Below are 103,749 nucleotides of genomic sequence, written 5' to 3' on the forward strand. Positions count from 1 at the left end.
GTTTTTTTTAAGTCTGTGGGTGGCTCCTGATGCCTTTCAGGGCCCCACTAGGCTCGTGTGGCATGAGCCGCCGCGTGCCTTGTGCAAAAACCCAGTCTGTGATGCCCGAAAGGGGCGCATGATGTTTGGAGACGCACTGGCTGTAGGATGCTCTGCAATCTCTTTCCACATCCAAATTTAGCATAACGACGAGGGTGGTTTGGTCTCACCCACACAGTAACAAGCCCCCCTGGGGACATTCGGTGTTCTGTCTTTCATGCAACATCGGCTGTGACTGACGGGGTGGGGGGGAGGGGGGAGAAGCTCCCAGGTGTCACAAAAGTTTGCCAGGTTTTCCTCCCAAAGCAAGAGGCCTTCTCAGACCCTCCCTAAGGACCTGGCTCTCCTTTCGCTTCCAAGGGGCAGCTCCAAGGCCTCTCCCTCTCCCCTTCCCCAGCAGGCAGGCAGCGCGGCAGGCAGCGCACAGCCCAGAGTCCCAGAGAGAGGCCCCAAAGAAGCCAGAGGGCCCCTTCCTGTCCCCCAGGATGCTCGGTGTTCTTCTTTGTCAGCAAAAGGTTCCGGCAGGAGGAGAGCTCAGCTCAGACGCCGCCAGTGGCATTCGTGTCGGCAGAGCCGCTCCCCCGTCCCCCCTGCTGCTTGCCTGGCTGGCTGGCTGGCCGGCTGGAGATGCAGTGCCCTTCCTCACTGCCACTCCACCAGGCTTGTGCCTGGGCCTGTCCTAACTGCCCCGTCCGCCCCAGAGAAATATATTCTGGCAGCTCAGAGGGGCTTCTGGGAGGAAACAGGCAGGGGCAGGGAAGAGGCTCCTCTGGGCCAGCGATTCCCAGGGCCCGCGTTCTGGTCTCGGCTCTTGGGCTCCCAATTTGAAATGCCTGCAGTTCTACCCCCGCGGGGGGGGGGGGGGGGCGTGTGCTGGAAGTTGCTCACAAGTCTCCCCCCCTCTCCCCTTCCTGCTCTTGAAAAGTAAAGGGATCCGGTCGGAGAACTAGCAACTTGTCACACACACACAGAGCAACCTTTATTGGCAACTTGTCCCTGCTGCCCAGCTTGATATTCTGTATTCCTGGGAGGGCAGCAGGCCGAGCGCCCCCGGGGCAGGCCCCCTCGGCGGGGCGGGGCTGGGGGGTGGGAGCTGCTAGGTGGGCGAGAGGACTCAGAAGAGACCCCGGGCAGCGACACTGGGAGAGCTGAAAGCGTTTGGTAACCGGCCGCCACGATCTGAGAGAGAGGGTCCTTTGGCAGTTGACACCCAACAGCTAACCTTATCGGCGTGTTTCATGTCAGGTTCTTCCAAGTGGGTGCCCAGGATCTTGCCAGTCACGGCCCCCTGCAGAGGGGTGCTTACCCTGCCCTTGTGCGGGAGAAACGCCCAGCACGCCTGGTCTGTGGCACTTGGTAAAAATCCCGGCAGCCACCAGATGGCCCTGCAGAGCCCCAGTGCCAGAAAGGACAGGGCAAAAATCACAGGCATTTAAAAAAAGAAATGACAAAGACTGCCTCTGCCCACCCCCACCCCCCTCCCCGACCCAACACTCGAAAGGACCCAGAAGGTGGGATTGTTACTTCCTGGAAGAGAAGGCAGCGCCTCTGTCTTTCCTCTCCAGGCTTCAGACTGCAGCAGGAAGCAGAGCAGCCCCGTGTGCAGTGGAGCCAGGGAGAAGAAACACAGAAAGACATTTCCAAAGCTCCTGTCGGTTTGGCGGGACAGCAGGATGCGTGAGCGGGGAGCACAGCGGCCAGGCAGAGGCCACGTTGCCCACTCTCGGGCAGGCCTCCAGGCAGGCGGGCGGGCGGGCGGGCAGGCGTTGCTAGGTCCCTGTGGACAGAAGTCAGACTTGACAGCAGGGGAGAAAGGGAGGGGCAGCAGGTTATTCACACCAGAAGTGGGTCTCAGAGGGAGCAGTGGAAGAGCTGAGGCTGCGAGGGGGGGGGGACCAGCGGAGACCTGTTTTGCCCTGTGAGTGCTCCCACTCTTGGCCAGGCAGCTGTCCTGGGAGAGGAGGAGAGGAAGCTCCCCGGCTGCAGACGGCTGAAGAAATGACACTGCACGAAGCTTCATCCAGGTTTCTGTTTCCCTACAGACAGTCAGGAGCTGGTCTGGGGCCCCTGGGCCCCTGGACGCTGACATGGCCAAAGAGAACGCGGCTTTCTCCGCCATCCCCGAGACGCCGGTGTCTGAGCCCAAGACGCCTCTCTCTTCTCGCCAGCTCAAATCAGCTGCGGTGCGGCGTCTGGGTGTGGAGCCCGAGAAGGCGGAGAAGAAGAAGGGCCGCCAGCGGTACGTGGAGAAAGATGGGAAGTGCAACGTCCAACACGGCAACGTGCACGAGACCTACCGCTACCTGACAGACATTTTCACCACCCTGGTGGACCTGAAGTGGCGCTTCAGCCTGCTGGTCTTCATCTTGGCGTACGCCGTCACCTGGCTGTTCTTCGGCCTCATCTGGTGGTTCATTGCTTACTGCCGCGGTGACCTGGACCACCTGGGCGAGGTGGAGTGGACCCCTTGTGTCAAGAACCTGAACGGCTTCGTCTCGGCCTTCCTCTTTTCCATCGAAACGGAGACGACCATTGGCTACGGCCACCGGGTCATTACGGACCAGTGTCCCGAGGGCATCGTCTTGCTGCTGCTGCAGGCCATCCTGGGCTCCATGGTCAACGCCTTCATGGTGGGCTGCATGTTCGTCAAGATCTCTCAGCCCAACAAGCGAGCCGAGACGCTGGTGTTCTCCTCGCACGCCGTCATCTCCCTGCGCGACGACCGCCTGTGCCTCATGTTCCGGGTGGGGGACCTGCGCAACTCCCACATCGTGGAAGCCTCCATCCGGGCCAAGCTGATCAAGTCCAAGCAGACCCAGGAAGGGGAGTTCATCCCGCTCAACCAGACGGACATCAACGTGGGCTTTGAGACGGGCGACGACCGCCTCTTCTTGGTCTCGCCCCTCATCATCAGCCACGAGATCAACGAGCACAGCCCCTTCTGGGAGGTCTCCAAGGAGCAGCTGAGGAAGGACGAGTTCGAGATTGTGGTCATCTTGGAAGGGATGGTGGAGGCCACAGGTAGGCGGGGGAGGGGGAAGGGGTGCTTTCGACCACAGGGTCTTCCTTGAGATGGCAAAGGGCATCCCGAAGGTGAAGCTCCCACCTGCTTTTGAGGCGCCCTGCTGAGCCTGTGAGTCAGGGCCCCACACGTCTGCCACAGAGGTCAGCCCAGAGGGCACCTGTGCAGCTTGGGGCACGTGGAAGGGGAGGGGCACAAAGAGGGGCCTGAAGCTCTCCCGAAGTTACAGCTGACCTCCAGGCGACAGAGGCCAGTTCCCCCGGAGGAAACGGCTGCTTTGGAGGGTGGCCCCTATGGCATTATACCCCACTGAGGTTCCTCCCCAAACTCCACCCTCTCCAGGCTCCACTACTAAATCTCCAGGAATTTGCCAAGACAGAGTTGGCAAGTGTAGCCACAGCTGGGTGTCAGAGCACTTGCTTTGTACACAGGAGTCTCATAGTGCAATTCTGCCCCCTCCAGTGAAAAATAAATCCAGAGCAGTTAGCCGTGTTAGCTTGTAGCAGCAAAATAGTAAAGAGACCAGTAGCACCTTTAAGACTAACCAACTTTATTGTAGCATAAGCTTGCAAGAGCCACAGCTCTCTTTGTCAGATGCATCTGATGAAGAGAGCTGTGGCTCCAGTGAAAAAGCAACAGATGTTGGGGAAAGACTTGCCCTGCCTGATAATGAGTGTCCCTCGGAGGAGGCAAAGGCTCGAAGGAGCATCTGGTGGCTTCTTGCATACTGTAGCCCAGGGCACACAGGTGCAACGTAGCGGTACCTGAAGAAGGGAGCTGTGGCTCACAGAAGCTCATCCCCTGCCACAAATTCTGTGAGTCTTGTAGGGGCTCCTGGACTCTTGCTCTTTCCTACTGAAGAAGTGAGCTGTGGCTCAGGAAAGCTCATCCCCTGCCACAAATTTTGTGAGTCTTATAGGGGCTCCTGGACTCTTGCTCTTTCCTACTGAAGAAGTGAGCTGTGGCTGACAAAGCTCATCCCCTGCCACACATTTTGTGAGTCTTATAGGGGCTCCTGGACTCTTGCTCTTTCCTACTGAAGAAGTGAGCTGTGGCTGACAAAGCTCATCCCCTGCCACACATTTTGTGAGTCTTATAGGGGCTCCTGGACTCTTGCTCTTTCCTACTGAAGAAGTGAGCTGTGGCTGACAAAGCTCATCCCCTGCCACACATTTTGTGAGTCTTATAGGGGCTCCTGGACTCTTGCTCTTTCCTACTGAGGAAGTGAGCTGTGGCTGACAAAGCTCATCCCCTGCCACACATTTTGTGAGTCTTATAGGGGCTCCTGGACTCTTGCTCTTTCCTACTGAGGAAGTGAGCTGTGGCTGACAAAGCTCATCCCCTGCCACACATTTTGTGAGTCTTATAGGGGCTCCTGGACTCTTGCTCTTTCCTACTGAAGAAGTGAGCTGTGGCTGACAAAGCTCATCCCCTGCCACACATTTTGTGAGTCTTATAGGGGCTCCTGGACTCTTGCTCTTTCCTACTGAGGAAGTGAGCTGTGGCTGACAAAGCTCATCCCCTGCCACACATTTTGTGAGTCTTATAGGGGCTCCTGGACTCTTGCTCTTTCCTACTGAGGAAGTGAGCTGTGGCTGACAAAGCTCATCCCCTGCCACACATTTTGTGAGTCTTATAGGGGCTCCTGGACTCTTGCTCTTTCCTACTGAAGAAGTGAGCTGTGGCTGACAAAGCTCATCCCCTGCCACACATTTTGTGAGTCTTATAGGGGCTCCTGGACTCTTGCTCTTTCCTACTGAAGAAGTGAGCTGTGGCTGACAAAGCTCATCCCCTGCCACACATTTTGTGAGTCTTATAGGGGCTCCTGGACTCTTGCTCTTTCCTACTGAAGAAGTGATCTGTGGCTGACAAAGCTCATCCCCTGCCACACATTTTGTGAGTCTTATAGGGGCTCCTGGACTCTTGCTCTTTCCTACTGAAGAAGTGAGCTGTGGCTGACAAAGCTCATCCCCTGCCACACATTTTGTGAGTCTTATAGGGGCTCCTGGACTCTTGCTCTTTCCTACTGAGGAAGTGAGCTGTGGCTGACAAAGCTCATCCCCTGCCACACATTTTGTGAGTCTTATAGGGGCTCCTGGACTCTTGCTCTTTCCTACTGAGGAAGTGAGCTGTGGCTGACAAAGCTCATCCCCTGCCACACATTTTGTGAGTCTTATAGGGACTCCTGGACTCTTGCTCTTTCCTACTGAGGAAGTGAGCTGTGGCTGACAAAGCTCATCCCCTGCCACACATTTTGTGAGTCTTATAGGGGCTCCTGGACTCTTGCTCTTTCCTACTGAGGAAGTGAGCTGTGGCTGACAAAGCTCATCCCCTGCCACACATTTTGTGAGTCTTATAGGGGCTCCTGGACTCTTGCTCTTTCCTACTGAGGAAGTGAGCTGTGGCTGACAAAGCTCATCCCCTGCCACACATTTTGTGAGTCTTATAGGGGCTCCTGGACTCTTGCTCTTTCCTACTGAGGAAGTGAGCTGTGGCTGACAAAGCTCATCCCCTGCCACACATTTTGTGAGTCTTATAGGGGCTCCTGGACTCTTGCTCTTTCCTACTGAGGAAGTGAGCTGTGGCTGACAAAGCTCATCCCCTGCCACACATTTTGTGAGTCTTATAGGGGCTCCTGGACTCTTGCTCTTTCCTACTCTAGCCCCCTACTCTAGTCGGCTCTTGCCCAGAGGCTTCGACAGCTTCCATGTATGGACGGCTGGCCTGGGCTACCAAAAGCGGTGAAGCCCGATGGGGGACTTGGCTGCTTTTCACTGGTTCATTTGCGTCATCGGAATTAGGGAAGGGGGCACACAGATGAACAGTTCTCCGCCAAAGGAGGGAACGCCTTGGTCCGAGGCTGGGGGAGGGAAGGGAGTGGGCCGTGCTGCTTGAGAAGGCGCCCGGGCGGAGTCAGCTCTCCCTCAACTCCACTCCCCTTATCTTAGGGGTAACGCCAAAGGTCAAAGAAGACTATGAAGCAGAAGTCCCCAACGCGAGGACCACCTCCTTGCAGACCTCCCTTCTAACACTTGCTCCAGGGAGGTTGGAAGGTTGGCTGGAACCCTCCCCCACCCCCACACTGCTGCAGTTGGTTCTCAAAATCCCCTCCCTCCCACCAATGCCCACCCCAAACTCCTGGCACACACAGAGACGCATTCGAAAGCCACCTCAGCTGGCTTTTCTCTTCATGCCCTCCTCAAACCCCTGCAATTACACGAGCCTCCCCCTCCCCAGCACCGCAGAACCAGCTGGGCCTGGGAGGCTGCAGGGGAGGCTCTTTGCTAGCCAGCTTCCAAGCCCTGGCTGGGGCAGGCAGAGGCAAAGGCAGGCAAGAGCAGGCAGGACTTAAGGGATCTTACTTTTCTTGGAGCCCAGCTGTACAGCCACTGCACATGGACAGACTCAGAGTGAGTGATCTGAACTTGGGCAGGGGGAGCAGAGGACTGCCCCATCCCTCCGTTCCAGTCCTCCACTTGTGGCCTCTCTGTGTGGCCCTAACCGTGGAGGCCAGGCTGGTGGCACTGAGAGACAGGGCTTTCTGGGTGGTGGCTCCTCACTTAGGGACCTCCCTTCCTCGGAAGGCTGCACGGCATCTACTTTGGGGGCATTTCAGTGCCAGATTACCATTTCTGAGGCCATCTCAGCGTTGAGTCAGCTGTTTCAGCATTCTTATGGACTCCACGCCTCCTTTTATTTTGCATTCCCTGCCAGGCCTACCTATGACTGTCTGAACTCTGCCCTTGCTTTCTGTGCCTCGGCCGGGCTCCACTGTCAGCTGCCACATCCCTGTGCGATGACATGATTTGATTAATACTGCCTGGGACAGTTTTATTATTGGCCGCTGTTCCCACTTGATGAGATGCTGCTGTGAGCCGCCTTGAGCGGAGCAGGGGGCAGGCAGGGCCCAGAACAGCTCTGCTGACAAGCCAGGAGACCCCCCCCCCCAGGAAGCACCCAAGCAGGGAGTGACGGAGGCAGCCCCTCCCCCAGCCTCTGACGCGCAGAGGGAAGACTGCCTCGGAACATGGAGGTTCCATCCTGCGCTCACGACTAAAAGCTAGCCGTTTTGTAAACTTACTTTTCTGGCAGCCGGAAGCCCAATCTGGGTCTGGATGCTGTGGTGTGTAGGCCTCCTCCTGCGCTGTTTGACACCGGGGGAAGCTGAAAACCCCTCTCCCTAACGGTCCCGATCCAAACCGAGCCCCGGTGTGCCTGAAAATTAAAAAAACGTTTAGCTGGTCCAAAGATGGATGTCTCCGCGCATGAATGTCTTGGCTCTGAGAGTAAAATCAGGAAGGAGGCGGGGCCTTGGAGGATAACGAAGCCCCACCCCCTGCCCGTGAACTCCGGGCAGACGTCCCCTTTCCCCTTCCCTCCTACTCTGGCAGCAAATCCCACCGTTTAATGACTTCTTGAAGAGGCTTCTGAGGGCCTCGGCCTCTGTCTCTGGTAGCTGGACCTCCAGAGTAACTGTGCGAGACGGGAGGCTGGGCTGGAAGGCCCCCGCTGGGCTCTTCTGGTGTTCTCCTGATGAATGGGTCAGCAATAAGCTAGGCAAGGCCCTCCCGGCTCCCGTTCCAGCCGGGTGATTCTGCCCTGCCTAACCGTATGACATCTCTGCTCCCTCCGCAGGGATGACGTGCCAAGCCCGGAGCTCCTACCTGGTGGACGAGGTTCTCTGGGGCCACCGCTTCATGTCTGTCCTGAGCCTGGAGGATGGCTTCTACGAGGTGGACTACAACAGCTTCCATCAGACCTTCGAGGTGCCCACCCCCAGCTGCAGTGCCCGAGAACTGGCCGAGGCCGCCGCGCGCATGGACGCTCACCTGTACTGGTCTATCCCGAGTCGGCTGGACGAAAAGGTGGAGGAAGCCACCGAGAAGGTGGAAGAAGGCAGCAAGGAGAGGAACGGGAACCTCGCCAGCTTGGAAAGCGAGTCGAAGGTTTAATGGGGCTGCAGAGCGACGGATGGACAAGGGCAGCAGGCCTCGTGCCTCATACCAAGGAAGGAAGGAAGGAAGGGGGGGAGGAAGGAGGGAGGGAGGGAGCCCTCCAAGGGGCAGATGAAGGAGGGGTGGCTGAGGGCCAGGATCCGAGCAAATGGACCAGCTGGCGGCAGCTGGGCAGAGGCAGAGCAGAAGGGATTGATTTCTTGTGGGTAGGCAGGGAACGTTCCTTGCCACACATTTATCAATAACTGTTGAGACCGCCATTTCAAGGGCAACCCCATGGGTTGGCCAGATCCTGTTCGTGCGGAGAAAAGAAGACCCCTCCAAGGGATGGAAAAGAAGCAAAAGAGGGGGCATCAAGTGTGCCCGCTGGGCTCGGGCTGGGAAACCACTGGACCGCTGCTGCCTCCCCCCTCCCCCCTCCCCCAACCTTTGCCAAGTTCCTCCTGCTTTTCTGTCGCTTTGGCAGATGCCGGTGGGAAAGGGATGCCCGTTTCAGAGGAAGACCATTGAGGGTGGCATGACGGTGCCCCTCAGGTCCCAATCCCAGGCAGATGGCAGGCGCGTCTCCCTCAAAACCCCACTGCCTGAGCCAGGCCTCACCCTCGCTGGAGTGCTCCAGTTCTGCTCTCTCTCCCCCCCCCCGCGCCCTCCACCCTTTCCTCAGCCCCACTCCTGCACTGTGAACCCCCTCCCCCTCAGGGCATGGGACGTGGCCTGGCTCTCAGCTAGCTGGCATGGCCTCCGGGCTCCCCCACAGCAGCCACCTGGGGCCTGGAGCTGCCAAGCCTCCCCCCCACCCCTGCTCTGACTGCAGCTTTCCTCCGCATGACTCACGGAAGGCCTGACCCAGCCGGTGCCACGCTTGGAGGGAGTGAGGGGGAGAGGCACACACGAGGAAGCCGGGCAAGGGGCTTGGGCGGCCCTCTGAGCAAGAGCCACGTGCAGACTACACACTTCGTCTGCTTTCTGCAAAGCCCTGTCCTTTGCACCTCCCCTCTTCCCTCCCCTCGTAATAAATTGGTTTTTGCAGGCAGGATGCTGCTCACTGGAGGCTTTCCCTGTTTTTCTACCTGCCAATATTCCAAGGCTGGGACCCCGGGGCAGCAACCTTCTCCTTCCGGCCTCTGCCTCTTTTCATCTCACCTGCCACCAGTCAGGCAACATGGGGCCCTGCAGGGAACCCCCAAACATTTGCAGGAAAAGACTTCAAGGCCCCCACCCATCCAAAGCAGAGGGACCCACACTAGTGCTTCAGGTAGGAAGGAGCACCGGCAGGTGGGACGAGAGAGCTGGAGGCCAGAGAGAGCTGGAGGGCTGGCTCCCCAAGAGAAGCTGCAGCTTTCCCTCTTGGGGAGGAGACGAGGAATGCTGCCTGGAGCTGCCCCGAGAGAGAGAGAGAGAGAGGGAGAGAGAGAGCGAGAGAGAGAACGGCCAGGGCAGCTTACACACAATGGAGGGAGCAGCAGGGTGAAGGAAGTGGGGGGGGTGTCAGCTGCTGCTCTGCATGACTGCAGGAAGCTCGGGGGAAACCAAGCCAAGTCACAGCGACACAGCCAGCCTTGCAGGTCTCCAGCTCTTGTCCCCAGCCCCAATTGGCCCACTGCCGCCCCCCCCCATGGTGTCATCCCCGCACGGCTGCCAGCTTTGCTCACTCACGGCTTATTCCGGCGTTCTCACGTGACACACAGAAAGGTGAAACACGTACCGGGCGGGCACTGGCAAGGGAGGGGGAAACGCACTGGCGACGTGTGTGGATTCTCGTGTGTGTGTTATGAGTGAAGACCACCGGGGATGCGCAACTTGTGCGTGCAGTAGAGGTGAAAGGGGGCCCCAACCCCTACGATGCGGCCCAAATCCTGCGCCCTCTCCAAGACCGATTTGGGAGGCAGCCACGCCAAGGCCAGCCAGCCGGAGCTGCGCCCTCCAGGGACAGGCGAGTCTGCCAGGCCCTTCGGGAGTTGTTGCTGTTGGGGCTAAAGCAGAGGGGCGCAGCCGCAGGGGAGGGGGAGGGGACCCCCGGGGCCAGGAAGATGGCGCATGTCCGTCCGAAACACAAGAAGCCCTGCCCCGCCTGGTCGGGCAGCCCAGCTGAGCCAGCCAGAAGGCCCCTCCCTCGCTGGTCCTCCGGCCAGGGGGCCCCCTCTAGGAGGGCTGGGAGCGGGGGCAGGACGGGCCAAACCCTCTTCCCTGGGCTCAGCCAGCCACGTGACCGTCCACACCTCAAACACTGACATGGGTACCATCCAGAAGATACTGAGGAAGGCGGTCCGAGGGGTGTTCCCTGCTCCTTTCGAAACGTGCTCGTGGGGAGATCTTTCCCTGCTGACCTGGGGTGAAGACCCCGTGCCCCCCTCACGCACATCACTGCTCCGAAAGTCTGAAGGGAAGGCAGACCAGAAAGCAAAGCCCTTCCTCAAAGGCCCAGAATCCCGAAGGACCCCTGCCCCCGGGCTCTGCAGCCCGCCCGCCCGCCCCTGAACTCTCCATCCCTCTCTCGGACTGTGCGCTGAGCAGCCTAGCCGAGCTGGGCCCCCTGCGACAGCTGCTGCTCTGATGGAAGCGGAGGCCAAAGAAGTGCCGCTGAAAGGCCGAGAGAGGGGGCCTGTAAGGAAGAGCCCCCCCAGTCCGTGCCCGGGGGGCGGGTGTGAACAAAGGCAAGATCAAAGGAGGCGGGCTTAGCCAGCCGGGATCGAGTCATTCATGCTGGTGGAATCTCTCTGGCAGCCCGGTGACACCAGCGGGCAGGCAACAGGCAAAGCAAGCACAAGCCAGGAGCTGAGGGGCTGCATGGCCGCCTGGATCGAAGAGCGGGGCTTCCTCGTGTTCATGGGGTTTAAAGAGGCTCGGACCAAACACAAACATCGCCCTGATCTTTGCTTCTCTCGAGCTGTTCAGCCTTTACAAGCCCCCCACCCACAGTGAGCAAGAAGTTCTGTTTGGATCCCAAGGTCTGCCGCGAGTTTTCTTTTGCTGTCTAAACTGAAAATGATTGAAATCGGAGACTTCTCACATCGTGCACTAGCTGCACAGGCAAATTAAACTGAATTTCCAGGAAAATATTTTATTCACACGTTGCTTTGTGTCTGCAGCAAAAGTGAGAACTCTTACGGCGGTCAAGACCAAAAGGCGAACACCACCTTGGACACGGAGACGCCCTGTGGGAATCGGTCCAACCAAGGGATGTGTACATGATCCTGTTATTAGGAGCGGAAATACACAGCAGCACTCACCCCAGGGCGCTGGCGGCAGGGAGCAGGCACTCCCGGCATCGGCTGGGAGACAGGGGGAGCAGGCGGGCGGGTGGCTCTGCAGCGCCTCCACTGCAGCAGGCCAGAGAGGGTACTGCAGCTGCTCACGACCCAGAAACCAGGAGCCCCGAAGAGCCCGGAAGGGCCTGTCTGGCCTCGTGGGGCTTCTCTTTCTTCCCTGACTGCTGGCAATCGCAGGACTGAGCAGCTCGCCGTCTGCCGGGAGTCGTCCCCCCACCCCCACCCCCACCCCGGGTATAGGTGCTGCAAGTCCACAGCAGGCTCATCCCAGGCAGGCAGGCAGGCAGTGAACTTGCCTGAGAGATCTTCAATGGTTGCAAAGTCTATACGCACAAGCCTGAAGAAATCTGCACGCGTCCACTTCCCGCAGACACCCATTTGCCAGCTTTTTAAGGCTCCTGTCCCTGTCCCCCCACCAGCTGTGGGCTCCCTACCTGCAGGTGCCTGGCTTGGCCATACCGATCCCTGCTTCAGCAAACCCTAGGCTAGATTACTGTAACGTGCTCTACGTGGGGCCGCCCTGGGAGGCGACCTGGGAACTGCAGCTGCTACGAAACGCTGCAGCTCGCTTGTTCCCAGGGACGAGGCGGCAGGGCCCCGTGTCACTTCTGTTCCCAGGTCTGTCCACTGCCTGCCAATCAGCGGCAGGCTCCGATTCAAGGCCTTGGTGCTCGCCTGCCAGTCCCTCCGTGGCCTCCTGGGCCCACATACGGGAAGGGCCTCCTCTCCCGGCACCTTCCATGCGGCAACTCCTACCCTCCCAGCTTTGTGCAAAACGGAGCCAGTCCAGAGAGGCCTTTGGGCAGCCTGAGCCTGGGCAATGCCTTGCGGGTTGAGGAGGCAGCTGGGGCGATACGTTCTTTTGATTTTCTTTTCAATGTGTTGTTTTAATGTGCTTTCTAAAATTAAATTGTTCCCCCTCTTGGGTCCTGGGATGCCCCGGGGAGGCAGGCATATACATGCAGTAAGAAGGAAACTGGGCGCCACAGAACCTTCTCCCAAGGGGCCGGCAGGCTCCTTTGTGCCTGCTTCCAGGGGGCACTGCAGGCCACGCAGCAGCAGCTCCACTGCCCTCCAAGGATGCCCATCCAAGAGAATCACACAGTGGGCCATAGAGGAGCCCTGCTTTGGTACCAAGCACAGGCCTGAGCTGGGCGGGGGGGGGCTGTCTTGGCACCAGCCCAGCCCCCAAGAACAAGTGCTAGCTTCTTCCTGCTTTTTCAAAGTACGGCTGTAGCCATTTTGTTTCCGGAGCGATACGGAACATCACCAGCGCTCTTCCTGCCCAGGGGCTGAACAAGCAGCTGCATCCTCCCTCCAGCTTCCCGACCAACGGATGGAGTTGTCAACTTTGGGTTGAGAAATCCCTGGAGATTCTGGGGGTGGACCCTGGGGGGGGGGCGAGGAGTTTGGGGAGGGGAGGGGCCTCAGCAAGGTACAGTGCCGTAGAGGCCCCCCTCCAAAGCAGCCATTTTCTCCAGGGGGACTGAGCTGTGTCGTGCGGAGATCAGCCGTCATTTCAGGGGGGTTTACGTTTGCCAACTCTGGGTTGGGGAATTCCTGGAGACCTGGGGGTGGAGTCCGGAAAGGTGGGGTTTGGGGAGGGACCGCAGTGGGATATAGAGCCACAGCCCCCCCCCCTCCAAAGGAGCCCTCGTCTCCTGGGGAACAGGAGCCCCCTGGTAATTCTGGGAGAACGTCAGCCCCCACCTGGAGGCTGGCTACCCTCCCCTTAAGTGTGAAGGCGGTCAGGCGATTGGCAGGCGCCTCACTGTTGTACTTGTAACAAAATCACATTTTATTTAAATTATTTAATAAATAAAACACATCAGACAAGTGGTGTCCACTCGGCTCATTCTCATACTCACAAACACCTTTCTTTTCCATGCACCGCCCACCCACCCCCCGGGGAGAAGGGCAGCTGGCTTGCCACGTGGCCACAGAGGCCCGGGGCAAGCAGGGGTTGCGGCAGCTCCTTCTCAGCGCGCTGATTCCCCCCACCCAGCCCGAGTTCTCCCAGTCCTCCCGCATCGCTTTGCTGCGTTTCAGAGCAGATCTAAAAATAAACAGCGGCCAGAAAATAACTGGCAGTTTCTGGGTGGATTCTCCCTCCGGGCCAGTTGTGCTCCTGGACTCCTGCCGCTCTCTACGTCCTCCAAGGCAGCTGCTCCACAAAGCACACCCCCTGGGAAGCGCCACCCTCTGCGATGCAGCCGTGGGGCAGAAAGGGGCCATTGCAATGGGCGAAGGCTTCACGGGGGGCGGGGGGGAGGCGGGGGGCAGAGCCACAGAAGCTGTTTTTGGTGATGCTACCTACGTGTGCCTCCTTCACTCGTTCCCAGAGAAAAGGGACAACGGCTGGCTTTGGAAGCACAAATTCAAAACTATGCGAACCCAGAAGAAGTGCTCATTCTGCCCCTCTGCTCCGTCACGCCCCTGGGGAGAGATCGGTTCTGCCACGGCAGGTGACGAGGTCTGGATGCCAAGCCAAAGCTCCAGCCCAGCCTCAAGGCCACCCAAGCCAAGGTGCAAGCGTGGTGGGGGGGTGGGGGGAAAGAAGCTCAAAGCACCCACTGCGCATTTGTGTTGCACACCGGAGATGTTTAAGGACCCCCCCCCCGGGGGCATTCTCTCCTGGAGCACCTGCCCCAGCACCACCCCGTCTTCCTGCCTCGATCCGAGATGCTCGTTCAGCTGAACTGCCCCAAGAGCCATCCCGGTTGGGGGGCTGCTGAAGCCCAAGCAGGGAAGCAGCAGCTGCAGCAGCCAATCTCAGGGTGCCCCCCCGCCCCCCGCCATCACTCAACCAACCCATTCAGCGTTTTCCAGCTAATCCTCAGTGGCTGGGGGGGGGGGTGGTTTGGAGACCCCTAAAGCCTCCCATTCTTGGCAGAAAAGAGAACAGCCACAGCCCTCCCCTGTGCCTTGACCATCCCCAAAGTCAGAGGGTCTCACTCCAATCAGCTCCGCGTGTGGAGAGGGGGGGCTTTGCATGGGACACGTGTGTCAAGCAACACAGCAGACCAAAGAAGAGGGCCTGCTTGGACTCAGCAAGTGAGGTGAGAGAAGCTCTCTGGGGAAGATCCCCCGTAGTCTCTTGTTCACAGACACACACACACGCACACACACACACAGAGGAAGGGCCCTTCGGGAAACAGTCACGCCCGTGGCCTGAACGTGAGCTGCAGCTTCAGGGCTCTTCGGCTCGAGGCGCATTCCAGGGGGCAGAGCCACGTTCAGTCCAGAGGTTGCGCAGAGCTGCTTTCAGGATCAGGCCACCTCGCTCAGGAAACAGGAAGAGGTCTGGCAGAGGGAGGGCCTCACGGAGGCGGAGGGAGGTGCCTGCACAGAAGAAGGGGGGGGAGTGGATTGGGGCCAGCAGGCACAAACCGGCCTCGACTGACCCAGCCCATCACACCTGGCGTCCAACCCAACCCTCATCCGCGGCAACTGAGAGCAGCACGCATCCTGCCAAGGTGGCACGAACCACTCCTGGGCCACTGGCAGAGCACTGGGGGCCCTGCCAAAGATGGGGGCGAGGGGCACCCTAGCCTCGTCCGGCAAGGTAGGCGCTTCTGGCTGCAAAGGACTGGGCTTGCTTGCTCTGGACACGTCAAGTACCCCAGGGAACCGGTGTTACTTTAAAAAAAAAAGATCTGAACACCACCCCACCCCCCTCCCGCCACAAGGAACGAATGGTAAGAGCAGCCAGCAAAGGGGACCCCACCGAAAAATATAAAACATCCTACAAAGCAACGATTTGCAAATGACAGATAAACGCAGGGGATCCAAACATACAAAATGCCCCATGCTGGCGATCAAGACTCCACGCAGGCACCTGGAAGGGTGCTCCTCGTGCTCTGGACCCTGGCCTATCTTGGCTGCTAAAGACCCACAACGGAGCCCTTCTGGTCTGTCCTAAATCAGTCACTAACTCAGGGCATCGCTCAAGGAGGTAGCTACACTCCTGCTACTTAAAAAATGATGTGGCCAGTTATTGCCCGGTCCCTACTCTGCCCTTTCTGGGCAATGTGATGAAAAGAGGAGGAACAGAGCAGCTTCAGGTCTTCTGGCCCCTCTTCAGCCGGGTTTCAGGCCGGGCTATGGGAAGGAGACAGCTGGGGAATGACTGTCATTTGAGTGTAGACAACGGCCACGCTTCCCTGTTGCTCCCACGGGATCAACCGGCAGCTTTCGACTCAGTCGGTCAGGCCGTCCGGCGGAGGCACCTGGAGGCAGGAGCAGGTACCCGGGGATGGGCCTGGGACTGGTTCAAATAATTCCCCATGGAACAGACTCACAGGGTTGCTGATGGGGACCAGCCGCCTGCAGGGTGGGAATTATCTTGTGGGGTCTCTCCCATGTTACCCAACCCTTTAGGAGAAATCCTCTGTAGCTGTGGAAAGGGATGCCGTCAACATGAGGATGACTCCTTATCATCCAAATCCCCTGGTGATGAGGTCTAGGTTTCAAATCACCGCCTGACAGCTGTCGTCAAATGGCTGAAAGTGAACAAACTGAAACCAAAGCAAGAAAGGACCGAAGTGATGCTGGTTGGGTCAGGCAGAGAACTTGACGGATGCTGCGCCCCCCCCCCACTTTCCGTGGGCTTCCGCTGCCCCTTGCAGACTCGGTTAAGAACCCAGGGATTATACTGGATCCAGTGCTGCTGCTAGAGAAGCAAGTTAAGGCAGCTGCAAGAAAGGCCTTCTCCCAGCTGTCTAGCGTGGAAGATGATCCCCTGCCTTGACTTGGCCAATCTGGCCAGCTGGATCCACGACGCAGAAACATTGAGGCTTGACTACTGTCATGCACTCTGCATGTGTCTGCCCTCAAAGTCAACTCCGGTTGGTGCAGAATGTTGCAAGCAGATTATCATCAGGGGCCAGGCGGAGCATGCGGACGCCTCCCACTCTTGGCTGCCCGTCAGCTATCAGGCTCAGTTCATGGTTTCGCTTATCACATACAAAGCCCTTCAGGGCCTCGGCCCCTCATATCTATAAGACCGCCTCTCTTCCTATGCTCCACCACGGCAGCTTCGCTAATCTCAACAGGGCCTTCTGCAGCGGCCAATCTGCAAACAGGCAAAATCGACAACTGCCTGTACATGCACATTTTCTGCTGTGGCAACAACAACATTTGATTTATATTCCGCCCTTCAGGACGACTTAAGGCCCACTCAGAGCGGTTTACAAAGTGTGTTATTATTATCCCCCACAACAATCACCCTGTGAGGTGGGTGGGGCTGAGAGAGCTCTGAGAGAGCTGTGCCAGACCCACGGTCACCCAGCTGGCTTCAAGTGGAGGAGCGGGGAATCAAACCCGGCTCTCCAGATTAGAGTCCTGCTGCTCTTAACCACTACACCAAACTGGCTCTCCAGTCCCTGGAATGGCCTGCCTGAAGAAGTCAGGAAAGCTCCTGCCCTGACTTCCGGTTTGGGATTCATGGAGGTCTAACGCAGCTCCATTTGCGGAGCTGACCGGACTGCCGTTTTAACCGGCCGGAGGGGTGAAAATAACCCGCGGCCGACTGCTCTCAGGCGGGGAGCAGGCAAAGAACGCTCAAGACCCTAGGGTGAGCTAGATCTCGGATGAGGGGGGGCTCTACTCAAGGAGTCTCCCCCTCAATCCTTGAGGTCCCACCTTGCGACGGGTCGGCTATAATCTCTGCGGCAGTTCTGGGGCCAATTCGGCTGGCATAAGACCTACATACCCAAGCTTCGATCGGGGAGGGAAGTCGAGAGGAGAATTTAAGATCGAAACAGCGATTACAACCCGAGAAAGTTGAAGAGAAGGTAAAGATCGCTATCTCTTGAAACGGGACAGATTGATAAAAACAGAGAGGAAAGAAAGTAGATTTTTAAACTGCAACAGACTAGTGAAAAGGAGGTGAAGACTCGGCAGGAGTTGTATTTTAAAAGAGACTAAATTTAAAGAAGTTATTGCAAAAATCGGACTATTGTTTTGAATACCTGTGGTTTTGGAGCTGTGGGAAAAAGACACCATCGCGAGACCTGCTGTGGGAAGACGGGAGACAGGAAGTGCGTAACAACAATAGAGTGGCTGGAGGGAAGCGGCCCTTGCCGACGGACAGGAAGTAGGGAATCGCCATTTTTGAAAAGGGAAGGGTCGCGGCTTCAGCGGAAGAGGAAGTAGGCCATCTTGGATTACAATAACATAGAGAAACCATAGAGAAAAGACGCCCGACATTTTGGATACAAAAAATTAATTTTGGCAAAGATTGGGACATTTGAAAAAAAGGAAAACGTTTAAACATACGCCACGGAGCTAAGGAAGAGAGCAGATTCGTGGGAGCGAGCTAAAGCAAGCCCCACGATGTCGAAAAAAGAGTGGCAATCGGCAATAGAAAATTTGGACAAAAAGCTTATAGACATGATGAAAGAACTTAAGGACACGAAATTGGAGCTTATTAAAGAGGTCAAAGAAGTTACACAGACAGTAAAGTCGGAGCTGTCAGAAGTGAAAAAAGGCGTGGAAACGATTAGTAGTGAATTACAAGGAACGCAGCAGAGAGTTAAAACAGTAGAAGACGCGATGGAGAATTTAATAGAAACGCAACAAACAGAGATGAGACTGGTGAAGGGGAGGATGTCAGTTGCAGAAACTAAACACATGGAGAAGCAGCTTCGTTTTCGTGGTCTGCCAGAAGTGGAAGGGAAGTCAGCGCAAGAACAGATGACTGAGGTGTTGGCTGATTACCTGGGGAAGGAGGAGGAGGAAATTGTGGCTATCCTAGATGTGGCGTACCGTGTGAACTCGAGAATTGCAACCCAGAGGAAACTACCAAGGGATGTGATTGTGCAGTTTACAACTAGAAACATGAAAGAGAGGATTGTGACAAAACAATTTCAAGATCCATTGGAGATTGATGGCAAGACGATTATCATAATGAAGGAACTGCCCAGATCAGTGTTACTGGACAGGAAAAAATATAGAGTGCTAATTCAAACTTTGAAGGACATGAATATCAGATACAGATGGGAGCTACCGGAAGGAGTGTCCTTTGAGTTTGGAGGGGCAAAAAAACGCATCAGATCTGAGCGGGAGATGGAGAGATTTATCAAGGACAATGAAAAAGACTTACCAACAAAACCATGAATATGGAGTGTAATGTATTATCTTGGAATGTAAATGGACTAAACTCACCGAATAAGAGGAAAAATATTTTTCATTGGCTACTAAAACAAAAATGTGATATTGTTTGTTTGCAGGAGACCCATATTAGAAAACAGGATGTAAAATATTTAAAATCTGGAAAATTGGGCAAAGAATTTGTAGCGGCCTCTAACAAGAAAAAAAGAGGAGTGGTGTTGTACATAAAAGAGGAGCTGCAGCCAAAATTTGTTATGAGAGATGTGGAAGCTAGATTTGTAGCGGTGGAATGTAATTGGAATTTAAAGAGAGTGTTGGTAGTCGGACTTTATGCACCTAACGGTGCAAAGGAAAGCTTCTTTGAGGATTTAAGGAAACATTTAGACGATCTTGTATATGACCAGATAATTCTTGCTGGAGATTTTAATGGAGTGACAGATTTGGAATTAGATAAAAAGACTACAACAGCACAAAAGAAAAGAGGACTATTGCCAAAGCTTTTTTTTGAGTTGATTCAACAAGAGACTCTCGAAGATGTATGGAGGAGAGAATATCCTAAAACCAAACAGTTTACTTTTTATTCTGCAAGGCATCTTACATTATCAAGAATTGATATGATCTGGGCCTCAAAGGACTTAGCGTTATGGACTAAGGAGGTAGAAATAATGCCGATGGTAGGCTCAGATCATAATCCAATTATGTGGAAATTTGGAAAAAGGAGAAAAAGGAAAGCCTGGAGAATAAATGAGGACTTGCTACAGGAAAGTGAAAATATGGAAATATTGAGAAGAGAGACAAAGTTTTTTATACAATATAACGTGAATAAAGAAGTACCAACCAGTAAAGTTTGGGACGCGTACAAGGCGGTTGTAAGGGGCATACTAATGGACTTAAATGGCAGAGCAAGGAAAAAGAAAGAGGAGAAAAGACAAGAGATTGAGGAGAAAATAAAGGCCAAAGAAATACAGTTAAAAAAGAGACCAGGGAAAAAGAAAATACATCAGGAAATCAAAATTCTTCAAGAACAGTTAACAGCAATGAGTAATAAAGAATTGGAGTGGAACCTTAAAAGACTGAATCAAAAAGCTTTTGAGGGTGCTAATAAACCTGGGAAATATTTGGCATGGCAATTGAAGAAGAAAAGGGAAAAGAAAATAATAAATAAAATCTGTGAAGAAAATAAAACGTACCTGGAGCAGACTACCATTAGTAGAGCCTTTTATAAATTTTATGCTAAGCTGTATAATAAAAAAGAAGTAACCAAAGAATCAATAGCATCATATTTGGAGAAAACCAAACTTCCAGAGATCTCGGAAGCTTGGAGAAATAAGTTGAATAGTGAAGTAACTGATGAGGAAATAAGTAAGGCAATACAATCTGCAAATCTAGGAAAGGCGCCAGGGCCAGATGGACTTACGGCTAAATTTTATAAGACAATGGCCAACGAACTGGCACCATTCCTAAAAGAGGTGATGAACGGAGTTTTTAGGGATCAAAGAATTCCAGACACTTGGAGCGAAGCGAATATATCATTGATCCCAAAAGAGGGCCAAGATTTGACTAACGTGAAAAATTACAGACCTATATCACTACTTAACAATGATTATAAAATTTTTACGAAGATATTGGCGGAGAGACTGAAGGGGTGGCTCTCGGAAGTCATAGAGGAGGAACAAGCAGGCTTTTTGCCAGACAGACAAATAAGAGACAATTTAAGGACAGTGATCAATGCTATTGAATATTATGATAAGCGTTGTGACAAAGAGGTTGGTTTCTTCTTTGTAGACGCTGAAAAAGCGTTTGACAATTTAAACTGGGATTTTTTGTTTGCCACTATGGAAAAGCTACAATTGGGAGAAAGATTCATCAGAGCAATTAAAGAAATTTATAGAGACCAGACTGCAGCAATTGTAGTGAATGATGAACTGACCAAGAAATTGACGATTAGTAAAGGAACAAGACAAGGTTGCCCGTTATCTCCATTGTTGTTCATTTTAGTATTGGAGATTCTGATGATACAAATACGACAAGACGAGGAAATATGAGGAATAAAAATAAAGGACTATTCATACAAGGTTAGAGCATTTGCAGATGACATAATGTTAATTGTAGAAGATCCATTGGAGAACATGCCAAAAGTGATAGACAAGATCAAGGAGTTTGGTGACTTGGCAGGTTTCTTCATTAACAAAAAGAAGTCAAAGATATTATGTAAAAACATGACTAAGCAGAAACAACAATTGTTAATGGAAACAACGGACTGTGAAGTAACTAGTAAGGTGAAATATTTGGGAGTTGAGCTGACTGCAAAAAATATAGATTTGTTCAAGAATAATTATGAAAAATTATGGACTCAGATAGAGAGAGACTTGATCAAATGGAATAGACTGAATTTGTCATGGTTGGGCAGGATTGCAGCAGTTAAGATGAATGTGTTACCAAGAGTAATGTTTTTGCTACAGACAATACCAATCATCAGAGACTCTAAACAATTTGAAAAATGGCAGAGGAAAATATCAGATTTTGTTTGGGCAGGCAAGAAGCCTCGAGTGAAAGTAAAAGTTCTACAAGATGCAAAGGAAAGAGGCGGAATGCAACTGCCCAACCTGAGACTTTACCATGATGCAATCTGCCTAGTTTGGTTAAAAGAGTGGATGACATTAAAGAATAAGAAACTATTAGCCCTAGAGGGATATAAAAAATTTTTTGGATGGCACGCATACCTATGGCATGACAAAGTAAAGGTCAACTCGATGTTCCTGCATCATTTTGTAAGGAGAAGTTTATATACAATCTGGAAGAAGTACAGAATTTACCTACAAGAAGGAACCCCTTTGTGGGTGGTTCCATACGAGGTGATAGATCCGAGAGCTGTTGATAATGAACAACAATGTTTAACGTACAAAGAAATAACTAAAACTGAAGTGTCTAAACTTAGAATAAAGACGCAAGAGGAACTATCACTGAACTACGATTGGTTCCAGTATAGACAGATCAGAGATTTGTATAACTCGGACTCTGTAAAGGGAGGTATACGAACAGAGAATTCGGAACTAGAGCAGACCCTTTTTAAAGAGGACAAGAAAAGAATATCCAAGGTATACCAAGTACTGTTGAAGTGGTATACCGAGGATGAGACAGTTAAAACACAAATGGTGAAATGGGCTATAAATTTTAATAAAGAAATAACAATGGAGGCATGGGAATACTTGTGGAAAACTACAATGAAGACAACGACATGTATTAATATTAAAGAGAACATTTTCAAAATGATCTATCGTTGGTACATGACACCAAAGAAGATTGCGCTAGGAAACTTGAACACTTCTAATAAATGCTGGAAATGTAGAAAGCATGAGGGCTCCCTCTATCATATGTGGTGGTCGTGTGAGGTAGCTAGGCAGTTCTGGGGGGAAATAATAAGAGAAATGAGTGAAATTTTACAGTTTCAAATAAATAAGAACCCAGAACTCCTGCTGCTAAACTTGGGAATGGAGGGAATCCCAGCCCACCATAGGACGTTGATATTTTATATGACTGCAGCAGCTAGACTTTTGTATGCGCAGAAATGGAAAGTACAAGAAGTGCCAACTATTGAAGATTGGATCTACAAATTGCTGTATATGGCTGAAATGGACAAGATGACAAGAAAACTGAGAGATCTGGACTCAGGGCAGTTTAACACAGACTGGGAGAAGCTGAAACAATATCTGGAGAAGAAGTGGGAGGTGGGAGGAAAACTGGCAGTTTGAGAACTACTGAAGTACAATAAAAGTATAAAAGAGAGGGGTGACTTTACCGGGGGAGGAAGAGAAATGTGAATTTATAAGCAGTTAGATTAATTAATTGATTGAGATATATATAGATATGTAAAGGTTAATTGATAGAATATTGATAGAGAATAATTAACGGTTTAAACATGAGGATTGAGTAATTAACAATATTTTTTTTTTACTTGATAAGACTTATATGCACCAAACTGAATGTATAGAAGAGTTAAAATGACTGACTATGTGATGAGTTATATAGAAATACTATAAAAAGAAGAAATGATTAATATAGAGAGAACAAATCAAATTGTTTGATTTAAATGTGGGAAATTTTTATGGTTTATGACATACAGAAATATTCAAAACTGGAAAATGGGATAAATTGTTTATCTAAAGAAGTATAGTTTGGATGTTTAGTAAGTAAAAGAGTTAAAGATGTACTGCTTAATATAATGGAGAATATATATTTGTTTTAGATAGAGGAAATTAATAGAAGTAAGGGAAAAGGGACAGAGGGTGGGAAAGCTGTTGGAAGTCAACAAAAGGGGGGGAAAGGGAGGGGGTTAGAAACGAAAAATTAGGGGATAATTGAATGCAATGTAATGTAAAAATATTAATGTTCTAACCCAATAAAAATTTTACAAAAAAAAAAAAGGAAAGCTCCTGCCCTCTTGCTTATCCACAACTGCATTCTTCTGGAGGTCTTTTTATGCAGGTAGGAGAGCTGTACTGTATCACTACGGTTCAGAAAGATGCTCCGGTAAAGAGACGGGGACTATAGATTATACTCCTGCTACTGTATCCTGTCTGTTGCTATAAGTATGTCCCCGATGGGTGGTTTCTGCCCGGTTTAGTGCATCTTGTTTAAATTCTGATGCTATCTTTTAGCTCTGTATCAGATTTCTATGTTTTCAAATCTCTGCAAACTGTACATTTGTATACTCTGTGGCATTGTTTATTGAAAGCCCCTGCTACTGAGTGTATTGGCTTACACTGCGTAATCCACCTAGGGACTCATAGAGAAAAAGGGACTATAAATAACATAATTAAATATTATGTTTTCAGTCTGACCTTATTAGACATTCTGTGCATATGAAAATTCTAAATGGCCCAAGCCATGGGTGGGGGGCAGGGAGAGGGCCGGGCAGACCAAAAGCAGAACCCACCCACCCCCGCCCCACACACACATACAAACAGGGAAAGAGACCAGCAGTTGGGCAAAGACTAGAAATTTGCCAACATTTCCAGTTGGCAAGACTCCAGTTACAGTATTTCACATCCAGAGGAGTTAACCGTGTTAGTTTGTAGTTGCAAAATAGTAAAAGGTCCAGTAGCACCTTTAAGAACAACCAATGTTATTGTAGTATAAGCTTTCGAGGACCACAGCTCTCACAGATGTCCGATGCATCTGACGAAGAGAGCTGTGGTTCTCGAAAGCTGACGATGCATCTGACGAAGAGAGCTGTGGTTCTCGAAAGTTTATGCTACAATAAAGTTGGTTAGTCTTGAAGGAGCTACTGGACCCTTTTGTATTTCACATATAAACCATCAGAAGGGACATTTTAATGCTGAATGTGCCATTTTCCTTTGCATCTCAGCTTTTGCCGTCTTTGGCCCATCAGCATCTCATTTTGTCAGAGGCCAAGCCTGACTATCTCCTAAGGTGCCAGCCGTCAAATGAGGTGGGCCCCGGCCAGAAGCCAGCAAGGCAGAGCTCAAAACGGCACGTTTGTCTCGCCTGGGGTGGGAGGCCAACGTGCCCCTGAACCTTTCGTGGAACGGACAATGCAACGAAAGCCCCGTTGGCAGACCCCCTCTGGCCGGCTCCTGCCCCCCCCCCGAGACCCTCCCCACTGACCTCTTGCGGAGTCGCCTCATGAAGCAGCAGGTGACAGTGGCTAGAATGGAGATGCCCATGAAGAGGGCGCTGGAGACCCCTGCCAGGAGGGGGATGAACAAGGTGTCCATGGCTGGAGGGGGAGAGAAAAGGCTTGTCAGAGAGGGAGGGGGAGAAAAGGTCCTGCAGTGCGTTCACTCCCTGAGGAGCGTAACCACTCGGTGCCCACCTGGCTGCCAACCCTGCCACCCCCTGGTCTCCTGGCTTTTCAAGAAGGGCCCGTGATCTGGGCACCCCCCCCCGCCCCGTTGTCTCCTCCACGGCACTGTCACTTCCCCAGGGCACAGACTGGACTTTTACGGTTTGTGCCACCCCAAACACTGCCGTGCGCACCGCAGCGCTGTGCAAGGGTTTTCCTCGGAGGGAGACGGCACGTACAGCAGCGGCCACAAGGAGCGGAGGAGGCAAAGCACCTCTTGGCCCACCCGCCAGCTTGCAACTCACGCAGAGCATAAGGGTAGACAGCGACAGCGTTGGACTTCACAGCTCCGGCCTTGTACCAGCTGAGGTCTGGGTAGCGCACCCAGGCAGTCAGGGCACACTGGTACTTCCCCTCGTCTGACGGCTGGACTTCGTGGATGCGCAACCGGTGGGTCAGTGGGCCAACCTTCTCCACACTCACAGGGCCACTGGATGGCCGGCTTCCTAGGGCAGCCACCCCCTCACGGCTCATTGAGGCCAGCAAGCGGCCGCGCGGCTCCGAATTCTCCTGGGCTAGCTCCACCCACCAGCTGAGAGCCACATGGACAGCCTGCGTTGATTCCACAGAGATGTTGCAGCGCACGTCAACCGTGTCCCCCCGGTAGATGGTGGGGAACGGCAGCCACGCATGGGCCTCAAGCACCACCCCTGCGTGGAAGGAAGGGAGGAACACGTGAGAGCCCAGGAATGCCCCCGGGGGCCAAGACCCCCATACGGGGGACAGAAAGCAAAGGAAGACCATGCTTAAGAGAAGAAGGCTGGACAGACACACAACCCTTGGTGTTTATGCGGGGGGAGGGGGGAGCCTCCTCCTGGCCTCCCCCACTCTGCCCTATACACTCCCACAGCTTAGGCCCATTCCAAAAGGACTGTGACCCCCTTGCTCCCTGCGGCCCAGAAGAAACACCAGGCTGCAAAATAATAATGTAGGAGAGTTGGGGGGGGCAGCAGCCCTCCAGCGCAATCCCAGCTTCTGGGCCTGGCTCAGGGATGCCCCCAAAGCACCCCAAGGCATTCCACCAACTTCCCTCAAATTGTGGCTCCAGCGGGACCCTCCAGGGCAAATCTAGTGGCAGGCTGTTCCCCTGGCCTTTCCGTTCCTCCAGAAACAGCCCGTTGGTCCTTGCAAGACGAGATTGCCTGTGCTTTGAACACAACGATCAGGCCTTGGGCTTGTACTGCCTCTCCTGGGGCGTAAGCACTCATACCAGCCTCGCCTGGCCTTGCCCCCCTCCCCCCGGCACCCGTGCCTCTTCCCTTCTGCACAGCCTTAAGGCAAAGCAGAGCAGCACCAGCAGTCGCCATCCTTTGGATCAACTGGAAAAGTGCCAAGTGATGACGCGGCATTTGAACACAGCACCTCCCGAAGCCATTGGGGGAGGCACCACCTGAGAAGAGGCATCCTCCCCTCACCCAGGAGGGAATGCCTCACACGGGGCAGGCATCAGCCAGGCAGCAAGAACACCACTCTGACCCGGAGGCCAGCTTCATCGTACTGATTCAGCGACCCAAAAGTCCGGCTTACGTGACTCAGGAACCCGACAATTAAACAGGTACCTTCAGGTTTCATGTCCACTGCCAGCCCCTGCGACCTGCTGCTGGCCACCTGGCGCAGCTCCGCTCTCGGGGAAAGGATGTAAGCCCGCACCACGCACCGGTAGGTGCCCACATCCCCTGGCTGGGCAGACTCGATCCGCAGCTGGTAGGAGCCAGGGGGTGAGCCCGTCTTCTGAAGGGACACGTGCCGCTCGCCCACATCACGGTTGCTGTAACTGTCTCCCAGGACGAGCACGCCATCGGTGTCCAGCTGGGCCACGAGGTGCCCCTCCCTGGCATCTCCCTTGCTCACTTCCCAGCCTACCACGTAGGCAACATGGGCCAAAGGGGAAGCCGGGACTCCAGAGACCTTGCAAAGCAGATCGAGGGCCTCTCCAGAGCTGATCCGGATCTGGGGCGGACTGGCAGACACCGTCAGCCGACTAGCTGGGAGCAAAGCGCAGAGAACAGACCCTCAGCGGCATGGGGGCAATGGGGAGGACCAGAATTCCTCCACAGGACCAGCCCCGACCCCTCGTCTCACGGCAAGAGCAACCAAAAGGACACGGGACCCTGTTTCAGGGCCCAGGGACATTTGACCGATAACCCCCTACTGGGCGTTTATTTAACCCAGCCCGGATTAAGCAGATTCCAACGGCCATCGCTGCGAGCAAAGAGCCCTCTTCGGTCTTAGGAACGAGAGGAATTTCCGCCCGAGAGGCCACGGAGGCAGGAAAGTTGGGGGCGTTTGGTGCACGTGCCAGGATCAGGGTCGCGTTGCAGGAGAGCACCGGGGGCAGCTGTGAGAACAGCCAGAGGGGCCCAGTGGTTAAGAGATCTGTGTGGTTCCTTTAGGACACGCCAGGCATCACTGCTGCAGGCTTAAGAAACACCCAACCCCCGCCCGCACCCAACTCCCTGGGCTGAGAGATGTGAACGAAGCACCACCATTCTGACCTACGAACTACCAAAAATGGGTCCAAAGCGGCGGAAAGGCGGCAGGGAAGGGAGCTAAGACAGACTTACCGATGGTTTGGACCGCCACCTGGGCCAGCGCCACCTGCTTCTCGGCAATCTGCTGCCAGCTGCCATCGGGATCCTGGGTCCACTCGCCCACAGTGCAGTGGTAGAGCCCCGCATCCTCCGGCCTCAACCAACCCAAGACCATCTGATACTGCTGGCGGCCCAGCTTGGCGAGGGACACCTCGCGGGCTTCGTGCCTCTCCGCAAAAGGCCCACCAGCCTCCACGGCGAAATCCCTCCGCATCCCGATCACCTCCTGCACTGTCCTGCGGCCGCCAGAGGCCTCCGGCCCAGAAAAGCCAAAGGAGACGGAGAGGTGGGTGTGCTCTTGGGTCTCACTCAGGGCTGTGCACGTCAGCCGGAGCTCCTGGCTCTCGGACAGGGTCATCTGCAGCACTGGGGGGGCGGCAGCAACAGCCCCGCGGCTCCAGAGGGAGGGCTTCGCAGCGGAGGGAGAGGCAGCAGAAACGGAGAGCTTGTCCGGCATCACTGTTGGGGCAGGAGAAAAGCAGCACAGCAGCAGTCAGTCCTCAAAGCCTCGCAACGGGCCCCTTCTCAACTGGGAGCAATTCCCAAACGTGGGGAAGCCAGACGAGAGGACAGGGCACCGGCAGCCCCATTTTACAAATAAGCCTCGATGGAGGCTTATTTGTCAATGGCCACTGGCTCTGAGAGCCAGTTTGGTGTCGTGGTTAAGAGCGGCAGGACTCTAATCTGGAGAGCCAGGTTTGATTCCCCACTCCTCCGCTTGAAGCCAGCTGGGTGACCTTGGGTCAGTCACAGCTCTCTCAGAGCTCTCTCAGCTCCACCCACCTCACAGGGTGTTTTGTTGTGGGGATAATAATAACATACTTTGTAAACCTCTCTGAGGGGGCATTAAGTTGTCCTGAAGGGCAGCATATAAATCGAGTATTATTATTAAATAGGGGGGGAGGTGAACGTGCTTCCTCTAGGTCACACTGTCTCCTGCGCCCTCGAGGGGGGGCGGCCCTCACTGATCCAGCTGGGCTTTACTTTCAAAGAACACCCCTGAGAACCCTACGAGTCCAGAAGGCCTTTAAAGGAGAGCGCCTTAAAATCTGGCCAAGGCAGGCTTGTTTTTTTAAAAAGCAAAGTTGTTCCACTGCTGTGAAATTGTTTTGATGGTCCTTTACGTACAGCAGCGTTCACCGCTTCCTGACATCCAGGGGTTCAGAGAATCACAGAGTTGGAAGGGGCCATACAGACCATCTAGTCCAACCCTCTGCCCAGGTCAAGGCGATTATCCGCCACATTCGGTTCTGGGAGGCGAAGAGAGCGCCTCCAGCCCAGGAATCTGCCTGGGCCTTCAGACAGAAGGGGACTGGTCTGTGTCACCTGCATTGTGGGCCCACCCCACCAGGAACAAGGATGAGGGACATACAGGGCAGAGCCTTTGGGGTGGCTGCCCCCAACCCTCTTCCTTTCGGCCTTCCAGAGTTCTGCTGAAGCCTGTTTACTCCAGAGAATAGGGTGGCCAACTCCGGGTTGGGAAATTCCTGGAGGTTTGGCGGGGGGGGGGGGTTGAGTCTGGAGAGGGTGGGGTTTGGGGAGGAAGCACAGCAGGGCATTAAGCCACCACGGAGCCCACCCTCCCAAGCAGCCATTTTCTCCAGGGGGGTTGATCTCCGTCACCTGGAGATCAGTTGTAATCCCGGGAGATCTCCAGATCCCACTAGGAAGTGGGGCCTTTTTGAACTTGGGGGCGGCGGGGGGGGGGGAGTTCTCTGAGGTTTCTGGCAAGGATTTTTTTGCTTGCACACCAAGGTGCCACGTTATTCAACTGATGAGGAATTTTTAAGCTTATGATCGTTCTCCTTTATGTAAGATCCAGGTCCAATAGCACCTTAAAGAACAAGGTACTATTGGACCTGGACCTTGCTCTTGCAGGACAACATGGCTACCCACTTGAAACTCTTCTTAAAAAAACCCAGCGGTATGCCACGTGGCACCCGGACTGAGACGAAGCCAGGAGCTGCCAGCCTCCACCTCGGTCTTCCACTGCGGGCCCAGGCACCCTCCGGTGGGTCACACCTGCCTCTACAGAGCTGCCATTTTGCGGACACACGTGAAGCACCTTAAACCGAATCAGACCCTCGGCCCATCGAGGTCAGTCTTGTGTACTCAGAATGGCAGCAGCCCTCCGGGGTCTCGGGCCGAGGTGCTTCCCATCACCCACCGCTTGGCCCTTTTAAGCTGGAGATGCCACCTGGGACCATCTGCATGCCAAGCAGAGGCGCTGCCACTCAGCCGCGGCCCATCCCATTTTCTGCTGCCCTTTGGAAGAATCTGATGTGGGGAAAGCAAAAGTGCCCTGCCTCCTGCCCCTCTCTGCATGCATGCTGAGAAAGGCAGGACTGTGCGGCAAGATCACTCTGCCCCAGAGGGAATTCTGCTGTGGCCCTCGCGGCTCCTCCCTACGGGAGACCTCCTAGTGCCTGGTTTGTCTTTGCCCTCTCCAGCTCCCTTTAGTCTGTCACTCATTATCCGAGAGATCATCTCCGGTTCCCCTTCCTGCCTCAGGACTCCAGTGTAACGTGGCTTCCTGTCACGTGCCTGCAACTCATTGGGCCCTGGCTTGAAACAGTTCAGTATCACTGGCTTCAAGCCCCCCGTTGCTACCAAGACGTCCACCTGGAGTACCTTTGACTTCCACCTTGCTGCTGTAGGTGCCAAGGTATTTGGAGTCAGTGGAGGGGGTGTAGCATTCGTAGACCCCCGCGTCTTCTGCACGTATCTCCTTGATGCGCAGTTCGACAGCATCTCCGCGCACCCGCTGGATGGACACCGCTCCTGCCTGCACTCGAGGCCCAAAGATGGCATAAGGGAACTTGGGGTCTTTGGTGCTGACCACCCCAATGGAGATGTCGGGAGCTGACGGGCGGTACAGGAACCATTCAAAATGCTGCACGGTGGGTCCCTCGTACTCGGATACGTTGCAGGGAATAGAGACCGCAGTGCCTGCAATCCGGCGCAAGGGCCCAGGAGGGACGTGGACGTCTCGTGCGCTGCTCAGCGCTGTGCAGAGAGAGGATGTGGGTAAGTCACAACAGAAAATTGTAATGAGAAATGGCAGGGCCCATTTGTTTACCTCGCCCTTTTCTGTCCTACCTCACCCCATTTATAGCCAGCCTTTCTCACTAAGACAGATCACACAAAATAAAACAATGGAATCCAACAGCTGGGGACACCTGATAAACAATGCAATAGGACTAGAATCCCGAAGTTAGAAAAAAACCTGCAGAAAGAAAAAGGTATCAGAGATGATGTATCATGGACAATGCAGAAAATGGACTTGCAAAATTAAAAGTCTATCCAACAAGAGGAGAAAACCCACAACAGAACAGACTACACTCACACACAACAGTTGTGGGAAAGGGGTTGGAGTTTAAAGAATCATAAAGCAGATCCTCTCTGAAGAAGTGAGCTGTGGCTCAGGAAAGCTTATCCCCTACCACAAATTCTGTGAGTCTTACAGGGGCTCCTGGACTCTTGCTCTTTTCTACTGCTATAGACAGACTAATACGGCTACTCATCTTGATCTATGCTATGCCACAGTCTAAACCCATTGAAATCAATGGGCTTAGATTGAAATCAATGAGTTTAGACTGGAGTAACTCTGTTTAGGATTTCACTGTATGTATTGTAGGTAACAAATACACATCCACTTCACAGAAGCTCTATGGAGCCTTCCTGTCAAGACCTGGCTCATGGTTTGCAGAGCGGCTAGATAATTACAAGGTCTCTAAACCAGTCTCTTTATCCAATAAATTTCCCATCCACACACATTACAATTCTCAGTGCATTTTTTGAGGTGCCTTATATCATACCTTACATTACATGACAATGGGAAAGATGTAGCATACTAAGACTGCAATCCTAGAATATTCTGTCTATAGTAGTAGAAAAGAGCAAGAGTCCAGGAGCCCCCATAAGACTCACAAAGTTTGTGGTAGGGGATGAGCCACAGCTTACTTCTTCAGATATCTGTGGCTCAGGAAAGCTCATCCCCTACCACAAATTTGGTGAGTCTTACAGGGGCTCCTGGACTCTTGCTCTTTCCTACAGATCCTCTTGATTTGGGGCAAGGGATGGTAGAAGGGAGTCAAGAGGGTGGTTGACTTTGTACAGCAGGGGGCTGGCCTACCTGAAGGACCGTCCATTCCCATACGAGCCCAGCCCTCCATTCCAGTCCCCTTTGGAGGTCTTGCTTCAGGTGCCCCCCTCTATCTGAGGATAGACGGGTGGCAACCTGAGACAGAGCCTTCTTCGTCGTGGCACCACAACATTGGAGCCCCCTTCCCGGGGGGATTTGTCTGTCCCCCTCCATCATTGTCTTCTGCCAGCAGATGAAGCCTTCCTTGTTTGGCTTGGTGTACCCTCCCTACTTGTGTGTTTGTTTGATTGTTTTAAAGCTTTTTTATATATTTGTATCTTAAGTACTGTTTTTATGTTTGCAATGTTTTAATGTATTGTCGAAGGCTTTCACGGCTGGAGAACGATGGCTGTTGTGGATTTTCCGGGCTGTATTGCCGTGGTCTCGGCATTGTAGTTCCTGATATTTCACCAGCAGCTGTGGCTGGCATCTTCAGAGGTGTAGCACCAAAAGACAGAGATCTCTCAGTGTCACAGTGTGAAGATGTTGGCCTGAGTAGATATAAATTACCTGCCAACATCTTGTCCACACTGTGACACGGAGAGATCCCTGTCTTTTGGTGCCACACCTCTGAAGATGCCAGCCACAGCTGCTGGCGAAACGTCAGGAACTACAATGCCAAGACCACGGCAATACAGCCCGGAAAACCCACAACAACCAATGTTTTAATGGTTTGATGTTTGCTCCCCTGGGGGACCTACTTGGGTGGAAGTTAATAAAGAAGACCATCCTGGTGATGGAGGGGGGGGGAAGCACGGAAGAAGGGCTTCTTCATTGCAAAGCCTCTGCCCTGTCTGTGTTCTGCACCCAAAAATACACTCCATGCACAAACACACACCTCCACGCAGGCCCCGTCAGTCAGGGAAGGACTACTCCCAGTAGAATTAAACCCTGCTAAGCCCCCTGACTTCAACAGAAGGGGTGCAACTCTCCTAAGAAGGTGCCGGGGCAAGTTAGGGCAGAGCGAACTCTCATTGTCACAGTGTCCACAAATGCGCAAATCTTGCCCTCTTCAGATCTGCTTCTGCTGGAGTAACTGGCAATGTTCCATTTATGTGTGCCACAGCCAATGGGATTACTCTGAGGCACCACTGGGGCAGGCAGGAGGATAAATATGCTCCCAACCAATAAGAATCATGTCTGCCAAGGCTTTGAAAAGGCGGATTCCCCCAAACTAGGGGAAAGCAGCTTTGACTCCAAGCAAAACTGTGCAAGTAAGTTTGGGGTCATCCATATTTTTAATTACTTCAGTAGTTAAATATGGAATTGGATAACAGACAATGTATGTCGTTAAAAGTGCTACACAAGGTATATCAATGGAATGGCAAACACATTATCTGCAACGTTCAAGTAAAAGGCATCTGGCATCCCTCCAGGAATTTATCTTTACAAGAAAAAATGTCGGCTAGCACACATCTGTCTTAAATGCACAGCCTTCCAAATGCAAGTGGCTGAGCGTGGCCTCTGCTGATAAGAGGCCCACAGAACAACAGTAAAGGTACCAGTGGCCCCAAGTGATGCACGGAAGCTGGAGAAAGACCCAAGATTTTAAGCAAGGTTTGGACAGGCAGGAACCTTCCACTTTGGATAACAGCCCCAGCAGGGTAAAGAATACAGATGTAAAATTTTTGGAAATTTTGAAGCCACTGGAGGAAAAAATTCTTTAAAAAACAGAAATTTTTCAAAAAGACTGAAATATACACAAAAATAACTTTCAGATCAAACCTAACTTGCTTCTACTGCACTAACAACATAAAATGCCTCCTTTATCACTTTGTTAGCATATAAAATTGTACTGTTTGGCATATTTATGGAATTTAGAAGTACAGAATAGAAAAGAGTCCAGTAGCACCTTTAAGACTAACCAAATTTACTGGAGCATAAGCTTTCGAGAACCACAGCTCTCTTTGTGAGATGCATCTGACGAAGAAAGCTGTGGCTCTCGAAAGCTTATGCTACAATAAAGTTGGTTAGTCTTGAAGGTGCTACTGGGCTCTTTTCTATTTTGCTACTACAGACTAACATGGCTAACTCCTCTGGATCTAGATGTTTTCATAAACAAAAGAAAAGTGTATTATACGGATAGGAGCTCTCATGTAGTCACAGGAGACAGGACTACTATGTTTGGATATCAAGTTAAACTTTATAACATTAAAAAACACTAAACTCAACAATATATTATCATTATAGCATATTAATTGTTGCCAAAATTTAAACTACATTTAAACAAAAAAAAATCTTGAAAATGTATACGTCTACAGCATACATAGGAATTATTATCTAATTATTATATTTTTAAAAACCTTGTCTTCCATTTCACTCATTCTAAAAAGGAAAAAAAAATCAGGAGATATTTCAGGGTTCCCCCAAATTTTCCACAAGAAAAACCAGTCTATACACTTTTTCATACTATGCATCAGAAAAGACCAAGAGTCCAGTGGTACCTATAAGACTAACCAAATTTGTGGTAGGGGGTAAGTTTTCATGAGTCACAGCTCACTTCTTCAGATACTGCTACAAACTCCCACGACTACCCATCTTGATACTATACATCAGCGTGATAAAACATGGTCCTAAAAAGCATTTTACCCATTCCAAAGGAGAAATATTTCATAGAAGGGTTTTTTCCCCCGGCACTACCCAAAAATTCCTCAGGGGAAAAAAAAACACCCCTGAAACCCTCCCTGCCTCAAAATGTTTCCATTTCCCCCCAGGCCTTCACATCTCTTGATTGCAAGAAGCAGCCCTCAGTCCCAGCTGCCTATCATTAAAAATACAATTTTAAAATTGCCTTCTCTGGAGAACCACAGCTGAGCAGATCATCAAATGCCTCCAGCAGGTAAGACAATAAAGCACTTCATTCCATCACAGGCTCCCGAAGCACCAGGGGCTAGCATGGACCCCCTCCCAGAACAGGAGGCAGGACTTGCCTGCCCCTTCCGTGCCCCATGCCCTCCCCTAGCACCTGCAGCGGGGGCGGGGGGGATCCAGCCCCAGCACACAAGCCTTTGTGGCAGTCTCCGGCAAGGCCTGCCCGCTGGTTGCCAAGCTGCCTCGAGGGACCAACAGATTCCACACAGGCGGCTCCAGAGGGACTGAGATGCAGGCATCACCCCTAGCACTGACACAGCGCCTGGCAGCACACCCGACAGAAGGCTGGGCGAGGATGGAGCCCTTGTCAACAAAGAGGCACTCCTCGTGACCACTGCGCTATCTAGGTCAACGCCTCTGGGCTCAGCTGCAGGGGAGGAAAAGCCGGCCGGAGGAACTGGCCAGCGTGCAGCACCGTGTGCCTGGACCTCCCCCCAAGCTCTGGCCAGAGAGGGTGGCACGCCTGGGCATCCTCCCCTGGCAGGAATAGTCAAGCAAACCGGGGGGGGGGGGCTGCTCACTTCCATCGCAGCAACCCTGGGGACGGCCAGCCCACAGGTTCTCCTACCGAAGCAACCCGGTTTGACAGGCCCAGGCTTCTTTGTTAGGCCAGGAACAGATCCTTCACACCAGTCAAGTGTTTTGGGGGGAGCCTCTGGAAAATGACGCATCTGATTCATAACACACGCACGCACACACACCCTTTCTGAGCATCTTACCTAGTAAAATACAATTAAAGGGTGTGGGGGGGGGGGCTTCTTTCTGCTCAGGTGCAGCCTTGCTGTGGACTGCACCCAAAGTAAAAATCTTCTTCTTTTAGGCACTCCCACCTTTTACAGGGAATTAAAGAGGAGAGGAGCCCCAGGGACCCAAGCTCAAAGCCCGCCCCCCCCCCCGCTCAGCCCTGGCCACATCCCCACGTGCCCAGGATCCAGATGCTGGAATGGAGCGGAGAGAGCTCCGAGGGGGGGGGGGGCAGCAGGGGCCTGGCAGCAGATGGAAGCAAGACTGGTGCCAGCAACGTGCTGGTGGTGAAACGCAGCACCCACTGGGCCATTCTTCATTCTCACAGGTAACACAGAAACGCAGACATATGTGGCCCATACAAACATTCTGCCCACCCCCCCCACCCCCCCGCCAATGCACATACAGGCACTTCCAAGTCTTCCCCTGCCATCCTCAGCCACGAACACTCTGGGGGAAATATGGACTTCTGTGCCACCCTCGACCCACACCTCATGGGGTCCACTGGGCTTCTCTGCCCAACTTTGGTTCTGCAAAGTCTGGTCCTGCCTCCTCAAAACACCCGCGGATCATTTGCCGGGTCTTGAAATCAAATCTGGGATGTGTAAATGCCAGAAACGGGCTAAATGTCATTCATTTCAGAAACGACTCCCTGGCACAAAGATCCTGCACGCACTCACTCCATTTTCACCCTGCCATAGCAACAAAGCACCGTCGAAATGCTGAAACCATTTGGAGAGAGAGAGAAACGCCCCAACTCTCCAAGGCCGGCGGCAGCCCCGGGGGGGGGGGCGTTTGGGCTCAGCTTGACCGAAAAGTCCCCAAGGGCTCCTCCACGGGGCCTGCCCCAGGCAGAAGGGGCCACGGCCAGGAAGGCTCTGCTCCCAGGCCCGGGCGATCCGACTGCCAGCGGGTTGCCCGGGGGTACCCGAGGCCTGGGGGTGGGTGGGGTGGGGGCTCTGGCAGAAGCCTCTCCGGGGTGCCTTCTGGGGGAGGCCGTACCACACGTCCGTCACAGGCAGCCCGAGGCTCTGGGCAGGCGCGAAAAGGAGCCTCCCCGCCCGGCTGCAGTCTACCGGCCCCCGAGCCGCCCGGCCAGTGGGGCGAGGCGGAGGGTGCCGGGCCTGACCCCGCAGGGCTCCGGGGGCTGCCCGGGCCCGGCCTCCGCTCCCGCCGGAGCGCGCCAGCCAGCCCCCGGCCCGGCCGGCCTTGCAACACGCGAGCCCGAGCCCGAGCAGCGCCCCGCATCACCGGCCCGGCCCCCGCCAGAGGGAGCGCAGCCCGGGCGGCTCGGCTGGGGGGCGCCGCGGGTGCCGCTCCCAGGCCGGCCTCGGCCCGCCTCCCCCGCACGCACCGGCCAACAGCAGCAGCAGCAGCAGCAGCAGCAGCGCCCGGCGCGGAGCATCCATGGCTGGCGAAGGCGCCTCTCCCGAGCTCCGCCCCGCCGCCCGGCCCACCCGCCCGTCCGCCACACGCACCAGGAGGGGGCGCGCTGCCTGCCTGCCGGCCCGCTCTCGGCGCTCTGTGCATGCCCCGGGGCTGCGCGCCGGGGGCGGCGGCGGCGGCGGCGGCGGCGGGGCGGGGGGAGCAGAGCGGGCTTGGCGGCGCCGGGCTTGGCCCCTCTCCGCTGCCCGCCGCTCGCGCGCGGGAGGGCCGGGCTGTGCCTGCCGGGCTGTGCCTGCCGGGCTGCGCTTTCGAGCGCCTCGCCCGCGCCAGCCAGCCCGGGCTGCCCTCCGCCCTGAGCCCCGCGGGCTTGGCAGGGCTGGGAAGGCGGCGCGGCCCCCGGGAGGCCGCCCAGGAATGCCGCCGCCGGGACCGGAGCGGCCCGGGGGGATGCGGGCTGCAGCCAGGCCGGGGCCAGCCTTGGGGCCCAGCGCGGCGTTCAGCGGGGCGAAGGGGGGGGGAGCCGGCCAGAAAGGGGCGCAGCAGCTCCCAGCCCCGCGGGGGGGGGGGGAGGCGCGCGAGCTCGGCGGCGGGGGAGGACGGGGCCCCGCTCCCGAGCGCTTTCCTCCGGCACGGGTTTGACTGGGGGGGGATGGGGGTCCGCTGTGGGTTCGTGGCCGTAACCGCGGGAGGCGCCTGTTGGCCAAGCGCGCTTTGCTCGGCTCGAACTCGGAAACCAGGCGCGGATGCGTCTGCGCAGATGAGGGGCTCGGCTCTCCCGCTTGAAGGCTCGCAGGCTGCGCCCTCGGAGCGCCCCGTCCGGCCCGCGCGGCCTTTCGGCTCCGGCCAAGCACGTGCTCGGCCCTCCCCGCGGGGCCCGGCCCCTTCCCGGGCTTGTGACGCGCCGCCCGGCCTTGGCCGCAGCCTTGGCCGACTCCCCGCCGGGCTGGCCCGCCGCGGCTGTTCTTGCCCGCGCTCGGCGGGGCCGCGGGAGCGCGAGCCTTTGGGGTGCCCGGGGCGCCCAAGCCCTGCCCGGGGGCTGCCTGCAGGCTGCGGCGGGGCCCCTTGCGAGGCGGGCGGGCGGGGCCCGGGGGCTGCCCCTTTGTTCCCAGCGCGGCTCTGGCCAGGCCGCTCCGGCTCGGTCTGTTGACACAGCTGGGGGGCGGGGAGGGCGCCTTGGAGCCGCCGGCTTCCCGGGCGGGGGGGGGGGCGGGCATCTGCTCCCCTCCTTGTTCTGTTTCCCGGGTCGCAGCGGGGGAGGCACAAGGCTGCCCTTTCTTCCCCGCTCCCCGCCTGGGAAGCCCCACGGCCGACGCCGGAGCAGAGGCGGCCCCCGAGGCGCTGGGCCGCCGCATGCCAGTGATCCGCCGCCCCCCCCCCCGCCCCCCAGTGTCTCCAGCCAGAGGCCCGTCAAAGGGCGTGCCCGTGGGGTGGTCGCAGGGGGCGTTTTCTTGCGTTTCTGGCCTGTGGCCATTTGGAGACGAGGCGGCGCAGGCCTCCTTCCTGCCGGGCCGCCGCCGCCGCCCTTTCCCCCCTCCTGCCCCTGGAGCCCCTCTTTCTTCTCGGCTGCCGCCGGCAGGGCCGGTTGCCCGGGAGACTAAGCCCGCTCAACTCTGCTGGCAGCGAGGAAGCGGAGGCCAAAGGCCCGGGGGGGGGCGCCTGGAGGAGGGCCCTCGAGCGGCGCAAAACGGCAGCGGAGAGGCCCGAGCGGGCAGAGGCCGCCGCCGGGCCCAGCGCGCCCTTTCCCAGGCCTTTCGGGGTCCACCCCGCCCCGCCCCTCCTTCCCCCCTCGGCCTCGGAAAGCCGCTTCCCAGCCTTGCTGTAATTTGCGGTTTTCCATGGCAGCTTACAGAAATGAGACGAGCCCAGCAGACATCCCAGTCCGGGCAACTGTCGCTTGTTCCGCCCCCCCCCCCCCCACACACACTCTGGAGAAAAAGCAGTTGCACAACCAGGCTCCGGGTGGTGGTGGAAGTGTGACATGTGCAGGGGGGGGGGATCCGCCTGCCACGAAGCGACTGGCAGCCCCCCTTTTAATAAACAAGCATTACAGAAAATCTTTACAGAGGATATAAGAGAGAGAGTTCTCAGAAATTCCATCCTTTTCCAAGAACAGAATCCTATTTTTTATTGTATTTACAGAAACGCTGCTACTTTTCTTTCTTATATCCATTCTAATACTTTTTTCTTACAGCGTCTAACTGAAAGCTTTTATTCTAGTAATCCATGAAGGGAGTCCACTCTTGGACAAATGTTGTGCTTATCTAGACACATAACTTGCCATAATTTGCAGAGCCAGTTTGGTGTAGTGGTTAAGAAGAGCGTGGGACTGTAATCTGGAGAGCCGGGTTTGAGTCCCCACTCCTCCACCTGAAGCCAGCTGGGTGACCTTGGGCTAGTCGCAGCTCTCTCAGAGCTCTCTCAGCCCCACCCCCTCACAGGGTGTTTTGTTGTGGGGATAATAATGACATACTTTGTAAACCACTCTGAGTGGGCATTAAGTTGTCTTGAAGGGCGGTATATAAATCGAATGTTGTTGTTGTTAGAGCCACGTCTGCAGTGTTGGTAGCTCACATTGTTTCAGGTGCTGAGCTAATAGCATCCCGACCGTTGCAATTAAAAGCAATAGTTGGTACTGCTGATGTTTGGGCAATCGATCTATTAACCCATTGGCAGCCCCTCAGTCGAGAGCTGGCATCTGTGAAAGGTGCCCTGATACGCCAGCTGCAGAGCGGAAGGACGAGCCACGCGCTGCACCCGGGACTGCCAAGTGGCCAGCTCTGGGCCTTGTGAGGTCTCTGCAAACGTCCAGGGACTCAATGGCCCCCAGAGTGGCAGAGGCTTAGCTTACAGACACGGTGGTTGCCTGCCCCATAAAGAAGGGCCATTGATTCAAAGGAACAGCAGTCTCCGGAGGAACATTTTCTGATGGCTTAAGCAAAGCAGGCCATTCTTGGAAACAAAGAAAAGGTGGGGCTGGAGTTGTGGAGCAGGGGTCCCCAAGCTTTGTGACACAGTGCGGTGGGCCCAGCCACAAAATGACTGCCTCAAAATGGCAGCAGTCAGAACGTTGAATTGATTAGAGTTACAAAGAGAAGAGATAATTTAGTTGCCTTGCTAGTAGAGTTTGCTAGCATTCTAGGAGGAGGAGGAAATTACCCTGAGGGCCAAGCTACAAGTGACGCCTGACACAGGTCGGACACTTGTCAGCTTCCCTGAAGTTTTGATGGGAAATGTAGGCATCCTGGCCTTGCAGCTTGGCTCTCCAACTGCTGTCCAATGGACTTTTCAACTGTCTCCTGTCTAACATTCTGCCAAGCGGCCTACATTTCCCATCATAACTTGAGGGAAGCTGACAAGTGTCCAACCTGTGTCATTCGTCACTTGTAGTTTGGCCCTCAGAGTAGCATTCTGCAGACAGATAAGAGGGAAACCCCTTGCCAGAAAGAAAGTATTCCCGCTACAGTCCTGTCTCACGAGAGTTTCTGGCCCACTGCAGGTTCCTCTTCTCTGTACAAGATGTTGCTGTGCTCCCACGCTGCAGGCCGTGGAGCCAGCCCCAAAATGGCTGCTGCAACTTCCTTCAGTCACACAGTGAAGATCCTTGTGCTGCGCTGGCAGCTGCTGCCAAAACATTTTTTTAAAAAAACCTGCACAGCCAATGAGATCTCCAGTGGCCCATCAGAAGCCTTGCAAAGCAAACCCCCCCACCTGGCCCCGCCCACTTTCTAAGAACACTTGGCGGGCACCAGAAAGGTGTAGGTGGGTGCCACGGGCGTCATGTTAGGGTGCCCTGTGTTGCGGAGAAATGCCCTCCAGCCAAGAATTCATCTCCGAGTTTTAACCATTGGGACTGCACTCTATTTATGAGCTGCTGCAGGCTCCCAGCTGGCAGGCAGTAGGGGGAAGCACCAAGCTCCAGACACAGAGCGCTCTTGGTCAGTCTCGGGGCACCGGCCAAAGCAGGAGACGGCTTGCCACCCCAACCCTTGCAGGACAGAGGGCCCAGTTGCTGGAAAGCATTCTGTTCCTTGCGGGACAGGAAGAGCTGAATATCTCTGGGGGAGACAGACTGCCCCAAGGTAGACTACATACGCTCAGGAGCTGCTTTCTCTTGCAGCTTTCTCTTGACTTGGCAGCACAAGCCACGATGGGCTTTTCCCCTGGGGGCTCCATCTTGTCCACAGGGCTCGGTACAATGGAGAGAAGACCCCACAAGGGGATCTAAGTTAATGCTGAACTTTAAATGACTACAGCTTCTGGTAAAGCTCACCTGTCCTAATTAAACATTAAGATAAGTACTGAGGGCAGGGTAGGAAAAGGGGACTGCAAGTCGTTACTTTTTCTTGGTTCCCTTGCTCAGCCTGAATTGAGTGAATGGAATATGCAGCTGTAGCACCGTGGTTAAGTGGTTCGCCTGTGAATCAGCACTCTGCTGGTTCGACTTCCGCTCCTGCCCTGAGCTCAGTAGGTGGCCTTGGGTAAGCCCCTCCTCTCAGCCCCAGCTCCCCAGCTGCATTGTGGGGATAATAATGACACTAATTTGTTCACTGCTCTGGATGCAGCACTAATCTGTCTAGAAGAGCAGTATATAAGCGCAGTTATTATTATTATTATTAATGTTCCTTATATTCTAAGTACTTTACACTTGGTCTCTGGAAACACACCGCTCCTGTTTGCTATCTGAAACGTGGTATTGGGGAGGGGCAGCAGGTAATCTGGCCACCTCTGGAGCCTGGTAGCTTGAAATGGTGAAGTCGCAAGGGCATGCCCCCACGCTAGCTTGGGCAGGCATGGCAGCTAGGTGGAGCCTCTAAACAGCAGCGCAGGGGCAGTGATAGAGGTGCAGCTCCATGGCGCAGGAGAAGCTCTCAGCATCCTTGGGGGCAGCGTGGGTCACGCCGTTTGTTTTTGGCATCCTGGGGAGCGAGGGGAAGGGGGGGGTGTCCCTGAGCGAAGACTTGGGAAGGCCACAGGGTTTTTCCAACCTCTCAGGGACAGACCCAAAAGAGCAGGAGAGGTTTGTGTGTCCTTTCGCTCAAAGAAGCGGTTATAATTTCCCAGCCCATGGTTTTGTGGTTTGATTTACTCCAGAGGAAGCCGCTTCTCTGGGTGGTGCTTCCATCCAGTGAAGGAGCTTGCCTCATGGCCTCGCTGATAAAGCTTCCATTTTGTTCTGAGTGGAAGGCGGGGCTCTTGGTGATTCTTCCTGCCTCTTTGGGGTGCAGCTCAGAGCCAAGCTACAAGTGAGGAATGACACTTGAACAGCAAGTGAACAGACTCACATGTATTCCTCCCTGTTCACTTGCGCTCCACTTGCACTCTGAGGGAGGAATATATGTGAGTCTGTTCACTTGCTGTTCAAGTGTCATTCCTCACTTGTAGCTTGGCCCTCAGGGACCCTGGCAGCCGCTCTTGGAAATGGTTTCTTCCCGGCGCACTCAGGACGCCGCCGCAGAGGAGGTCTCTTTCCGGTCCCCTCTTTCCCCCAGTCAGTTTCAAACCTCCCATGAATGGCCTGCCATTTCTTCTACCACCTCATCTTGAGGGACGGCTTAGGACTCCATAGAGGGGCCTTTTGGAGGGAGAGGGCGTCTGCATTCTACTTCGTGTTGTTATAAAACACCCCCACCCCACCCCAGGCGGGGGGGAAAAAGCTTTGGAACCAATTTTTTCCTTATGGCAAGTCTCCTCCTCCCTTGGCACCTTCCTTGGTACAGCTAGAATGCTTCCCTTTCTAGGGGGGGAAGCGCTGCACCCCCCGGGGTGCAAGGGTCCAGCGGCATCTTGCGTGGGGCTCCAGGGACAAAGCAGCAGCCTCGTGCCCCACCTCTGGCTAAATACAAAGGGGAAGCCACAGCAGGGTGCATTTAGGACAGGTTTTGGGAGGGACCCACCACAGCAAGGAAGTTTCTCCCGCTGAAGTCCTCGGTGGGCTGATTTTCCTCTGGAGACATCAGGGTCTCCCACAACCATAGAGGTGGGGTAGGGGAGTCTGGAATGGGGGGGGGCAGCAGCATCCCAAGGAAGCCGTGCGCACGCTGAGGATTCCCCCCGGAATTCCTTGCTCCCCCAACATCACATTGCAGAATCAGACACTGGTGCGGCAGAGAAGGGTTCCGTGTTGTGTTATGGATCGAACAGTCTTTTGCACTGGCGTTCATGAAGCGCCTCGCTTTACTGAGACCTGACAAATCTTTGTCTGCAGCCTACAGCCGAATATATATTTGGAGCGGGAAAAGGATTTCCGCTCACATCGGGCCATGCACGTGCGCACACAGCCCTGAGCGCAGTTTTTCACCTACTAAGTATGCCACTTGTCTCACATACTTGTGTGGCACAGTTGAGTTTGTTTACTGGGCCTGGATTGTGCAAGTTAATCTGTGTGTTGGGTGTGGGGAGGGTTTTGTCTCCGGGTCTGAGTGCAATCTCTCCCTCAGCGGGGCCTGGGCCCTGTTGTGCTTTGTCCCCCTGCCTTGGGGTCGCCCGGGGCTTTGATCCCAGCAGGAGCAATCCGAGCACATCTTGCCCCCAGATTCCTGTTCTTGGCCATAATTGGGCCCACACTGGGCTCCTGGCAGCCTCTGCAGAGGGGAATGTGTGCATACAGCCTTATGCAACAGCAGCTGGCTTTTGCAGCGTTTTTCTGCTGACACGGCAGGTCTACAACCCTTGCTTCAAAACAAAGCGGTCCAGCATCTCCTGAAGAAAACCAGGAGCCCTGGAGGGCGGGACTCCAGCTGCTGTCCGGCTCTGGCAGGGCAACCAGCAAGCTCCTCCACAGAATAGATCCTCTCTGTGGTTAAGGAAACGAAAGCAGCAAAGGCAGGCAGCTCAAGGGTGCCAACTGACAAGGAGAATACTCCACGCCCCACAGCCGGTTGCCAGAAGCTCAAGGGCGCAAACCGTTTCTCCACTGTGGCTGGCTTAGGCTGGGCCTCCCGTGTGAAGCCCTGCCTGCCCTGGGACCAGAACAATTGACTGCCTGAGCTGGCCACTGGGGTGGGGGGAGAAATCCGCTCTGACATCGGCGCTAATGGAACGAGACTCCCATTTTGCAGGCAAAGATTCCTGCATGACTGATGTGGAGGGGGGTGGGGGGCAGCAGCAATGTTTGGAGATGGAGTCTGGGCTCTTTGTAGAACAAGCCACGAGCCCCAGAGCTTGCTTGGCTCCTTGGGAATTTTCTTGGAGAATCTGTGGCTTCCTTGACTCCAACACCTGGCTGGCAGGACATTGGGCAAGGCCCTTTAAGTTTCCAGGAAGAACAATAAATATCCTAAATAAGGCACCCTGCCCCCGCTAATCTTGGAGGCCTGCAGGGTCATCCTTGATCTTTGTGCCACAAGCCGACAGGGTACCACGTTTCCCTCCCTGCCAAGTGGCAGCACCAGATCTGAGGGCAAGAGACGCTTCGTCAAGGTTTCTCCCAGATGCTTGGTAGGAACCGGTAGAAAAGAGCAAGAGCCCAGGAGCCCCTATAAGACGAACAGAATTTGTGGTCAGAGATTTATTTATTTATATTCCACCTTTCTCACTGAGACTCAAGGCGGATTACATAGTGTGAGATTAGTACAATTAGTGGCAAGGACAAGGGCAGGCATTTCCATACACTGTCAAGAACATTTCCATAAAATAATGTCATGGGGTAAGTGAATACAAGTTTACAAAGAGATAGTATTAGCAAGGATCCAGCATGGGGTTGAGGAATTGCTGAAACAGAACATAATCAATTCTAGGACTTACATTAGACAACGTGAAGCACAGGTAGCATACAGGAGTACATATTTAAAGCAACAGATAATATGTCAGGCAACGTAATGGTGAAATCTATGGTTTCTAACTCATCAGTGAAACATCTGGGGACCCCTTTCCTACAATACCGCCCTCTTAGCTGAGAAAAAAGGCCTTTTTGAATAATTCAGTTTTGCATCGTTTGCGGAAAGCCAGGAGGGCGGGGGCTCCCCTGACCTCCTCAGGCAGGCCGTTCCATAGGGTAGGGGCCACCACAGAGAAAGCCCCTTGTTATGACCTTTACTTTCTTTGGGGTAGATTTTGCCTTTAATCTTTCCCTTGACACCCTCTGGGTAGTTTGCTGCCACCAGGAATATTATTTTCCAATGTATTTTATTTAAGTTTCCCCTTTGGTAACGTGCCTAAGCGTCAGGCTCCTTCGTGGTTCTATGTGGCCCTGAGGATACGAATGGGATAAAGCAATGACAGCTACACTGGGATATAACAAAACAAAATAAACTTTTATTTAGTCAGGAAGCGTATCAGTTTCATAAACGTAGTTCTCGGTTCTTAAAGTTACTTCCTATAAACTCATTCATACAGATCTCCTATAAGGCTTCATAGATACAGAGGAGTTAGCCGTGTTAGTCTGTAGTAGCAAAATCAAAAAGAGTCCAGTAGCACCTTTAAGACTAACTAATTTTATTGTAGCATAAGCTTTCGAGAATCAAGTTCTCTTCGTCAGATGCATGATCCGAACTGGTCAAATACAGAAGAGGAGGGGAGAAGAGAGAGAGGAGAAAAAAGGGGAAATATATCACAAGGAGACAGAATGCAATTAGCGTGGAGGCAATCAAAACATTCCTTTGCTTGGAAATGTAAACATCTCCTTTTGGTATGGAGTCAGTTTGCCGTATTAGTTTGTAGCAGTGAAAGTATCCAATTCCTATGTAGTATAAGCCTTCGATGACCACAGCTCTCCCCGCCAGCTGCATCTGACAAAGAGAACTGTGGTCCCCGAAAGCCCACACCAGGCGTCACTGGGCTCCCCCAGACCACGCCTCTGTAAAGGGAATCTGTTACCTGTGGTAATGTGATAACCATTCATAGTCTCTATTCAGTCCCAGCTTGACAGAGTCAAATTTGCATATGAATTCCAATTCAGCAGCCTCCCTTTGGATTTTGTTTTTGAAAGGTTTCTGTTGAACCACAGCGACCTTTAAGTCTTTGGTGGAATGTCCTGGTAGATTGAAGTGTTCTCCCACTGGTTTCTGGACGTTTCCATTTCTAATGTCAGATTTGTGTCCATTTATTCTTTTGCGTAGAGGTTGGCTCGTTTGTCCAATGTACAGAGCAGAAGGACATTGTTGGCACATGAGGGCATATATCAGATTGGAGGATGAGCAGCTGTAAGAGCCAGAGACAGTGTAGTTGATGCCATTGGGTCCTGTAATTGTATTCCCTGGGTAGATATAGGGGCAGAGCTGGCATCTGGGTCTGTTGCAGGGCTTGGTACCTGTGCTGGTGACTCTGCTGGCCGATTCATGATTGTAAGTGAGAAGACGTTTAAGGTTGGGGGGCTGTCTGTAGGCAAGGAAAGGTCTTCCACCCAGGGCTTCTGAGAGAGAGGTATCATTTTCCAGGATGGGTTGTAGCTCACTGATGATACGTTGGATGGGTTTGAGCTGGGAGCTATAGGTGACAACCAGTGGTGTTCTGTTGTTAGTTCCTTTAGGTTTGTCCTGGAGCAGGCTGTTTCTGGGTACTAGTCTGGCCCTGTCAGTTTGTTTCCTCACTTCATTTGGTGGGTACTGTAGTTCCAAAAATGCTTGTTGTAAATCTCTTAAGTGGGAGTCTCAGTCGAGAGCATTGGAGCAGATACAGTTGTAACGTAAGGCTTGGCTGTAGACAACCGACCGAGTGGTATGTTTAGGCTTCACACACAGCCTCTTTCACTAGACTCAATATTTCTCTCATAGAAATGCTTAAAACTCCTCAGGCAGCCCACAGCTGGCCTCCCTTTCCCTGACTGCCACCTTTCTCCCTGCTCTGTCAGTCTAAACTGCCTTCACTCCGCCCACCCTCTCAGTCATTAACCAATCACATCACTCACTTATCCCCCTCTCTCACCCCCACTCTTCACCTAGCTCAAACCAAGCATTTAAAGACACAGGCACCCATTTACTTGGAATCATTACACCCCTGTACGGGCTGCTGCTGATTTTGCCCGTGTGCAGCCTGGCACCTGCAGGAGAGACCCAGTTCAGATGAGCAAAGCTGCCATGGAGGGACATAGGGAGAGAGGTGGTCCCGTAGGGATGCTGGACCAAGGCCGTGAAGGGCTTTGTATGTAATAACCAATGCCTTGAACTGAGCACAGTAACTGACAGGTAGCCAGTGGAGTGACTGTAGGATGGGAGTGATGTTCAAGCTCCTGCTCGCTCCTGATAATAGTCCAGCCTCAGCATTTTGCACCAATTGGAGCCTCCTAGTTAACTTGGATGGGAGACCGATGTATAGAGCATTACAATAGTCAAGCCTTGATGTTACCATAGCATGGATCCAGGTGGCCCGGTCGGCCGTGTCGAGATAAGAAGCCATCTTCCAGGCTAGAGTGAGGTTGTAGTAAGCATTTTTTGCAGCTGCCTTAACTTGTGTTTCTACTAGTAGCACTGGATCCAGTATAACCCGTAGGTTTTTAACTGAGTCTGCAAGGGTCAAATGAACTCCATTGAAAGTGGGGAGTACAACATCTTTTAAGATCTCTGACTTCCCAAAAAGCATCACTTATAACTTGTCTGGGATCAATTTTAATTTATTTTTTAGCCATTTCATCATTGCTGTCAGGCAGCGATCTAAGATTTCCACTGCATCCTGTGGGGACCTGCAGGGGTCATTTCATAGAAAAAGAGCTGGAGGAACTCATTAGCATAACTCATTAGCATATGCCACGCCCATTGCCATCACCGGAACTGTGTCATTGGCATAACTGATTTGCATATGCCACACCCCCTGACATCACCTGTCCTGGCTATTTTGGACCCAATCCTGGCCATTCAGGGACAAAATTGGGCCCAAAATGGCAAAAAGGGGCTGAAAATGGCCAAAAAGAGGCCCAAAATGGTCAGGATCAGGCCACTGCTGAATGGGAGAGTGATCTACCACCCGTCAGAGGCCCAATCCAGGCCATTTTGGCCCCAATCCAGGCTGAAACGGGCCCAAAATGGCCGAGAGTCAGGTGGGCGGGGCCACCTGACATGTGACCTCTTTGGGGAACTGCCGGAATTGCGTTCCTGCGCGTTCCCCCTCGAAATGAGCCCTGGGGACCTGGATAGCGAGATACAGAGTTGGGTGTCATCTGCTTATTGATGACATCCAGCTCCATAGCTGCGAATGAGTTCTCCTAAAGGCTTTACGTAGAGGTTGAATAACATGGGAGATAAGATTGTGCCCTGCGGGACCCCACAGGATAGTTCCTGTTCTGGAGATAGCTGATCTCCGACGGCAACCCTTTGAGTCCATTCCATGAGAAACAATTTAAACCAGTCCAGGGCACATCCTTTGATGCTCACTTCTGTTTCTAAACACCTCAACAGGATGGCAGGGTCTACGGTGTCAAAGGCTGCAGACAGATCCATGAGGAGCAATAAGGAGGCATGGCCTTTGTCTAGATTCAGACGGAGATCATCCACTAACGCTACTAGTGCTGTCTCTGTCCCATGCCCTGGTCTGAATCCAGACTGGAAAGGGTCCAGAGCACTATAGTTTTCCAAGAAGATCTGGTCAGCTACCGCCCTCCCAATCACTTTGCCCAGAAAGGGCAGATTAAAGACTGGGTGATAATTGGCCACATCAGTTTTGTCTAGGGATGGTTTTTTAATTAGCGGACGGATAACTGCCTGTTTGAGCCGCCAGGGGAAGGTGCCCTGAGTTAGGGATTGATTCACAATAGATCTCAGTGGTTCACTTATGTGATCTTTCCTTGATTTTAACAGCCAAGATGGGCAAGGATCAAGCGCACAAGTAGTGGCTTTCATAGATGCCAGGATCCTGTTAAGGTCTGTCATTGTAGTTGGTTCAAAGCAGTCCAAATATAGGCCAGATGGTGTATTAAGCATTTCTTCTATCTCGTTTGTATTGCAGGTAGCATCTAGATCAGAGTGTATTTGTGCTATTTTATCAGCGAAAAACTTAGCAAAGGCCTCACAGCTAATTGTCTGTTCTTGGGTCTGTAAAGATGAGCTTTTGTGAGCCACAGCTCACTTCTTCAGTAGAAAAGAGCACAAGTCCCACCCCATACCTACCAGCGTCTATCTGCTGTGAAAGAATGCATTCATCAAATGTCATGATCCAGGTGACAATTTCTCCCAGCTGCTATGAATGATTCCCCCACCACCAACAACAACACACTGCACAGTTAACATTCTACTGTCCACAAGGATGTCACGCTGTTGTCTTGGGTCACACTCATGATGTGCTGAGGATAGCATTATCCAACAGGTGTTGTTCTGTCCAGGTGCATACCTGGTGCAGCTCTCTCTCCAGTGGTGGTGGGGGCCTTCTTCCACCCAATGAGCCCCAGCTGCACACCCCAGGCCAAGAGCCCTTGTACTCTTGCCTTTCAGCTCACGCAAAGAGGTTCTCTTGAGTCAGAGCTCACTTCCTCAGATACTAAGGGGAGGACACCATTTATAAGAAAAATCACAGACTGGGGGAGGAAGAGGAAGAGTTGGAGCAGAGAGAGGTTTGGTGCGAATCCTGCCGTAGATTTTTCAAGTATGGGCGTGGAACAAGTTGGGTTGTTACATATCACGGGTGGTGAGAGACAATAGGGGTACAAATAAAGTGCAATGAAATAGGATAAATACAACTCACCAAGGAAGATGCATAAGGAAAAAAAAAACCTCTTTAAAAGGTTTCAGCGTGGTGCTATGTGCTATGAAGAGCCAGTTTAAGGAAGGCCCAGTCTCTGTTTAGGCCAGAGTGTGAGGGAGTGCTTCATTTCATGCCGAATTCTGTCTCCACGCCTTTCTTCTGTGGTTCAAAATACACCTCAGCAGCTGCGGCCTGTGGGGCGGCAGGCATGCCCGGCCTGGTGCCCGTGTGCCTGAGCGCAGATGCACATCAGCTCTTCCACTCTGACACCGAACTCCCCTGGGGAGGAAGCTGAGCCCTGATGGGTGAGACCCCACGCACCAGCCACAGCATCTCTCAGAGGCCGAGAGAAAGACCCCAAAGGGAGCTGGGCCTGTACACGGGATGCCCCTGAGGGAAGAACAGGAGGGAAACGTGTGGCCGTGGCACTCTTCCTGTCCTGTACGCTGCCTCTGACTCCACCCCTGGCCCTGTCCACGAGGCAATATTGGGGATTTCCAAAGTCTGCCCTGCTAACCAAAGCCCTTTCTGAAAATCTGCCCCATCAGAGCAAATGGTCAGGGTTTTGTCCGTGGCTGCAATGGCCCCTCCGTGTTGATCATTCCGTAGCCGCTGGGAACCGGAGGATGGCCCGTTTCCATAAAAGGTCCCAGGGTAAAACTCCGGGAGTGAGTCCTGGAGCAGAAAGTGACAGGCATTGAGACTAAACAAACAGAAAGAGAGAAAACCCTCCCAGGCAGCGGAAGAGACAAAAGCCAAAATAAATTCCTTTCCAAGTCCTTGAGCTGGCCTTCATGCCGGCTGCTTCATCCACTCCTGCCGCTTTGTAACTTAGGAAACAGGTCTGTGATCCTGGCCGGAGGGGGCAGCCACCATGTGCACCATGCGCAATTCCTGGCCACAACAGCACTCCAATTCCAGGAACCCAGAAGCTCGAGTGGAAGTGCCCTCACACCTGGCTTGCCAATGCCAGGTCAGGCCTGGAGTTCTCCTGGAATTACAACTAATCTCCAGGATACAGAGCTTAGTTTCCCTGCGGGAAATGTCGGCTTTGGAGGATGGACATCATATTGCTGCCGAGCTCCCTCTCTCCCTCCCCCAAATCCCATCCTCCCCCATGAAGAGGGTTTCAGGTAAGTAGCTGTGTTGGTCTACAGTCGAAGAGCAAGATCCGGGTCCAGTGGCACCTTAGAGACCAACAAGATTTTCAGAATCTAAGTTTTTGAGAGTCAAAGCTCCCTTCTTCAGATACTGGGAGGAATGGAGACCCCTGAGCCTTTATATCCCAGCCAGGAGGTGGGAGGGGTAAAGCAAAGCAGGAAGTCAGAATGGAAAGGCAGAATGCAGCTGATTAGAGCAGCAATTAGCATCTGTAGTGAGGAAAGAATCCTAACCGGTGTCTGTTCAGCCCCAGGGGGTCCATTGTTCTGAATATATGAATAAACGCTCCATTTCAGCAATCTCATGTTGTAATCTGCCCTTGAAGTTTCTCTGTTTGAGGACAGCAGTGGAATGTCCTGGCTGACCTAAAACTTGCATCCGCTTAACATTGGTGCCGTTTCTCAGGGCGCAAGTTTCCAAAGATGCCTGAAACATGGAAAGTGTGTTCCAGGGGTCGTTGCTGGGGCTGAGATGGGTGGGTTACTTCGAAGAGCTATGTGGGGCCAGTCAAAGGAAGTCCCCTCTAGCCCCACAGTAGCCAGCCAGATGCTTCCAGTGGGGCCCACAGACAGCTGCCCACCCCTGTTGCTTGCCCCGCGACGGATGGTACTCCGAGGCATACTTCCTCTGGAGCTGGAGGCTCCACTTAGGGCTCATGCCTAGGGATCTTCTGTCCAGTATCCCCTCCCCTCCAGAGCCCGTGCAGGTCTGTTTTTAAAGCCAAACGGATAAGAGAGAAGACCTGCCAGAAGGTGGGTTTGCATCATCGGAGGTCACAACAAGCGGAGTGGCTGCCTTGGGGTGGCGTCTCTCGGGATAGGATGGGGGGCAGAAGGGGCTTCTTGACAGCAGCCTGCCGCAGGCAGCACGTGCAGCTTTGCACACGATAAGATGGGGGCGGGGTGAAAGTCTTCCTGCAGAACAGGTGTTTTTTTTAAAAAAGATGCCAACAAGCTTTAGCAACCTCTTTCCCCCCCTGCCCCCCCTGTCTTTTCCCAATCACAAGGATTCTCTGTGGGATATGGGAGCAGAGTAGCGTTGCCAACTACTGGCTGGGAAATTCCTGGAGATTTGGGAGGTGGAGCTTGGAGAGGGAGGGGAGGGGAGGGGCCTCTAGGTGGTGGCTGGAGATCTCCTGGAATTTCGACTGATCTCCAAAGATCTGTTCCCCTGGAGAAAATGGCTTGGGGGGGGCGGACTCTGGCATTAGACCCTGCTGAGGGCCTTCCCTCCCCCACACCCTGCCCTCTCCAGGTTTTATCCCCAAACCTCCAAGAAGATCCGGGCGGAGTTTGTAACCCTAGCACTGAGGGGCGTGGGATTTTAAACCCGCCGTTGTTCTAAGGATCCCACAAAGGCATCTGGATTGAGATTTGGGTAATTATTGTTAACAGGGACTGTGTAATTTTGTTGGCACCTGCTCAAAAAAACTCACGAAGTACAACTTTTCCTGTGGTATGATGTTAAAAATAAACAGAAAAGGCAGAAGTGTCGGGGACAGGGGAGAGGGAAAGGTGTTAGAAAACAGCATGTGGCGGAGGCTGTCTGCAGTGTGTGACTATGATCTTGGTCAGAGAAACTCTTTGCAGGCTAACTTGGGGAGCGCAAAAGCGTTCAGTGCCCCCAAAGCATTCGAGGACAAAGCAGTGGGGGCTGCTCTCACTGAGGATCGAGAAGCCAGGAGTCCTTGACTGCCTCCAGCACGAATCAGAACCCTTTGGAGGAAGAAGTGCCAGGGCAGTGGGGGCAGGCGCACTGTGTTAGGGGGCACACTAAGCCAGAGATGGAAGGGCTACGCCAACCGGGTCCGCTTGCTCAGCTGCTGCAGGCCATTTGGGATGGAGTGGATTTCCCAGAGCCTTGGTTAGGTGCCAGGGGGCATTATAGAGGCCAGGGGTGTGGGAGGAGGGGGACGCCTTTGGTTGAGAGGGGCAGGGCCTTGGTTGGTCACCAGAGGACATCATGGAAACAATGCGCGGGGGGGGGGGTAAGGTTGCCAGCTCCAGACTGGGAAATTCCTGGAGCTTTGGGAGTGGAGCCAGGGGAGGTCATGGCTTGGTGAGGGGAGGGAACTCAGCGTGATATAATGCTGTAAAGTCCACCCCCTAAAACAGCCATTTTCTCCAAGGGAACTGATCTCTGTGGCCTGGAGATTAGTTCCCCATGAGAAAATGAATGCTTTGGATTTTAAAAAATTTATTTATGTCGTTTGTAGTCTGCCTTTCTCACCTGCTGAACTCCCAGCCAGGCTGCACCCCAAGGTCTCCAGGAATCTCCCAAACCAGAGTTGGGAATAGATGAAGATGTTAGTCTGTGTGTAGCAGCAGAAAAGAGCAAGAGTCCAGTAGCCCCTGTAAGACTAACAAAATTTGTGGTAGAGTGTGAGCTTTCGTGAGCCGCAGACTTCTTCAGATATCTGAAGAAGTGTATCTAAAGAAGCGAAAGCTCCTGCCCTACCATCCATTTTGTTAGTCTTACAGAGTTGGGAACAGGCCTTGATGGACAGCAAGGGCTCCGTGCTGGAGTAGGCCTTCGGTTGCCAGGAAAGTGACTCCTGGTTGCCAGCCAGAGGGCACGATAGAAATGGTATTGGGGTAGGCCTTTAGCACAGGCTTGCCAGCTCCAGGTGTGGAAATTTCTGGAGATTTGGGGGGTGGGGCCTGGGGAGGGCAGGGTTTGGGGAGGAGAGGGAGCTCGGTGCCATAGAATCCACCCTCCGATGCAGCCGTTTTCACCCATCCTCACCTGGAGAGGATTTGTAATTCCGGGAGATCTCCAGTCCCCACCTGGAGATTGGCATGCGTCCCCTGCTGGCCAGGGGTGTGGCAGCATCAGTGGAGGGGGTGGAGCCTTGGCTGCTAGGAGACAGACAGTGGTTGCCGGGAGCAGCCTGTGGCTTCTCTCTCCCTTTCCCCCCTTGGAATGTTCCATGAATGGAGAGCTACTGAGTGGAACTTTTCTCTTCCTGCCACCTGCTGCCGGCGTTCTCCCTGCGGTGCCCAGAAACCTGGCTTCCAGGACGGTGCAGCCTCCCTCCCTTTCCGGGGTGCCCCTTCCCCCAGGCCACCCCTTTCCCCCTTCCTTGCCCTTCTGGCCCCCCTCAGCTGGAGCTGCCCCTCATGCCCCCTGATGGCCCTAGCAAGCCCTGCTGACCGAGAGAAGGAGCTGAGGGCCGGCTCTTGGCCACGCCTGGCTTGGCCTTCTCCCCGTTCTGAGAAGGTAGGCAGGGGCGTAGCCCATGTTTCTCAAGGTGGTTGTGTTGTATACAATCAATGGCTGAGGCATCCAGCGAACAATACGATGGGGTATGGGTTGCAGACATTTGAAAACAGGCTTTGGAGATTTGGGGGAAGGAAAGGGGGGGTAGAGTTTGGAGAAGGGGGGAGCTCAGGGGGATGAAACGCCATAGAGTCCAGCCTCGTAAGTTGCTCTGGGGTCTGGAGATCAGTTGAGATTTCGGGAGACCTCCTGGTCCTTCCTGGAGGGGCCCTTGGGTGGCCACACCCTTTGGGGACAGGCCCTGAGGGCGCGCTCGCAGGGAGGAAGGCTCAGGCTGCTTCTGCCGCCTGGGGAGGGCTCCGTGCCCCAGGCAGCCCTTTCTCTGTGTGGGAAGTGTGTGTGTGTGGTGGGGAGGGCCTTGACCACTGGTTCTGGTTTCAAAGCAGGTCAGGCTTGGGGGCAAAATGTGCTGCTTTGGTGCGGAGGGAGCCTGAGGGGGGCACTGTTCCCAGAGGTCAGCTGCCCCCGGGAGTCTTTAGAGGGGAATGGCAGCAGGGCCTTTCCTGGGCAGGCGAAGCGGAAGGCGAATGGGATTCTGGACCCAGGGGGCTGGCAGAAGGGGTGGGTGGATTGCGGAGCCTTGGGGTGAGGGTGGGGCAGGAGGGCTTGTGAGGCCAGGACTAGAGCAAGCAGATGGGGAACTTTCATTTGGATCCAGATGCAAAATGGACTCATTGCTGGAAGGAATCTGCCGCCCCCCCCCCTCCCGCCCCAGAGATCTGGAAAGCCAGAACCCAGCACCACGAGCCCTCTGAGCAGGGGCCGGGGGGGGGGTTGTCTTTAATTCCCATCAGGGGGGCTTTGCTTTCCAAGCTATGGGCTCCCCCCCCCTCAAATGAGAGAGCACACCCTATGACCCTCACCCTCTCCCAAGAAACTCCACTGGGGTGCCCCAAGTGTTTCCGGAGGGAGAGCCGTGTTGTGTAGGGCTACAGTGTCCGACTAGGGTCTGGGAGGCACAGGTGTGAATCCCGCCTCTGCCATGGAAGCCTGCCGGGTGACCCTGGGCCAGTCACACCCTCTCCGCCTAACCCGCTGCCGCTGTCCTTCTGTGGTCTGTGTGGACAGAGGGTGTGTGTGTGTGTGTGTGTGTGTGTGTGTGTGTGTGTGTGTTTCCCTTCTGCTTTGCCTGCTTGTCAGTTTTCGGGGAGGAACGGGAGTCCTCCGTTTGTGTTAGGGGTGGGCGACAGAGCCAAGGGAAAAGTGCAGACAGAGACCCCTCCGGTGCCATGGGATGAGCAGGGGACCTCCTCGCAGATCCTGGTATTCCGCCCACTTGGCAGCTACAGGCCCCTGGGAAGTGCCCGGGAGGGACCCTCAGCCGGCTTCCGGGGGGCCCCGCAGAAAGAGATGTGGCTGAGACCCCCTGCTGGACCCAACCAGTGAAGGTCCCTCCAGTCCAGCGGCCCGTCTCGCGGAGAGGCTGAACTGGAGCTATGGAGGGCCAACAACAGGCCGGAGAGGCCACGGCCTTCCCCCGAAGGTGCCTTGTGGTCCTGGTGTTTTAGAGGCGGGCTGCCTCTGAATATGGGGGTCCCTCCATGTGGTCCTCTCTTCCATGCATCCGTCTGACCCCCTTTTAAACATTTCTACGCTCATAGGTACTTGGTGCCTGCGGCCATCACCCCCATCCTCTGGCAGCGAATTCGACATCTTAACCACTCGCCCTGTAAAGAAGTATTTCCTTTTGTCGATCCTGAATCTACCGTTCCCCCTTTTCATGGGATACCCCAAATGCTAGTACTTTGGGAGAGGGAGAAAAAGCTCTCTCTGTCCCCTCCATCTGCCCCGTGCATCATTTTATAATCCTCCATCACCCCCCACCCCCAGTCGTCTTTTTTCCACGCTGATAAATCCCAGACTCTTGAGCCTTTCCTCCTAGGAAAGGAGCTGCCACCACTTCATGGTCTTGGTTGCCTTCTGGCCTTTCTCCAGCTCTGGAATTTCCTTGATGCGATATGGAGACCAAAGTGGCCGACGGGGTTCCAAAAGAGGCAGCACCAGTCCCATAGGCCACACCAGGCGGGCAACATAGCACTGGTTGTCTGGTTTCCAGTCCTTCTCCTGGAAAACTCCTGCATCAAGTTTGCCTTTTCATGGCTGTGGGCAGGTTCGTTGGGCTCTCCGCTGCAACCCTCAGGCCTCTTTCCCTCTCAGGCACAGACTGGGTGTCGGGATCTCTTCTTCCGGCGCGCCTCCCCTTGCACGTGCCTGTCCTGAACTTCACTTGAGGGTCAAGGTGTGGCAGGGAGGGCTGTGAGCAGCAGAGAGGGCTGGACCTCTGCACCAGTGAGAGGTCCAAAGGACATGCACAGAAAGGACAAGGGCCCTCGAGACGGAGTGATGGGGTCAGCCCTCAGAGCCGGGAAACGGGGGGGGGGGGGGGGCTGAAAGCCTTCCCTGATCTCCCGTCCAGTCTAAGTCAAGAGGAAAGGGGGGCACTTTAGCTGGAGGGGAGGGGATCACAGGGTTGGTGATGAAGCAGGACTGGAGTCCCGGGGCACCTCCGAGACCAACAAGATGTTCCGGGCGCCAGCTCTCGAAAGTTTGCACCGGGAAAGCCTTGCGGGTCTCTCAGGTGCCCCTGGACTCCAGTCCTGCTGCAGGCCCCCCTAAACTACCCTGGTGGAGGGCTTCTAAAGGGCTCTCTGGGCCCGAAGCCCGCCGAAGAGACGCGGGCTGCGAGCTCTGCTCAGGACCCCGGAGGGCGCGAGGGGCGCAGAGGCTGTGCCCGCGCCCCCCATCACTGCCCAGACGCCCCGCCCCCCCCCCCAGACGCCCCCTTTCAAAAGCAGGCCAAAGGCGACGGGCCTGCAAGCGCCTCCGTGCCCATCCCGTCGGGCACCCCTCCAGCATCCCTCGGCCCCTTGGCGGAGCAGCCCCCCGTCGCCCTTTCCGCGCGCGCCGCAGAGCCCGGCGGGGGCGCGGGCAGCGCTGCCCGACGGGGCGGGAGGCGGCGGGCCGGGCCGGGCCGGCCGGCGAGCGGAAGGGGGAGGGCGCCGGGCGGAGCTGCCTCCCCTCCGGCTCCGGTTTCAACAAGTGTCGCTGCCCAGAGAAGGAGCGGAGCGAAGGCGCAGGCTATTTAAAGCCCGCCGGACGGCCGCCCCGGGGTCCGGCCCCAGCCTGTGGGTCGCAGCGCGCCAGCCGGCCTCGCCTCGCCTCGCCTCGCCGTCGCCTGCGCAGCCGAGATGGGCAAAGGGGTGAGTGCGCGGGGCGGCCGGCCTGCTCCGGCGGGGGGCGCCTCGACGTGCCGGCCGGGGGCGCGGCGGGGGAAGGAAGCCCCCCGGCCGGCAGGCCTGGTCCCGCGGCGGCTCGCGAGCGTCGGGGGGGCCGGACGGGGCAGCGCCGGCTTGGCTCCGGCCGGCTTGGCCCGCTCGCCGCCCGGGCTGCTGCTGTCAGGCTTGCTCCGGGCGCGCCCGCGAGGGAGCGCGCGACTGAGCCGCCCCGGCGGAGGAGCCCCAGGCGGAGCGGGGGACGAAGCCGGGGCCGGGGGAGGGGCTTCCCGAGGCCACCTGCCGAGCTCCGGGCCGGGCTGGGAGACCAACCGGCAGAGCGCCGATGCCCAGCCCGACCCCGGAGCCGTCTCCCCAGCGCTGCGGCCGGCCTTTCCGCGTCCCTCTGGGGCTGGCCGGTGTCCCTAGCAGGAGCCCGGCAGAGCATTTCGGGAGAGGGAGAGGCAGGCAGGGAGGGGCTGTGGAGACGCTTCCCCCTCCGACCCTTTGGGTGCAGCAGGATTTGGGGGGCGCTGAGAGGGCGCCTCCCTTTCTCTCTCCTGGAGCTGGGATTCCTCAGCAGCGCCCAGGAGTGCCACAGGGCACCTCCTGGGCACCCCAGACAGGCACAGACTGGTGCTGCGCTCCACGCCCGGTGCTTGGCATGCCAGTGAGGAGGAGCCACTTGTGCAAAGCGCACCTGGGCTTCTTTGAGCTGGATCCCCGCACAGGCAGTGCCCTCGCAGCAGCGCCCGCAGGAGGAGGCTGCTGCTCCCTTTCGGACTAGTCCTTGTCCACACAGGGTATCTGTCTCCGTGGCCGTGTCCAATATGAACTGCAAACAAACCGGTTTCTGTGGGTCCGACTGAGCGCCTTTCATACAGAAGTAACAATTGAGAAACGGCAGTCAGTTTGAAGGTAGTTTTGGTTGGCTTGTAAAGTTTGGCTCATTGCCTTGAAACCCCCCCCCCCGAGGGGTCGCCAGACTTCAGCTACAACTTGAGGGCACCCCTTTGCCTTTGCCTTTGCTACCCAGTGGAAACCGCTGTTGTCACTATTATGGTCTGTGGGGCCAGATGGAAAGAGAAGATCCAGGTGGAGCCCCGACTACAGAGCCAAAGCTCCCCTGGGTGGGCACTTGCTTGCCTGCCCCATGAAAGGGGCCATCAGGGGCTCTCGCCGGTCCCAAGAGGGTCACCGCATTTCTGGCGGCTGCACAGAAGGCCGAATTCCATCCCGCCTCTGCCTCGGCTGCGCTCCGCAGGGACCGTTCTTGGGAATGGCTCTGGAGGTGAGTGGGGCTGACGGCTCCCCTCTCCTTCTCCTGCCCCATCACCGGGTGTGTGTGTGGGGGGGACCCTCAGCCCAGCTCCTGGTGCTGCCGCCACCTGAGTGCTGTCCCAAGGGACCGAGTGTTCTGTCCCCAGACAGGCACCCACGCAGGAGCTTGCCTTGAAAACACACACACACACACACACCACACACACCACACACACACACTCACGTCAACGGACTCCTTCGGACCCGGAAGATCCCTGCTGGGGGAGGCCGAGAGAGAGCCTGGCCCGCCTTCCTGTTTCTCACAGTGAGATTCCCCGGCAGGCCCACAAAAGGAGGGGCACAGAGTCCAAAGCCCCCCCCCGCATTGTTGCCCATAGCAACTGGTACTGGGCCCTGGGAGCTTGCTGGTTGACCTTGGGCCAGGCGCGCGCGCGCGAGCACGCACACTCTCTCTCTCTCTCTCTCTCTCTCAGCCTATCCTACCTGACAGGGTTGGGAGGATATTTCATTTTATTCAAGTCATGTATAGTCTGCCTTTCGCGCTGAGACACCAGGCGGGTGACAACATTTATATAACAGCTCAGTCAGAACAGAAGGACTTCCAATGAACCGGGCAGAGGGGCTGGGATGACTGAACTGGGAAGCAGAGTAAACGACAGTAACGGGAGGGGGAGTGAAGGGGGGGGGGCTGTCTAGGCGTGAGACGCCAAAACGCAGCAGGTGAGCTCCAGACAGGGGAGGGCGCAGGGCGGATTGCCGTCAAGGAAAGCAAGGCAGGCAGCTGCAACGGGCACGGAATCCGTGGGCTCCGGCTCTGTTTCGGACTGCGCCGTCCCTGTTGCCGTGGGCTACAGCCCCCTCTCCTAGGGCGCAGCCTCCTCAGCGGTTCCATTAGCCTACCGTTCTCGGCCCTTCAGCAAAACGCCCTCCTCCTGAACGCTTGGGGCTGGGGGCGCTGTCTCAAAGGGAAATGTCAACTCCCGTTCCCGAAACCTTGCAGCCCTCCCCGCCCCCCATTTACGGGGGCCAGCAGAGACTCCGCGCTGAGGCGCTCACTGGTCGGATGTGCTTAAGGAGAACCCCCCCCCCCGGCTACCAGCTTCTCTGGCCAGACTCCAGAGGGGCAGCGAATGCTGTAAATGAAGCCGGTAAATACTTGGAAGCGCGCTCCCTCGGGGCCGGGGGCTCCCCAAGCCCCCGTGGCTCGGTGCCTTCGGCATGCCTGCGCCTGGTGAACTGGGGCCCTCCAACTGGAAAACGGCCTGCAGGAGGGGCTGCTCAGAGCTGGGGCGGGCTCTTCTGGGGACAATCCCCGAACAAGCGGCCTGGGCGTCGGGGGCTGGCCGTCTTTGCCGGCATGACTCGAAACGCTGGCTGTGTGGTTCATTGTTGTGGGGAGGGGCTGCAAGGCCCGGCCTGGGCCCCTTGCGGATAAAGCCAGGGGAGGCGTAAGAACTGGACCCGGGAGAGGGGTGCAGATGTTTGTTCAGGAGCTGAAAATAAAAAGAGCAGCTTGTCCTTTGAATGCCTGGGAAAACGGCCCCCTTGCCAAGAACGGCTGCTGTGAGCAAGAGGTCACCTTACAGAGAGCCGGAAGAGGGGGGTGGGAAAGTGGAGAGAGAAGGGGGGGACACGTGGGCACCCCTGAAATCAGAGGGCCCCGGTAGGCGTCGAGCACTCCGCAGCCCCCCCTCGGCATGACCCACTTCTGCCCTGGCCCCGGTTCACCCCAGACAAGAACACACCAGGGATAAACACCAGGATCTCTCCCTCGGCCCCTCACTCCTTCTCCTCGTGTATAAATAGAAGAGAAAAAACAGCTTGGATTTGATGAGGGCTGGTACTGGGGGGGGGGGGGCTGCATGCTTCTGCTGCCTGCTGCTTCCTGTCAGCCCCTCCCTCCTTAAGCCGGGGCAGAAATGAGGGACTTGCCAGATATGTGGCTCTGTCACCTGGTCAGCCGTGCCTGCCGGGGAGGGGGTTGGGAGACAGGTGGTCACCGGAGAGCGGTCTCTTTGGCCAGCCGCCCCCCCCCTCCTGTGGGCATGCGTCTTTCTGTGCTTGCCCAAGCGTGCTGAGGCACCTGTGCTCTGCTGTCTCTCTGTGGGAGGGCCCCATCCTGTTCTGGAACCAAGCCAGTGTCTGCCGGCGTTGGTTTGTGCTGAAAGAAACCCACGGGTGACCCTCCAGTCTGTGCCTGGGAGGGCGGACTAGTGTCCAGGAACGGAGGGAGTTAGTCGTCCCTGAGATCAGCTTGCGGGGGGTGGGGGGCAGGAATGGGGGAGGCAAGTGGGTGGGTGCCCCCTGGGCCAGGGGTTGGGCACGTGAGTGTAGGCCCCACCTTCCCGTTTGCTTCTCAGCACCTGGCCTGCTGGCCAATGGTGCAGCCCTGCTTGTCCATTCGTGGGAGTGGGAGGAATGTGTTACCAATGCCGATTGGTGCGCCTTGGAAATGGCATTAAATGAGCCTTGTAAGAGTCGCCCCCCCCCTTTCCTGCAGGCAGAGATGAGGGGGGGTCCCAATTGTCTGGCCAGCTGTGGATAGCTCCTGCTAGCAGATGAGCACCTCGGCAGCCTTCTTGGAAAGGAAACTTCTCTTTGTAGCCAGAGGCCAGCGGGAGGGGGGGGGGGCTGCACCTAGGCAAGAACCCAGAGCAGGAGGAAGCGGGGGGGGGGGGTTAGAGAGAAGCCCCTCCTGTGTTCTGAGCGAGAATAGAGGCCCCTTTCTGCCCAGCTGAAAAGGCAGCGGTCTGAATAGACTTGGAACAGGACAGCAGCAGCAGCCTTTCACTCCTGGACTTGGCCAGATTTTTCTGCAGCGCTTTTGGTTCCTTTGCTGCCAGACATGCCCGGATTGCTAATAAAGACTCTCCCTTTGGACCCATGAGGACGGTGCCCAGCTCCTTGCCAGGGGAGGCCTCCCATTCTGAGGCCGGCTGCAGCAGTTGCAGAGGAAGGAGAGAAAGCGGCAGCTCCCAGCTCGTGCCCCCCCCCAGCCCTTCTTGTCTCCTGGAGTTAAACTTGGCAGTGCCCAGGACAGCTGGCAAGCTCGGAGGGGCACCGTAGTCATGGGGAGGCCGTGAGTCAGGGGCAGAGTTTCTGCACTGCATGGCAGAGATCCCCGGTTCAGTCCCTGCTTCTTCAGTTCAAAGGGCAACGTAGGTGGGGGGGGGCTGCTCTGTGGAGGAAACGGACATGTGCCCCCAGTAACTCTGGAAAGGCGCCATAGAAAGCAGTCGTTCCCAAAACAGGAGTGGGGGGAACTCACAGAGGTGGGCTTTTACTTACTTACTTACTTACTTACTTACTTACTTACTTACTTACTTACTTACTTACTTACTTACTTACTAGTCCTCCTGGTGAGATGCAAGGCAGATTATACGGTGCAAGTCAATATGCTCAACAGCTGGGACATTCAGTAAAGAAGACAATGGTGCAGGGCTTGCAGAAATTTGGGGGGGGGGACCCATGCAGGAATCCGATACAGAGCTGAAAACAATCCTAAGACAAAACATAAGCAATTGACAAAACATATTAAATGAATGCAGAATGACCCAGTAGGAGTATACGTACAGCAACAGACAGTACGTAGTAGTATAGTTTACAGTCCCTTTCCCTTTACTGATGCATTTCCTTGCAGCTCAGCCCAATCACCTGTGTAAAGAAGCCCTCCTTAACACTTCAGGCTTGCCTAATTTGCAGAAAGCTATGAGAGTGGGAGCTTTCCTGACCTCTTCAAGTAGGCCATTCTACAGAGAATGGAGGGGGCAGCTGTTGGTTTTGCCCATTGGCAGGTGGCACCTGCAGAAGACCTTGCTCAGATGAGCAAAGCTGCTGTGGCAAGGCATAGGGAGAAGGGCAATCTTGTAGGATCATAGGATCATAGGGTTGGAAGGGACCTCTAGGGTCATCTAGTCCAACCCCCTGTGCAATGCAGGACATTCACAACTACCTCCCCCCAACTGCCCCAGTGACCCCTGTTCTATGCCCAGAAGATGGCAAAACACCTCCAGGATCCCTGGCCAAACTGGCCTCTGGAAAACTGCTACCTGACCCTGAAGTGGCGATTGGCCTCACCCTGGGCATGTAAGAAGGGGCCGTGAGATCTAAGCGCTGACGCAGCCCTTCCTGCCCTCCCTCTCATGATCTGCCCAGGTTCACAGGATCAGCACTGCTGTCAGGTGGCCCTCTGGCCTCTGCTTAAAAACCTCCAAAGAAGGAGAGCCCACCACCTCCCGAGGAAGCCTGTCCCACTCAGGGATTGCTCTGTCAGGAAGTTCTTCCTAATGTTTAGCCGAAAGCCCTTTTGATTTAATTTCAAGCTGTTGGTTCTAATCTGACCTTCCGGGGCAGCGGAAAACAACTCTGCACCATCCTCTATATATGACAGCCCTTCAAGTACTTGGAGATGGTTATCGTATCACCTCTCAGTCGTCTCCTCTCCAGGCTAAACATTCTGAGCTCCTTCCGCCTTTCCTCATAGGACTGGGTCTCCAGACCCCTCACCATCTTTGTTGCCCTCCTCTGGATACATTCCAGCTTCTCTATAGCCTTCTGAAATTGTGGTGCCCAAAAATGAACACAATACTCTAGGTGAGGTCTAACCAGAGCAGAGTAGAGCGATACCATCACTTCTCGTGATCTGGACACCTTGCTTCTGTTGATACAGCCCCAAACTGCATTTGCCTTTTTAGCTACCACATCACGCTGCTGACTCATGTTCAGTGTATGGTCTACTAAAACCCCGAGATCCTTTTTGCACATACTACTGTCAAGACAAGTCTCCCCCACCCTATAATTATGCGTTTGATTTTTCCTACCTAAATGCAGAACTTTGCATTTATCTGTCGACATTCATTTTATTTGTTTTAGCCCAGTTAGGACCCCCTCATTCAAGAAGGGACCCTCCTGCTCTCACCCCAACAGAAAGATCCGGGATCCCGGGGTTTTGGCTCACCTGTGGTCTCTCTCACATTGCAGTGGCGCAGCGGTTCTGCTCAGCCAGGTGGCCTCCAGCCACATCGTCATGGAAATCTGCTCCCTCTGGCAGCAACCTCAACCCGCGTAGTGGTCGGATCAATTCTGACTTTTCTCCCCGAACCCATGACAGAAATGCAAGCATATTTCCTCTTTTTCAAGTTCAGCTTAGGAGTAAAACTGCCTAAAATCCAGATCAAAAAGCAAGATCTGGTCCAATAGCACCTTAAAGACCAACTGGATTGTGGATTTTTAATTTTGAGTCCCTTAAGTAGAATTTTCATTCCTTTCGATAGACTTTTGGAATTGGTAAGAAAAGTGACAGCAGTCTGTACCTGTAAGGCTGATGGAGTTCCACTCCAGGCAGCTGAATGGGGTGCCTTCCATGAAGATCGTTTCAGGTGGGAAGCCGTGTTGGTCTGCAGTCGAAGAGCAAGATCCATTTCCGGTAAGATGCTGTTAGACCCGGATCTTGCTCTTTGACTGCAGACCAACGCGGCTTCCCACCTGAAACTAGCACCGAAGGGGTTGTGGTCAGGTTCAATCCGTCTTGCCTCTTCGTTGATAGAATAGGACTTGAAGTAGCAGTTGCAGTTGGGGTAGGAACTAGCAGGCTTCCCCCCACCCCAAAAGGAGGCTCCCCTCACCCGCATTTGTACAGCCAGGGGCACGGCTAACCCCACAGCCTTATTAAAGGGGAAGTCACCCCCATTGTGCTTCAGAAAGGAGTGTGTGCGCAACCGCCCTGAGCCTGCTGATGTGGGGAGGGCGGAATATAAATCGAATAAAATAAATAAATAAATAAACCGATGTGTAGCACCAACTGCTGGTGTGGACTGGATTCGCACCTGAGGCTGGAGTTTGCTTGCCAACTTGTTTTCTTTGGTTGGCGGAGCATCTTAGTTCTCCTCCCTTTGCAGGCGTGTCCTGACTGGGGTGGGGGGATTCCTGATCTGCAGAAACCAAGGCCGATTCTGCACGGCTTACCTGAAGCCGGGACGTAGCAGAACATGCCGGCAAAAACGTGAAAGATCGTGTTTTCTCGCACGAGTTTTGCAAACAATGATTGGTTTGATGCTTAATTAAATATTCATGTTTTCTATTGTATAGCCTTATAATTAACCAAAAAGTAATGTTATATCCAACTTGCAAAACAAATTATAAATTTGTGAGAAATGACAGGAAGAGTTAAGTTGGTAGGCCACCATTGGTCCATTCTACGACCGGCAAACGTTAACCTGGACAGAGTCCAGTATTTTTAATTGGCTGTCAAAGATGAAAGCGGGCCTGTCTCAGTGATGCAACATTCTGTTTTAAAAAAACCCTCAAGACAGTTCATGCAAAGTGCATAAATTCACTTGGAAGCAGACGCGTGTATCGCCCTGTGTGGTGAGATTCAGTCTGTATTACTGCAACAGCCTGCCTGGCTTCACACCTGCTTCCCTCCTCAGGCAGGACGCGAGTACGCACCCCCAGGGGCCACTGCGGAGAATGGAGGGGGCAAGAAAAAACAGAAGGAGAAGGAGCTGGACGAGCTGAAGAAGGAAGTGAATCTGGTGAGAGGGGCTGGGCGGGGCTGGGCTGTGTCGGCGGGTGGCGGGAGAGGCTGTAAGCAGCCCCCCCTCCTTGAATGGGGTCAAATCGCTGACTGCTTTGGGGCTCCTGGTTGATTCCTCCGCTCAAGAGCATCCAGGCAGCCAGGCTGTCCTGGCGGGGTGCAAAAGCCAATGGCTGCGACCGCTCGGGGCGTGGTGCTGTTTGGGCCTGGGAGGTGTGTGAGGCCCGTGCAGGAGTCTGTCTGGGGGCAAAGTGCTGGCAGGAAGCTTGACGGCCTGGGGTGGAAGGTCTCTCCGCCTCTGTATGCAAGATGGACATTTTGGATAAAAGTCCTGTGGTGGGTCTTCGGCTCACCTGCCGGTCTGACTCACAGCCTGTGGTACTTCTGCCCTGTAGGATGATCACAAGCTGTCTCTGGATGAAATCAGCAGGAAATACCAGGTGGATCTGTCCAAGGTAAGACCCCCCCACACACACCAGGTTCCTTTCTTGCTGGCTGCCCGTTGCTGCACTCGCTTTCTCCTTCCCTGACCTTTGGTCCCCCAGCCTCCCAGAAAACCGCAAAGCAGATTCCAAGAGCTCAGTTAAAACACATAACACCGATCCATTCAAGCTCCAGCTCTTCATAAGCAAAGGCTCACCCACGTGATCGTGCCATACCAACCCAAAGTGCCGTTTTGAACCGTCAGAGAAATACTTTTGGAGACCACACCATTGGACAGGCTCTTCCAAAGGCCGTTGGGATGAAGTGAGGGTAAAGTAAAAGTAGATAGTGGTAAATGCAGAGCTTGAGCACTGTGCCGCCCTTGAGGAAGGAACAGCCCAAAGGGAACCCCGAGCAGGCCTGAGAGGGCGCAGGGTCCCTGCCAGGAGGGGTGGCCCTTCGGGGAGGTGGGCCAGGTCACAAGAGCTTTCTGTGTAAGAACAAACTCCTAGAGGTGAGCAAATGGACCGCTGCCTTCTGTTCTCGCTGAAGCGCCAGGCCAGAGTGCATTGTGGTCACCGAGCCCAGAAGTTGCAATCGCACGGGTGTGTAGGGCCAGCTTAGCAGAGCCTAGGAGGAAGGAGACCTGCCGGGCCAGAGGGAACTGGGAAGAGGCATTCTTGGCTGGAGCACCTCAAGAGGCCAGGCTGGGTCCAGAAATATTCCAAACCTTTTTGCAGGGCCAGCTTTCCCCACCAGCATCCCCCTCTCTGTGGCTTTGTGTGCTGGCAGCCCTCCCTTGATGGGAATCGCCCAAGGCCAGCCTCTGGCAGATGGACTGACCTCTCCCAAGGACTCTGTCTGTCCCCAAGCAGGGCCCTCCCAAGGCACACTGGTGCTGAGGCTGCTGTCCAGGAGGAGGGAGAGCCCCCACCCCGTACCCCTCGCAGCTTCACTGAGGGCAGTCGCACGGCCCCGTAGGAGGCCCACTCAACGTTAGGCGCACCACCACAGCATCCGTGAGCTATCTGGGATGTTCACCTTCCCGCCGGGTGTTTGCCTCCACAAACATCATGTGTGCATCAGAAATGTAGGAGTCCATCACAACCAAGCCTTCCTGCCTCCCCCTCGGTGTTATGTACAACAGAAACACGTAGAACAAGGGTGGCCAGCAAGCAACAGTCTCGCTTTCGTTTCTGGTTTTTGTAATTGAGCTATCACATGTGGGGCCAGGACTGAAATTAGTCCCCCCCCCCAATAGTCCCTCGCTTGCAGGGGTCTCAACAAGGCAGCTCAGTGGATCAGGTTGGACAAGGGGCAGCCCCTGAAGGTGCCGTCCTCAGCCCCCTCCGTGCCATTCCTCTGCCTGGCTGGTCTAATGCACCCCTCCTCTGCCCCCCTTTTTCTCCCCCCCCCCTTTTCCATGCCCCTCCTTTCTTTCCCTCGGATTCCTTTCTCTCTCCCCATGGCAGGGTCTGACCAACACTCGGGCCGCAGAGATTCTAGCCCAAGATGGCCCCAATGCCTTGACGCCGCCTCCAACCACACCAGAGTGGGTCAAGTTTTGCCGGCAACTCTTTGGGGGCTTCTCCATCCTGCTGTGGATCGGGGCCATCCTCTGCTTCCTGGCCTACAGCATCCAGGCTGTCATGGAGGACGAGCCTGCCAACGACAACGTAAGCCCGGTCAACTCTGCGGAGCAGGTCCCTCGGAGGGAAGTGGAAGTCACCTCCAGCACGGTGCCAAGCCCAGCGGTGGGACCTGGGGCTCCACCAGCAGCCTTTCCACCTGAGACTGGTGGAAGGAACGGTCCGTCCCCGCAGGGCACCTGAGTGCCTTTTTCAGTCAGGCAGGAGGTCATCTGGAGAGTCAGGGAACTCTCTGGGATCCCAGAAAGAGGGTCATGAACGGGTCAGGACAGAGGCTGAAGGGGGGGCCTGGGCAGCTGCCCGGAGGGAGCCTTGGACAAACAGCTGCCTCGGCTCCCGGGGCATGTGGGGTGTGCCAGCGGGGGGCTGTGGCTCAGGGGCATCATGCATGCGTGGCATCTGCAGTGAAAAGCTCCGTAAGGTCCTTCTCTCCCTGGAAGCCTGGGAAGCCATAGCCGGCCCAGGTTTGGCCCAAGGGAGGCCGTCTCCAATGGCCCCCCCACCTCCCCTCTCATTCAGTCAGGCACTAGCAAAAGACCGCCCGGCCGCGCCAAACTCGCCTCTCCTTGTAGTTCCTCACCATGTTGCACCAAAGCAGGAACAGGCAGAGACTTGGTGGCACCTCCCCCTTTAAGGGGAAAAAGTCTCTAGGGGGAAAGGCCCAGCAGCCAGCACGCCATCTCTCTCTCGTGTGTGTGTGTGTGTGTGTGTGTACCCCCCACGCGTGCAGAAAGGGACCCATGGGGATGGTGCCCAGCACCTTGCCATCTGCCACTTCCATACATTAAGCCTGAAGGGGCAGGGCACTTCTCTCCAGGCCTGTTGGCAACCCAGGCTCCAGTCCCATGCAGAGAGAGGGAGAGATGCAGCAGGTGCTCCTGAGCAGATGAAATGGGGTGTGTGTGTGTGGGGGGGGGGGTTTTATTCATGTCCCACAAGGCTAGGAGGACGCAGGGGCCCCCAGGGAAGCTGAGATGCAGGCGGGACCCCCGGAGCTCTTTCTTTGCTCAATGAGTAATTAATCAGGGGAATTTGCTGCCAGCGGACGGACTGATAGCCACAGCTTCAGAAGGGGACTGGGCAGAGTCCTGGAGGAGCCGTCCATCAGGCGGCCCTTCGCTCTCTCCTCATCAGGGAAGTCAGCAACAACAGCAGCAACAACAACTGCACTTACATGTCGCTCTTCTCGACAGACAGATGAGTGCCCCATTCCGAGCGGTGAACAAAATCAGTGCCTTATTCTCCCTACAACACAGCTGGGGAGCTGGGCCGAGGAGCTCACCCAAGGCCGCCTGTGGAGCTCAGGACAGTCCTGGGACTCAAACCAGCGGAGGGCTGACTTGCAAACCAACCACTTAACCGCTAAGCTACAGCGTCCCATTCATCCAAAACCCGGGAGGCCTGCAAGTAGCCCCATTGCCAGGCTTTTCCGCCGCCGTGTCCTGCTCCACAGCAGGCTGGTCAGAAATGGATTTATTTATTCACATTATTTATAGTCCGCCTTTCTTGCCGAGACTCAAGGCGGATTACACAGTGTGAGTCGATAGGATCAACGGCTGCGACGTTCTATGAAGAAGGCGAGAGGGGATGGACTACAGAAGTTTGAAAGCAAGCAGAAATTCTGTGCAGAGCTGAAAACAACGCCCGCACAAACCATAAATAATTTTAACATGACATATTAAACAGTAAGGAGGCTACCCGGTAGGAGCAAACGTAAGGCCACACAGGCCGTTACCGGTGTGAGGAAGCCCCCCTGAATAATTCCGTTTTGCACAGTTTACAGAAAGCCAGAGGAGGGGGAGCTTTCCTGGCCTGTCCAGGCCGGCCATGCCACAAGATGGAGGCTACACAGATAAAGCACGGGCAGCTGTTGATTTTGCCCATGCACAGGGTGGCACCTGCAGGACACCTTGTTCAGATGGGCAAAGCTGCCGTGGTGGAACACAGGGAGAAAGGCAGCCCCATAGATACGAGGGGCCAAGGCCATGAAGGGCTTTGTAGGCGACAGCCCAAATCTTGAATTGAGTCCGGTAACTGATGGGGGGGCCAATGGAGTGACTGCAGAACGGGAGTGATGTGCATACTTTGCCTGGCTCCTGTCCTGATGATAATCCAGCTCTGTAGCATTCTGCACCAACTGAAGTCCCTGAGTTGGCTTTGAGTAGTAGTCTAGCCTTGGATGTCTCTATGGCATGGATACAGGTGTCCACTCCAGGTGGGCTGTGGCAGGGTAGGGCTCAACAGAGTTGGGAGAAGGCCTTTTTTGCCGCTGGATTAACTTGCTTCTCTAGCTGTAGTGGTGGATCCAGTATAACCCCTCCACTGAATCCACAAGTATCGGCTGAGCTCCACTGGAAGCGGGGAGCACCACGTCCTTCAAGATCTCCACCTTCCCAACCAGCATCACGTCCCTCTTGTCTGGGTTCAGTTTCAGTTTGTTCACTTTCAGCCATTCGGCAGCAGCTGCTTTGCATAGTGAGATACGAAGCTGGGTGTCATCCGCAGACTGACCACTTCCAGTTCCAGTGCTATGAATGGTTTGGCCTAAGGGCTTCACATAGACGTTGAATGGTGGGGGGTGTGGGGGGGGGGACTGCACGCTGCGGAACCCCACAAGAGAACCCCCACCCTGAAGACAGCTGGTCTCCGTCAGCAACCTTCTGAGGAACGATTGAAACCGGTCCGCGGCCCGTCCCCTGGTCCCCGCTTCTGCCTCCAGGTGCCTTCGTAGGACGGCAGGGTCTATGGTAGCAAAGGCTGCAGGTGGATTCAGGAGGAGCAACGGAGGCGCCTGGCCTTTGCCTGGGTTCAGGTGGAGAGAAGAGTGCTTGAGTGCAGAGCCTGCCCCTGCCCTTCCTCCGGAGGCCCGAGGCCCGAGGAAAAGGGCCTGACTGGCAGCCCTGGCTGCTGCCTGCGGGGCCAGGGGGGGCCCAGAGGAGGCTGCGGGGCACGGACGGTCCTGCAGGCATTCCTGTCTCGCCTTCACTTTGGCAACGAGGATGGTGCTCTTCGACGGCAGGGCGTTGCAGCAGCCAGGCCCTTGGAGTGGGAAGAGCCGCTTTCCGTGCCCACCTGAGGGACAGAGAAGACCCAGTTAAGCCTGTAAAAGGTTTATTGGTAGAAAAGTGCGGATAACTCACAAGCAGTCTGATAGGGAAAGGGTTACCAACCAAAGACAAACCAATACAAGTCCTCTAACTCCTCTGAACGTCACTTTCTGGATCTGAAGTGGGCTGCCTCCCTGGTGAGTAGGGTTTCCAATCCCCAGGGGGGGCCTGGAGACCTCCCAGAATCGCAGCTGATCTCCACTCTAGAGGCCGTTTCCCCTACAGAAAATGGCTGCGTTGTAGGGTGGACTCTGTGGCATGATACGCCGCTGCGCTTCTTCAGGAATATCCAGGAATCTCCCAGTCTGGAGTTGGCAAGCATGCTGGTAGGGTTGCCACCGCCAGCCGGAGAAAATCCCCGGGGATTCGGTTGCAGTGCCTGTGGGGAGGGGAGGCTTTGGGGAGGGATTTCATCTAGAATCGGGGGCACACCGTAGAGTTTGCCCTCTGAAGTCGCCATTTTCTCCAGAGGAACTGATCTCTGTTGACTGGAGATCGTTTTATTTATTTAGAATATTTCTGTGCCACCTCTTCAGAGTCCTGCTTGATGCAGATTACAATTACAAAGCAGAGTACAAAAAAACAAATTTTGAGAAAACATGCCCTTTAAAAAACAAGCCATTTAAAAAACAAGGCCTTTTAAAAACTGGAGTTCTGGGAGGTCTAAAGGCTGAGAAACCGAGCAGGGCAGCAGTTCTGCCAAGAGCCTTCCAGGAAGACGCTTCCAGCCACCGGTGCGACCACCCATTTGCCCCACGATCTCCTCCCAACACAAGAAGGGCCATATAAGACAGCGAATCCAGAGGAGGCCGCAGAGAAAGCTCAGCCACCCTCCCGCACCTGGACTTGCTCCTGCAGGTGCCACCCGGCCTGCACATGGGCAAAATCAACAGCAGCCCATACACGGGCCTTCTCTGTGGTGGCCCCCACCCTGTGGAACAACCTTCCTGAGGAGGTCAGGAGAGCCCCCACCCTCCCGGCTTCCCACTAACGATGCAAAACCGAATTATTCCAAAAGGCTTTTCACTCAGAGAGGAGGGCGGTATTGTAGGGAGGGGGTCTCAGACGCTTTGCTAATGAGTTAGGGACCACAGACTTCACCACTATGTTGTATTGGATTCCTGCTAATGCTGTCTTTGTGAACTTGTATCTATTTACCCTATGGCATTGTTTATGGAAATGTCCTTGATACTGATTGCACTAATCTCACACTATGTAATCTGCCCTGAGTCTCCGTGAGAAAGGCGGACGGTAAACGACATAAATATACATACATACATACATACATACATACATACATACATACATACATACATACATACGAGGCTGCTGGCCAGAGCATGGCTCCCTGCCCTCAGAGCGTGGGGGCGGCGCGTTGACTGAATCTGCATCCACCCCCCCTCTGGGGTCTCCTGAGATCACAGAGTGTCCGATGAGTAGACCCAGGCCTGCCTCCCCAGCCCCACATGAGGCAGGACCTTCAGCCAGTGACACCCTCTTGGCCTGACCTACCTCACAGGGGCGTTGTGAGGAGGAAATGGAGGAGAAAACTATAAGCTGCTGCTTGGAGCTGCTTCGAGGGCAGATACCTCTCGGAGGGGGAGGAGGTGAGGCCACTGACCTGGTGGGGGGCCGGACACAGGTGGGGACTTTGGCAAGAGAAATCGTGGCCTGCGGAGGCCTCTGTCTCACGGGCGCCTGCTTTGTCTCCCCAGCTGTACCTGGGTGTGGTGCTGGCCGCGGTCGTCATCGTGACCGGCTGCTTCTCCTACTACCAAGAGGCCAAGAGCTCCAAAATTATGGACTCCTTCAAAAATATGGTTCCTCAGGTAGGGTGGACAGAAGGCCCTGTCGGAATATGCTGGGCAAGGGCGCCTTTCAACCTGGGGCATATCGGGGGGGGGGCTCGAGGGGGTTCCCGGCCGCCTGTCTGACCACCGCCTCATGCAGCCGCCCCCTTCTGTTGCTGTTCAGCTGGGCCACTTACTCCTGCGCAAGGTGCCCCCAGCTTCCTGACTGGCACAAATTAAGCTGGTGATGGGAAAGCTTTGCCCGTAGAATTCTGGCCCGATAGACTGCTCTGAAAGACACAAGAGCAAGGCCACGAGCCGTTTTCTGCAGAGCACACCAGTGGCAAGTGAGAGGGGAGGCGGAGCACCAGACACGGGAGCACCTGGAGCTTGCTACGCGTGCTCAGGTGGGGCAGGGGACCCACGGGGCCATCTGCAGCCACAACCAGAGGGCAGGTGCAAAAAATAACCGGGAGATGTGGCTGCAGGACTAGGCGCTTCGCTGCCCTCTTGTGGCTGAGACAGGAAGGAGGCCGTCACAGCTCCACCCCCCAAAAGGCTTCGCCGTGGAGATGATTTGCATCACCAGAGGGGCTTTTCCAGACTTTAAAAAAAAAAACCCTGGTACTTACCAGATCACTATATCATTACAGAGTTATAACAATATATTGCAACAATGTTCTAGTTCCCAGCTTTCATTTTTGTAGTCTTTTTGTTGCAGAGTCGTAAGAAGAAATGTGCAGCCAGTACCTTTCCCCTTTTAATTCCACATCAAAAAAGGCTAGAGAAAAAAAAACCTGGGAATGAGTGTATTGTTGCAAGAGGTTGTTATAATGCTGTTGCAGTCGCTAGTATTTTTAGAAGTCCTCCCAAGGCCCTCCTGTTTTAGCTGTGGGGGTGAGGGGGCAAAAATGGCCCCGATTTGGGCACGACCTGCAAAAATGTGCAACTTCCTGACCGCAGAGCATCCAAAGGGACATCAATTGGCTGCAATTAAAAAAGAAAATCATACCAAATCAGGTTTGGGACAAATGGCAACAAAGTTGTGGGAAACACAGAAACGGCCTTGCCCGTCCTCCTGGGCTTTCTGTGGGCCGTTGTGTGCTGTTCTGTCCTGAAGGCAGTGGGCCTGCTTCCAAAGCAGCCTGGCTGTGCTAAACATTTTCCATCTCTTCTCCCCCAAACCCCTGGCTCTCCCTCAACAAAATGCCAAATCCCAACGGGCACGGATTGGCAGCAGCTGGTACACATGGAGGCTGTTGCTCCCCTTATTTTTGTGCCAAGCTGCCCTCCCCGTGCACGAGAGATTCTCCGTTTGGCTGCTTCTGATCGCGGGCCTTTCCCGAAGGATGAGAAAGGGGCATTTATTGATGAACTCTTTTTGCCCCTTCTTCTCAATTTACTCCATTCATTGAATGGAAACTACCCTGAAACTACAAGAGGAAACATTTCAAAATAAGTTCAGAAGACCCTCAAGCAGCAAGAACAAATCATCAAACAGGGAGGGCGGGAAGGGCTACGTCAGTGCTTAGTTCTCATGGCCCCTTCTTACACACCCAGGGCAAGGCCGATCGCCACTTTGGGGTCAGGTAGCAATTTTCTCCAGGCCAGTTTGGCCAGGGAACCTGGAGGTATTTTGCCATCTTCTGGGCATGGAGTAAGGGTCACTAGGGCAGTTGGGGTGGGGGGTAGTTGTGAATTTCCTGCATTGTGCAGGGGGTTGGACTAGATGATCCTGGGGGTCCCTTCCAACTGTACGATTCTATGAAGAAAGGGTGATCGGGTTACCACCCCCAGGTTGGGATATTCTTGGAAATTTTGGGGTGGAGCCTTTGGAGGACAGGGAGAGGAGATGAGGGACCAGAGAAGGGTATAACGTTGTTTTCTCATCTTTGTGGTCTGATCAGCTGTAATTCCAGCTGACCTCCACATTATGCCTGGAGGTTGGCAACCCCAATAGGACAGCAGTGACCTCTCAGCCGGCCTGTCATCAGCAAAGGAAGGTGCCAAGGAGCCCAGGGCAGCCCAAGGGCAAGGCTGGCATCCTGTTAGTGTCCCAGCTGGGAAACCCAACCCCCAAGAGCCAGAGGGGGTGCGTGTCTGGGGGCCAATCAGCACAGAGGTGGACTGGAAAGATGGTGGAATTCCTCCAGAGGTGTGGCTGGGCGGGGGCAACCCAGAAGGGGAGGGGCTGCCCCCTCGGGCCCTGGAAGGTGAAAGTGCAAAGAAGGCTGAGAGTCAGGCCAGGACTCTGCAGGTGTGAGTTCAGATCCTCTCTCAGGCCTGAGGCTCCCGGGGGTCGGGGGAGCCTTGGTCCAGAGTCTGTGGCTGGAGGACAGAATCCTGTGTGCATTCTGGAGCTCTTCAGGGATGGGTGGGCTGCGAAGGCCACTGCAAGAGATTGTCACACAAGAGTTCTAACGCTCTGTGCCCGCTCAGCACCCGCTCAGCCGTGGCTCTCTGGGAATGGGAGGCGAAGCAGAAGGGGGCCCTCGGAAGGGCTGTAAGAGCTTCAGAGGAAGGGGCTGCAGCCGTTGGCTCGGTCACCCCACTGTGTGTCTCTCTGGGTTGCTGGGTGGCCCCAGGAATTTGAAGAGCCAGGTGGGCAAAGGATTTGCCAGAGAGCTGGGCACGGGCGGAGAGAGTCACATTCTTGCCTGTGATGTGCAGCTTCCTTCCTGTCTCTCTCTTTTCAGACGGGTTTTGTAAGCTTGAAAGTTCTGGCCATCTCTGGCTTTTATCAGCCCTGTGGAACCAGAGATACTGGCATGGTGAAAGTAATGGGGGGGGAGTGTGTGTGTGTTGTGTGTGTGTGTGTGTTGCTTGAACGCAGGAGGGAGGGATGGAGCACCCTTAATCACGCCCGTCTGATCGCTGTCCACAGCAAGCCTTGGTCATACGGGAAGGCGAGAAGATCCAAATCAACGCTGAGAACGTGGTGGTGGGAGACCTGGTGGAGGTGAAAGGAGGGGATCGGGTCCCTGCAGACCTGCGGATTATCTCCTCCCATGGTTGCAAGGTGAGGTGGAGGGGCTGGGCCTCAGCGGCACTGCCTTCATAGGGGGAGGCCATTTCGACGTCATCTCTGTGTACTTCATATTACCCACTCAGGGTGAGTCCAGGTCAGCGTGGGATTGTCAGACCTGAACTCGCTGCGCAGGGCTGAGAAGCGACTGCTTAGCTTTGGGCCCTGATTTCTCATGTCTTATTTAAGCACGAAGATGACGTAGGCGGTGTGAAGGAGCAGCCAGGGAGGGCATCGCAGTTCCTGCCCCCCGCCCCCCCCCCCCGCATGCTGTTTGTTTTGCTCCTCTGCTGGGTGAGGGGGTGGGCAGCCCGGAATGTGCCAGTTGGCGCTGAGGCATGCAGCGGGGGTGCGAAGGAGCCTCCCTGCAAGTAGTTCTTCTGTCTGCAAGCAGACTGGAGGGGAAACGGAAAGGTCTGGGCAGAGACGTTTCTGCGTGGGGGCCGTGGGGGGGGGCACCTGTGCTGCTAAGGGACGCCAATGGCCCTTGTCCCGCTGGGCTCGGGCAGCCTCCTTTTTTGCCCCTCCGCTGCCAATGTGGAAAATGATGCCGGGGGTCCCTCGTCCCTCTGCTGACACTACGCAATTGCAGGTCAATGCAGCACGAAATTGCACACTGTCCGGAAAGAGAAAATTGGCCGGGCTTGCAGAACAGGGACCTGGTTGGAAGAACACGGCGTGGTGTGTCTGTTCTGACCGACTTTGCCTAGCTATGCGGTCCTCCACCAACCCCACAGAGGTGGCAGAGGAGGAGAGGAGGCTGTAGCCTGCCCCCCGAGCCCTGCAGCTTCTGCAGACCCCCAGAGCAAACTCTCACCAGTGTGGACTGTGAGCACTCCTCACGTTAGGGACGAAGGACGGACCAGGCGTTCAGCTTCTTTACTGCCTCGCCAGCTGGCACCCAGTCTGAGCTGGCTGAGCTGCTCCCGGCTGCGGTGCTGGGTGGCTCTGCTGCACCCCGATCTGGGCAGGGGGAGGGCAGGGCAGCCGGGCTTGGCACTGCCCCCTCCCCAGTGCCCCCATGGGGAGGAGGCAGGGTGGCCGGGTATTGCCCCCTCCCCAGCACCTCGATCTGGGCAGGGGGAGGGCAGGGCAGCCGGGCCTGGCACTGCCCCCTCCCCGGAGACCTGATTGGGGCTGGATCGGCCTGCCACAGGCGGGGAGTGCCACCTCAGGGGGCGGCGCCAGGTGCCCTGGCGAGCTCGTGCACCCCAGCAGCCGGCCATTTCAGTAACTAAAGCTGACAACCCTAACCCTTCCCAACCTCAAGGTGGCGGCTGGAGATCTCCTGGGGTTGCAACTGATCTCCAGCGGACAGAGACCCCTTCCCCTGGAGGACAAGGCTGCTTTGGAGGGTGGGCTCCATGTCTCCACCCCCTGATTGCCCAGCATTTCCCCACCTGGAGCTGGCAACCCACAAGCTTGCCTCCCGCTGCCTTTCCAAGCTCAGCTGGGCAGCCCCCAGCCAGCCAAGCCTGGCGCTGGGAGGGTGAAAGGCAGAGCAGCCCCCCCACCCCCCCACCTGCCCGTGCTGTCCTTCGGCGGGCCAGGCTCCACGCACGCTCTGCAGGGCTCTGCCAGGGGGAGCCGGAGTCTCCGCCATGACGACCCCCAGTGGCTGGCGGGCGTGCACGAGCGAGCGGGACAGGCGGAGGAGATGCTCCTGCCGAGACAGAGGGAGCCCTGGACAGGGAGGCTGAAGTGGGGGTGGCCGTGGAGGAAGAAGCAGCAGCCAGCGCCCACCTGCCTTGAGTGGCCGGGAGGCAGCGGACCAAGCCGGGCGCCTGCTGGGACCCAGCAGCGTGGCTTCTCCCCTGCCTGCCTTCTCTGAGGGAAGCGCTGCCCGTTCTGGCCCCACTGGCACTCGATCGGGCCACCGAAAGCAGTGAGCGCTGCCAGGAGCGACTCCCCTCTTATCCCCACTAGGGGGTGCTAATGTGCCTGCACTCTGCGATGAGGGGTGAGTCGTTTCAAACACGCTTACCCATTTATGTCATAAGATTTGTGTATGTACGTGTGTATATATTTACGTCATTTCTAGTCCGCCTTTCCCATTGAGAGCCAAAACAGATGAGACGCCTGACACGTGGAGGACACACGTCAGTTTCCCGCGAGGAAGTGTGGTGAGAAAGAACCTCTGCCGGGGTGAAGGGGGAGAGGATCCCTCTTCTTCCTGGCAGAGGTTCTTCTTTCTCTAGGGGTCTTACCTGGTCCGCTCGGCTCCCTCTTGCCACTCCTGGCTCCCTTTGCTCCCCTAAACGCACTCGGCAGCCAGAGGGAGTCCAGAGCGCTGGCGGTGACGGCGAGAGGAACAAGGAACAAGGAGCCTGTCAGTGCTGCCATCTGGCCACTGCCGGCACAATCGGCTCCCTTTCGCCGCCCAAACCTTGCGGGAAACGAACGCGCGTCCTCCCCGTGTCAGGCGTCTCATCTGTTTTCGGCTCTGAGGCGCAAGGCAGATTACGCAGCGTGAGATTAGAGCAGTCAGTAGCAGCAACTGTCCATAAACGATGCCGTGGCAGCAGGTAGTAGGCAAGGCAACATGGTGGTGAAGTCTGTGGTCCTAAACTCATTAGTGAAGCGTCAGAGACCCCCTCCCTACAATACAAAAGCTTTTTTTTTTAATAATTGGGGTTTGCATCGTTTGCAGAACGCTAAGAGCGTGGGGGCCCTCCTGGCCTCCTCAGGCTTATTGGACTTAACACTGAGCCTTTGAGGGGACGTCTTTCGGGACTGGAGACTCAGCCTGAACCACAGCCTGACTATTATGTACTCAAGGCAAGGGCAAGTGTAGCACGGACTCCCCACAAAAAGGGGGCCCCAGTTAAAAGGGTCTGCCCTTAGAGGCTCACAGATCCCATGGGATTCCAGAATGCTGTGGTGAGGTTCAGGATTCCGGACACAGGCTCTGTTGAGGCGGTGGTGGGAGCCTGCGGCATGAAGCCCCTTGGAGTTATCGAGACAGTCCCCTCATTGGCCTCTCCCACCCTCGCCCGGTCCCCTGGTTCACCACTATCAGGGGCTCGGTGGAACGTGCAGTCACGCCTCTGGCTACCTGTCAATTACCAGGCTCAGTTCAAGGTTTTGACTGTCACATGCGAAGCCCTTCGTGGCCTTGGCCCTGTATATCTATGGGCCCACCTCCCCCTTAGAGCTTCGCCGCAGCAGCTTCAGCCATCTGAATCAACTGCCTCTCATGCACATGCACCCTCTGTTGTGGTTTGGATTGCCAGGTCCCCCATGGCAACTGGCAGGAGTGGCGAGGACTTCCCACGTCATGGAGGGGCTCAGCTGGCAAGCAGGAAGAAAAAATGGTGTTAAGGGGGGGGAATTGGGGAGCGTTATCAGCATCCGGACACATTGACATCACTTCCCATGGGCGCAGAAGTCACTAGGAATTCTGGGAAGGCCCTCATATCTGGGGAAAACTTTATGGTTTAACCATAGAGTTTTCCCCAAATGCTAGAGCATCTCCAGCCTCCCTGTTGGCATGGGGATGTCACTTCCAGGCGCGCAGGGAGCGACGTCAGCGTGTCAGGACTCTGATAGCACTTCCCCATACCACCATTGTCTCACCGCCTGCCAGCTGAGCAGCAGGGGGGAGTCCCAGAGCATTCCCCGCCCCCGAGCCAGGGAATGGTAAACCTCGTTGTGGCCCCCGCTTTGTGGAATGGCCCGCCTGAGGAGGTCGGGAAGGGTCCCAGTCTCCTGGCATTCTGCAAACTATAAAAAAACGGAATCATTTGGGGGGGCTTTCCTACACCGGCAATATGGCTGCGCTGCAGCAGAACTGTTCTGAAAGATGCTTTGATGAAGGGGAAAGGACTCCAGACTATACTTCTGTGTGTAGTACATCCTACGGGCTGCTCTGTGTATTGTTCTGCTGTGCAGTTTCTGCATTGTTTAACTTTTCATGTTCATTCTTACGTTTTGTCTCTGCTTGGTTTCGGAATTCTGCAGCCCCGTTACAATGCTTATCGAATATCCCATCATGTGGATTGTACGGGCTTAGTCTGTGTAATCCACCTTGCGTCTCAGCGAGAAAGAGGCACTATAAATAACGTAAAGAAAAACCCATAATTTCCCCCGTTGTTTTGGCAGGTGGACAACTCCTCCTTGACAGGCGAGTCAGAGCCCCAGACCCGCTCCCCAGAGTTCACCCACGAGAATCCCCTGGAGACCCGCAACATCTGCTTCTTCTCCACCAATTGTGTTGAAGGTGAACAAGCAAGGGGAGTGGGCTCCCTGGTGCCCGCCGGGGGTGGGCTGGCGCTGCTTGGCGTTGACCGCTGGCTCAGGGCTTCCTCTCACATCTGTTGTCCTGGAGGTTCAGCTACACCCTTTATTGGGCAAGGCACAGTTACATGAAGAGGGTCCCGCTGGGAGGGTTTGGTGGGGGCTGGCCCCTCTCAGGCATATTTCTGCCAGTCTTTGTGACTCTCTCCTTCCAGCTGTGCTAGTCTGTCTGTAGCAGTAGAGAAGGGTAAGAGTCCAGGAGTACCTCTAAGACTAACAACATTTGTGGTAGGGGATGAGTTTTCATGAGCCCCAGCCCACCACATCTGGTATCTGTAGAAGTGAGCTGTGGCTCACGAAAGCTCCTACCCTACCACAAATGTTGTTAGTCTTAGAGGTGCTTCCAGCCCTGATTTAGGGAAGGGGCAGAGCCTGAACAGCCCCAAGGTTGCAGGCTGGGGACCTGCAGTGGAACAGAGCCCCTGAGCCCCTGACCACCCCTGCCTGGAAGGGTACATGAGCACCCCCTGCACCCATGCCCAGGCGGGACAGAAGCTGCCCCCTCCTCTCCCAGAGTGGTCAGGCTGGCATCACGCCCCAGCAGGAGTTTGGCTTCGGGGCAGCAGGCTTCCCGTGGCTTTGAAGTGCTGGGTTCCCTGGAGACACAACAAAGCCCCAGCCTGCGTGAAACGGCAACTCCAACCCCTCACCCCTCTCCCCTCCCCCTCTCCTCAGGCACGGCTCGGGGCATTGTCATCTCGACTGGGGACCGTACGGTGATGGGGCGCATCGCCTCGCTGGCTTCTGGCCTGGAGGTGGGCCAGACGCCCATCGCCATGGAGATCGAGCACTTCATCCGCATCATCACCGGCGTGGCCGTTTTCCTGGGCATGTCCTTCTTCATCCTCTCCCTCATTCTGGGCTACACGTGGCTGGAGGCCGTCATCTTCCTCATCGGTATCATTGTGGCCAATGTCCCGGAAGGGCTCCTGGCGACCGTCACGGTAATGGGTTTATAGTGAGGGGTGGGGCGGGGGGGAGGCTGAGCAGAGTTGCGGCTCACAGGACACAAGCTGGGTCATTGTGAGCGGGACGGTCCCGGCCCCAACCCCCAGATGTCTCTCTCTGTCCCAGCTCTGGCTGCGGGGAAGCTTTGCGGTCACTTCTGGCCTGCGCTTCCACTGTCCTTGGGATGCGTCACAGAGGGGCAGCCCTGCGGCTCACTGCCTTGCATCCCAAAGGGGGAGGAGTGTCGCAGTGCGTTAAAAACAGCCGCGTTGTGACGTTGGCGTAAGGGTCCCTGCCTGAGCGGCCCCTTGGTCAGATGCAGGCAGAGGGTCTTACACAGGGTGACACAGGAAGGAAGAGTGCCGGCCCCAACAGCCAGGTCCGTAGGCCCTGCTTCCCTCCCTGCTCCTCAGGGCCCTTGAAGGGCTGTACAGGAAATAAGCGTACGAAGCTGCCTTCTGCGGAGCCAGACCATGCTCGGTCTGTCTAAGCCAATATTGTCTGCTCTGACTGGCAGCTGCTCTCCGGGTCTCAAGTGGAGGAGGCCTTTCACAACAACCACTGCCCTTTCTTTGAGTCTCTCTACACAAGACGCCTTGGTGCATGTTTGTCAAGGGGAGGGAGATGCAATGTTAGCCAGGAAGCATAGTTTTAAAAGACAGAGTTGGCGGAGAGTGCTCCTCAGAGGGTTTGTTAACCTTCGCCTCTGTGAATTTCATGTCTCCAGTCTAAAACTGGGATTGCAACTAGAAGGCAGTGAGAAATGGAAATGGGCTGGAGCTGCCTTCCAGAACCGGGCTTGGACCTGGAGAGGTTATAATGGGCTGAAGTTTCCCTTCTGGCATTTCACAGCCCCCTCACACAGCTCCAGTGTATAGCAAAGCCTTTGCCCTGCCCTCGGCTCTGTCTTTTTAAACTCCCCTTCCCGGCTAACATTGCATCTCCCGACACGTGTTCTTCGCATGTCAGATGTCTCGTGTGGGGATACTCTTTATCTTGGAGGTGCTGCTGGAAGTTGAACCAGGTGTTACCGGAGTTGGTCTCCGTGCGAGTTGGGAGAATTAGCAGTAAGGGGTAACAAGCAGGATACTCCACCAATTTTTACGAAGTCCTCTCCCCAAGGAAACTGACAAGAAAGGTGTTCTTCAAAATCAAAGAGTATTTTTTATTTAAAGGAGAAAACTCACACACACAGGAGGCAAATAAATGGTTAGCACAAGCATACAGAGTCCTAGGAAATTAGCTAGAGGTTGGAATAGAGTGAGGGATTTGGAAGATAGTTACCATCAGAGGAGTAGTCCATGGAGGAAGAGGGCGTCAAATGTCCTGCGTCTTCGGCCAGAGAGTAAGGCTCAGAGAGAGCTCTGAGGGAGCTGTGCTAAGATTCAGAGTAGGCGCCCCACATGCTGCTTGATTTGATTGGGGCAGAGCTAGGGTTCTTACAGAGCTGAATGTGCCCTGAGGCTGTTGGGACAACAGACTTCAGCAGTTGGAACAAAGACCTTAATGGTTGTCTCCTGGAATGGACAAAAGATTTGAGTATCTTGATTGGCGCTGCTGGGGCATGACAAAGGAATTAGATTGGTTGCTCTTGGTGACTTACAGAGAAATGGCCATTAATTAAATATTCCCGGAGCTTAGGTAATGAATTTAGGGTTTTGAGTAAATGTTCCCAGGAAGAGCTACAAACTTATCAGAGCTGATTGATGGCCCTCGATTGCAGGATCAGATTTAATCAATGGTAAGAGGGGAGCTTGGGATGTTCAGGGTGGCGACTCACGGCGCCTCTATTGTCAAAATAGCACATTCCGCAGCGTGGGGAGGCTGGAGCCAATCATGTCCAGTCACTTGGCAGATACTCCCATTCCATTCATGATTCATTCTCCCGGGCGGGATCCAGCAACACTTTGCTCAGGCAACTGAATTTCTGATACGAATTGAGGCACATTAGATTCAAGGGGCTTATGATTTTTATATCATAAGCAGCTCTTAAAATGGCAACAGCCAGGCTGACGGCTCACACGGGGACCTTCATTTATTCATTTATTTACATACTTCATTTGTGCCCTTCCTTTCTCTACAGGGGGTGTCCAAAGCAGTTCACATTGTTCTCCTCTTCTCTATCCTCACAGCAACCATGCTGTGAGGTGGGGTGGGCTAGGCCGAGAGTGTGGGGCATATCCAAAAACACCCAGCCAGCTTCCATGGCAAGGTGGGGGATTGAACCTGGGCCTCCCAGGTTCTAATCCAGCACTCTAACCTCTAACCTCTCCAGCATGCTTGCTGCTCTGTAGGCAAAGCCAGAGCCCCGCCCCTTAATGTGAAGGAGAGGCAGGAATGGAAGAGCAAACTTGCTCAGGGGTTGGGCGAATCGCCCATAGATAAAAGAAAAAGGATCAGACGCCATCTCTGAAACTTGTTACAGATTTGCCATTTAAACCAGGGGAGTTTTATTCAGGGCTCCAGAAAGGATCCCGTCCTTCCTGAGGACTGGGAAGAGATGGTGGTGCTTGCATGTCTGTTAGGTGCCGTGAGAAGGGCTGGCGCTCCAAATGGGAGAGGAGGAGGAGGAGGGGGAGGGGGAGGGGGAAGAAGAGGCCTCCCTGTGCAGGAGATGTGTTTTATCAGCTGGGACACCTTTGCCTTTGCTCACCTTAAGGAATGGACGGCAACTCAGAGACTCAAGTCGGGACCAGGGACTCCATTGCTGGCTGGAGACCGGGTCTTGTTCTTGAAGATCTGGAGTGACAGAAGGTCAGGCACTGTCATTAGCAGGGACATGCCTGTACCCAGGGATTAATTGCCCCCTTTGGAGGGGGGGTCCTCATAAATACATTTATTTAGAAACTAAATATGGGGAGATTCTTCAAATGCATCCAAGAGATTTGGCTTCTCATATCTCTTTCCCATCCTTTATCAGAGTGCTAATCAGCACTCTGCTGGTTCGAGTCCCACTCCTGCCTGAGCTCAGCAGGTGGCCTTGGGTCAGCCCCCCAACTCAGCCCAGCTTCTCAGCTGTACTGCGGAGATAATAACAACAATGACTTTGTTCACTGCTTGGAGTGGGGCACTCATTTGTCTAGAAGAGTGGTATATGAGCACACTGTTGTTGTTGTTGTTGTTGTTATTGTTATAAAATACAGTCTAAAAACAGAATACAAATTAAAACAGCCAAACGAATCGGTACAAAAAAGGGGAGGTCAGCTGAGCTCGCTAAGCTATCCCCAGCAACACACAGGCCCTGAGCCCGGGGTCTGAGAAGCAGCGGCGGCGGCGGCAGCAGGGGGCAGTTCCAGCCCAGGGGAACACCCAGAGGTTCTCTTCTGCCTTTGTTTGATGCCGGCGGTTCTTTGCATGGAGGGCTGCGGGGGACCGCTCGCCCAAGAGGAGGGCCGGAAGGAGATCTGGAGTCAAACCCTACCTCTGACCTGAAGCTCACCCTGGATGGCCTCCCGCCACTCCCTCGGCACCCCGGGGTGCCCCCCTCAGCCCCTGGCAGAAGGGCAGGAGGAACGCGTCCACCCCAGCGTGATAGCCAGCCCCTCGGCTTGCCCTCTTTCCCCTCCCCTCTCCCTCAGGTGTGCCTGACCCTGACCGCCAAGCGCATGGCTCGCAAGAACTGCCTGGTGAAGAACCTAGAGGCCGTGGAGACGCTGGGCTCCACGTCCACCATCTGCTCCGACAAGACGGGGACCCTCACCCAGAACCGCATGACGGTGGCCCACATGTGGTTCGACAACCAGATTCACGAAGCGGACACCACCGAGGACCAATCTGGTGAGGGCGGGCTGGGACCCACTCTGCCCTCTCCCGCAGCATGCCACCCTGGGACAGAAAGAGTCGGGCAGCCCTCTCGCTTCTGCCTCGCCCAAGGAGTCCAAGGCAGGCTGTCCCATCACGGGCACCTGAGCGAGAGCACCCCTCTCAGCATCTACGGGGCACTTCCATGTTGCAGCAGAGCCAGTCGGCAGGCCCCGATTTACTGGAGACGAGAGTCAAAGATGCGGCTTCCGAGGGGGCGGGAGGCCTAGCCGGTAGCAGCATTTAGGGGCACTCTGGAGAGCTGATTTCTGCAGTCTGTACAGCAGCCCTGCAGGCAGGCCGGCACTGCCATACCCATGGCAATGGGGGAGGGCAGGGATCCTGTTGCCAACCTCCAGGTGGGGCCTGCAGTTCTCCTGGAATCACCACTGATCTCCGGAGATTCGTTCCCCTGGAGGAAATGGTAGATTTGGACTCTGTGGCATTATACCCCACTGAGGCTCTCCCCTCAGATCTCCAAGAACTTCCCACCCTGCAGCTGGCAACCCCAATGAGGGGGGAGCACAAGCAGAGCTGGCGGTTGGGCCTTCCGGAAAAGAGCTGCTCTGGGGAGCCAGCCAAGGGGGCCGGGCCCCCCCCCCCTGCTCAGCCCACCTGCCCCACCATCCACCAGTGCCATAAGAGGGGAGCCGTGGCTTGCCAGAGCCACCCTTGGAACAGCTCACTTTCTTCGCCACCGCCCCAATTCTCTTTCTAGGGGCAACTTTTGACAAGCGCTCCCCCACCTGGACGGCCCTCGCCCGCATTGCAGGCCTGTGCAACCGAGCTGTCTTCAAAGCGGGCCAGGAGAACGTCCCCATCTCTAAGGTAGGCTGGATGGGCTTGTAGGGAGCCCAAAGAGGGCATGGCTGTACTGCAGCCTCCTTGCCCCCTCCCCCCCCGGCTATCCCATCAGCTGTTTCCTCAAAGAGGAGAGCTGCCCTCCTTCTTCCCAAGGAGGGGTCCGGAGCTGCAGGAGGGAGAGAGGAGCCCCAGAGGCTACCTGGGACTGGGAGCACCATCCCTGCATTCAGGGCACCACGCCCTGTCCCTTTCGTCTCTGGGTGGAGCTTTGGGGAAATGTGGGCGCATGCTTCTAGCAGAAGCAGCCCGTGGAGAGGGCTGCAAGCATCCTGCGCCTGCAGGCCATGCCAGAGGGCACGGCCTCACCCTGGCCTCCTGCAGAACATTGCCCTGGCAAGCAGGCCCCTTCCCTGCCCTGGGGGCATGTGCCGCTCCAGACCTGACCCTGCCAGTCCCTCTGCTGACCTCCCGTATTCATGGTCTCTCTCTCTCGTCGCAGAGGGACACTGCGGGCGATGCCTCCGAATCTGCACTCCTGAAATGCATCCAGTTGTCTTGTGGGTCTGTCAAGAAGATGCGTGAAAGGAACCACAAAGTGACAGAGATACCCTTCAACTCCACCAACAAGTACCAGGTGGGGGCTGAGGCTGAGGGCTTTTGCTTGTTGTGAAGCTCCCCCCCCCCCACCGCCGCCCAGACTTCCCAGGTTTTAGCAGGCAGTGCATGCACAGACTTCCCAGCATTACTTTGCATCTGTGAGGGCTAGAAACTTGATCTGTAAGGGGAAAGGGAAGTCCAGATTTTCTTGGGAAGGTGAATTCCATGGTCTCACAGAATTATGGCACATCTGCAATGCTGCAAGTTTCAACACTAACAGGATTTTTATGCAAAGAATCTGTGAGGAGAGGTGCCAAAGACAGATCAAAAAGCTGGTCAAGGGCACTGCCAATTAAGGTGGCACTTTGCAAGTCAAAGAAAAGCCAAGGAGGTCAAGAAAAGTGCAGAGGGGCTGTGGGGAGGGCAAGGGAGGGAGTCCCAAAGGAAAATCAGTCTTGGCTTCTGGCACAGCCCGCCAGCCCAGGGGTTGAGCCTTTTGCATCACAGACCGCCCCCCCCCCAGTGGAGCTTCAATAGGTCCCAAAACAAAATGCACCTTCCGGGAAATCTCAACACAAGCCGGACATACCATGCTGGTTTGGAAAGGTCACCCCCTTAAAAGAGAACCCCCTTTCCCCCTGGATTGTTTCTTTTTTAGAAAGGTTTTGGGAGTACAAATCTCCTTTACAGACATTAGGCTTTATTTATACATAATTTTAAGTAGTTAGATTTTAATGTTTCATTTGATCTTCTTGTGACCCGTTTTGGACAGGAAGTATTCTGGGAAAGTGGGGTACAAATATTTTTAATAATAATAGTGGTCCCTGCCTGTTGCTTGCTAGAAACAGAGAAACATAGAGCTGAAAGGGACCCCATAGGGCATCTAGTCCAGCCCCCTGCACAATGCAGGAAATTCACAGCTATCCCCCCCCTACCTCCCCCAGTGACCCCTGCTCTATGCCTAGGCGAGGGCAAATCGTAATAAACTGTCAGTTTGTTTTCTTCTGGATAGATATTAGAATTTGCAAGCTGTGTGGGGACTCAATAGTGGGATGAAAGAAAGTAAATTAATAAATTCCCCATCATTTCTGAGAATGCCCGGAAACAAAACGGGGTTCGCGTCTCCTGTCTCCGATCCCAGGCTCGGCCACGAGCCGCGCGCGGCCCCCGCTGCTGGCTCAACTCCCTGCGTGCAAGGGCTGTGAGCAGCCACTAGAGGGGGCCAGTGACCAGTCGACAGCCCCGGCCGCTGTGGGGCTAGTCCAGCATCTCCCACCGCTGCAGCGCGCCGTTTCCTCTCCTGGGCGGAACGCTGGAAAATAAAATCTGTGCAATTGACAGTTTCCCACAGAAAGGAGCTGTGCAAATGCACAAGTGATACGAGAAGCTACCTTCTCCTGGAGGCAGAGACTTTTACCTGGAGCTACTGACAGGGATTGAAGGGGGGGGGGGGCGCTTCTGCATGCCAAGCAGGCCGCTCTAGTTCCACTGAGCCCCAAAGCCTCCCTCCGGAGCGCCTTCTCTGTGCCCAGGGAGGACCAGCTGCTCTGCCCATGAAGTCATCGAGTGTCCCTGTGGCGTCCTCCCACATCCCAGGAACAGTTCTGCCCTGAAGAGACAGGGTTCCCCTTTTCCTTTATTTTAATGTGGTAACAAAGGGCCAGATAAATGCATTAACGCTCATGCATCCATTTTTTAAAAATTTTAAAACAAAACCAGCAGAGCCGCCCAGTGCCTAGAAGGAGTTTCCGGGAGAGCTGGGGCGGAGCTGGCCTCCGCTTTTGCAGTCAGAGGCTGAGAAGCAGCAGGGCGGCCCTGCTGGCACCCCCCCCCCTCCCACCACTCCACTCAGGCGTCTCTCCTGTGCCGCAGCTGTCCATCCACGAAACAGAAGACAGGCCCAAGGGCCACATCCTGGTGATGAAGGGAGCTCCGGAGAGGATCCTCGACCGCTGTACCACCATCTTGGTGCAAGGGCAGGAGGTGCCCCTCGACGAGGAGATGCGTGATGCCTTCCAGAACGCCTACCTCGAGCTGGGGGGGCTGGGAGAGAGAGTGCTGGGTGAGGAGGCCCGTGGGCAAGGGGCACGGGGTTGGCATGGCCACCGGAGCCAGGAAGGGGCAGAAGAGGCGGAAGGCAGAGGCTGAGAGTGGATCCTCAGCCAATGAGCAAGAGGCCAATGAGCAAGAGGCCTGGCCCTCGGGGTCGACTGGTTGGCTGCTACATGGAACCAGATCCCAGACTAGAAGGACAGCCGCTGGTCTGGCCTGGCAGGGCTTTTCTCGGGTTCTTCTGTTCCCACACCAAGTTAGGCCCTGCTGAGGGGTCAGGCCCTTCTTCAGAGAAAGCGCTTGGCCCAGGCCAGCTTTGCCCCCAGATAACGTACACTTGGGGCTTCAGAAAGCCCCACACAGTAGAGCAGCAGGAGCTTGCCCTGCGTGGGGCTCCTTGATTCAAGCTGTTTTATGAAGAGAAGAACATAAGAAGAGCCCCGCGGGATCGGACCAGAGGCCCATCTAGTCCAGTCCAAACAGTGGCCAACCAGCTGCCTGCAGGAAGACTTCAAGCGGGGGGGGGGGCACAGCAGCATCTTCCCTCCGTGGCCCCCAGCGACCAATGTAAAGAGGCCTCTGGTACCGGAGGGACTAGACAGCCCCCATGACCAGTAGCCGTTGATAGCTGCATCCTCTATGAATTTCTCCGCTCCCCTTGTAAGGCCTTCCAAGTTGGTGGCCATCATCGCCTCCACAGGTTAACTAAGTACTGCGTGAAGAAGGCTTCCTTTTGAAACCCAAGTGGTTTTGTCAGTGCCAGCCAGTTTACAATACGACAGTCGGACCAAGTTGCTCAACTAGAAAGGGAAATCCAGCGTGCTGTGGGAACGGCTCTCAAGTGCCCAGACAAGCGCATAACCGCAGGAGGCAGGGCGAAGTCCTGTGGGGATGGGGGGGTTGGTGAGAGCCGCCGTGGGCCTCATCTGTGTGGGAGGAGGTGGCCTTGTGGGGGGGGGGCTGCTGGGCCCAGTGCCTGCCCACCCTGACGCTTCCCTTCACAGAGCCTTGCGCTCCCTCGCCCCCAGGATTCTGCCAGGTCTACCTCCCCGAAGACCAGTTTCCGCGGGGATTTAAGTTCGACGTGGATGAAATCAACTTCCCGCTGTCCAACCTCTGCTTCGTGGGACTCATGTCCATGATTGACCCGCCTCGGGCCGCTGTGCCGGACGCCGTGGGGAAATGCCGCAGTGCCGGCATCAAGGTACCACTCAGGAGGAGGAGGGAGGCGGCGGCAGCTGCGCTGGTCCAAATCAAAATCCCAACACAAGAACAAAACCCACGCAATGCCTGTAGTGGGGAGCAGCCCCAATGACACCAAACAGCGTGTAAGCTTCTCAGTTCCTCAGAACTCTCCACCAGGCTGGTGAGGAGGGTGTGTGGCCCTTCCTCCTCTCTGGGACAACTGCAGAGGCAAGACCTCCCCCAGAAGGCCGCTCTCGCCCTAGAGGGATCCCCACGTGCCCCCATTTCCCAGTGCTTTACCCTTCAAGCCTTTGTCATGTTAAGCGGATGCTGGTGTCTGCCATTATCCGGCCGTGCCCTTAATCTCCTTTTGCCAGCTGTCGAGAGGGGATCGGGAGGCTTCCCTTCCACCCTTTTGGAGCCTGTGGGGCAGAGGGTGGGTCGGTGCCCAGTCTGGATGTGTGCCTTGGAGTGTGGGGCCACGGAGGGCTGGCGACTCCTTTGTCTTAAGCAGCACGCACGACCAGACGCTACACAGGCAGCAAGTCCACGTGACGTAGCCAGCAGCGTGACTCAGGCCTGCAGACTCGAGAGCCACTGTTGGTCCGAGTCAAGCAAGGACAGACCTGTGCGTGGCATATGGGAAGGTCGGGGCTCAGCCCCCCCCTTTGCCCTCCTTGTAATGCGGAAAAGGCAGCAGGGGAGGGGCGTTGGTAAGGGCAGGCGGAAGGCGCTTAACACCTCCCATGCCCAGAGATTCGGCCCCTCCTTGGCCAGAAGGGCTTGGGATGGGGGGGGCGGCTCTGGAAACACGCGAGAGGCGTGCCCGTGTGCCCTTCACCTTATCCAGATGAGCTGCTGCCAGTGGCTGCCGCTGCTTGTGCCGTGGTGCTGTCCAAGCGTGCACTGGTTCCGGTAGCAGTGGGGGGGGCGGCTGGTTGTCCCACTCCAATGCGCTCTTGCTTTAAGAAACACACCGTAGGTATCAGGATCCATCAGGCCAGGCTACGCCTGCAGGGACTCCTGGAACTGGCCCAGCCTCAGGGAGCGAATCCTCGAATCCCAGGGTGGGAAGGGGCCTCACAGACCACCTAGCCCAACCCCCTGCCCAGTGCAGGAACAGCCTAAAGCAGCCCTGGCCAGGATTCGTCCAGCTGCCCCTTGAAGACAGCCAGTGAGGGGGGACCCACCACATCCCCAGGCAGCCGATCCCACGGCTGAATTACTCTTGATATGAAGAATTTTTTTCTGATGTCCTACCTTCCCTCCTGTAGTTTAACCCCATTGTTTTGAGTCCTATCCTCTGTTGCCAACGGGAACAGCTCCCTCCCCTCTGCTAAGTGACAGCCTTGGAGAGCAATCACGTCTCCCCTCTTCTCCAAACTGAACGTTTCCGGGTCCCTCGGTCTCCCCTCGTAGGGCTCGGTCTCCAGGCCCCCCTGATCCTCCTGGTCGCTCTCCTCTGCACCTGCTCCAATTGGTCCACATCCTTTTTGAAGTGGGGCCTCCGGAACTGCACGCAAAAAACTCCCGGCGGGGTCTGGCCAAGGCGGTGGACAGTGGGACAAGGACACCCAACCGGCTCCCTGTCCCACCGCCTCAGCCGGCATCACCCTGACTGCTGCCCTCTGCCCCTTTTCTGCAGGTGATCATGGTGACAGGCGACCACCCAATTACGGCCAAGGCGATTGCCAAGGGGGTGGGCATCATCTCCGAGGGGAACGAGACCGTGGAGGACATTGCGGCCCGCCTCAACATCCCCGTCAGCCAGGTCAACCCCAGGTAGGCCACCCCTTAAGCCGCTCCGGCCGTTCTTCTTCGCCGCTGCACGGGCCTCACGGCCAGCCCTGCCTTTGCCGTCCTTCCAGGGAAGCCAAGGCGTGCGTGGTCCACGGCTCTGACCTCAAGGACATGACCGCCGAGCACCTGGACGAGATCCTCAAGAACCACACGGAGATTGTCTTTGCCCGCACTTCTCCCCAGCAGAAACTCATCATTGTGGAGGGCTGCCAGCGGCAGGTGAGGAGCCGCTTTGCTCCTGGGGCCCTGGGCACGGAGGCAGGGTCCTTGTTCTGCCTGAGCTGACAGCCCCCAATTTCCTGGGGGGAACAGGCCAAGATGGAGGGGGGTTCCCTGGGCAGCCTAACCCACTGGAGGGGGGAGGGAGCGCTGTCTAATGTCCCCAAGCAACCGCCAGCCGCAACCAGCCCTGCAGGATGCTTCGAGGTGGCTGAGGGCAAACACACCTGGCTGACTGGCTGAGTCACCGGAAGGCAAGCGGATTGGCGTGGATGTGTCATGCACACAGTTCCCCCTGAGGCGCAAAAGGGACAAACAGATACGTTTGTAATGGAACGAGTTAAGTTGCATTCTGTTAGACACCGCCTGCCCCCCCCCCCGCCCCCTGAACTGCGGAAGGCAAGACAAGAGCAGCAGGACAAGGGTGTGAGCGGCATTTCTCTGCTCTAGCTGGGGCTCAAACAGGCTTTGCAGGTTTTTGAAGTGCTCGAGAAAGTTACAAAGAGAGGGGGAAATGCTGTGTAAATGGGCCCACGTTCCAGTAAATTACTGTTAAACCATCAGTCCATAGGATGTGTTATGAAATTACAACATTTTTTTCTTTAGACCCATATATTCATCATTCTACACAGAATGATATGAAGGTATTATGAAGCATTAATGTTATATAGACATATAGAAGAGGCTGTATTATCCCAGTCTCTTGTGTCAGACTATGGAACCCCTGTCAGCTAGAGATCGATCGTCTCCCCCTTCTGAGAGAAGCGAAAGTTTCTTTCAGAAGGGGGAGACGATCGATCTCTAGCTGACAGGGGTTCCATAGTCTGACACAAGAGACTGGATGGAATAATACAGCCTCTTCTATATGTCTATATAACATTAATGCTTCATAATACCTTCATATATACCAATTAGTTACCATTTCATAGATCCTTCAGCGTGTTAGACCATAGAACCTCTAGGCACTAAACATTTGCTTAACAATACTCATTGTGTCTTACAAAGGTTGTAAACACCAATTATCTCAGTCCCTAGAACTGAAAGCACTGAAAAGTAACAGTTGCGGTTGCAAATCCCAGTTGTGACGAGCCCCCAGCTTCCAACACAGCCTTTCTCTGACCTTCTTGTTTGACCTGGGATAGCAGCAGGTCTCCGGAAGCAAAAGAGAGCCCCACTGCAAACTGTGTTGCTCTTGTAGACTCACAGTTCTTGTGGGTTATTTGAAAAATGTATCTGCTGTCTCTCCAGGGACCTGCTTGGGTGGATTCATAAAATAAAACAATAAAAATAACAACATGGAAATTGTTGGTAATGAGCCGTAACAAACAGTCCATTTAAAACAAAACATAGAAAGATAGAGCCACTCAGTTTAAAAACTCAGTCTGAAGAAGAGAGCTCTGACTCTCGAAAGCTTACACTCGTTGGTCTCTAAGGCGCACTGAACTCAAATCCTCAGTTTTAAAAAAGTTGTTCTCGCCGCTCTCATTTGCTTTCCTTCTGAGAACCCCAAGTCCTGAGGACCCCACGCTTAGGGGCTGCTGCTTCCATGCTGAGGTTGTCTTTGGAAGCTCCAGGGGTGGCGCCCTTCCTTTGGCTGGGAGCTCCATGGATGTCGGTTCCAAGGGTCCTCAGGCTTGCTTTGCACATTGGCACCTCGCACTGTGTCACAGAGGGATGAATCATGGAATCATAGGGTTGGGACCTCCAGGGTCATCTAGTCCAACCCCCTGCACAATACAGGAAATTCACACCTCCCCCAAAGGGGCAGGCCCAGGGTCAGCAGCGCCCTTGGGAAACCAGTCAGGATAACACATTAAACAGAAACATTTGGGCCTGGCTCCTAGAAGAGAGTAGTGTAGGTGCCAGGTGAGCCTCCAGGGGAGGGGCCAGTGCCAAAAAAGCCCTGTCTCTGGTTGCCACCCACCTTGCTTCTGCAGGTGGGGGAGGGGGAGGGCACAGAGAGCAGGGCTGGGGAGGTGAGTCGTGGCGGGAGGGCTGGGCCGTTTGGGAGGAGATGTTCCTCCGGAGGATTGCTGCAGCGGAAAACATCCCCGTTCCCAAGGGCAGCACGCAGCCTCCCTGATCCTGGCTGGCGATGGCAGAGCCTCTCTGAGCAACTGTTTCCTGCCCCGCGGCACTCGACTTCCCACCCCCACCCCCACCCCGGTGTCAGGGCAGCTCAGCAGGAGCCCCTCCCACAGTCCCGGCGTTTCCCCTGCCACACAGGGGGCCATTGTGGCTGTGACTGGAGATGGTGTGAACGACTCCCCTGCCCTGAAGAAGGCAGACATCGGCATCGCCATGGGCATCGCCGGCTCCGACGTCTCCAAGCAGGCGGCAGACATGATCCTTCTGGATGACAACTTTGCCTCCATTGTGACGGGCGTGGAGGAAGGTGAGCGCCCCCAAGGGAGGGGCCACAGGAAAGGGCCCTGCCGCCCGCTTGCCCCCCCCAGGCCTGCTCACCTCTCCTGTGTCTGGCAGGCCGCCTGATCTTCGACAACCTGAAGAAGTCCATCGCCTACACCCTGACCAGCAACATTCCCGAGATCACCCCCTTCCTCCTCTTCATCATCATCAATATTCCGCTGCCGCTGGGCACGGTCACCATCCTGTGCATCGACCTGGGCACAGACATGGTGAGTGCGGAGAGAGGCCGAGATCCTCTTCCCGGGTCTTTTCCGTAACGGTCTTCCGTGTGGATAGGAGCTGCCCCCAGAAGTGCCTCCCGGGGCACGATGTAGAGAAGCCCCTTGCTGTGGCGGTGACCCAGGCAATGCCTGCCTCTCTCTGGGAGGTGGCACCCCCACGCAGGCGCTTCCAGCCCCCTTCCTCAGCAGTCCGTCCTCGATTGCTGTTTAGGTCCCGGCCATTTCCCTGGCCTACGAGGCCGCAGAGAGTGACATCATGAAGCGGCAGCCACGGAACTCCAAGACGGACAAGCTGGTGAATGAGCGCCTTATCAGCATGGCGTACGGGCAGATTGGTAAGACCTGCAGGGGCGCCCTCACTTCATGTATCAGACACACAACGCACAACGCCGAGAAGCAGGTTCCAAAAAGATGGGCGACTGCTTAGCGCTCGGTCTACCTGTCTGTCCCTGGGGGCTGCAGCTGCCTGGAAAGAAAAAAACCCGTCCTCCTGTAGAACGACCAGCTGGTCTCCCCTGGGTGAGAAACGGGTCAGCGGAGGGCTGGGCCTGCAGGTAGCAGATGCCAGGGGCTTGAGAAGCCGGGGAGGAGGGCCTGGCAGCGCTGGCGCTTGATCCGCTGAGGTGCGCCTCTGGATGGGGAGTGGCCGGATCTCCTGGGGGCTGCTGAGGGTGCGCCTTTCCACGTCCGTGGGCCGCCTTCTCCTGGCCCCCAGCGCCCTCGAGCAAGGGAGGCAGGCTGCAAGCTGCAGGGAGGCGGAGAGGCGGGCTAGAGCTCCCTCGGGCCATCGGACTGGGAGGAAAGCTCCTTTGCGGCCCCGAAGCTGCGGCTGAGGAGGAGAACAGAGCCCACCTCCAAACCCACCCTGGTGTGTGGGGACTGCGCAGAAGTGACTGCCCGGCTTCCTGCTCCCGGCCGCATCCTTCCCAGGCCTTGCGGACAGCAGCCTGGGGGCAGGTTCTGCCCTGGCTGGGGAAGGCGCAGGAGCCTGACCTCTGCCCACCTTTCCCCAGGCATGATCCAGGCCTTGGGCGGCTTCTTCACTTACTTTGTGATCCTGGCTGAAAATGGCTTCCTTCCTGCCACGCTGCTGGGGATTCGCCTGGACTGGGACGACCGTTCCAAGAACGACTTGGAAGACAGCTACGGCCAGGAGTGGGTGAGTGGGGCGCTGTCAGCCGTAGAGCCTCCATGTACATAAGCAGTATACCTTGGAATACCACGTGCTGGGGACAAGCGACAGCGGGGGGGGGGGGGTGCGTTCCTGCCCCGCTTGTGAGCTGCTCGTGAGCTGACCAGGGTGCGCGCGTTCACAGTGCCTTCCCTCCTCCCACTGGTAGACTTACGAGCAGCGCAAGGTGGTGGAGTTCACCTGCCACACGGCCTTCTTTGCCAGCATCGTGGTGGTGCAGTGGGCAGACCTCATCATCTGCAAGACCAGGCGGAACTCGGTCTTCCAGCAGGGCATGAAGTGAGTCGGGGCTCTCTGCAGAGGCAGGCGGGCTGGGCTGGGCTGGGCTGGGCTGGGCTGGGCTGGGCTGGGCTGGGCTGGGCAGGGCTGGGCTGTGCAGGGCTGGGCTGGGCTGGGCTGGGCTGGGCAGGGCTGGGCTGGGCAGGGCTGGGCAGGGCTGGGCTGGGCTGGGCTGGGCTGGGCAGGGCTGGGCTGTGCAGGGCTGGGCTGGGCTGGGCTGGGCTGGGCAGGGCTGGGCTGGGCAGGGCTGGGCAGGGCTGGGCTGGGCTGGGCTGGGCGGGCAGAGAGTCGGGTGGATCTGCCTCCGCCTGTGCTGCCCTGGGCCCCACTCCTTGCCTTGCAGGCCATCCCTGCGGCCCTTGGGGGGGGGGTCTTTCTGGTTCTCACATCCCTGCAGTCTTCCTCTGCCCCGTGTGCCTGGGGCTGAAGGGAAGAGCGAGGAGGCCTCCCCCCCACCCCTCCTCCCGGTCTCTGCTGTGCTGCAGCCGGTCTTTTGGGAAGCCTTCTCGTGGCGGGGGCGGGGGTGGGGGACGGGGCTCAGAGGGGCTTGTCGATGTGCCGCCACGTGGCCCAGAGGACGGAGGGGGCCTTGCGAGGCGGAAAGCCCTTCCCGGCTGTCCCGGCTGTCCCGGCAGGCCAGAGTCCCAGGCTGGAGGGGTCCCTCCCGGCCGGTCCTTGCCAGCTGCTTCTCCTTTTCCTGCCCAGGAACAAAATCCTGATCTTCGGCCTGCTGGAGGAGACTGCCCTGGCCGCCTTCCTGTCGTACTGCCCAGGCATGGGTGTGGCTCTGCGCATGTATCCGCTCAAGTAAGTGGCGTGGCCCTCAGAGCCGATCAGGTTGCCAACCTCCAGGTGGAGAGCTCCCAGAATCACCGCTGACCTCCAGACTACCGCGATGGCTTATCCTGGAGAAATCAGCTGCTCGGGAGAGTGCCCAGTGGGCCCTTCTGTCCTGCTGAGCTCCCCCCCGCCCCGCCCTGCCCCACTCCGCTCCCCCCAGGCTCCAGCCCCAAATCTCCAGGAGTTTTCCCACCCCAGAGTTTGCCACCTCAGCGGCCAGGGAGTCGGGCTGGTCAGGGCATCCGCAGAGAGTCGCACCGTGGCTCGTGCTCCCCGGGCCTCCGCTCCCTTGCCGGTGCTTGCCCTCGGAGCCCATTCTTGGCGGTGCCCCCGTGGCACACTCTTCTCCCAGTGCCCTGTCCCCTACTGACAGCTGAGCCAGGCCCTCCGCACCAGCTCACAGCCCACTGCCCAGCAGAGCCCCGGCTGCTGCCCCCCCCAGGAGGCTGCCTCCCCCCCCCCGCTGACTCTCTGCCCATCCTCGCCAGGGTCACGTGGTGGTTCTGCGCCTTCCCGTACAGCCTGCTGATCTTCATCTACGATGAGGTGCGGAAGCTCCTCCTCCGTCGCTATCCTGGTGGTGAGTCTCCCGCCCTCCCCGTTTGGGTTCTGGGCACTGTTTGGTTGGGTGCTGCAGCTTTCTCCGCCCTCTTTGCTCAAGCTGCTTCGTTACGGGGCTGTTGAGCCAGGCTTTCTGCCGTGGGTTTCCCTTTCATTTTGCTGTCTGCCTCGTGGGTCTGTGGATCACAAAGGATACATACACCTCATTGAATAAATATACACATACAATGAGAACAAGCCCAGCCAGCCAGACTCTCGTGCACGTCCCTCTCCGGGCCGTGCAGCCGGGCCTTGCCTCCACCCACCTTCCCCTAGGCAGCACCTCTCCAGGCTTTGCTGAGCACCTGCGATCCTCTCGCTGGAGAGCTCAGGCTTGGACCTGAAAGCTTCCACGTGCTAAGCAGGGCCTTCTCCACTAAGCAGAAGGCAAGAGACGGTGTCTCAAGTTCTAGATCCTCCTCCCCAACAAAGATCCTCCTGCCGAGCCCTGCTCTCTGTGCCCCTGCCTGCAGAGGAGAAGCGGGTGGCAACCACAGGCAGGGCCACTTCAGTGGTGGCACCTCACCTGTGGAACCTCCTACGCTTCGGGGCTCATTGGGCACCTCTCCTTGAGATGATAGGCCAAAGCATTTCTTTTGACCCTGGCTTTTAAATAGGGGATCTTTTAAAACGGTTGCTCTAATTTGCTTTTGTATCTATTTATTTAACCAAGCAAACAGATTAAATCCAAGCCGATAACAGAAAGAAATCACACCAAGTCCATGAAAATAATGCCCAGAAAAGCCAGGCGGGGCGTGGGGGGGGGGCTGGGAAGGGCCACCGTCATGTCCTAGCCGACCTCTCGTGACCCCTGCTGGGTTTCCAAGGCAGGAGGCTAACAGAGGTGGTCTCCCCTTCCCGGCCCCTGCGTAGCAACCCGGGTCTTCTTTCGAGGTCTCCCATCCCATTGCTAGCCAAGGCCCACCCTGCCTAGCTTCCGAGGTCTGGTTGGAAAGAAGAAGGGAAAATTCCCTGCAGGAAGCAACAACACTCAATGTGCAAAATCTCTCTTATAATAATAAATATTTGATTTACAAAGTGCACGTGCCTCTTACTTCTTCAAACAGTGTTACAAATCCATTCATAACTACAATTCCTAAACATACAATAATCCAAAGACGGCGCAGTATACAAATGGACTTAGGTTTGGTAGAAACTCAGTCCAGCTCCAGTCCTTCAAATACTTCCTTTGGTTAGTTTGTTCATTCTTCTCATGCTGTTATTTCAATCCCAGGTTCTTCCAGGTAGGTGATACCGTTCTCAATGTAAAGGGGAAAGAAGGACCGCCACGCTCAATCTGGGGCCGGCTACGAACACAGATTTCGTGCCACCTTCTTCAGGAGCGTGTCACACTCCCCCTCCGAGGAACCATCACCACTTGCAAGAGAGCGCAGGTCTAGCCATTGTCCAGGACGGGAGAGATATGAAGTGGTGATGGTTCCTCGGAGGGGGAGTGTGACACGCTCCTGAAGAAGGTGGCACGAAATCTGTGTTCGTAGCTGGCCCCAGATTGAGCGTGGCGGTCCTTCTTTCCCCTTTACATTGAGAACGGTATCACCTACCTGGAAGAACCTGGGATTGAAATAACAGCATGAGAAGAATGAACAAACTAACCAAAGGAAGTATTTGAAGGACTAGAGCTGGACTGAGTTTCTACAAAACCTAAGTCCATTTGTATACTGTGCCGTCTTTGGATTATTGTATGTTTAGGAATTGTAGTTATGAATGGATTTGTAACACTGTTTGAAGAAGCAAGAGGCACGTGCACTTCGTAAATCAAATATTTATTATTATAAGAGAGATTTTGCACATTGAGTGTTGTTGCTTCCTGCAGGGAATTTTCCCTTCTTCTTTCCAACCGGTATTGTTGCAGGAACAGCCATTTTTGGGTAGCTTCCGAGGTCTGGCACGGGCAGGCTAGCCTGGGCTGCTGAGGTCAGGGCAGTGCAAAGAATAAAAGCGTACAAAATCTAAAATGATGTTGGTGAAGCGCTCCTAGGAGCAGACCGTAAAGCAGCTTGAAGGGTGGAGCCCTAACCCTTAGCTACAAGCCTGGTAAAAAGAAAGGATTTCCCAGAAGGGAAAGGAAAGGCTCTTCTCTCGTGCTGGAGCTGGGCTTCTTAAGTTCTCTTCGCCATATTCATGTATTCTGATAGTATCATATTTCATTTGCAAGCTGCCTTGCACAGGTTCTCTGTCCTTGTCGGGGTGCTTGAGGCTGTTCCTGGCTTGGGCAGGGGGTTGGACTAGACAGTCTGTAAGACCCCTTCCCACTCCAGGACTCTGTACATCTCAGGGGCCATAGTCATTTTCGGAATAAATACATGACCCACCCAGCAACTGCTTCTGGGGCCGCGTGAGATACTCCGGGGCAGCTTTGTGGCCACAGCAAAGCCTTCTTTCCCATAAAAAGGGCCAGCTGGAACATGCTTGTTTGGTAGCGATCCCCACAGAAACCAGGGAGCTCTGTTTAGCTAGGAAATGCATTTGTAACAAGGGCGCCAAATTGTGGGTTCGTTGGTGTTCTTTCAGAATCCAAAAACGTTGCACAGTAAAGGCACGCTGATCTGTACTGTAGCCCAGGCCAGACGGGAGAGCTTTGTGCCCCTCCAGCCGGGGCCATCTGCTTCTGGAGAAGCCATGCCAGCCAGGCAGAGGGCAGGGCCTGTGCTCTCTGAATTGCACATCTGTGCCCAGGGGCAAGGAAGGGCACCTCTGGGAGAACAGGGCATCTGCATGAAGGCGGAGCCCAAAGGTCCCCTGGGGATGAGTTCACGCCTGCCTGCCTGCTAGCAAGCAAGCCTCCCGTGGCCCCCACCCACCCACCCAAAGCCAGGGGTCTGTCCTGCCCCCACAGCCCTGCCCTTCTTTTCCACACAAGCCTTAACCGACTTCCTCTCTTCCTTTTTTTGCAGGCTGGGTGGAGAAAGAGACCTACTACTGAGACAGCAGCCCAGCAGAACCCCTTTGTCGCTTCCTGGGCATCCCATAGAGCCTTTAGTTGTAGCATGGGGTGGGGAGGAGTGCCTGGGGGGGTGGGGGGCGCACTTGCACACCTGACTCACGTAGGTCTCACCTGTAACCTTCCACCCAGGCACTAACCCCATGGGGGGGAGGGGAAAGGGGCAGGTGAGGAAGCCCCCTGGGGGAGGGGGGACCTCCTTGCTGGCCCACAGCCACCCGGCCAGGCCTTGGGGACAAGAGGAGAGGGGCCAGGGAGGGAGGGGCCCTTCTCCTGGGGCTGAGAAGAGAGCAGGCCTCACAGGGGAAGTTCTTGAGGGGGGTTGGGAAAGCCCCTGGCAGAGAGGGGCAGAGAAGGGAGCTGAGCCCCTCTTCCCCCTGTAGTGCGTGTGCCCAAGGAGGGGCTGAGCTTCCTGGCCTGCCCCCATTGCAAGAAGCAGCCCTGTGGGTGAGTGGGGGGATGCAATAAACGCCGTGTAACCTGCCCCCACTGCCTCTCTCTCACTTTATAACAAGGCCTTCGGAGGTGGGGGGGGGCTCACATGGACTCTCCATGACTGAATCGTGGTGGAATGCTGGGCGGTGGGGTGGGGGGGCTCTTGGGAGTTGTTCCTTGCGGGGGGCCTTCCTAGAGAGGGGCTCTTAGACAATCCACAGCCCCGGTGAAGCTCACGGGAAAAGGGGCCCTTCACCTGGCCCTGCCAGATGGCTCCTCCGGGCACCCAGCCATGGCCCTCAGAGAGAGCTCTGCCCTGTGACGGCGGGGGTCTCTGTGGGTGGGGGGCTCCCTCCAGCCAAGCGCATGCCAGCCAGAGACCCTAACAACACACGCTGCTGACAGGCTCTTCTGCTCACGGAAGCAGCGCCTTCCGCTGCTGCTGCCCTCTCGGCTTGCTCACACACCTGCGTGGCCAGCTCCCTCCCACCGAGAATGCCCACGCCACCCAGGTGAGTGCAGAACTCCTCCGTTCTGCGCAGGAGCTTAAGCACATTGCTGCCGTTGCCCGAGGATCATGTTCATTGGCCCCGAGTGCTAATGACGGCCAGAAGAGCCAGGCAGGCAGTTTAAAAATAAGGCTCTAAATCAGCAGAAAGAGCTGAAAGAGTGCCAGAGCTCACTTAAGCCATCAGGACGGACTTGGCATTTGGCACCGATGGAAATAACAGCAGCTGTCCCGCCAGTGCTGCAGCAGGAGTTAAAAATAGCCTCCCTGAGCATAGCTTGCCTTAAAGGCTAGTGCAAGCAACGCTGCAGCCACGATTCAGGCTTCTGGCCTGGACTTCCCTCCCCTCTTGTGGCCCCCCCCCCGTGCTCCATAAAGCAACCCTTTGGCCACTGGGCAGCGTCTGGAGTGCCCACAATAAGCGAATGTTGGTTGTTCCTTTGTTGGCCAGGGTACCCCAGAGTCTTTGCATAGCCAGGATGTTCTGGGCACCTGACTTGAACATGGCAACGAGGCGGGGGAGAGCAGGGGTCAGGCACTGAGTCCAAGAGGAAGCCCAGCCCCCCCCCCCCCCCACTGGGGGCTTGAGCTGAACTGGACTGATGGGAACCCAAAGCAGGAAGAGTCGTGCGTGTGTGTGTGGTGCCGCCTAAAGAGATTTCCAGCCCAGAAGAATTTCACTGAATGGGAAACCTGGAAGCCTGTGTTAAGGCATTCCACCAAAGGGCCCCGCGAGGATAAATTGCCTCGCCCGTTTTGCTGCGCCATCCACAGAACGCAAAGAGAGGTGGGCACTGCGACCCAACACAACTTTGATTTCACACAACCCCAAAGTGCCCCACAAAGGGAGGGGGATCAGTCACAAGTGGGGGAGGCACCACTAACTCCCAGGAGGGCCCCTCGCCTCATGGGGTTAATAAGGAGCCCTGCAAGAGGGGGAGAGGCTGGGAAAGGGGGGGGGGCTAGTTGGGAGGCAGATGGATCAGCCTAGGACAAAAAGCCAGCAGCGCCCGAGTTCAACTGCCCCTGTTTGGTCCCTGAGTAGCAGCCATTCCACTTGGGGAGAGCAAGGAAGTGCACTCCCCAGGGAAGGAGGGGAGGAGGAAAGGGAGGCCGGGGGGGGGGGGTCCTCGCCAGCAGTAGCCCTCCAGCACTGACATTGCATGGGCAGTGAGGAGGAAGGGGCTGGGAGCTAATCCTGCCTGAAGGGAGGCTACTGGAGCAGCCCGCATCTGTGCACCACAGCCTTGACTCCTGGTTAGTCAGTCAACATCCAGGGACATCATCACCGAAGCTCTGCAGGGGAGATTTGAAGCACTGGTGTTCTCCCCATGGGGAAAACCAGGGGGTTTTTTTCTGGGAAAAGAGGTGGCGGAGCTCTCAAGAGGGAAACGAGGAAGAAACACGCGGGATTCTTTGAGATAATATTATTTTCATGCACTATTGCCGAGTATTTTCAAGAGGTGCCGGAACTCCGTTCCACCGCGTTCCTGCTGAAAAAAAAGCCCTGGGGAAAACTATTTATTTATTTAGGATATTTCTGTGCAGCTTCTTCAGTCCTGCTCAAGGCATTTTACAATTAAAACAGCTTCACAATATCAAAACAAGATGGGTAGCCATGTTAGTCTGTCTGTAGCAGTGGAAAAGAGCAAGAGTCCAGCAGCAGCTGTAAGACGAACACATTTAGTGGCAGGGTAGGAGCTTCCATGAGCCACAGCTCACTTCTTCAGATACCATATCAAACCCAGATACCAATATAAAAAGAAGCATTAATGGCCATCCCTGAAATGGAACAGACCATTAAAAAACTGGGAAGACGGAAGCCCAGATCGACAGGCTGCTTTGAAAGAGGTGTTTTGGCCTGACGCCTGAAAGACAGTAAAGCAGGTGCCAGGGGAGCCTCCAGTGGGAGGGCATTCCAAAGGCAAGGAGCCACCACAGAAAATGCCCCGTCTCTCGTTGCTGCCTGCCTCTGAAGGTGGGGGCACAGAAAGCAGGACTCGGGAGGCAGTAAATGGAGGAGACGGGCCTCCAACTATCCTGGCCCTAAGCCATCTATTTATTCATTTGAAACGTTTATACGCCGCCTTTCCAGCCAAAATAGCGTCCCTATGGTGACTTTAGGGCTTTAAAAGTAAGGAAGAACCCTTGAAACTGTGCCCAGGAACAGATGGGGGTAGGCAGTGCAGATCTTTCATCACAGGGGCGATACAATCCTTGTAAACCAGCCCCTGGCAGCAGCCCGACTGCAGCATTTTGGACCCGTTGACATTTCTGAACAGTTTCCAAAGGCAGCCCCATGTAGAGTGTATTACAGTAGTCTAACTTGGATGTGTTCAGAGCATGATTCACGCTGGTCAGGTCTTCCTTTTCGAGGAACGGCCGTAGCTGGTGCATGTGCCAAAGCTGATCTAAGGCAGTGAGTGCCACAGAGAGCGCCTGAGCAGCCATAGGCCAGGATCCAGCTGCACCCCTCAGCTAAGAACCTGCCCCTTCGGGGGGAGAGTGCCCCCCCTCAGTACAGGCTCCTCTGGCTGCTTTGTCCCCAAGCAGCTTCCCCATTGACCCACAGCACCCCAGTCCTATCTGGATTGAGCTTCAGTTTACTGGCCCTCATCCATTCCATTACCTTCTCCGGACATACCTTTGGGAGTGCCACAGACCCGTCTGATGCAGCTGATACAGAGAAATAGAGCTGTGCGCCATCTGCACATGGGTGATGCCTCACTCCAAATCCCTGGATGACCTCTCCCCGTGGTTTCAATAGCATGCGGGATATGACAGAGCCCTGCGGGACTCCGAAGCAAAATGCCACGGGACTGAGTCGCACTCTCCCATCATCGCCTCCTGGAAATGGGTGGTCGAGAGTGGCGCCGCCAGAGCGTGGTGCCTCCGCTCCCAGTCCAGCCAGTCTCTCCAGAAGGGTGCCAGGGTGGGTGGAATCGAAAGCCACTGGAGGGTCCAGGAGGATCAACAAGGAGGGACGCGCACACGCACGCATGCACGCACACGTGCACACGCAACTTCCTCCTGGCAAAGTCGGGGCCACCAGAGCTGCCTGCAGCCGCGTAGCCGCCACCTGTCCGAGCGCCTTGTCCCAAGCTGGAATGTGAGCCACTGGGCAGAAGTTTCGGTCAGCAGGGGGCACCTCTTGCCTCCTGGGCTCAGGCAGCCCGGACAAAGGAATTCTCCTGCAAAAGAAAAGGAATCGCTGTGCGTCCTCGTTCATGGCTTCAAGTCATCCTCTGCCAACCCAGAGATTTTTAACCAAAAAGAAAACCAGAAAATGTGGCTTGTGGCCCCACCCAGGGCCCATCTGAAAGGATCCCTTTGCCTTTCCCAGGAGCTCAGGCAGGCTGCCCTCCACCGCCACATCTTCACAACAACCCTGCATGGCAAGCGCCAGTGGGGTGGGGTGGTTAGGGTGTTGAACTAGGCCTGGGCCTCCTCGGGGTTCAGATCTCACCCTCTGCCTTGGGAGCAGGCTGGGCCACCTTGGCCTGTCACAGTCTCTCGGCCCAGCCTACCCCACAGGGTTGCTGTTGTGAGGATAAAGTGGAGGAGGGAAGAGGAATGCGACAGATCACTGACGGTCCACGCTGGGTGGGGGAAGGGGGGCTATAAAGCTCACAATAAATCAGGGGGTCCGCAGGGGGCTGGCCCAGGGTCCCAGCTCCGGCACTCTGTCCAGCGCACCACACTGACTTTCTCTCAGCTGCTTAAGTGCTGACGAGCCCCCAGTTCCTGCTTGGCTGTTAAATCTGGGCACCACCACACCGAAATGCTGATGGCAAAGCAGCCGGCAGAGCCACCAGCTGCAAATGGCAGAAGAACATTTCCCTGCGAGGTCACGCAGCAAGGGGAGGAGGCCACGGACAGGCTGGAGCAGAGCGAACGGGCTAAATAGGCACATTCGAGACGTGAGGGGTTTGGGGAAAATACATCGGCAGGTTGCTCCTTCTCCCTCGTCAGGCCCTTGATCTACACAGGCGAATCCGGCTCTCTGGGGGCTCCAAGCAGGTGCACTGCCCTCAAGCCACAGCTGCTCCCGAAACAAAGCTGCCTTCTCTTGACTCAGAGCCCTGGTCCATCTACCACAAGTGGCACTGGGTCTCCAGGCTCTTGGGCACAGAGGGGTCTCCACGTCACCCGCTGCCCAACGCTTTCCACTGGACATTCGCCTGCAAAGCACGTGGTCCCCACTGAGCCATGGCCCTCCTCCCCAAATGGTCCCTCTTCTAGTTAAGCCAACTGAAAGCCAGTCTCGTGCACAATATGAGAAGGGGGAAGAGCACCAAATGCTCCTATTTTGGTACAGAAGTAGTGCCGTGAGGGGCTGAGAAGTCCTCCTCGCACCCCCTTTCTGCAGCTTTTCTGCAGCTATCCGGAGTCTTCTGTCATCCCAGCCAGTCAGGGATCCTGGTGCCTGCAACTATCAGAAGGCGGGTCATATAGGAGGCAGAGGGGACGGGGTCTCTCTTGCTCCAGTGGGCAGGATCAGGCAAAAATGGA

At 55.5% G+C, this 103,749-nt stretch overlaps 3 protein-coding genes across 4 annotated transcripts; 2 read left to right on the forward strand and 1 right to left on the reverse strand.

The window, feature by feature from the left end:
- The first annotated feature begins 2,126 nt into the window (after positions 1-2,126).
- On the forward strand, positions 2,127-8,013 carry KCNJ9 (potassium inwardly rectifying channel subfamily J member 9). Of its 2 annotated transcripts, XM_054983064.1 has the most exons (3): positions 2,127-2,171; positions 2,244-3,060; positions 7,697-8,013. In XM_054983064.1, exons 1-3 carry the CDS (start codon positions 2,127-2,129, stop codon positions 8,011-8,013), a joined length of 1,179 nt encoding a protein of 392 aa, XP_054839039.1. The 2 variants fall into 2 exon arrangements, with proteins under 2 accessions (XP_054839039.1, XP_054839032.1); XM_054983057.1 differs by having other exon boundaries at positions 2,127-3,060.
- Positions 8,014-13,268: 5,255 nt separating this feature from the next.
- IGSF8 (immunoglobulin superfamily member 8) lies at positions 13,269-37,980 on the reverse strand. The gene is made up of 7 exons (XM_054973738.1): positions 37,848-37,980; positions 29,487-29,861; positions 26,829-27,314; positions 25,824-26,249; positions 24,510-24,914; positions 24,027-24,138; positions 13,269-14,627 (listed from the first exon to the last, which is right to left on the reverse strand). Exons 1-7 carry the CDS (start codon positions 37,978-37,980, stop codon positions 14,606-14,608), a joined length of 1,959 nt encoding a protein of 652 aa, XP_054829713.1. The 3' UTR covers positions 13,269-14,605.
- Positions 37,981-56,137: 18,157 nt separating this feature from the next.
- LOC129343107 (sodium/potassium-transporting ATPase subunit alpha-2) lies at positions 56,138-98,778 on the forward strand. The gene is made up of 23 exons (XM_054999126.1): positions 56,138-56,246; positions 63,968-64,072; positions 64,470-64,529; positions 65,970-66,173; positions 70,969-71,082; positions 73,928-74,062; positions 78,170-78,287; positions 79,040-79,308; positions 82,891-83,089; positions 83,832-83,941; positions 84,417-84,551; positions 86,387-86,576; positions 87,595-87,770; positions 89,397-89,533; positions 89,620-89,770; positions 91,997-92,165; positions 92,255-92,409; positions 92,633-92,756; positions 93,435-93,580; positions 93,762-93,892; positions 94,598-94,699; positions 95,221-95,312; positions 98,248-98,778. The coding sequence occupies exons 1-23, from the start codon at positions 56,235-56,237 to the stop codon at positions 98,274-98,276; spliced, it is 3,063 nt and encodes a 1,020-aa protein (XP_054855101.1). The 5' UTR covers positions 56,138-56,234; the 3' UTR covers positions 98,277-98,778.
- The last annotated feature ends 4,971 nt before the right edge of the window (positions 98,779-103,749 follow it).

This window comes from Eublepharis macularius, chromosome 1 (assembly GCF_028583425.1).
Source record: "Eublepharis macularius isolate TG4126 chromosome 1, MPM_Emac_v1.0, whole genome shotgun sequence".
Classification (NCBI taxonomy): Eukaryota; Metazoa; Chordata; class Lepidosauria; order Squamata; family Eublepharidae; genus Eublepharis; species Eublepharis macularius.

Excerpts from the sequence above, each read along its gene's own strand:
- KCNJ9 (XM_054983057.1), top strand. The coding sequence starts at position 2,127 with ATGGCCAAAGAGAACGCGGCTTTCTCCGCCATCCCCGAGACGCCGGTG. Across the intron at positions 3,061-7,696 it reads AGGGATGGTGGAGGCCACAG|GGATGACGTGCCAAGCCCGG; the intron begins GTAGGCGGGGGA and ends CTCCCTCCGCAG.
- IGSF8 (XM_054973738.1), bottom strand. The coding sequence starts at position 37,980 with ATGTCACACTTCCACCACCACCCGGAGCCTGGTTGTGCAACTGCTTTT. Across the intron at positions 29,862-37,847 it reads GCTGGGCTCGTCTCATTTCT|CGCTGAGCAGCGCACGAGAC; the intron begins GTAAGCTGCCAT and ends CTCTCTGCACAG. Across the intron at positions 26,250-26,828 it reads GGTGGCGGTCCAAACCATCG|CTAGTCGGCTGACGGTGTCT; the intron begins GTAAGTCTGTCT and ends CTTTGCTCCCAG.
- LOC129343107 (XM_054999126.1), top strand. Across the intron at positions 64,530-65,969 it reads ACCAGGTGGATCTGTCCAAG|GGTCTGACCAACACTCGGGC; the intron begins GTAAGACCCCCC and ends TCCCCATGGCAG. Across the intron at positions 87,771-89,396 it reads GCCGCAGTGCCGGCATCAAG|GTGATCATGGTGACAGGCGA; the intron begins GTACCACTCAGG and ends CCTTTTCTGCAG.